The following is a 133,128-nucleotide window of genomic DNA, read 5'->3' on the forward strand; positions in this document are numbered from 1 at the left end:
GATTACCTCACCAAAATGGCTCATTTCATGCCACTCTCAAAACTACCAAACTCGAAAGAGACGGCAGAAATTTTGACACAGTATGTTTTCAAACTGCATGGAATCTCATCCAGAATTGTGTCCAATAGAGGAACACAATTCATCTCCAGATTCTGCCTAAAACTCCAAATTGACCATCGATTATCATCAGTCTACCACCCTCAAACTAATGGGCAAACCAAAAGGGTAAACCGCTGTCTAGAACAATATATTCATTGCTATTGCACTTATCTGCAAAACAATTGGTATGAGTTACTCCCCCTCGCGGTGTTTCCATATAACAACCACATCAGTTCTACCACAGGTTTTTCACCTTTTATGCAAACTACGGGTTTCATCCCTCCTTCATCCCTCAGCAGATACCTACCAACAATCCTGCAGCTGAAGAATTTATCAGCACCTTGAAAAACCTCATCCCTCATCTGCGTGCCAACATCATTAAAGCCCAAAACAGACAAAAGGCTTACTACGATCTCCACAGAAGAGCTCCACCTTCATACAAACTTGGTGATTTAGTATGGCTTTCCACCAAACACCTTAACCTAAAGACGCCATCACACAAATTTAGTGCTTTTTGTAGCTTTCCCATCATCTCAGTTTATCAACCAGGCTGCAGTGAAGCTAAAATTACCATTGACCCTACGGATTCATCTGACCTTCCATATCTCCCTGATAAAATTATACCATCCCAACACTTTCTCTGGCAGAATTCCAGTCCCTTTACCGCTGATCGAAGTTGACGGGCAGGAAGAATACGAGATTGATCAGATCCTAGACTCCTGAATACATAGAAACTGTTTACAATATTTGATTCATTGGAAAAACTACGGTCCACAGGAGGTTCATGCCCCATGGCTTGTACGCCTTTTTCATACTCATAATCCTGACAGACCTACTCCCTTGGCCCCCAGGAGGGGGTCCCTCAGCAGGGGGGGGGGGGGTCCTGTAATGTCTGATTCATCCACTGGGGGCTCAGTCATCTCCACTATCCCCTCAGCCCATTGATGAGGTCTCAGCCACATCACCTGATACCTCCTCTTGTTCCTATTTAATGACTCATCGTTCGTGCTAGGAACCTGTTACCAGGCCTAGTGCACCAGCCACACGTTGCTGCTTTCTTCTGCAAGTTTGGGCTGGACAGAGCCCTACTTCATCCTCTTCGTTTGGGCTGGATAGAGCCCCACTTCCTCCTCTTCGTTTGGGCTGGATAGAGCCCCACTTCCTCCTCTTCGTTTGGGCCGGACAGAGCCCCACTTCATCCCCTTTGTCATCCCCTTTGTTTGGGCCGGACAGAGCCCCACTTCATCCTCTTCGTTTGGGCTGGATAGAGCCCCACTTCCTCCTCTTCATTTGGGCTGGACGGAGCTCCACTTCCTCCTCTTCATTTGGGCTGGACAGAGCCCCACTTCATGCTCTTCATTTGGGCTGGACAGAGCCCCTACTTACTACTCTTCGTTTTGGGCCAATGAGCGCTTCACCACCATCTCTCCAGACCTACGGAGTGTCCTCATCAGCATAACGCAACTCACTGTAAGTATACCTGAACTGCATAAACTTTGTACTTCTGAACTGCTAATGCCTTGCTGACCCTCCTGATACCTAAGTTATGGCTATATATAAACTCTCTAAATAAACCCCAACTAATCCTTCAACATACCTTTGTTGCTTTATCTGTAATTTGCCATAAGGTGGAACCACGTAACTACATAGTATGTATATAAGTCCGAAGCTGTGATCCTCTACAAATACGCTACTAGCACACTGCCTGAAGCATTACAGGGAGATATTATGAGCATGGGCGACTGCAGAACTTTTTTCAGGGGTGAAATTATTTTAGGGTCACCCATGCGCCACCCCTTTTCGACAATGTCATTATCACATTATCATGGTCAGAGACTGCAGACGTAGTATAGTCCCTAGGATAAGTAATGGATAATGGCCAACAGGCCCTCTTACCAGACCCAGCGAAACTACAGCAGTGATCCTTCCAGCTGGATGATCACTCACTCTGGATTCCCCAGGGGCAACTATGGTCAGTGGTATGTCTGTACCCTGGCAGTGGCTCAGTCTTTCTCTCTCTGGTGGCGCTGGGCAGCGTGGCTCTCTCTCTGGTGGTGCTAGGCAGCGTGGCTCTCTCTCTCTGGTGGCGCTGGGCAGCGTGGCTCTCTCTCTGGTGGTGCTAGGCAGCGTGGCTCTCTCTCTCTGGTGGCACTGGGCAGTGTGGCTCTCTTTGGCTCCCACCCAGCACACTTTTCGTTCTTTGTCCTGTAGCCCTCTCTCCCTCAGCTTTTTTCCAGGCTGCAGTCTGTAAATCTCTCTCTTGTTCGAGCTGTAGCCTCCTCGTGGGGAAAATCTTTGGGAATGCATGTCCCCTGATGCTGTCCTCTCCTAGTCTCCTTTGATTGGCCCTCAGTAAGGGCCACTGGAGAAGGAACGGAGTGGGCAGGAAGCTGGGTGGGGAACCTGGTGAGTGCTGCCGTCTTTTCTCCTGACAGGAGAAAGGGGAGCGAGCGGGGGAGACCTCTGACAAACCACAGCTCGCCTTTCTCCTGTCACAGCCCTGCAGAGATCTCTGCTGGACTGAGCAGGGAAAAGAGCCCGCAATCACACTACATTGATGGGGGGCTTGACAGTACCTTGATGGTGTCACCCCACTGGTGGATGGCACACAGGTGCGGGCTGTCCGCACCCCCATAGCAACGCCACTGTGCTCAATTTAACAGTGCTGATCCAATCCCTGATTCCAAGGGGATTTGGTTTTTTTGATACTTTAAAGTTTGATAACGTATTATTTAAATAGACCTAATTTGATCAAGCACTGCACTAATTGGATAAGTAAAGGTGCTTTGGGGTGGGAAGGCGCAGGGCCCCCCTGCCCCAAAGCACTAACCCCCCCATGTTGAGGGCATGTGGCCTGGTATGGTCTAGGAGGGGGGGCTCGCTCGCCCCCCTTTTCTGAGCTTCCAGGCTGCGTGCTCGGATAAGATTTAGGTATGGATCTTGCGGGGGGGGCATGCCATTTTTTGGGCATGGGGGGTTCCCCTTAAGATCCATTCCAGACCGAAGTGTCTGGTAGTCTGGTATCGTCTTGGGGGAACCTCACGCAAATTTTGTTTTTATATTTTGGCAGGGTTCCCTTTTAAAATTCTCAGCACACAAGTCGCACCAAAAGTCAGATCATCTTGATCTGACTTCTGGTGCGACTTCCATTCAAATCAATGGGCTCCCATAGGAGAGGCAGAGAAACCCCAGACGAGTCTTAACACTGTGTATACAAGCCTCATTAAATCGCTGTTTCCACCTTTTACCGGTGCCTGACATTTTTACAGCTCTAGCGCTGGAGCCTCAGAACGTGCTGGTCCTGTTTGGTTTTTTTGGAGCTTAAAAATGCCTATGCCACTTACCATTCCTAAAGGCCTTGGTGGGGATGGGGCCATAGGCTAACATGTAGAGGCATTTTTAAGCTGTGAAAAATGCTTCTAAAAGCGGCCGTTAAAAACGTCCATGGGCATGAGGCCTTAATTGGGTCAGCAAAATTCAACAGCTGTTACTTTTACTGCAATCATATCTGCAGCAGCTTTCCAACACACTTACTGTGAACTCAGGGTACCCCCCACGACTCACACAGGAATACTTTAGGGGGTTGATTCTGAATGTTCTCTTCTCCACCAAGTACCCACCCACTGCCAGAGGAAGACGAAGAGAACCTGTGATGTCAAGTAACCAGACAATGGGGTCAATTCACTAAGGGCTAGTTTACACTTGCTTCAAAAAAGGCTTCAGACAGGCTTTGTTAAAGCTCTCTGAACACTAGTCAAAGCTCCTGTCGCCCCAAAGCTCCTGTTACTTCCGGGTATCGCAGGCTCCGGCGCTGTGATTGGCCGGAGCCACGATGATGTCACTTCCGCGCATGTGCGTGGGAGCCGCCGGTAACAGCACACTCACTGAAGTAAATGGCACGTACGTGCCATTATTTCGGTGCACATGTGCCGATGATGTCAGCACATGCAGATACAGTGGGTATGTCCTAAACCATGCAGGTTTAGGAGATATACGGGGTAGCTACAGGTAAGCATTATTATATGCTTACCTGTAGCAAACAGTGGATTGTAAAGGTTTACAACCACTTTAATACCTGGCCTTTCTACAATGGGTAAACAATTATTTTATCAAAGTGAATAAAAAATACACATGCAACCTGTTGCTATTTGGCTAAACTTCAGCTTTATGTCAATTGACTCTTTAGAAGTCAACTCCAGTCATACATAATATAATTAATGCAGCTTGCAGTCCCATATACACTCACCAAACACTTTTTTAGGTACACCTGTTTAATTGCTTGGTAACACAAATTGCTAATCAGCCAATCACATGGCAGCTATTTACGCATCTAGATATGGTGAGGATGCCTTGCTGAAGTTCAAACCGAGCATCAGGATGGGGAAGAAAGGGGATTTAAAGCGGGAGTCCGCCGGGAGTTCCGCCGTTTTTTGTTTTTTTTTAAAAGCCAGCAGCTACAAATACTGCAGCTGCTGACTTTTAAAATAAGGACACTTACCCGCCCAGCGCCCCCGCGATGTCGGCACCCGAAGCCGATCTCTCGATCGTCTCTCGGGTGCTGCCGCCGCCATCTTGGGTATGGGAATTAGGAAGTGGAGCCTTTCGGCTTCATTTCCAGGTTCCCTACTGCGCATGCGCGAGTCGCGCTGCGCAATAAGGGTGGACCCGCTGCCTCTGGGATCTGTGTGTTTCCCAGCAGGCAGCGGGAGACTTTCGGAAAGGGGCGTAGATTCTGCGCCCCTTTCCGCAGATAGCTATGCCGGAAGTTGGTGCAGATACCTGTACTGTGCAGGTACCTGCACCCCCCTCCCCCCTGAAAGGTGCCAATTGTGGCGCCGGAGGGGGGGAGGGTTCCAATGAGCAGAAGGTCCACTTTAGGGTGGACCTCCGCTTTAAGTTACTTTGAACGTGGCTTGTTGTTGGTGCCAGACGGGCTGGTCTGAGTATTTCAAAACCTGCTGATCTACTGGGATTTCCAAGCACAACCATCTCTAGGGTTTACAGGGGATGGTCTGAAAAAAAAAATATCCAGTGAGCAGCAGTTGTGTGGATGAAAATGCCTTATTGATATCAGAGCAGAATGGGCAGACTGGTTTGAGATGATAGGCAACAGTAACACAAATACTCGTTACAACCAAGGTATGCAGAATAACATCTCTGAACACACAACACATCGAAACATGAAGCAGATGGGCTACAGCAGCAGAAAACCACACTGGGTGCCACTCCTGTCAGCTAAGAACAGGAATCTGAGGCTACAATTCGCACAGGATCACCAAAATTGGACAATAGAAGATTGGAAAAACGTTGCCTGATCTGAAGAGTCTAGATTTCAGCTGCGACATTCAGATGGTAGGGTCAGAATTTAGTGTAAACAACATGAAAACATGGATCCATCCCGCCTTATATTAAAGATTCAAACTGGTGCTGGTGTAATGATGTGGGGGATATTTTCTTGGCACACTTTGGGCCTCTTAGTACCGATTGAGCATTGTTTAAATGCCAATCCTGACCCGAGTATTCTTGTTGACCAAGTCCATCCCTTTATGACTACAGTGTAGTGTTGTGAACAAGCACAAACTGCTTGTGTGAAATGTGTCAACAAATACTCCTGTGATATCCATCTGGCATGGTGACAATAAAGAATATCCATAAAGTATTTAATATTGTTGTCGTGTGCGGCCATCCTCCTTTTGCTTACAATGACTGCAGTGTATCCATCTTCTGATGGCTACTTCCAGCAGGATAATGCACCATGTCACAAAGCCCAAATCATCTGACCACTGGTTTCTTGAACATGACAATGAGGTCACTGTTCTCCAATGGTCTCCACAGTTACCAGATCTCAAACCAATAGAGCACCTTTGGGATGTGGTGGAACGGGAGATTCAAATCATGGATGTGCAGCCAACAAATCTGCAGCAACTCCTTGATGCTGCTGTCTTCCGTTTTCTAAACTCTTTGGAAAGTTCAGATTGTGTCTTTCTTCCTCTTTCAGCAACACAAAGGGGTGGGGGGGGGGGGAGTCTGTACACACTGTGTGAGAGCTGATTGGAGGAAAGGGACCCCCCCGCCCCCCTCCAAAAAGGCAGAGGAAAGAAGGGGCATGCAGAGCTGTAGTCTGAAGACAAGCTCCCTGCTAATCCCCGTCTAAACTCCCTCCCTGACAAAAAATTTCAGCTACTGTTATCTTATGTGTCGGAGAACTTGTCAGAAGTGACTCATGCTGATAACAGAGGAACGAAGCACAAGAGAGAAACGACACTTAGAGCTTTGGGGAGAGATAAGTAAACACTACAGATAGATTTTCTTACGTCAAATTTCATGAATGGGGTTTACAACCAAGAAAAAAGGGGGTCCAACCCGGTGCTAGCAAAGTGTACCTAAATAAAGTGGTTGGTGAGTTTATAACTCAAAGGAGACATACCTTTTGGGTTTAGAACTGTATTTATTAATAAAACTGGAGCACTCAGAATCTGGCGCGCAGCTGTGCATGGTAGCCAATCAGCTTCTAACATCAACTTGTTCAATTAAGCTTTGACAATAAAACCTGGAAGCTGGTTGATTTCTATGCACAGCTGCACCAGATTTTGTACTCTCCAGTTTTAGTAAATCTGCCCCAAACAGTGACTGCAAATTTAAGTCTGCATGCACAATGGACCGAAAAAAAGTTTTTTCTGGGCGCCAGATTGCTGGCAGAAAACGCTGGTTGAAAAAAGCGCTTTTAACAGCGTTTTATACTAGCGTTTATGTGGGTTTTTTTAATAAAAATACAGAGGACACTCCAAAAATCCCGCAATGCATTCCCAAACTCCCACAATGCATTGAAAAAATAGAACGTTGAACGCTAATTAATACACGTTAATGCACGTTTATGCACTTTTAATGCGGGTTTATCTGCGTTTTTTGGGTTAGAAAAATGGCACTTTGAACGCGATTTTATGGCATTCAGAGAACAGCCCATAAACTACATTGCTGATAAAAGCTATAAAACGTTGATGTGTACATGATGGACACATAGGATAACATAGAGCAGGCATATGCAATTAGCGGGCCTCCAGCTGTTGCAAAACTACAAGTCCCATCATGCCTCTGGATGTCATTGTTGTTCCTGTCAGGGTCTTGCTATGCCTCATGGGACTTGTAGTTCTGCAACAGCTGGAGGTCCGCTAATTGCATATCACTGACATATAGTGACGTTTATGGGATGTTAAAAAAAAACACCCAAGCTCCAAAAAAACGGCCGTTTATGAGCTCCAGTGTGCATGGAGCCTAACCAATCACAGAAAAGTTGCTGGTTCTTTTTCTGACAGCCAGGACAATAGAGGAAGTATGTGGGCTCTGTAACTGTAAACATGTTGCGTCTTGCAATAGTTAATAATTTTAGACGCTGAAAGTAAGAATGAAGTCAGCCAATGGCTGAAAATCTGTGTAGCTATACACTTTTCATTGGTTACACAACCAGTGCACACTGTGCCAAGAAAAGGAAATCGTTTTGTAATCAGACATTTATTAACAGCAGAAAAGAGGTTCTGTAGAGCATTCAGACATTCTGCTTCCATACAAGATGGACATCACATGGGTGAGCACCCTGCTCCTGGCTCTGATCATCTCCGGTATCCTCTACTCGTCATGGAATGCCATGTATCGGAGACGTAACATGCCCCCAGGACCAACACCGCTGCCCATTGTGGGCAATGTCCTACAGATAAGGAGAGGGAAACTTGTCCAATCCCTAATGGAGGTCAGTTTTAATAGAAATATAATCTAGAGATCTGCATTCATTGTTTAGAGGACGGGAGACATTATGAGTACTGTCTGTAGTATTAGAATTGTTCTCAGAGGGTTGGGTAAGAAAGTGTTAAATAATTATTCCATTTTCTGTATAGAAGAATCAGCTGTACAGATCTTCCAAAGAATTAAAAGAATCTCTGCAAGCAGAGTGGAGCTTATCCAATGGTTGTGTGCTTGGTATTGATTAGGTGGTAACTCTTATGCCCTGTACACACGGTCGGACATTCCGACAACAAATGTTAGATGAGAGCTTGTTGTCGGAAAGTCCAACCGTGTGTGGGCTCCATCGGACATTTTTTTTGTTGAAATTTCCAACAAACAAAATTTGAGAGCTGGTTCTCAAATTTTTCGACAACAAAATCCGTTGTCGATAATTCCGATTATGTGTGCACAATTACGACGCATAAAATTCCACGCGTGCTCGGAATCCAGCAGAGGAGCCACATTGGCTATTGAACTTAATTTTTTCTCGGCTCATCGTACGTGTTGTACGTCACCGCGTTATTGACGTTTGGCATTTCTGACAACATTTGTGCGACCGTGTGTATGCAACACAAGTTTGAGCCAACATCTGTTGAAAAAAATCCAGGATTTTGTTGTCGGAATGTCCGATCATCTGTATACGTACAGATGATTGAATTTTTCGACAACAAAACCGTGGATTTTTTTTACTGAAGGATGGTGGCTCAAACTTATCACGAATGGAGATGCAGCATGTCAGACTCTGTCAGAGGCTTCTTATCACGAATGGAGATGTAACATGTCAGACTGACACCCCGCACTCGCGATCGCCGCTATGCGCACCTCCGTGGACATGCCGGCATGTTATCCTGCTGGACGTCATTTGATGCCCAGTCAGGATAACAGAACCACTTCCCGCCCGTCAATCTGTTATAGGCCGGGCGGGAAGTGGTTAATGGCTGTGCGTTGAGTTATTTTGAGGAGACAGTAAATTTACACTGTTATACAAGCTGTACACTCACTACTTTATATTGTAGCAAAGAGTCATTTCTTCAGTGTTGTCACATGAAAAGATATAATAAAATATTTACAAAAATGTGAGGGGTGTACTCCCTTTTGTGAGATACTGTAAATATATATATGGAGGACCCCTTCAGAGACACCAGCATATCTTTCAGTGTCTTATCTGAGAGGGGCTGCCCCACAGCTGGGTAGTCATCAATGCACTCAATGAATTCACGTGTTGAATCTTCAGATGTATCCCCCTGTCCCCTCTCACCTGCATATTGATGTGCTGGAGACTTCCTGGGATTTGATTTTATTGGGCTGTTACCCGGAGAGTCTCTGTGAGAGGTGCAGCTACTTCTGCTGGGGTGAGATCTGCGCAGGGTGATCTGAAGGGAAGGAGAACGTGGATGGTCCTGGTCGGCACCATCTTCAGCCACGTGGAACAGAGAATCTTCAGATCGGCAGTACACCCACACAGAAAGTAAAGTATAAAGTCTATATTGAAGCATAAATATTAAAAGCACTGGATGGGTACAGGCAGGGGAAATATAGTTAGGTTAACGTGTTTCACACTATAGAAGTACTTTGTCAAAACCACCATCTTGGGCAGCATCACCTTTGCATCTTCTTCTGGTCTTCCTTCGGTGTTCTGCTTCTTCCACCATCTTGTTCTTCCTCCACGTCTTCCTCCGGTCTTCTCGTCCAGCATCTTCCTCCGGCTTCTTCTTATCTACTTCATCCTCCGGATGATCCTCCTCAATGAGAGTCTCCCACTGTGTGACGCTTCTGTTCAGATGACAGCTCTTGCATAACTTCCCTATGGCTTTCCCCATGGTGTCAGAGGGGGGCGGGGTCACCCGTTTTTATCAATGAATTTTTATGTGTATTGTCGGACCGACAATTCATTATAGCCATGAGTAGTTTTAAATTACTTTTTTTCCTTTAGAAATGTCATTTTGCTGTCAGACTGTTCTAAACATGGGAAACATGCACCACTTTACAGGCATACTATAGACACCCCCCAGGTACAAAATTTAAAGGAATATTACACTTTTATTGTTTCACTTTAAGCATTATTAAAATCACTGCTCCTGAAAAAACTGCAGCTTTAAAAACTTTTTTTGCATTGATACATGTCCCCTTGGGCAGGACCCGGGTCCCCAAATACTTTTTATGACAATAATTTGCATATTAACCTTTAAAATTAGCACTTTTGATTTCTCCCATAGACTTTTAAAGGGTGTTCCGCGGCTTTCGAATTTGCCGCGAACACCCCAAATTGCTGTTCGGCGAACAGGCGAACAGCCCATCTTCGAGTCCAACTCATTTTTGACCCGAACATAAAGCCCATCCCTAGCTGTAAGCAACAAACACATACGGGAAAGAAAAAAACACTTAACTTTAAGAGAGCAAATTTTACAAGGATGAGCTCTGCTCTCCATGACTTAGACTGGGAGGGAATATTGGCATCAATGGATACAGAACAGAAATGGTAGTTCTTCAAAAAAGACTGTATGTGAACTCTGCAAATATATTCACATGGGCAATAAGTTTATAAAGCTAAAAATCATTCCTATGTGGCTCGTGGCCAAAGTTAAAATGGCTATAGATAATAAGAAAATAACGTTTAAAAAATATAAAAATGAAGGAACACTATAATTGTTTAAATGCTACAAAAAATATAACAGAATATGTAAAAAGGAAATCAAGGACACAAAAATGGAGCTTTGTCTTGGACCATTTTATTTAATTTCCACCATAGATTTTCAATTGGATTGAGGTCCGGACTATTTGCAGGCCATGCCATTGACATGTATTTCTTGAAGGAAAGTTTTCACAGCTTTTGTCCTACGGCAAGATGTATTATCATCCTGAAAAATGATGTCATGCTTTCAATTGATGGAATAAGGAAAGTGTCCAAAATCTCAATATAAACTTGTGCATTTATTGAAGATTTAATGACTGTCATCTCCCCCGTACCTTTACCTGACATGAAACCCCATATCATTAATGATTTTGGAAATTTACATGTTTTCTTCAGGCAGTCGTCTTCATACATTTCATTATAACGGCACCAAACAAAGGTTCTAGCATCATCACCTTGATCAATGAAGATTCGTAATTCATCACTGAATATCACTTCCATCTAGTCATCCACGGTCCATGATCGCTTTTCTTTATCCCACTGTAACCTTGTTTTTTTCTGTTTAGGTGTTAATGATGGTTTTAGTTTGGCTTTTCTGTACCTAAATCCCATTTCCTTTCGGCGGTGTCTTACAGTTTGGTCACAGACATTGATGCCAGTTCTGACCATTTGTTCCTCATTTGTTTTGTTGGCCATATTGCTTTAAGTTTTCTATCTTGACAATTTGATGTCCTACTTGGTCTACCAGTATGCTTCCCTTTAACAACCTTTAATTTGATTTGTACTTGGTCCAAATTTTAGACACAGCTGCCTGGGAACAACCAACATCTTTTGCAACATTCTGTGATGATTTACCTTCTTGAAGAAGTTTTAGGCCTCATGCACACTGGGCATTTTAAATAACTTCATAAAAATGCCAGTAGCCTTGCAGTGAATATTTCAAAGTTTTTTAACATTTTTGAAAATAGTGTTTGTTTTTTTTTTCCTTTTCTCTCTTCTCCCTTTCCCCTTTGCCTAACCCTCCACCATTTCCAGATGTTTTGCTGTCTTTTTGAACTCCAACCACCCTCCCCATATACTTTAGAAAACTTCCGCCAGATCCTCACTTCTGTATATGGTTTCTTCTATTGATCTTAACCACTCTATCCTTCCTATCCAGTCTTTAATTAATGGTGGGTTAGGGGTTCTCCAGACTTTTGGTATTAAGCTCTTGGCTGCGTTTAACAGGTGAGGTACCAACGTTTTTTTTATAATGCGCTAGAGTTTTGTCCATATCATGAAACAGGCACACCCATGGTTCCTTCCTTACTTGTTCTCCTGTTATCTGGTGTATGTTGTCTATAATCTTTTCCCAATATGGTTGGATCTTTGGGCAATCCCACCATATGTGTGCAAAGGTTCCCGGGGTATAACAACCCCTCCAACACGATACTGAGATCTCTGCTCTGATTTTCTGTGCTCTTTGTGGGACAATATAATGAAAAAATTTATTGTTAATGGATTTGTGTTTCTTGCTAATTTCCGATACTCCCATGGAACCCATATCCTTTTACCTAAATCTACTTTGCTTTGTGCTTTCTTAATATCAACCCACCCTGTATTACCGTTATCATATACCCAACCCGTTATTCGTGATATAATGATTGCCTGATAATATCTTTTAAAGTTCGGTGCAGCCAATCCCCCTTCTTGTTTCCAATTTTCTAGTGTTACATATAAAAATTCTAGGGTTTTTACGCCCCCAGATGAATTTAATTACCGTATATACTCGAGTATAAGCCGAGATTTTCAGCCTCTTTTTTGAGGCTGAAAGTGCCCCCCTCGGCTTATACTCGAGTCATCGCTGTCTGCCCGCTCGATCAGCGTGTCGAGCAGACAGACAGCGGCCATTCTAGGATTCAAAAGCCGCGCCTCCGGCTCCGCCTTCGCCTGTGATAGGCGGAACACTGAATTTCCCAGCAGCCTGTGTTCCGCCTATCACGGACATCGTATCATCCTCGTACTACGGACGAGGATGATACGATGTCCGTGATAGGCGGAACACAGGCTGCTGGGAAATTCAGTGTTCCGCCTATCACAGGCGAAGGCGGAGGCGCGGCTTTTGAATTTTACAATGGCCGCCGAGGCGCCGACGAAGAGGGCACGGGACGGAGGCAAGGCAAGGCACGGCACGGCACGGGACGGGACGGAGGCAAGGCAAGGCACGACACGGGACGGAGGCAAGGCACGGCACGGGACGGAGGCAAGGAGGCAAGGCACGGGACGGAGGCTCGGGACAAAGGCTCGGGACACAGGTAGGCTGGACACACACACACACACACACACACACACACACACACACACACACACACACACACGGATGGAGACACACACACACACACAGGGATGGATGGATGGATGGAGACACACACACACAGGGATGGATGGATGGAGACACACACACACACAGGGATGGATGGATGGATGGATGGAGACACACACACACAGGGATGGATGGATGGATGGACACACACACACACAGGGATGGATGGACGGACACACAGGGATGGACGGACACACAGGGATGGACGGACACACAGGGATGGACGGACACACACACAGGGATGGACAGGCATGTCTCACCCTCGGCTTATACACGAGTCAATAAGTTTGCCAGTTTTTTTGGGGGTAAATTGGGGGCCTCGGCTTATATTCGGGTCGGCCTATACTCGAGTATATACGGTATCAAAGTTCTCAACTTCGGAAAAACTCTTGTGGGACTTTTATTGGGATCATTTGGAATACATATGTTAACTTTGTAAGTATGAACATTTTTAGCGCGCTTATCCTCCCTATCAGCGAGAGTGGTTTATATCTCATATATCTTAGAAAGTCTTTAGCCTTATTCAAAATCGGGACATAGTTAGCAGCATACGCAGATGAGAGCGATGCTGTTAACTTCACTCCCAGGTACCCAAGCTCTCCCTCATACCAAGAGAAGGGGAATGACGCTTGGAGTGCCTGTTGTTCTTTTTTAGTTACTTTTATGTTCAGGATTTCTGTTTTTGATACGTTGATCTTATAATTTGTCAGCTTTCCATATCTGCTCATTTCCTTCATTATATTAGGTATTGTTATCCTGGGATCTGAAACATAAAATAATATATCATCTGCGTATGCGGCCACCTTATACTCTTCTTTACCTATTTTCACCCCTCTTATATCTCCGTTTTTCCTAATTGCGGCCAGTAAGGGTTCAAGTGCCAATACGAAAAGCATTGGGGACAGGGGGCAGCCCTGTCTCGTACCATTGTGCAGCTCCAAGGCCGGGGATAAGCTTCCGTTAATTTTTTTTTTTTTGCTGTTGGATGATGATAAAATGCCATTATCCACCTCATCGTTCTTTCTTTTATTCCCAGATGTCTCAAGGTTCCCATCATGAAGCCCCAGTTGACTCCATAGTGTTTTTTAGCGTTTATTAGGGTTTCATTTTTTCAATGGATCAAAAACGGTAAAAAAAACACTGGTGAGCCAAGTTTTTAAGCGTTTATCAACGTTTATCAGAGTTTTCTGACGTTAGAGCATTTTTACAGCTGAAAAAGTCCTCTCAGAACCCACTTGTTTTGGGGTTTTTTTAAAGCCAAAAAACACCCCAGCCAAAAACAGTTGATAACAGCCTATGTGTGCATGCACACATAGGATAACATGATGAGGAGTTTATTGAATGTAGAAAAAAAGGTCTGAAGCCAAAAACAGCAGCTATAAAAACATCCAAAGACGTCCAGTGTCCAGGAGGCCTTTGTTTCAACTGACATTTCTAGTGTTGGAGCCATGATTCATGTCAATCAGGTTGGTGCAGTAATATTTTTTTAACTGCAGACTAATTAGCAAAGTTTTGTTTTACAAACTGCACAGTACAGTGCCTTGCAAAAGTTTTTACCCCCTTGGCTTTTTACCTATTTTGTTACATTACAGCCTTTAGTTCAATGTTTTTTTAATCTGAATTATAGCAGATGGATCAGAACACAATAGTCTAAGTTGGTCAAGTAAAATTAGAAAAATATATACATAAAACAATTTTTCTGAAATAAAAAACTGATAATTGGCATGTGCGTATGTATTCTCCCCTTTGTTATGAAACCCATAAAAAGCTCTGGTGAAACCAATAACCTTCAGAAGTCACATAATTAGTGACAAGATGTCCACCTGTGTGCAATGTAAGTGTCACATGATCTGTCATAACATATACACACCTTTTTGAAAGGCCCCAGAGGCTGTAACACCTAGGCACCAGTAACCAAACACTGCCATGAAGACCAAGGAACTCTCCAAACAAGTAAGGGACAATGTTGTTGAGAATTACTAGGGTTAGGTTATAAAAAATATCCAAATCTTTGATGATCCCTAGGAGCACCATCAATTCTATCATAACCAAATGGAAAGAACATGGCACAACAGCAAACCTGCCAAGAGATGGTCGCACACCAAAACTCAGAGACCCGGCAAGGAGGGTATTAATCAGAGTGGCAGCACAGAAACCTAAGGTAACCCTGAAAGAGCTACAGAGTTCCACAGAAGAGACTGGAGTATCTGTACATAGGACGACAATAAGCCATATGCTCCATAGCATTGGGCTTTATGGGAGGGTGGCCAGAAGAAAGCCATTACTTTCAGCAAAAACACAAAACGGCATGTTTTGAGCTTGTGAAAAGGCATGTGGGAGACTCACAAAATATATGAAGGAAGGAGCTCTGGTCTGATGAGACTAAAATGTAACTTTTTGTCCATCAAAGAAAACGCTATGTCTGGCGCAAACCCAACACATCACATCACCCAAAGAACACCATCCCCACAGTGAAACATGGTGGTGGCAGCATCATGCTGTGGGGATATTTTTCAGCAGTCGGGACTGGGAAACTGGTCAGAGTTGAGGGAAAGATGGATGGTGCTAAATACAGGGATATTCTTGAGCAAAACCTGTACCCCTCTGTGTGTGATTTGAGGCTAGGACAGAGTTTCACCTTCCAGCAGGACAATGACCCCAAACACACTGCTAATACAACACTTAAGCGGTTTAAGGGGAAACATGTAAATGTGTTGGAAAGGCCTAGTCAAAGCCAGACCTCAATCCAATAGGAAATCTGTAGTAAGACTTAACGATTGCTGTTCACAACACAAGCCATCCAACTTGAAGGAACTGGAGCAGTTTTGCAAGGAGGAATGGGCAAAAATCCTAGTTGTAAGATGTGGCAAGCTCATAGAGACTCATAGAGACGTATCCAAAGAGACTTGGAGCTGTGATAGCTGTGATAGCTGCAAAAGGTGGCTCTACAAAGTATTAACTTTAGGGGGGTGAATAATTATGTACATTGACTTTTTCTGTTATTTTGTCCTATTTGCTGTTTGCAGCACAATAAAAAAAAAATCGTCATAGTTGTGGGCATGTTCTGTAAATTAAATGATGCAAATCTTCAAACAATCCATGTTAATTCCAGGTTGTGAAGCAACAAAACACGAAAAATTCTAAGGGGGGGGGTAAATACTTGTGAAAGGCACTGTACATGGTTTCCATAATATTTTCCTCAGAATTGAGTGATTCAATATTTTTTTTTCCCCTCTGCTTGATCTGCAAAAACAGTTGCAATTAACTACAGTTTTATTTCTTTTTTTTCTTTTTTTAAGTGTTTCTTCAAGCCAGGAGATTGGAATGGTATATGAAAATTATTTTGAAAAATGTCTGCTTTTTCTTCTACACAATTAAACAATTGAATGAATATTTTTTAAGAGTGATGATTCCATACTTTTGTAGCTGTTATTATTTTTGTTTTGTTTTATTTCATTGTATACACTATCCTTAAATTTGTTTATGCCATCATTCTAGGTATTGCTGGGGGACTCTTGTGCGCTGACTTGGCATGTGCCCTTTTGTTTTCTCCAGTGGTTTGAAGCTGGGCATATTCCTTGTGATGGCATCCCTTGGTTTGGGATGTGCTTGTGATACCACACATATTGGGGCAAGAAGCAATGTATAAATGTTGTACATTCTTTGTTGTATTCCTATGTGATACTTCTAATTGTCCATTCTATTGAATTATAGATTCTGATATTATGTACTCCCGAGGAAGCGGCTTGAAGTGGCCATGAAAGGTGTTGAGGCAGAATTATTGATTAACCCCCCCCCCATTCTCCCCTTTTTCTTGAAACTTGAAGCAAAAGGTTATTGGTTGGTCCTCTCAAAGGTTTGGGCCAGGAGATTGGCTACCTACCTGGATGCAAAGAGGTTCCCACCCCCCAAAGGCCCTATTTCCTCTGAGTGACACAGCTTTAGTATCTAGACTTGCCTTGCCAGCATTCAAAAGGTCTATTCTTACCCTCAAAGTGTATCTAAACCCTAACAACAAACTTCTCTTATTTTGTGTTTTTTGTACTGCTGAGTACCATGGAAAACATTTTATTTCTTCTGTTTGACAAGTTCAAAAAATATCTGATCTTGCCAGAATGTTATGAGCTGTGCTCTCTGTCTGTGCTGACTGTTGTTGGTTAAATAGAACCAAAACATTCTATATTATGTTATTATAATAGGAGAAGGGTGGGGTTATGTAGTCCAATTTTATTTCTGTTGTCCTGGCACAGAAGGGTATTTAAGCCCTTGTACACACAGTAGGAAATTCCGATGGAAAATGTCCGATCAGACCGTGTTGTCGGATAATCTGACTGTGTTTGGGCTCCATCTGACTTTTTCCATCGGAATGTCTGACCAACAAAGTTTGAGAGCTGGATATAAAATTTTCCGACAGCATGGTCCAATCGGATTTTGTCCGATCGTTTGTAGAGAATTCCGATCGGACAAAGTGCCACGCATGCTCAGATCAAATTACGAGACCAAAGCTACATAGTCCAGTCGCAATGAACAAACGTCATCACGTTCTGAATGATCGGATTTTCCGACAACTTTGTCCTACCGTGTGTATGCAACACCAGTTTCGGACAAAATCCTTCAGAAAAAATCAGACGGATTTTGTTGTCGGAATGTCTGACCGTGTGTACAAGGGCTAAGAGTTGTCATTCTAGGATTGTAAGTGTGTTACTGACAGAAACACCTAATGAATATAAAACAAATACAGCTACCTTGTCTAAAGACCAGTAAGCTGCAATACATTACATTTTTGTTTTTAGGCTTAGATATGCTTTAATTCAATCTCTGTCTTGAACTGTTAGATGGGCCTTTCAGTTATGTTACTTTGGATGTTCACAGTTCATGTTTGACTAGCACTGGTTTGTTATTGCCAACTATAATTTGTACTTTTGTTTGCCATCGTTGTTGGACAAATAATGTTTGATATAAATAAAACTATGGCCTTACCCTTCCAACCACAATTGTTCAGTTTTTTATTGGGTTGTGATGGGCAAGGTATATTGGTTGGTACTGATGATCCTTCCAGTCTAACTGTTTTTAAATTGTAGTCAGTAAAAACTTTTTCTTTTTTTTTTTTCTTGAGTAATATATGCCAAACTCCTAATATTCTATTTCAGTTTGCAGAGAAATATGGACCGGTATATACTGTTTATTTTGGCCATAATCCTATTATTGTCCTAAGCGGTTATGAAACTGTAAAAGAGGCATTAGTGGACCGCGGAGAGGAATTTAGTGGGCGTGGAAAGTCTCCAGCTTTTGATGATTTTTTTGAAGGGCATGGTAAGTTTATTTTAACATATACAGTAGGTGTAGGCATGACTTTGATGATAATTAAAGTGGAACTGGTTGTAGCTTTTTCGATTATTTTTTTTTTTTCTAACACATTTCTGACTGGGGATGAGCAATATTGATTGAGTTTCTGCAGAGTTTCACCTATACAAGAAATGCATTGGAGCCAATGGGGGAAAGTAACATAATGCTGGTTTACAGTTGGTTTACAAAGAGTTGGAACCTTTAGACCCCTTTCACTTTGCCAGCGTTTTTCAGGCGCTACAGCGCTAAATATAGCACCTGTAAAAAGCGGCTCCATTCACTCCAGTGTGAAAACACGAGGGCTTTCACACTGGAGCGGTGAGCTGGCAGGGCGTCAGAAAAAGTCCTGCCAGCAGCTCCATTGGAGCGGTGAAGGAGCGGTGAACTCACCTCTCCTCTACCGCTGCTCCACATTGAAATTAATGGGGCAGCGCTGTGATACCACCGGCAAAGTGCCGGTCCAGCGACATTTTGCGGGCGGATTTAACCCCTTTTCGGACACTAGCGATGGGGTTAAAACTCCCTGCTAGTGTCCGAATAGCTCCGCTAAAACGATGGTAAAGCGGCACTAAAAATAGCGCCGCTTTTCCGCCGATGCCCGGGGTGGCTCGGTGTGAAAGCTATCTTAATGGAGTTTCCTGGAGTGCTGGTGACATATCGCTTGTTCTAAGTTATTCCAGTTTCCAGCCGGTGGTCACTGCAGCATCCACCAATTTCTTTTCAGCCACTTTCAAGATCGGGTGCATTGGGAATGTCGCTGTCATCGTTTTTTCAGTCACAGCACTCTTTAAAAGTATGCAAAATCCGAAGGCACCCCAGCCTATAATGTACAAGATTAAAATGTATCAATGGAAAACCTGAGCCTGGAACAATGCATTATTACTAAAAGTAATAGAAACAACAATGTTTTTAAAATTAAACTTTCTTTTTGCTAATTGGATTACCAATTTCCCCTTAATGTCTAAATAACAAAATGCCTTAATTGATTTGTGTGTACTCATTTAAAAGTTATTTTTTCACCACTGATAAATATTACATTGAATTGGACAAAACAAACAAACAAACAAAAAAACCTTAATTAACATTTGTGTTCCCTAATGTTTGGGTGTATTTTTTTATCTGAGGTCTCCTAGATAATAGGAAAAAAATCTAGGGAAAGTATCACTGTTTGCACCATCCACATGCTTGCGTTACTTTCAAATTTTCAGGTTGCTATTTTTTCAGTTTATTGCCCATTTGCTTTTAGTCCATGGATAGAGAGAGGTTTTCTTTATTAGATTATGAAAAAGAACACCTTTTGAGGACACTGATGACTAATGCTGAGAACTGTAGTCAAATACATATACAGCAGGCAAAATAAGTATTGAACACATTTGGGGCGTCTTGAAGCTGTCAGTACCAACAAAGGTCCCCTGCTTTCCTCTCTACTCATTGGCTCATTGACTTTGATTGACAGCAGTGGGAGCCAATGGCGCTCCGCTGCTGTCTCAGCCAATGAGGAGGGAGAGTTCCGAGCAGCCGAGTCTCTCCTACAGCATCGCTGGATAGAGATGGGCTCAGGCAAGTATAAGCCCCTGTACACACGGTCGGACATTCTGCCAACCAAATCCGTCTGATTTTGTCCAACGGATTGTGTCCAAAACTGTTGCATACACACGGTCGGACCAAGTTGTCGAAAAATCCGATCATTCAGAACGTGATGGCGTTATTTAGTTACGATGGGACTACTTTCAGGCTAGTAGCCAATAGCTTTGGTCTAGGAATTTGATCTGAGCATGCGTGGCACTTGGTCCGATCTGAATTCTCTACACATGATCGGAGTATGTCCGATCGGACCAGTTGGTCGGAAAATATTTCCAACATGTTGGAAAATTGGGTCCGACGGATATTCAGACGGAATCAGTCTGATGCATACCACACACAGTCGGATTATCCGACAACACGGTCCGATAGGACACATTCCGACGGATTCTCCGACCGTGTATACAAGGGCTTAGGGGGGCTGCTGTACACAAAAGTTTTTTTTTTTTTTTTATCTTAATGTATAGAATGTATCAAGATAAACCTTTTGCCTTTAGAAGCACTTTAAATAAATTTTAATTACCATTTTCAATACTTTTTTCCCTTTGCCATTCCATTTTTTTACACATAACTTAATTTCTGAACGTATTTGTTTTGGTTTCTTTGTAGTCATGGATTGCATGGGTTGTTACTGACGTGGTGAAAATTTCATAATAATAGCACCTTTAGAAATACAGGTGCATCTATATAATTAGAATATCATCAAAAAGTTTATTATTTCAGTAATTTAATTCAAAAGGTGAAACCCATATATTTTATATACTGTAGATTCATTACTCAGAGTGATACATTTCAAGCATTTCTTTCTTTTAAATTTGATTATGGCTTAGGGCTAGTAAAAACTGAAAATTCAGTATCTCAAAAATTTTGCTTCCCTCTGCTGACCAACTTTTAGGAGATGCTGATTTCATTTTCCAGTAGGACTTGGCACCTGCTCACGCTGCCAAAAGTACAAATACCCGTTTTAATGATCATGTGCTTGATTGGCCAACAAACTCGCCTAATCTAAACCCCATAGAGATTATGTGGGGTATTGTCAAAAGGAAGATGAATGACATTGGACCCAACAATGCAGAAGAGCTGAAGGCTGATATCAAAGCAACCTGGGCTTTCATAACACTCTTTAACAGTGCCACAGGCTGATCGCCTCAATGCCATGCCACATTGATGCAGTAATTAATGCAAAAGGATCCCCGACTAAGTATTGAGTGCATACTATACTGTACTTGAACATACCCTTTCAGCTAACGTTTCTGTATTAAAAATTCTTTTTTTATTGGTCTTATGTAATATTCAAATTTTCTGGGATACTGAATTTTGGGTTATCACTAGCTGTAAGCCATAATCATCAAAATGAAAGAAGGAAATGCTTGCAATATATATCACTCTGTGTGTAACGCACCTATATATGAGTTTCACGTTTTGAATTGAATAACTGAAATAAATTAGCTTTTTGATGATATTCAAAATGTATAAGATGCACCTGTATATTTACCTAGAAAAATGGTGACGTGTTCAATACTTATTATACCCACTGTACATAATTAAATGCATTTTTTAAAATACTAGTAATGTAAATACCTGGGTTTGACTTGGTACCAAGCTTTTGCAGTTCTTGTACAGCAAGGATGGGGTGTGTAAGAAAGAATCAGTACAATATGAAACCTGAAATACATTTTCCTGTGCCTCATTCTATAACTAAAAGTGCTGCCTGTCCCTGCTGGAGAGATTTTAATCAATTCCTGTCCTAGTGACCCAACTTGAGGGGGAATCTTTCCAGTGGGGACACAAAATTAACAGATAACTTTCAACTATTCCTTATTCTTCCTACGACTAAAAAAAAAAGTTTTGACCCATGATGCCTCATTCACAAGATGAACTGAACGGAACTGTAATCTCTTTAGAGGATAAAACCGTTAATATCTACAGTATGTGTTTTAATGGATGCAATTATGGATGGTAAAGGTCATTTCGATTTTCTTATGATAACTGCAGTTTCCACTCCTTTGCTGTACATGTCTGATTATTGTTTTGTAGGACTTGTCTTCAGCAATGGGGAACGATGGAAAGATTTGCGCAGGTTTTCTCTCACCACGCTCAGAAATTTTGGGATGGGGAAGAAATCTATTGAGGAGAGAATACAGGAAGAAGCTGGGTTCCTGGTGGCAGAGATCAAATCTCTGAAAGGTATGTTATCTGCCTGTGGATCCTGCATGGACTAATTGTTCAGAGCACCCCGTGAGGAGACGCTGATGAATTTGGTCCTATTTCCCACTTAGAGCACACACAGCCTCCCTCTCCTCTTTTTCTGCAATCTGCAATAAATGTGTTATAGGATTGAAACTATAAACCAACAGTGACCCTCAGGCCTGGGCCAGGGTCCAACATGAGGTGCCTGAGCCTGCAGACTGAGGGGCTAAGGTGGACAGGGGAGCGGATCTGTCCGATAACGGAGTAAACAAAACCAAACTAAGCACAGGATACAGAATTTAACAAAACAAAAATAACGGGGGGAGAGAGAGATAAAGCAATGGGCTAGAGGCCCAGAAATAGAAGAAAGGGGTAGGGATGAAGAGAGGGGTAGAAAGATGGGCGAAGAAGAGGAAGAGCAAGGAAGTTCCCCCAGGCTGGGGATAGGGCTAAGGTCATGTTAGTTTGGAAGGCCTAGGCCAGTGATGGCGAACCTTGGCACCCCAGATGTTTTCAAACTACATTTCCCATGATGCTCAACTACACAGCATAGTGCATGAGCATCATGGGAAATGTAGTTCCAAAACATCTGGGGTGCCAAGGTTCGCCATCACTGGCCTAGGCTGTTTGAGTGTAAAGTTGGAAATGCATAGGATCACCACAGGGCCCATACTGTGAGAAATCTGGCATGGGGGATACTGGACATTTTTTCATGGATCATAAGAGTCGTCTGAAAATGATAGGTCCTTGTTATTGTGCCCTTAGCTGCAATAAACAGATAGGTAACTAGCTTCTGCTGTTAAGAGAAAAGGCCTGGGATTGAGAAATGGAGCAATGCAAGTTTAGGGTCCTTATGGAAGGGTACATGGAAGAGGGTAGACAGGACCCCGTAGACCCTTTACCAAAATCCCACGAGACGGGGCAGGACATCCAAATGTGCATTTTATCTCCTTGCTTACCGCACCTCCGGAAGCATCTATCATTATAGGATGGGTTTGACTTGGCAATGCGGGCTGGAACTCATTACCAGCAAAGGAGGATAGGCAGCCTCCAATGTGGCTGTGTTAAAAGAGCATTTCGCTATGCTGGACCAGGCTTTACTCCAGTCTGTGAGGTCAATGTGGGACAGGTCTCGTTCCCATTTGAGCACATAGGAGAGGAAAGTTAAGGTGCTGCTGGCATGGAGTGAGGAGTAAAATAGCAGGAATGATGCTCGTGGCACCTGGACAGTGCAGACAGGTATCTTCAAAGGCATTCTTTTGGTACGGGAAGGTGTTGTGGCACCTGAGGGAAGTTATCCAGTGCCGCAGCTGGCAAGTGACATTCCCCATCAGGGCTCCCGCTGCTTCTGCATTATATTGAGTTGAACTATTTCATTTATTGATACAATGTAATAATAGAAATATGGTGCCTTGATTATTGAAGCACTAACACCAGTCATTGCCCTGACAAATTGCCAGCAAAAATCGCTTACCCCCCACATGACCAAACCCTCCCCTCTGTGATGTACTCAAAGAAAATGATTTTACAGATAACTAAAAATCCATCTAATTTTCATACAGTCCAGGACACATAGCATCTCTAAATTCATAATGATAGGGATAGCAATGAAATAAAGGAAGGGCACACTGGAACCTAATACCAACCCCAAATCCCAAAAAGGTAAGAATCTCTCACAGCCACCTGCAAAGAAAGCAGATCGAAAGAAACACCACTTGATAACACTTAGTAAAAGTATGAACCAAAGCCCAGGTAGCAGCTTTACAAAGATCCTTTTCTACTTGTGGCTCCATAGGGGGTGCACTACAGGGCTACAAGGGCCTTCAGGGACTCCACTCCACTGCAGGGGACCACTGACCTGGACCTGTATAGCACCCTATTAGTTCACAAGGCAATATATTATTGCACAAGGTCCTGTTATTCTCAGAAATCAGCAGCAGGATTGGCCAGATCTGCATAGCTAATTAGGAGGGTCATGGCTGATTAGCAGGAACATTAGATCAGAGTATCCATGCCTGAAAGCAAGGCTTGTGTACATTGTCAGACTGCCGTTCTGTCTCTGTGGGGAGCAATCACAAGTGGTTGGCAGACATCACATCTGCCAGGCCCACGGATTGGCTCCCCCAGTGGCCAATCAGCATTCAATCACTGCTCTGTCAACAAACGCATGCCCCCCAGTGGCTGTTGACAGAGTCACGTACAGGTACGTGATTTTGCGCAATAGAGCCGCCTTGCCTCAGTGTATGTATGGCAGTCGGTCGGGAAGTGGTTAAACTAATATCATTCGATATTTTTATTGTTTCCTAGCATATCAGGTGTGAGCCACCTGATTTATTTTAGGAACTATACATATGCACTCTAAAGAGGTTACTCTTGGAGATTTTACCTTTTGTTAAATGCATGGCAAATGCTTAATGAATGCATAGTGAACGCCTCTCATATGCCCATGTACAATAGCCCATTATCAGGATTCAGGATTATTATTATTAGTGTTTGTGGTTCAGCAATGGCTGATATGCTGCCCCAGTTTGGGAATGAGTGTATCTACAGTACCTATTCCTCCAAGCCAGAGCAGGATTGTTATTAGGCTTTTGCCTATAGGCACCACTGTGGAATTAGTTCCTGAGACATCTCTAGGATTGCATGTCATCCATAACACCAATATGCAGTAATGATGTCATAACGATAGTGTGAAGTATGGAGGGTTGCAAACCTGTACATTGATTATGTTTTCAAAATTTTCTTGCAGAAAAATCTATTGACCCATCAAGCCTCCTATCCCAGGCTGTTTCTAATGTCATCTGCTCTGTAGTTTTTGGAAACCGTTTTGAATATGAGGATCATAATTTTCAGCAACTCTTGAGCTTGTTTGGTGAAACATTCAAAGACATAAGCTGCCTTTGTGGACAGGTAGGTTGTGCTGGTGCTACATGGCTTACTAAAAGAACCTTAAAGAAAAACTTCACTTCCTTCCTTTACAATTTTTTTTAACTCTTACCTTGAATGCTGGGTTGTCCAAAAAAAAAAAAAAAACATACTCACCAATTGAATCCGTCTTTGTCTGATGTAAGCCATCGTTTGCCTCAGCACTCTGGGTCCATCGTCACCATGTTCTCATGTGATGTCACCAGGTTGCTAGCTGTTTCTACTGGATCATTTGAGATATTTATCGTGAGAGTTGCTGGCATGTGGACAATGCAGAGTAGATTGCCCCAAAGCCTCTTGGGTTGGGTGATTTCAGTATCCCACAGTGACCTCATTCTCACCTAGTTGAGAAAGTAGGAAGAGCAGGACCCAGTCCCACAGAAAAAACACTTAACCACTTAAGCCCCAGACCATTTGGCTGGCCAAAGACCAGAGCACTTTTTGAGATTCACCACTGTGTCGATTTAACTGATAATTGCGCGGTCCTGCGACATGGTTCCCAAACAAAATTGACGTCCTTTTTTCCCCACAAATAGAGCTTTCTTTTGGTGGTATTTGATCACCTCTGTGGTTTTTATTGTTTGCGGTATAAACAAAAAAAGAGAGACAATTTTGAAAAAAACACATTATTTTTTACTTTTTGCTATAATAAATATCCCCAAAAAATATTAAAAAAAAGTTTTTTTCTCCTCAGTTTAAGCCGATACGTATTCTTCTACATATTTTTGGTAAAAAAAATTAGCAATAAGCGTTTATTAAGTTATAGCGTCTACAAAATAGATGATAGTTTTTATGGCATTTTTATTAAAAAATTGTTTTACTAGTAATGGCAGCAATCAGGGATTTGTATCGTGCCTGTGACATTATGGCAGATGGATCGGACACATTTGGCACGAATTTGGGACCATTTACATTTATACAGCAATCAGTGCGATTAAAAATGCAAATTACTGTGTAAAGTATCCAAATTAGATTTTATAAATGTTATATTGTTCATTATCATTCATGTATAGTGATGGACGAACTTCCGACGGGACGTTTCGCGAACGCGGCCGATAGTTCGCGAAACGGAAAGTTTGCGGCGGGCCCCATTGACTTCAATGGGAGGTGAACTTCGCAAACCTTTAGGTCAAATTTGCAGCCACAAAATAATTATTAGCTGGGCAAACATAGTCCCACCACATGGCCAATGACATAACACATGTATGAGGTGAATTTGGGATCGATAACTATATGGGGAATTGTTCTGACAATTCAGGACTGTGGAGCGCATGAAGGCAATGGAGGAGACGGAAGGTCAGGGACCAGAGTAGGCAAAGAAGAGGGTGCAGGAGATGATCACCAGCAGCGTGACATACAGCAATGACACCTGCACCGTGATAGAGTCATCTGACAACAGCACCGTGATAGAGAGCACTGACATCAGCAGCGTGACATAAAGCACTGACATCAGCACCGTGATATACAGCACTGACAGCAGCACCGTGATAGAGAGCACTGACATCAGAAGCATGACATTAAGCACTGACATCAGCACCGTGATATACAGCACTGACAGCAGCACCGTGATAGAGACAACTGACATCAGAAGCGTGACATTAAGCACTGACATCAGCACCGTGATATACAGCACTGACAGCAGCACCGTGATAGAGAGCACTGACATCAGAAGCGTGACATTAAGCACTGACATCAGCACCGTGATATACAGCACTGACAGCAGCAGCGTGACATTAAGCACTCACACCAGCACCGTGATATACAGCACTGAGAGCAGCACCGTAAGCAGCCCCAGGAGGAAGTCAGCACAGCACAGGGATGGTGTGATCCCCTCATAATAAGCAGGCCCAGGAGAAAATCAGCACAGCACAGGGATGGTGTGATCCCCTCATAATAAGAACCCCCAGGAGGAAGTCAGCACAGCACAGGGATGGTGTGATCCCCTCATAATAAGAACCCCCAGGAGGAAGTCAGCACAGGGATGGTGTGATCCCCTCATAATATGAACCCCCAGGAGTAAGTCAGCACAGGACAGGGATGGTGTGATCCCCTCATAATAAGAACCCCCAGGAGTAAGTCAGCACAGGGATGGTGTAATCCCCTCATAATAAGAACCCCCAGGAGAAACTCAGCACAGCACAGGGATGGTGTGAGCCCCTCATAATAAGAACCCCCAGGAGTAAGTCAGCACAGCACAGGGATGGTGTGATCCCCTCATAATAAGCAGGCCCAAGAGAAACTCAGCACAGCACAGGGATGGTGTGATCCCCTCATAATAAGAACCCCCAGGAGTAAGTCAGCACAGCACAGGGATGGTGTGATCCCCTCATAATAAGCAGGCCCAGGAGAAACTCAGCACAGCACAGGGATGGTGTGATCCCCTCATAATAAGAACCCCCAGGAGTAAATCAGCACAGGACAGGGATGGTGTGATCCCCTCATAATAAGAACCCCCAGGAGTAAGTCAGCACAGCACAGGGATGGTGTGATCCCCTCATAATAAGCAGGCCCAGGAGAAACTCAGCACAGCACAGGGATGGTGTGATCCCCTCATAATAAGAACCCCCAGGAGTAAATCAGCATAGGACAGGGATGGTGTGATCCCCTCATAATAAGAACCCCCAGGAGTAAGTCAGCACAGCACAGGGATGGTGTGATCCCCTCATAAGCAGCCCCAGTAGAAATATGACACTGCTCAACCTCTTCAAAGAGGAGGGTAGGGGCATATAGTACGGTGTGCTTTTTTGGGACAAGGAAGTGAGCAAAATGAAGAAAGAAGGTCTGTGTGCTTGATTAAAAAAATTGTTTATAGACATATACATGGTCTACTGGTCACATGTGTTGAATTCCTCCGAGATCCATGCCTCATTCATTTTTAGAAATGTGAGGTAGTTAACACTGTCGTGAGCTAGGCAAATACGCTTATCGGTCACGATCCCCCCTGCTGCGCTGAACGTCCTTTCAGACAGGACACTGGATGAGGGGCAAGCCAACAGTTCGATTGCAAATTGGGCAAGCTCTGGCCAGAGGTCAAGCCTGCCCACCCAGTAGTCCAGGGGTTCATCACTCCTCAGAGCGTCCACATCGGCCGTAAACCCAATGTAGTCGGACACCTGATGGTCTAGGCGTTCCCTGATGCTGGATCCGGGTGACACCTGTCGATGGGTCAGCTGAAAGAATGACCTCATATCCGAAGTCACCAACACATCTTCAAACCGGCCTCTTCTTGCAGGCGCTGTTGGATTGGTACCCGCAAATCCTTCTCTGGGAGTGGGAATTGCTCCTCTGCCAGCGCACGCAAAAGCAGAATGCAGCATTTCTCGAAGCAAGGCCTGAAAGTGCTGCATTCTGACAGCCCTCTGCGACGGCGGTAACATTTCCGCCATTTTGTGTTTGTACCGGGGGTCTAAGTACGTTGCCAGCCAGTACTGGTCCTTGACCCTTATGCTTTTTATACGGGGGTCCCTATTAAAACACTGGAGCATGAAGGCCCCCATTTGCACTAAACTGGAAGCGGTGTGGTGGCCTGGCTCCTGCTCATCATCCAGGATAATGTCGTCCTCTTCATTCTCCTCTCCCCATCCACGCACAACAGGGATCCCAGAAAGGTTTAAAGCATGCTCTTCTTGCTCCTCCTCATCCTCCTCTGACTCCTCTTCAGACTCCTGTTGTTGACTTGTCTCAGATAGAGTAGCCCCCCTGGGAATTCATCCAGCATTGCGACTTCCTCATCTTCCCGCTCCTGCTCCTCCACAGCCTGATCAATGACACAACGCAATGCACGCTTCATAAAGAAGGCATAAGGTACCATGTCACTGATGGCGCCATGGCTGCGACTGACCAGTTTGGTGATCTCCTCAAATGGCCGCAGAAGTCTGCATGCGTCGCGCATGAGCAGCCACTGGCACGGTGAAAAAAAACCCAGCTCCCCAGAACCGTTTCTGCCGCAGAGTTCATACAGGTAGACGTTAACTGCACGTTTCTGCTGGAGCAGCCTATCAAGCATATAGAAGGTTGAGTTCCATCACGTCGGGCAATCGCAAATAAGACGTCTGACCGGCAGATTGTGTCGCCGCTGAATGTCAGCAAGGCGAGCCATGGCCATGTAAGATCTTCTGAAATGGGCCGAGATTTTCCTTGCCTGCCGCAAGATGTCCTGGACCCCAGGGTATTTGACAAGGAATCGCTGCACGACCAAGTTTAAGACGTGTGCCATGCATGGCACGTGCGTGATTTTGCCCTGTTTCAATGCGCTAAGCAGATTGGCACCGTTGTCACACACCACTTTACCAACTGTCAAATTGAGCGGTGTTTGCCACTGATCTGCCTGTGAACGCAAAGCTGAAAGGAGTGCCGGGCCAGTGTGGCTCTTGGCTTCCAGGCACAACAGACGCAGCACGGCATGGCAACGTCTCACCTGGCATGTGGAATAGGTTCTGGGGAGCTTGGGCGGTGCAGCGGAAGAGACGCTAGCAGCAGAAAAGGAGGAGGCAGCTGAGGAGGAGAGGGAGGAGGATGGAGTAGGAGGAGGAGGAGAAGAAGAGTCAGGCCTGCATGCAATCCGTGGTGGTAAAACCAAATCTACACGGGTTACATGCTTGACGGCCGTCAGAAGGTTCACCCAGTGGGCAGTAAAAGTGATATACCTTCCCTGCCCGTGTTTGCTAGACCACATGTCTGTGGTCAGATGTATCTTGGCACCGACACTGTGTGCCAGAGATACATTCACTTGCCGCTGAACATGGCCATATAGCTCTGGGATGCCCTTCTCAGAGAAATACTTCCTTCCTGGGACCTTCCATTGTGGTGTTCCAATGGCCACAAATTTGCGAAAGGCCTCCGAGTCCACCAGTTTATATGGCGGTAGTTGGCGGGCTATGAGTTCTGACAAGCCAGCCGTCAATCGTTGGGCAAGAGGGTTATCCGGCGTCATCATTTTTTTTACGCTCGAACATTAGGCCCACGGAAGCCTGCCTTTTTGCAGAAAAATGTGAGCTTGGCGTGATGGAAGGTGGAGTGGAGGACAATTGTGAGGAGAGAGGAGAAGGAGAAGTAGAAGACGAGGCTGGACGGTGAGAGCCTGCAGTGTGGCTTTGTGTGTTCCGTTGCTCCCACTCGGCTCGGTGATGGCTGCCCATGTGCCTTCTTAAGGCGGTCATCCCTAGGTGAGTGTTGGGCTTACCGCGACTAATGCGTTGACTGCAAAGATTGCAGATGGCAATGCTATTGTCAGCAGCGGACACGTTAAAAAAAGCCCACACTGCGGAGCCATGTGTCGGTGTCCTGGGAGCGCCAGATGTGACCGTACATGGTCGATGACTCGCACATTTGCAGTCTGCTTTGTCCCTCCTGTGCAATGTAAGTTATTCCTGCTTCTCCTCCCTATCTGCTGGTCCATATCTCCCTCTGAACTCCCCTCCTCTTCCTCTCTTGTGGGCACCCACGTGACATCACTAGACACGTCATCATGAACGTCACCTTCCCCACCGCTATAAGTAGAGATCTCGGAGTAGGCAGCAACACCGGGGACCAACCTCCTCCTTGGGCTGATCTGGGTACTGTCGTCAGACTGCTGAGTAGCGGTTGTTGCTACCTCCTCTTCCTGATCCAATACCAAGAGTGGCTGCGCATCAGAAATGTCCTCTTGATATGGATCGGAAAATAATTCCTGTGACTCAAGCGGAAGGTATGTGGTGGTGGTGGTGTTGTTGGTGGTAGTGTCTTTGGGGGTGCACATAGCAAAGAGTGAAGAAGAGGGTGCAGATCGAGAGGATGAGGAGGGTGCAGAAGAGTAAGGCTGAGTGAGCCACTCAACCAAGTCTGGTGCGTCCTTTAAAGTAATTGAACGCACCTTCTGCAACTTCCCACTTTGGCTCAAGGCTGGTGCTCCTGCCCTACCCCTACCACCCCTGCGGAAGGGCCTGCCTCTTCCTCTGCCTGTCATTTTTTAAATCACCCTGTGACAAAACTCTTAGTCCCTATACCGATGAAGGACTGCTGCAGTATAGGGCAGCGGTCAGCAGTGGTGAACCTCAACCCTATGTATTGTGGACCGATACCGGTCCTTACAGAACAGCAGACTGTACCTCACTCAACGCTATGTACTGTAGCACCCTTCACCAAGTTACCAGTCCTTATAAGGACCTTTGTGGACCAAGTAGGTTGTGTGTGACTGATTAGCAGACTGTACGTTAGTCCCTATACTGCTGAAGGACTGCTGCAGTATAGGGCAGCGGTCAGCAGTGGTGCACCTCAACCCTATCTATTGTGGACCGATAGCGGTCCTTAAGCCCCGTACACACGAGAGGACTTATGTCCGACAGACTTCCGAAGGAGTTCCGTCGGAGTTCTGCCGGAGTTCCGACGGAGTTCTGACGGACTTTTCGGCGGAGCGGACTTGGCCACACACAATCACACTAAACTCCGACGGATTCGAACGTGATGACGTACGACTGGATTCGGATACGGAAGTTCATAGCCAGTAGCCAATAGCTGTCCTAGCGTCGGTTTTAGTCCGTCGGAATAGCATACACACGAGCGGATTTTTCAAAGGGGACCGGGTCCGGCGGAGTTCCGTCGGGAAAATTTGAAGCATGTTCCATATTCTAAAGTCCTTCGGACTTTGGCGAGTCAAAAGTCCGTTGCAGCCCACACACGATCGAATAGTCTGACGGACTCAGTCCGTCGGACTTTGGATGTTGAAAAGTCCGCTCGTGTGTACGCGGCATAACAGAACAGCAGACTGTACCGCACTCAACCCTATGTACTGTAGCACCCTTAACCAAGTTACCAGTCCTTATAAGGACCTTTGTGGACCAAGTAGGTTGTGTGTGACTGATTAGCAGACTGTACGTCAGTCCCTATACTGCTGAAGGACTGCTGCAGTATAGGGCAGCGGTCAGCAGTGGTGCACCTCAACCCTATCTATTGTGGACCGATAGCGGTCCTTACAGAACAGCAGACTGTACCGCACTCAACCCTATGTACTGTAGCACCCTACACAGACCAAGTTACCAGTCCTGATAAAGAGCTTTGTGGAACAAGTGAGTTGTGAATGATTAGCAGACTGCAGCAGAAGGGCAGCAGTCAAGTATAATATTCTTTCTATATTTGGAAGAAAGAATATTATACGTGTACAAGCCTATTACCATACCACTGATACCAGTCCTGAAAAGAACCTTTGTGGAACTAATAGTAACAGCAACTGTTTAAACTGACCCTCACTGCCTGACACACTGCTTCCTTCCTGTCCCTATACAAACTGGCAAAAAAGAGGAGACTGGAACAATTACTGGTTACTCGAATAGCTCTTTTATGGACCTGATAGTAACAGCTAATGATGATGATGATGATGACTAATCTGGCTGTCCCTAAAATAGCAGCAGACACAGCGCTCTGTTCCTTTCTCTAAACTGACAAAAGACACTCAGGCTGCTGCAACAATCAGTAGCAAAGCAAACCTATATACACCTAACACCTATACCAGTCCTGAAAAGAACTTTTGTGTACCAAATAGCTAGCGTTTTATCTGTCCCTGCTCCAAACAGCAACCTTTCCCTATAGTGACAGAAGAAAGAATGTAAAATGGCCACCGGATTGGGTGTATTTATAAGTTAGGGGGAATGTCCAAGTGTCCATGTGCTGTCATGTCTCAATTGGCTGTCCTGTACCCCATGATGGATGTGTCATAAGGTCAAAGTTCCTTTACACAGTAAAAACACGGAAGTCCGCCGGGCGAACAACGCCAAAAGTCCGCCGAACTGGCAGACCACGAACAGCCAAAATTCGCCGCGAAACGACCGCCGGGCGAACTGTTCGGCCATCACTATTCATGTATACACAAAAAATTGACATGTTGCAGTGTGTTGATGGTGACTGCATTCATTTTCTTTTTTGTTTTAATTTGGTGATCTGGCCAGTAACACACGTTCTGTCTTATGCGCATATACACGACCGGACTTTTCAACGGACTAGGTCCGGCCGTCTTCCTGACGGACTTCAGCAGAGGTCCGATGGACTTTCTGAACGAACGGACTTGGCCACACACGAACGGACTAAATCTGTTCGAAGTCTGTTCATTTTGAACATGATGACATAAGACGGGACTAAACAATAGCCAGTAGCCAATAGCTGCCCTTGAGTCGTATTTGGTCCATCGGGCTAGCACACAGATGAACGGTTTTCCCGATTTTTAATCTGTCGGACTTGAGTCTGTTGGATAGATTTGAAACATGTTCTATTTCTAGGTCTGTCTGATTTTTTTTTTTATATAAAAAACGTTCGGACCAGCCCACACACGATCGGATTGTTCGAGGGACTGATCACGTCGGACCTAGTCTGCCGGAAAGTCCGGTCGTGTGTGCGTGGCATTAGAGTGACTCTGGATAGAGGTGTAGTGTTCTCCCCATGAGAGACGCTTAAAGATATTTGACCCCAATAGTTGCCCTGACTTTGCAAGTCTCCCAACACCTCTGACAACCTGGGTTCAGACATTTCATCAATAGTAGATTTAATACACACCAAAACGAGGACACAGTAAAACGCATGAGCTTTTACTTAAAAGAGAAGTATGGGTTTGGGGGCTATTGCAGAATGGAGCGATCGAACATCACCGATGACTCTCTCCCCAAGCAGAGAGCTGTCAATCAGCATCTCTCCACTCTGCTTCTCCACGCTCATTGGAGCGCTGAGCTGTGGAGGGGTGGGGAGCGCCTGTCTCAGCGGGTCACTGAGAGGCTGAGACGGCCATCAGTCCAAGCAACTGGCAGATCCAGACTCGGGATGACGCGGTGCCTGGACTGATCCTGGTGACGTCAGCAGAGAGCGGACTTCCGTCCGCGCTCTGCTGCAAATGGATCACAGGAGTGCAAACCGAATTGCACTCCTGTGACCCATAGGAGAAGCCCAGCTAAACAAGCTCAGGTTGGACGTCTCTTTTTAAGGTTTGATAGTAACAGTATCAACAGAAAGTGGTTAGGCGAATATGAGGTTATCCTTAAATCCTTGACACAAATGTATAAGAAAATTTGTGCATATAGTGTTTAGTAGAATAAAGAGCATCAAGCAGTAACTTGATCAAGGTCTATGGCTGTAGATCAGAAAGGGGAAGGAGAATGACCAGTTTTATGTCATACTACTCCCTTTTGCCTCCTGATGCCACAATCCAGTAAACACAGACACTCAACACCGTCTGATAAGCTGTGCACAAAATATATGACTTTGTCTCTAATGCCGCGTACACACGACCAGCTTTTCCATCAGAATAAACTGACGATCTTTCCTAAGGAGTTCCAACGGAGTTCCACTGAAACGGACTTGCCTACACATGATCACACCAAAGTCCGATCGTTTAGAATGCGGTGAATTACAACACGTATGACGGGACTAGAAAAAGGAAGTTCAATAGCCAATAGCTTCCCTTGCACCGTATTTGGTCCATCGGAATAGCATACAGACAAAGATTTTCCCGATAGGAATTGATTCCTTCGGAAGGATTACAAACATGATCTAATTCTAGGTCCATCAGAATTTTTGAAAAAAATTACAAAATGAGTCCTCTAGATGCATGTATCTTCGTCTAGCTCAAATAAAGGGGTCCAATGTAACCTTTGGAGAATGACATCCAAACAGTACAATTGTGGATGCTGATGTCTCCTTACAGGGCTTTGAAGGAGAAGGACAAAGTATGTCTGCATGTAGTGTCTTTAACTGCAGAGAGGGTGGGCTTCCACCCACTCATCAGTCTGGGGTAATAACAGGCTGAAGATTGTGCAGATACAGTGCTCAAGGAACGGTGCTTGCCCGCATGCTCCTCGGCGCTGTAGCTCAGCTGGATCTGTGATGCAAGTGATGAAAGCAACCTCTCGACTGTCACCAGACTGACCGGACACTGCTGATGATGGATGCGTCCACACTCACCCACCGGAGGCTCTCCCTTGCTGCCTAGGCTGCAGCACCGGATCGCTCTCCCAGACCGTCCAGGTCACTGCTTCCAGATGAAGGCTGTGGTCCCCAACACAGGCTATATATCACTTCTCCCAGCATTTTGTCTTCTCCTTCCAGCTGACTGGAACTTGAAGGCCATAATGATCAGTCTCCAATGGGAGTCTCGGTTTTCCAAACCCCTCGATCATCCACCCATCTGTGCGTCCTCACTCACTCTGCATTCAGGATGTGACAAAACCGAGTACTCGGGGAAACAGTCTCCCTGTGGCAATTGTCGCAAAGTTTCCTCTGACACCACAGGCAGCAAAGTGTCCCCTGACACCATAGCCAGCTCATGGCTACATCAGAGCAATGGGGACACCTTTGAATGGAAGCATTGTCAATCTGTCTTTAAGGTAGTGTTATGCCCCGTACACACGGTCGGACATTCCGACCACAAAATCCGTCTGATTTTTTTCCACCGGATTTTGTCCGAAACTTGTGTTGCATACACACGATTGCACAAAGTTGTTGGAAAATCCGATCTTTCCGAACTAGGTGATGTTCGTTGCGTACGACGGGACTATGTAGAGGCCAGTAGCCAATCGTTTTCGTCCCCAAATTTATTCTGAGCATGCATGGCACTTCTGTGCGTCGGAATTCTATACACACGATCGGAAAAAGTCCGATCGGATTTTGTTGTCGGAAAATTTTAGATCCAGCTCTCAAATTTTTCCAACGGAAAAAGCCCGCTAGAGCCCACACCTGATCGGACTTTCCGACAACATAATCCGATTGGACTTTTCCCTTCGGAATTTCCGACCCTGTGTACAAGGCATTCGATTCATGAGTGGATTTCAATGGATTTGAATAAAAAAATAAATCCAAACTCCAGCCTACACTTTGTAAGCAGTTACACTAATAGTTTTATTTTTCTTTTAGAATAAAGGTTTTACATAAATGAATACATATTATTGTTAGCACCCCTGTCAGTGTTAAATGGTTTGTCTCAACCCTCTAACTGACACCTTTGCTTGGCAGATTGGTCTGTTAAGCGTTTGAGGACTGCCCTGGGTACATTTACTGCGACAGGATGGCCGCTCTGTGCCAATCAGTGGGTTTGGCGGACTCGATGTCCACTGTGACCCACCGATCATTCGGGACACAAGCAGAATGGAAGTCCAAACCAATCAATATACACTTTTTTTTTTACCAAAAATATGTAGCAGAATGCATATTGGCCTAAATGTATGAAGAAATTTGATTTTTAAATTTTTTTTATTCGATATGGTATATAGCAGATAGTAAAAAATATAGTTGTTTTTTTTTAAAGCCATTAGTCTTTTTTTTGTTTATAGTGCAAGAAATAAAAAATGCAGAGGTGATCAAATACCACCAAAAGAAATCTCTATTTGTGAGAAAAAAAGGACCAAAAAATTTATTTTGGTACAGCATCGCACAACCACGCAATTGTCAGTTACAGTAACACAGTGCCATATTGCAAAAAAATGGCCTGGTTATGAAGGAGGGTAAACCTTCCGGAGCTGAAATTGTTAAAGTTATGCCGTGTACACACGATTGTCTGATGGGAAATGTTGGATGTGAGCTTGTTGGCAGTAAGTCCGACCGTTTGTATGTTCCATCGGAGCTTGTTGTCGGACTTTCCGATCGTGTATACACAACTCCTTTGCACAAAAGTCCACGCATTCTCGGAATCAAGTCTTGTAAAACTAGCGTTCGTAATGGAGATATCACGTACTGTACGTCACTATATTCATAATTGTTGGCCAACATTTGTGTGACCGTGTGTATGCAAGACAAGTTGGAGCCAACACCCTTCGAACAAAAATCCACGGTTTTGTTGTTGGAAAGTCCGATCACGTGAACTGGGCATAAGGCTTATTTTTTCATATAAATGTGTGAAAGTAGTGGCAAAAGTCTAAAAAGGAAAAATCAATGCAGTCATACCATCTAAGAATTGGTAAACTGCAATATAATACATTTTTGCGTTTGGGTTTAATAGCGCTTTAATTTTGATGAAAATTTTTAAAAATGCAGCTGAATTACACAATAACCTGAGCTTTGTATTTTGTCTAATTTGGAAGCTTGTAAATATTTCCTTTTGTACATGGTCCAGTTGCAGGAAATGCTCCCAGAAATCATGTACTACGTTCCAGGACCTCATCAGAGAATAAACAGAAATCTGGAAAAACTAACAAAGTTCGTCTCAGAGAGAGTGAAGATAAACCAGGAGACCTTGGATCCCAACTGCCCTCGGGATTACATTGACTGTTTTCTTGTGAAGCAACAGCAAGTATGTGAATTTACTACATAATATGCATCCAGGCACGTCCAGTCAGGCAAGCAATGATATGATAATTGCAGGAACCTAAAAATGAAATCAAAATCCTTAACCTGACTGCCACAAAGTAAAATCTCCCCATGCCCTCATACCACCAATGTGAGCAAGATAAATCTTCAACTTTCTTGGGAAACCAACACTTCCATGAGTCAATCAAGTCCTCTGCTTCGCTCATTAGTTCCAGTGCTGGGACAAGATTTTCTAGAGCCCAGGGCAAACTGTGCCCCCCCCCAAGATGTAAGAGCATTATGTGTCAGCAACCCCCCCCCCCCCAAAAAAAAATTGGGCACTAATCTGCATGCTCATCCTCAACACATAAATTCCCATTGCTCCCAGCACAAATGCCCCCCAAAAAGCACCCCTTCTAGCACAAATCTTCTACCCTTCAAATTTCCTTTCTGAGTACACATCCTCTGCCACCCCCACCCCCCCCCCCCCCCAGACACACACACACTTCAAATCCCCTCTCGTAGTAAAAATCCCCCCCAAAAACAATTTCCTCTCCTACCACATCTCCCATTCCTCCTCTACCATATCACCTCTTCTAGCATAGACCCCCCAAATCCCCCCTTCTAGTACAAACCCCCCATCTCCCCCATTTCGTTGGTGAAATCCTTCCCACCCCATAATTTCCCCTGCTAACACAAATCCCCCCCCAAAAAAAGTCCCCTCCTTGCATAATCCCCTCCCACCTCTACATGTGACCTCTTCTAGCACAAACCCCCCAAATCCCCCTCCTAACACAACACCCCCCCAACACAAATCCCCCTAAATCATCACTTCTAGAATACAATCCCAAATTACCCCTTCTAGAACAATTCTTACCTCCTGTAGCCCCCATTTTCTCCCTCCCAATGCAAATTCCCTCCCCCCAATATACTTGTGGTGCCCCTCCCACCTCACATGATACCACAGTGCCCAGGGCAGCCGCCCTTCCTGCCCACCCCTAGTCCCGACCCTTCGACTACCAACCCTTACATCCCTAAAGGACACCTTAACAATGTAGGGGATGGTGGAAGTAAACCTTGAGCAAAGTGAAGGACCCAGGAGTAGTGATGGACGAACTTCCGACGGGACGTTTCGCGAACGCGAAACGCGAACGGACACAAACGTTCGCGAAAACGACCGTTCGCCGCGGGCTCCATTGACTTCAATGGGAGGCGAATTTCGCAAACCTTTAGGTCGAATTTGCGGCCACGGGGTAATTATTAGGGGGTAGCACGTAGTCCCACCACCTGGACAATAGCATAATACATGTATGAGGTGAATTTGGGATCGATAACTACAAGCATTTTTTTTTTATTTGGGAAATTGTTCTGACAATTCAGGACTATGGAGCTAATGAAGGCAATGGAGGAGAGGGAAGGTCAGGGACCAGGGTAGGCAAACAAGAGGGTGCAGGAGATACAGAGCACTGACAGCAGCACCGTAATACAGAGCACTGACATCAGCACCGTGACATACAGCGCTGACAGCAGCTCCGTGACATACAGCGCTGACAGCAGCTCCGTGACATACAGCGCTGACAGCAGCTCCGTGACATACAGCGCTGACAGCAGCTCCGTGACATACAGCGCTGACAGCAGCTCCGTGACATACAGCGCTGACAGCAGCACCGTGACATACAGCGCTGACAGCAGCTCCGTGACATACAGCGCTGACAGCAGCTCCGTGACATACAGCGCTGACAGCAGCTCCGTGACATACAGCACTGACAGCAGCTCCGTGACATACAGCGCTGACAGCAGCTCCGTGACATACAGCGCTGACAGCAGCACCGTGACATACAGCGCTGACAGCAGCTCCGTGACATACAGCGCTGACAGCAGCTCCGTGACATACAGCGCTGACAGCAGCTCCGTGACATACAGCGCTGACAGCAGCTCCGTGACATACAGCGCTGACAGCAGCTCCGTGACATACAGCGCTGACAGCAGCACCGTGACATACAGCGCTGACAGCAGCTCCGTGACATACAGCGCTGACAGCAGCTCCGTGACATACAGCGCTGACAGCAGCTCCGTGACATACAGCACTGACAGCAGCTCCGTGACATACAGCGCTGACAGCAGCTCCGTGACATACAGCGCTGACAGCAGCACCGTGACATACAGCGCTGACAGCAGCTCCGTGACATACAGCGCTGACAGCAGCTCCGTGACATACAGCGCTGACAGCAGCTCCGTGACATACAGCGCTGACAGCAGCTCCGTGACATACAGCGCTGACAGCAGCTCCGTGACATACAGCGCTGACAGCAGCTCCGTGACATACAGCGCTGACAGCAGCTCCGTGACATACAGCGCTGACAGCAGCTCCGTGACATACAGCGCTGACAGCAGCTCCGTGACATACAGCGCTGACAGCAGCTCCGTGACATACAGCGCTGACAGCAGCTCCGTGACATACAGCGCTGACAGCAGCTCCGTGACATACAGCGCTGACAGCAGCACCGTAAGCAGCCCCAGGAGGAAGTCAGCACAGCACAGGGATGGTGTGATCCCCTCATAATAAGAACCCCCAGGAGGAAGTCAGCACAGCACAGGGATGGTGGGAGCCCCTCATAATAAGAACACCCAGGAGGAAGTCAGCACAGCACAGGGATGGTGGGAACCCCTCATAATAAGCAGCCCCAGTAGAAATATGACACCGCTCAACCTCTTCAAAGAGGAGGGTAGGGGCATATAGTACGGTGTGCTTTTTTGGGTCAGGGAAGTGAGCCAAATGAATTAAGAAGGTCTGTGTGCTTGATTCCAAAAATTGTTTATAGACATATACATGGTCTACTGATCACATGTGTTGAATTCCTCCGAGATCCATGCCTCATTCATTTTTAGAAATGTGAGGTAGTTAACACTGTGGTGAGCTAGGCGAGTACGCTTATCGGTCACAATCCCCCCTGCTGCGCTGAACGTCCTTTCGGACAGGACACTGGATGAGGGGCAAGCCAACAGTTCGATTGCAAATTGGGCAAGCTCTGGCCAGAGGTCAAGCCTGCCCACCCAGTAGTCTAGGGGTTCATCACTCCTCAGAGCGTCCACATCGGCCGTTAACCCAATGTAGTCGGACACCTGACGGTCTAGGCGTTCCCTGATGCTGGATCCGGATGACACCTGTCGATGGGTCGGCTGAAAGAATGACCTCATATCCGAAGTCACCAACACATCTTCAAACCGGCCTCTTCTTGCAGGCGCTGTTGGATTGGTACCCGCAAATCCTTCTCTGGGAGTGGGAATTGCTCCTCTGCCAGCGCACGCAAAAGCAGAATGCAGCATTTCTCGAAGCAAGGCCTGGAAGTGCTGCATTCTGACAGCCCTCTGCGACGGCGGTAACATTTCCGCCATTTTGTGTTTGTACCGGGGGTCTAAGTACGTTGCCACCCAGTACTGGTCCTTGACCCTCATGCTTTTTATACGGGGGTCCCTATTAAAACACTGGAGCATGAAGGCCCCCATTTGCACTAAAGTGGAAGCGGTGTGGTGGCCTGGCTCCTGCTCATCATCCAGGATAATGTCGTCCTCTTCATTCTCCTCTCCCCATCCTCGCACAACAGGGATCCCAGAAAGGTTTAAAGCATGCTCTTCTTGCTCCTGCTCATCCGCCCCGGCACCATCCTCCTCTGACTCCTCATCAGACTCCTGTTGTTGACTTGTCTCAGATAGAGTAGCCCCCCCTGGGAATTCATCCAGCATTGCGACTTCCTCATCTTCCCGCTCCTGCTCCTCCACAGCCTGATCAATGACACGACGCAATGCACGCTCCAGAAAGAAGGCATAAGGTACCATGTCACTGATGGCGCCATGGCTGCGACTGACCAGTTTGGTGATCTCCTCAAATGGCCGCAGAAGTCTGCATGTGTCGCGCATGAGCAGCCACTGGCGCGGTGAAAAAAAACCCAGCTCCCCAGAACCGTTTCTTTCGCAGAGTTCATACAGGTAGACGTTAACTGCACGTTTCTGCTGGAGCAGCCTATCAAGCATATAGAAGGTTGAGTTCCATCGCGTCGGGCAATCGCAAATAAGACGTCTGACCGGCAGATGGTGTCGCCGCTGAATGTCAGCAAGGCGAGCCATGGCCGTGTAAGATCTTCTGAAATGGGCCGAGATTTTCCTTGCCTGCCGCAAGATGTCCTGGACCCCAGGGTATTTGACAAGGAATCGCTGCACGACCAAGTTTAAGACGTGTGCCATGCACGGCACGTGCGTGATTTTGCCCTGTTTCAATGCGCTAAGCAGATTGGCACCGTTGTCACACACCACTTTACCAACTGTCAAATTGAGCGGTGTTAGCCACTCATCTGCCTGTGAACGCAAAGCTGAAAGGAGTGCCGGGCCAGTGTGGCTCTTTGCTTCCAGGCACAACAGACGCAGCACGGCATGGCAACGTCTCACCTGGCATGTGGAATAGGTTCTGGGGAGCTTGGGCGGTGCAGTGGAAGAGACGCTAGCAGCGGAAAAGGAGGAGGCAGCTGAGGAGGAGAGGGAGGAGGATGGAGTAGGAGGAGGAGAAGAAGAGTCAGGCCTGCATGCAATCCGTGGCGGTAAAACCAAATCTACACGGGTGCCACGGGTTACATGCTTGACGGCCGTCAGAAGGTTCACCCAGTGGGCAGTAAAACTGATATACCTTCCCTGCCCGTGTTTGCTAGACCACGTGTCTGTGGTCAGATGTATCTTGGCACCGACACTGTGTGCCAGAGATACATTCACTTGCCGCTGAACATGGCCATATAGCTCTGGGATGCCCTTCTCTGAGAAATACTTCCTTCCTGGGACCTTCCATTGTGGTGTTCCAATGGCCACAAATTTGCGAAAGGCCTCCGAGTCCACCAGTTTATATGGCAGTAGTTGGCGGGCTATGAGTTCTGACAAGCCAGCCGCCAACCGTTGGGCAAGAGGGTTATCCGGCGTCATCATTTTTTTACGCTCAAACATTAGGCCCACGGAAGCCTGCCTTTTTGCAGAAAAATGTGAGCTTGGCGTGATGGAAGGTGGAGTGGAGGACAATTGTGAGGAGAGAGGAGAAGGAGAAGTAGAAGACGAGGCTGGACGGTGAGAGCCTGCAGTGTGGCTTTGTGTGTTCCGTTGCTCCCACTGGGCTCGGTGATGGCTGCTCATGTGCCTTCTTAAGGCGGTCGTCCCTAGGTGAGTATTGGGCTTACCGCGACTAACGCGTTGACTGCAAAGATTGCAGATGGCAACGCTATTGTCAGCAGCGGACACGTTAAAAAAAGCCCACACTGCGGAGCCATGTGCCGGTGTCCTGGGAGCGCCAGATGTGACCGTACATGGTCGATGACTCGCTCCTGATACATTTGCAGTCTGCTTTGTCCCTGCTGTGCAATGTAAGTCATTGCTGCTTCTCCTCCCTATCTGCTGGTCCATATCTCCCTCTGAACTCCCCTCCTCTTCCTCTCTTGTGGGCACCCACGTGACATCACTAGACACGTCATCATCAACGTCACCTTCCCCACCGCTATAAGTAGAGTAGGCAGCAACACCGGGGACCAACCTCCTCCTTGGGCTGATCTGGGTACTGGCGTCAGACTGCTGAGTAGCGCTTGTTGCTACCTCCTCTTCCTGATCCAATACCAAGAGTGGCTGCGCATCAGAAATGTCCTCTTGATATGGATCGGAAAATAATTCCAGTGACTCAAGCGGAAGGTATGTGGTGGTGGTGGTGGTGGTCGTGTTGTTGGTGGTAGTGTCTTTGGGGGTGCACATAGCAGAGAGTGAAGAAGAGGGTGCAGATCGAGAGGATGAGGAGGGTGCAGAAGAGTAAGGCTGAGCGAGCCACTCAACCAAGTCTGGTGCATCCTTTAAAGTAATTGAACGCACCTTCTGCAACTTCCCACTTTGGCTCAAGCCTGTTGCTCCTGCCCTACCCCTACCACCCCTGCGGAAGGGCCTGCCTCTTCCTCTGCATGTCATTTTTTAAATGACCCTGTGACAAAACTCTTAGTCCCTATACCGCTGAAGGACTGCTGCAGTATAGGTGAGCGGTCAGCAGTGGTGCACGTCAACCCTATCTATTGTGGACCTATAGCGGTCCTTACAGAACAGCAGACTGTACCGCACTCAAGCCTATGTACCGTAGCACCCTATACCAAGTTACCAGTCCTTATAAGAACTTTTGTGGACCAAGCAGGTTGTGTATTAGTGTTTAGCAGACTGTACGTCAGTCCCTATACCGCTGAAGGACTGCTGCAGTATAGGGCAGCGGTCAGCAGTGGTGCACGTCAACCCTATCTATTGTGGACCTATAGCGGTCCTTACAGAACAGCAGACTGTACCGCACTCAAGCCTATGTACCGTAGCACCCTATACCAAGTTACCAGTCCTTATAAGAACTTTTGTGGACCAAGCAGGTTGTGTATTAGTGTTTAGCAGACTGTACGTCAGTCCCTATACCGCTGAAGGACTGCTGCAGTATAGGGCAGCGGTCAGCAGTGGTGCACGTCAACCCTATCTATTGTGGACCGATAGCGGTCCTTACAGAACAGCAGACTGTACCGCACTCAAGCCTATGTACCGTAGCACCCTATACCAAGTTACCAGTCCTTATAAGAACTTTTGTGGAACAAGCAGGTTGTGTGTTAGTGATTAGCAGACTGTACGTCAGTCCCTATACCAATGAAGGACTGCTGCAGTATAGGGCAGCGGTCAGCAGTAGTGCACGGCAACCCTATGTATTGTGGACCGATAGCGGTCCTTACAGAACAGCAGACTGTAACGCACTCAGGCCTATGTACCGTAGCACCCTATACCAAGTTACCAGTCCTTATAAGAACTTTTGTGGAACAAGCAGGTTGTGTGTTAGTGATTAGCAGACTGTACGTCAGTCCCTATACCAATGAAGGACTGCTGCAGTATAGGGCAGCGGTCAGCAGTAGTGCACGGCAACCCTATGTATTGTGGACCGATAGCGGTCCTTACAGAACAGCAGACTGTAACGCACTCAGGCCTATGTACCGTAGCACCCTATACCAAGTTACCAGTCCTTATAAGAACTTTTGTGGACCAAGCAGGTTGTGTGTTAGTGATTAGCAGACTGTACGTCAGTCCCTATACCAATGAAGGACTGCTGCAGTATAGGGCAGCGGTCAGCAGTAGTGCACGGCAACCCTATGTATTGTGGACCGATAGCGGTCCTTACAGAACAGCAGACTGTAACGCACTCAGGCCTATGTACCGTAGCACCCTATACCAAGTTACCAGTCCTTATAAGAACTTTTGTGGACCAAGCAGGTTGTGTGTTAGTGATTAGCAGACTGTACGTCAGTCCCTATACCGCTGAAGGACTGCTGCAGTATAGGGCAGCGGTCAGCAGTGGTGCACGGCAACCCTATGTATTGTGGACCGATAGCGGTCCTTACAGAACAGCAGACTGTAACGCACTCAGGCCTATGTACCGTAGCACCCTATACCAAGTTACCAGTCCTTATAAGAACTTTTGTGGACCAAGCAGGTTGTGTGTTAGTGATTAGCAGACTGTACGTCAGTCCCTATACCGCTGAAGGACTGCTGCAGTATAGGGCAGCGGTCAGCAGTGGTGCACGTCAACCCTATCTATTGTGGACCGATAGCGGTCCTTACAGAACAGCAGACTGTACCGCACTCAAGCCTATGTACCGTAGCACCCTATACCAAGTTACCAGTCCTTATAAGAACTTTTGTGGACCAAGCAGGTTGTGTATTAGTGTTTAGCAGACTGTACGTCAGTCCCTATACCGCTGAAGGACTGCTGCAGTATAGGGCAGCGGTCAGCAGTGGTGCACGTCAACCCTATCTATTGTGGACCGATAGCGGTCCTTACAGAACAGCAGACTGTACCGCACTCAAGCCTATGTACCGTAGCACCCTATACCAAGTTACCAGTCCTTATAAAAACTTTTGTGGACCAAGCAGGTTGTGTGTTAGTGTTTAGCAGACTGTACGTCAGTCCCTATACCGCTGAAGGACTGCTGCAGTATAGGGCAGCGGTCAGCAGTAGTGCACGGCAACCCTATGTATTGTGGACCGATAGCGGTCCTTACAGAACAGCAGACTGTAACGCACTCAGGCCTATGTACCGTAGCACCCTATACCAAGTTACCAGTCCTTATAAGAACTTTTGTGGACCAAGCAGGTTGTGTGTTAGTGATTAGCAGACTGTACGTCAGTCCCTATACCAATGAAGGACTGCTGCAGTATAGGGCAGCGGTCAGCAGTAGTGCACGGCAACCCTATGTATTGTGGACCGATAGCGGTCCTTACAGAACAGCAGACTGTACCGCACCCAAGCCTATGTACCGTAGCACCCTAGACAGACCAAGTTACCAGTCCTGATAAAGAGCTTTGTGGAACAAGTGAGTTGTGAATGATTAGCAGACTGCAGCAGAAGGGCAGCAGTCAAGTATAATATTCTTTCTATATTTGGAAGAAAGAATATTATACGTGTACAAGCCTATTACCGTACCACTGATACCAGTCCTGAAAAGAACCTTTGTGGAACTAATAGTAACAGCAAGTCTTTAAAATTATCCTCACTGCCTGACACACTGCTTCCTGCCTGTCCCTATACAAATTGGCAAAAAAGAGTAGGCTGGAACGATTAGCTGGAACAGCTCTTTTGTGGACCTGATAGTAACAGCTAATGATGATGATGATGATGATGATGAAGAAAGACTAATCTGGCTGAGCTGTCCCTAAAATAGCAGCATACAGCGCTCTGTCCCTTTATCTAAACTGACAAAAGAAACTCAGGCTGCTGACCTAACACCTATACCAGTCCTGAAAAGAACTTTTGTGTACCAAATAGCTAGCGTTTTCTCTGTCCCTACTCCACACAGGATCCTTTCCCTACAGTGACAGAAGAAAGAATGTAAAATGGCCACCGGATCGGGTGTATTTATAGGTTAGGGGGAATGTCCAAGTGTCCATGAGCTGTCATGTCTCAATTGGTTGTCCTGTAACACATGATAAACGTGTCACGAAAGGTTAAAGTTCTTGTATACATTAAACACGTAAGTCCGCCGGGGCGAACGACGGAAAAAGGCGTTCGAACCCGCGGACGGCGAAAGTCGGAAATTCGCCGCGAAACGACCGCCGGGCGAACCGTTCGGCCATCACTACCCAGGAGATTGCCAACACTGGAACAAGTCATTTCTGAAGTGACTTCAGCCAGTGATTCCTCTTCATTATAGCTGTGTTTGATGGAGTAGGAGTTAAAAATATTTAATTTCTTCTTTGCAGAAGCATATTTTGTTAGAAGTTCTACTTTATTTTTTACACATATTTTTCCTTTTCTACACCAAGCAAGAGAATGCTTTTGGCGAATGCCCCCCAAAGGAGAATATTTCCTTTACATCGCCAACTCTGTTTATTATGTACATAGAGAAATTTTAAAGTGTTTCTAAACCCAGTAATATGAAAATAGTTCATTCCCCTCCCATAGTGCCCACAGCTTATAAATCTTCTTTTTACATTAAAATATTGCCACTATATACCTTTTTGAGTGATCTGTGTAACACAGGTACATGATAAACTGCAGTTTCTTCAGTGCTGAGAGTTCAGGAAGGAGGAGCTTTTCACTGCAGCCATGTGAGATACCAATATCATGTGACCTGGCCAGCTCTGAGAACAAGAAACTGTTCTCTCCAGAATAAAAAACACAACTGAGCATGTGCAGGTCGGCTACTCTGTCTGTGTGTTAGCTGGCCATCCCCAGATAGACAGTGCAGGGAGGGGAGGATCTATGTATACAGACTGATTTTACTGTTGTGGGTTTAGTAACACTTTAAGTTCTTATTTATTATTATTAGTAGTACTATCATAATATTTCATGTTTTTTAGGAAAAAGGCAATGCACACTTTGACTCAAGAAACATGAATGTGGCAATACTCAACTTGTTCTTTGGTGGAACGGAGACAGTCAGCAGCACCCTGCGAAATGGATTCCTTATATTTATTACATATCCTGAAATACAAGGTAAATGCTGGGCAGAATTCAGTCATTACGGCTGGGCTCACAGTGAAGCATGGAGCGGCTCACAGCAGAGGTCCAGTGCGTCCCTATTCACCGTTTTAGGTCCTAATTCAGCCAGAAGACACACAGGACTCACAATTCACACCGGAGATGTGTGAACCAGCTCCATAGAGAGCCGGTCTCCTGATATGCAAATTGGATTTGTTCATAAACGACCTGGAGGATGGGGTAAACAGTTCAATCTCTGTATTTGTGGACGATACTAAGCTAAGCAGGGAAATAACTTCTCCGCAGAATGTAGAAACCTTGCAAAACAATCTGAACAAATAAATGGAGTGGGCAAATACATAGCAAATGAGGTTCAATGTAGGAAAATGTAAAATAATGCATTTGGGTGGCAAAAAAATGAATGCAATCTATACACTGGGGGGAGAACCTCTGGGGGAATCTAGGATGGAAAAGAACCTGAGGGTCCTGGTAGTTGATAGGCTCAGCAATGGCATGCAATGCCAAGCTGCTGCTAACAAAGCAAACTGAATATTGGCATTAAAAAGGGGATCAACTCCAGAGATAAAACAATAATTCTCCCGCTCTACAAGACTCTGGTCCGGCCGCACCTGGCATATGCTGTCCAGTTCTGGGCACCAGTCCTCAGGAAGGATGTACTGGAAATGGAGCAAGTACAAAGAAGGGCGACAAAGCACAAAGCTAATAAAGGGTCTGGAGGACATTAGTTATGAGGAAAGGTTGCGAGCACTGAACTTATTCTCTCTGGAGAAGAGACGCTTGAGAGGGAATATGATTTCAATTTATAAATACCGTACTAGTGACCCCACAATAGGGATAAAACTTTTTCGCAGAAGGGAGTTTAACAAGACACGTGGCCACTCATTAAAATTAGAAGAAAGGAGGTTTAACGGTAAACTACGTTGAAGGTTCTTTACTGTAAGTGCGACAAGGATGTGGAATTCCCTTCAACAGGCGGTGGTCTCAGCGGGGAGTATCGATAGTTACAAGAAACTATTAGATATGCACCTGAATGGCCGCAACATACAGGGATATACAATGTAATACTGACATATAATCGCACACATAGGTTGGACTTGATGGACGTGTATTTTTTTTAACCTCACCTACTATGTTATACTATGTTATATTTGGGAAAACCCACATCCAATTCGCAATAGTGTGAACCCAGTCTTAAAGAGAAAGGAGTTACCTTTTGCCTGTCAAAAAATAATCATACAGTACATTTGTTCCCAACCATCTAGAATATGTGGAGCAAGAGAGGGGATGTCTAATTTTTTGTTTTGTGTTACTGTACACTTAAAATGGAACTTCACTCTTCAAATCAACATTGATTATTTTCAATCCTCACGCTGCTACCATTAGTAAATAATTCGGAAAGTGTATCATATTTACTTGTTTTTAAACTATTTTTTTTTTACACTTTTTCAGTTACTATAAGTCTTCAGGATGGGAGGAGAGGAAGAAGGATTTTCTCAGCTAGGCACACTCTCTTGCATGCTTGAGCTAAGGGATGGGTTCCAGGAAGTAGATGCTACATGAATCATTTGCCCTTACTCAAGATGGCTACAGCCAGAAATGCTAGGGGTTTGCTGATTTATCAACAAAATAAAGCATGGAGACGAAAACCATCCAATGGCTGGTGTCTAAACTGATCACATGTGCAACATCATGGCAGTTGTATATTAACCACTTCAATACAGGGCACTTTCGCCCCCTTCCTTCCCAGCCCAATTTTCAGCTTTCATCGCTCTAGCGCTTTCAGTGACAATTGCGCGGTCATGCTACACTGTACCCAAATGAAATTTTTATCATTTTGTTCGCACAAATATAGCTTTATTTTGGTGGTATTTATTCACGACTTCGTTTTTTATTTTTTGTGATATAAGCGCAAAAAAAGCGGAAATTTGAAAAAAAAACAATATTTTCTTTTTTCTATTTTAAAAGAAATCCAATAAAAACTAATTTTGTCATGAATTTAAGCCAAAATGTATTCTGCTACATGTTTTTGGTAAAAAAAATTCAGTTAAGTGTATAATAATTGGTTTGTGTGATCACGGACATATGTACGCAAATGATCATGTACATATGTGTGCAGGTGATCACGTACATATGTGTGCAGATAATCATTGGGACATGTGATTTTAGTGGGACATATATGGGGGACATGTTTTTATTATTAGGGACATGTGTTTTTATTATTTGGGGACATGTATGTTTTGGGGACATGTGTGTTTTGGGGACATATGTGGGGACTGTGTTTATACTGTGTGGTGTGTTGTGTGTTTACACTAGACTGGTGATCAGTGAGTAAAAAGCTGTAAAAAACAGCTCATACTCACTAATCATCAGCCGGCTGCAGCAATCTGCTCTCCTCTCCTCAGTGATAACTTCTGTGTGAGGAGAGGAGGAGCCGATTGCCCAGCAACCGGCTGTTTGTTTACATCACATGACGGCCGTGATTGGACACGGCCGTCATGTGATCAGGAGGGCCAATCACAGAGCCCTCCTGCTGATCTGAGATGTGTGCCGTGTCCGGGTGACACGAGCACATCGGGATCGCGCTGCTGCGCGGGCACGCGCGCGCGCGATCCCGCTCCTTCTGAAGGACGTTCCTGAACGTCCTATCAGAAGTAGACGGCTCCCACCCGGCCGTATATGTGCATTGGCCGGGTGGGAAGTGGTTAAACCAAGGCAAAGATGGCAGCTTCCTTGGCTGAAAACGATAAGGGGGTTTACTTATACTTTAACAATAAATAAAATAGTGTTTTTGGTTTGTGGTGCTCAGATGCAGTAAAGATCTGCCTTAAGGGTCTATTCATAAAAAATTTGCATGCAAATCATTTATCATCTGCACAGCTAGATCATCGGACACTTGCAAATATCCCCCATAATGTGTCTATTATGTTTATTTGTCAGCTCCATCTAGTGACCATAATAGCCTTTTTTCCTGCTTGAGGTATTTCAGAAAAATAGTGCATTATAGCCACTAGATGGAACATAGGATCATTGGAAATAAACGTATTAGACATATTATTCATGATGCTATGCAGAAGCTGAGATATTTGCACAGCAGTTTTATTTTTATAAATAGATCTCTTTTATTGCTGAAACATTGTTTTTTGCTTTATATCTATATTTATTTTTTTCCCAGACAAAGTACGTGAGGAAATAGATCGTGTTATTGGACAAAATCGCATCCCGAACATTGAAGACCGGAGCAAAATGCCGTATACGGATGCTGTAATCCACGAGATCCAGAGATTCACTGATATTTTTCCAGCTAATGTTGCACACTTAGTGACGAAAGAGATCAACTTTAAGGGATATACCATTCCTAAGGTAGGGGGGATTTTTGCTCACTGTGAAAATATTTTTTAGAAATTGATTCTATTTGATGTAGTCAATTCCATTTTTTTCTTTCATGCCAACATAAATGCATTTCAAATCACTAACATTGTTTGTAAAAAAAAATAGAACAGTTATTGGTCTAAATATGAAATCATTTAGGGGATGTTTTTTATTGTATCTATCGGGTATTGTTTTACTTTGTCCTAAAATACACTGCACACAAGCCACTTAGTTGTCGAAATATTTTATATTCTGAAATGTATTAAGCCATCTCCTTCAAGGTAACTCTATCTTTTTTTTGTATATCTTAGGGTACAGATGTCTATCCATTACTATGTACTGTTCATCAAGACCCCAAGATGTTTACTACTCCCACTAAGTTCAATCCCAATCATTTCCTGGACAGTAATGGCTGCTTTAAGAAGAATGAAGCCTATATGCCATTCTCTGCAGGTACATGTACGTTTACTTTCTTAGGTTAAAGTGCAACTATACTCAGAATGAGAGTGGTCCTGTTTTTGGTATCCTCCTGGGTGACTCTTTGTTTTTGAAGTACCTGATTGATGTAATGACTGCTTTAAGGAGAACAAAGTATTTAAAGGATTAGTTCACCATGTTACTGTAGCACCGGCCCCTGCACACCTCCCTCATTGTGACAGCAGGCCAGGGATCTTCTCCCGTTGCTTGCTGTCACAATTTTTTTTAAAATGCATCTCCACCTGGCCACAGCATTCATTCAGAGTTTTGGACTTATCCTTTATTGCCATTCTCTGCAGGTGCATTTACGTTTCATCCAGAACTAGAATTAGGCCGAATACCCCCCAGTTAGGTCTGTGCCAGTACTCTAGACCATGGACCCGAATCACAAACACTATTAAAGTCTATGGAACCCGAACTTGAAAAAACAAATGTTCCCACATTGAAGGCTTACATGCAAATTATTAGCCAAATAAATGCATTAGCTCCCTGGGGAACATGTATAAATGCAAACTTTTTTAAAAAAAAAGATTGTTTTTAAAACGGCAGCGTTTTTAATGTGGTAGTAAACTCTGTTACACCACTTGTACCTACAGATAATCCTATAATAAGGCTTACCTGTAGGTACTGTGAATATCTCCTAAACTTGCACAGTTTAGGAGATATTCGGGGTGCATGCAGTCGATGACATCACCGGTGCATGCGCTCTGAAGGTCTAGCTTACAGTGCCGTATCTTCAGAGCCTGTGATGTCATTGCAACTCCGGCCACTCATATAGCCAGAGGCCACAAACCCAGAAAGAAGACACAAGGGAAGATATCAGCCGTCCCAGCGGTGACATTGCAGCACTGGAGGGCTTAGTTCTAACAGAAGTGTATTGCCTTGCAGAAAAAAAAATATATATTTTTTTTTACCACCTGCGGTTTACTACCACTTTAATGATGCTTAAAGGTAAACAATAACAATTAAAAAATCCTTAAATATAGTGCCTGGGGGGTCCCCTTAGTCTGCCTGTAAAGTGGGACATATGTGCCATGTATAGAACCTGCTGCAGCAAAACTGACATACAGTATATAAAGGAAAAAAAACATTTAATTTGATTTTCCCTGCAAGCTTTCTTTATTCTGTAAACAACGGCTTGGTACAGTCTGTATGATGGGACCCCAATTTAGTGCATTCGGAACAAGATTAGAGAAAAATTCTGGTGTTTATTTGGCAGACTTTGGATGGAAATAACAAATTTTTGCACCACAGTGAGCAAAAATGTGAAGAAGCCAAATTATAGTGCACTCAAGCCCAAGTTCATGGGGGAACATGACTGCCAATTTTTTTGTTTATCAGTGTTCCCCCCTCTCTGTAGGCTCATGTTACTCCCTTCCTCTACCTCTGAACCAACATCAGAATCAAGTAATAGCTGTGCATCGTCAGGAAGCAAGTGGCTGACACTGTGTTCAAATAGTTCAGATGACTCCTCCATGCATGATGGTGGGGTTATAACAGGACTAGCTGTGGACAAGGAGGCAGAATAAGCCACTCTGGCAGCTGTGATGAACTGCGCACTAGTGTCAGCTTGGGTGATAGAGGATGAGGATGGTTTAGTAAGCCAGTCCACCGCCTCCTCTGCATGCTGTGGCTGGATAGCACAGACAACATCACTAAACGGAGAAAAACGTGCCCTGCCTGAGGAAGGACCATGTCCACCTTTGCCTGTGGACACAGACACTGCTTGCCCCCTCATAGTGGCACAGGATCATCTGCCTCTTCTTGTTGGCCTCCCAGACATTATTACCCAAATTTTATAGATACTGGGAAATGTATAATTGGATGCACTTTATTCAATGAAAAGTGGTGTTTGGTGCACTTTAAATTGAGGACTGGCACTGACAGAAATGTAAAAACTACAAAAATAAAATAAAAAATAAAGGTTCCTGTGGGAATGAATGTTCTATAGTGTGGGGTGGGACTATGAGCACTGAGCCATGATTGGGCAAAGTCATCATGATTTTGTTCAATCATGGTTTTGACTCTGCTCTGTGCCCTGATTGGGCAAAGCCTTGAACCTGACCAGCGCTCAGGTACATTGCCTCATACACGTAGGGCCCTAAAATGCACCGGGGAGAACGCAGTTCATTGTGGGGCACTTGCTGGGCAAACATCCTGCCGAGCGCCCCGCAAATTTGAGTGTTCGCCGAATAGGCGAACAAGCGATGTTTGGAACAAACTTTTGCTTGGCTCGAACTGTTCGCCCAACTCTAACCAGAAGTCAAAACTCTATACTGTACTCAAAGTGCAAACTATACTCAAAATAAGAAAATTAAGATGGGTCCTGCTTTTTGGTATGTTTCTTGATGACCCTTTGTGAAGTACATGATTGAACCTTTGTTTGTGAAGTACCTGATTGACACAAAGGGGTGAATTTACTAAAACTGGAGAGTGCAAAATCTGGTTTGACAAAAAAAAAACCCTGGAAGCAGATTGGTTTCTATGCAAAGCTGCCCCAGATTTTACAATCTCCAAATTTAGTAAATCAACCCCAATGAGGGCTTAAGAAGAATAGAGCTTTTTTGCCATTCTCTGAAGGGACATACTGTATACATTTAACCAGACACCACATTCATAGGTTAAAATAAAATTATACTTCAAAATGGGAGGGTTCCTGCTTTTTGTTATCCTCCTTGATGACCCTTTGTTTGTGAAGTATCTGGTCAATACAATGGCTGCTTTAAAAAGAATAATGCCATTCTCTGTAGGTACATTTACATATTAACCAGACACTACATTCTTAGATTAAGGTGCAACTATACTCAAAATGAGAGGGGTCCTGTTTTTTTTGGTATCTTTCATGATGACCCTTTGTTTGTAATGTACATGAATGAAGCCTTTATGCCATTCTCTGTAGGTACATTTACATTTTAGCCAGACACCGCATTCTTAGGTTAAAGTGCAACTGTACGCAAAATGAGAGGGGTCCAGTTTTTTTGGTATCCTTCTTGATGACCCTTTGTGGAGTACCCAATTGATGTTTCAAAGGATCTTTTGTAAATGCCCAGTAACATCACCTATATTTCTTCCTTTCTAATTGCTGCACTTAATGCACTAGGGCGCGCCTGATGACTATTGTTAATAGTAGCAAACACCACATTTTTGGGTTAAAATACTCAAAAATGGGTTTGGGTTTTATTAAAAAATGGTAAAAATGTTTTTCAGAAGAGAAGTTGATTTGAAATGCCCTATAAACTGCTTTACTTGCCCTAATACAGACCCTCGTTCAGAAGCCCACTTTTCACAATATTATATTCAGAAGATTGGATGAAATTACTCAATCACTCTGGTCCTCAAACTTCACCTCTCAACCCACTAACAAGGAAGGATTCAGTGCTTGCTTCAGAAGAACAGGCTCTTGGCAAAATTGCTGACAGATGATCTACTGTAGATAGGAAATATTTTTCGAGAGAAATATGAAGGCTGCTTTTGCTAAACCACTTTTTAAAATGAAATGCGAACTGCCCGACTGTCTCAGGTCTCAACACTTTCTAGGTCATTTAGACAAAACAATTGTGACTAGAGTTTAAAAATGTCTTCTCTCTCTTGCCAATAACAAGTAGTCTCTTTCTTTTCTTTTGTGACTGTATTCAAATTCTTTGTAAAAATGTATTCAATATAATGCAATATGTAACTTTTTTGTTTTATTTTTAGGAAAGAGAATTTGTGTTGGAGAAGCTCTGGCCCGTATGGAGCTGTTTCTTTACATAACGACAATCCTACAGAACTTCAAACTGACGTCTAAGACTAAATTCACTGATGAAGACATCAAACCCACAATGACAGGATCCACCAATGTCCCCAGATTTTATGAGATGTCTTTCATCGCTCGGGCTCTGTAGAATGTCACCTACTTCAACGAACAAACCCCCCTTTTCTACAAGCCGCTCCTTACCTCCCATGAAGACGAACCCTAGAGCTGATGTGAGAACGCCTTCTTACCTTGCATCCCGGTGCTTGTTTTAAAGGAGAAACAGCACACTGGTCAACACCAGTTCTGTTTCCCACCAGGTACACCGGCAGTGTGACAGTTATGTATAAGTGTGGGGCTTAGTGTGAAAGGGGAGTCAAGTATTGGATTGCTGGGCAAGAAATTTCACAACAATACCTTGTTGCATCATTATTGGTCAGACAGAAAGTTGCATATTTTTCCAGTTGTATTCATCAAGTCCACTGGAAATAAAATATAAAAGCTCAACATGGTTGACTATACAGTTGTGTATGTGATTTTCTCAATAAAAATAAATTCTTCTATAATGATTATAATTTTGCTGAATTTAACAAACTGAACCACCTTGCTAACCTCCTTGCTACCTACGTACATCTGTTCAAATCTTAAAGCAGGCAGATCAGGAGCCTGATGTCCTGCAGACTTATGCAGTTAGAAAGGACGAGACACATTTTAAGCTGTCACTGTGTCAAAATATTGAAATTCCACTGCTATTAGACAGCAAATGGTGCTGTTAGAATTAAAGGTTTACATTTTAAATGCAGCAACTTAAAATTGCCATTTTCATTTTTATCTACATTACGTCAGCCCTACAGGGCGGCAGCTGTGCGCAGGATAATTTGTGTGTCCGTGTGTGTGTGTGTATATATATATATATATATATATATATATATATATATATATATATATATATATATATATATACGTGATTCCACACTTCCAGTAGGGGGCACGCATGTTCCGGGTACTCTGTTCTCTGTCACTTGATGATCCTCAGGCAGAGACACATAACTGCAATTTGCCTATGCAAAAAAGGCAGGTCTCCATTCTGACAAGAGGGAAGGGGTGGAGTTTGTGTCCCTGCAAAGCAAAAACACTGGCTAGGAACACAGATTTCCCCTGATGTTAACCCTTTACATTGTACCCTTACTCATTCACACAAAAAATATTGTCAAAAATAAAGAGACAGGACGCAGTTTTTGACAATTAATTTATTATAATGCCGCGTACACACGATCAAACAATCCGGTGGAAAAGTCCGGCAAACTCAAGTCCGCCAAACAATCCCCCCGTGTGTAGCCTCCGGCATACTTTTTTGACCCGAAAGTACGGCGGACTTAGAATGCCGTGTTGCACACCAATCTGCCCGCCGTACTCGCATTTCGGCGGACAATCCGGCCGTGTGTGTGCCAGTCCGCCGTACTTTTGAAATGAGCGGACTTTTCCCGCCCGGAGAAAAGTCCGCTCATTTCGAGCGGGTCTCCAGGTAGGCGGGGCCCGCGAGGAAGATGTCGCTGGCCCCGCCGCCTGGTATGGACTTAAAGGGGAACCCCAACGCCGAAAAAATCGGCGTGGGGGTCCCCCAAAGTCCACAACAGACCCTTGTCTGAGCACGCTACCCGGCCGGCCAGGAAAGGGGGGCGAGCGAGCGCCCCCCCTACTGAGCCGTACCAGGCCGCGTGCCCTCAACAATGGGGGGGTGCCTTGGGGAAGGGGGGCCGCGCGGCCCCCCCACCCCAAAGCACCTTGTCCCCATGTTGATGAGGACAAGGGCCTCTTCCCGACAACCCTGGCCGTTGGTTGTCGGGGTCTGCAGGCGGGGGGCTTATCGGAATCCGGGAGCCCCCTTTAATAAGGGGGCCCCGGATACCGGCCCCCCACCCTATGTGAATGAGTATGGGGTACAATGTACCCCTACCCATTCACCTGTAAAATCACAATCTGCCCGTGATGAAGGCTAACAATCGAATGCCTGCTCCACCATGGGACAGTTCTTAAATAGGTAAGGGGTGGGGCTACCTGGTGACATAATTTTTTTATAGATAGAGGAATTGTCAAAAACTGCCTTTTTTTATTTTTGATGCTTTTTTGGTGAATGAGTAGAGGTACAATGTAACTCATTCACATGGGAGGGGGGATATGTGGGCCTCCTTGTTACAGGGGACTTCCAGATTTCAATAAGATCCCTGCCCGCAGACCCCCACAACCACCACCCAGGGTTGTGGGGAAGAGGTCCTTGTCCACATCAATAACGTGCCCCAAAGCACCCCTCATGTTGAGGGCATGTGGCCTAGAATGGTTACATAGGTTGAAAAGAGACACAAGTCCATCAAGTCCAACTTATGTGTGTGATCATATGTCAGTATTACATTGTAAATCCCTGTATGTTGTGGTCATTCAGGTGCTTAGGTAATAGTTTTTTTAAACTATCGATGTTCCCCGCTGAGACCACCGCCTGAAGGGAATTCCACATCCTTGCTGATCTTACAGTAAAGAATTCATATTTTTGCCACCCAAATGCATTATTTTACATTCTACATCCTGCGGAGAAGTTATTGTCCTGCTTAGCTTAGTATCGTCTGCAAATATAGAGCTTGAACTGTTTACCCCATCCTCCAGGTCATTTATGAACAAATTAAATAGGATTACTCCCAGCACAGAACCCTGGGGGACCCCAGTTTCCAACCCTGACCATTTTGAGTACTCCCCATTTATCATTACCCTCTGAACACACCCTTGGTTTTCAATCCATGTACTCATCCTATGGTCCATTGCCAATGTTACTTCGTACAGTAAACGTTTATGGGGAACTGTGTCAAATGCTTTTGCAAAATCCAGATACACCTTGTCTACAGGCCTTCCTTTATCTAGATGGTAGCTCACCTGCTCATAGAAGGTTAATAGATTGGTTTGGCAAGAACAATTCTTCATGAATCCATGCTGATTCCTGATAATGATACTGTTGTCATTACTAAAATCTTGTGTATAGTCCCTTATCATCCCTTCCTAGAGCTTGCATACTATTGATGTTAGGCTAACTGGTTTGTAATTCCCAGGGATGTATTTTGGCCCCTTTTTAAATATTGGTGCTACATTGGCTTTTCTACAATCAGCTAGTACCATTCCAGTCAGTAGACTGTCAGTAAAAATTAGAAACAATTGTCTTGCAATTACTTGACTGAATTCCCTAAGGGCTCTCAGGTGCAAGCCCTCTGGCTCTGGTGACTTATTAACATTATGTTTTCCAAGTCTGTTTCTAATTCTGTGCTCTGTTAGCCATGAGGGCGCTTCCTGTGATGTGTCATGAGGATAAACACTGCACCCCCCGATTCTTTTGTGAAGACTGAGGAGAAGAATAAATTCAATACCTTATTAACTATATTTAAGCCCCACTTAATTTTCTCGGCTCGTCGTAGTGTTGTACGTCACTGCATTCTTGACGATCAAAAATTCCCGAGAACTTTTGTGTGACTGTGTATGCAAGCCAAGCTTGAGCGGAATTCGGTCAAAAAAAATCCACGTTTTTTTCCCAAAGGAAAATCTGCTTGTGTGTACAGGGCATAACAGTTATAACTCGATGCATGACAGCACTATCTTGTGGTCAATTTACATATGGCGCCCTGGTTTGTGTGTTTCTTATATAGATCTAGGAGTCCCAGCAACATACTGCATTTAAGAGAAAGGAAAGTAAGCTATTTGCTACTTATACTGGAAGTAATGGGTATTTTACTGCACACCAGAAGAGTTTAGGGGGCAAAGTAAAGAGCTGAGTATGTTCTGATGGGAAGAGGGAAGCTGTTGCCTGCATGAGCAAAGCACAAGGTGACTTTAAAGTGACCTTTCCTTTGCCCATGCAAAGTATGTTCTTCATGTAATTTACCTTGAGAAACATGAGGCCACACGGATGATGATTATTAATTAGGGTATGAAATTTGAAAGAAAATGATAAAAATGGGAGTAACTTATTACTGCGTGCATGCTTTGGCACTTTAATGTACATGAGATAATTTGTAAGGATGGATGTTTGGCCAAATCTATTAGGCTGAATTCACACTGTCCTGTGTGCACTGCAGGGAGAGCTGTAGCTTACACATCTAAGTTGATTTTCCTTTCCCTTTCACAGTAAACTGCAGCTTCATAGATGTGAACTAGCCACATAGAAAATAATAGATTTTCTACCTAAAATGTTTTTTGATTTTTTCAGAAAAGTTTTAATAGGACCTATTATACTGTTTAATACAGAATTCTAGAATTCAATAAGTAATAAGAGAGTAATAAGTTGGATGCATAAAGCCTAATGTGCAACTCAGAGCCCTCGGAGAAAGAGAGGAACATTGGGGAGCTGGGTCCCAACATTGGGGTGCTCCCAAGAAGAGGAGAGAGGTATTATGGGAAGATGGCTCGTCAGTGATGTACGATGTGCAGCTTTCGCAAGTGACTACTACAGACTGTCCACTCAGGACCGGTGCTACCACTAGGCAAACTAGGCGGTCGCCTAGTGGCCCCTGTGAGGGAGGGGGTGGGGAAGCATCTGGCAAAAGTGACAAGCTGGTCGGAGAAGGAAGCGAGTGGTGCACCATGCAGAAATTAGTTCCTGTGCCCCGGAAAACCTATCCACCTGCTCCTCTCCTCCCCCTCCCTCCGTCGATGGCCTCTCCTCTGCTCTCTGTGTGTCATTGTGTGCAAGTGACGGCTCAGGAGTGCAACTGTCCTAGGTGGAGAGGATCCATTCCCCACACTGCTCTATCCAATCCACCTCCAGCATGTCTGCAGCCCTGAGCAGCTTCAAACAAATCCCTTCTCCCGCTCCTCCTGCATGCTCCATCTGTGAAGGGGGGGTGGGTGTGAAGAAGCAGCCAACAGCCACACTGAAAAACTGCTGAATGAGACAGTGAGCCCCAGGGGACCATTCCAAGTGAGTGAGCATATTCACTGACCAGACCCTGCTCCCCTCTCTCTTTCCCTGACCCCCCTCTTTTCTTTCCCTGACCTCCCTCTCACTCGCTCTCTCCCTGGACCGCCCTCTTTCTTTGAACCTCCCTCTCTCCCTGACCCCCTCTCTCGCTCTCTTCCTGGCCCCCCTCTATCTTGGACCCCCCACTCACTCCTTGACCCCCAACCCTCTCTCTCCCTCCTTCTCTCTTTCTCCCCAACCCCCCTTTCTCTCTCTCTGCTCCTGACCCCCCCTCTCTCCCCGACCCCCCTACTCTCTCTCTCTGAGGCCCCTTTCTCTCTCTGACCTCCTCCTCTCTCTCCCTGATATCCTCCCCTCTCTCTCTGACCCCCCTGTCTCTCCCTGACCCACCATTCTCTCCCTGAAACCCCCTCCTCTCTTTTTTTCTCTCTCTCCCTTACCCCCTCTCTCTCTGACCCCCCCCCCCCCTCCCCTTCTCTTCCTGACAACCTCCCCTCTCTCTCTGACCTGCAAAAGAAACAGAAAAGGCGCCACCAGATTAGAGCCAGTTGTATTTAATGAATGTAAAACTGCATACATCCACTCACATGTAATGAAGAAGATTTCCAGCACAAAGTCCTCTATGTGTAGCGTCAGACCAGCGTTTTCTTAGCCCGTAGATGTGTCCTACATGGGAATAAGTAGTCCCGTCCACCAGGATTTCCTTATCTGACTATGGGGGCAGAAACCAAGGCTTGGCTCTGGTCAGCAGTAAAACACAGGCATCGAGCGTGGTGACATCACTAGCAGTAGCAGCGACAACGTTTCGGAGCTTGGGCTCTGTTTTTTATCTACACAGAGCGCAAGCTCCGAAAACGTTGGGCTCAGCCTGGCCTAAATAACTTGCCCTTTGCAGGCAGGAACCATGGGCCCCTGTGGTGTAGAAGAAAGTAGATAGTCTTTTGTGCTAGCTGTCCTATAGATGGACTACTGCTCCCAGTCAGTCCTCTTCAGACCCTGCCAGCCCTCCTGGCTGACCGTTTCCCCTCAGTCCTCTCTGGCATGCCTCTCCAGTCCTGCTCTCTGCACATGTCACTCACAAGCCCTCCTGGCTCGACTGGTGGTTCCCTCCTGAAGACTTGCCCAGCTGCACAAGCTACTGCTGTCCTCTCTTGTGCCTCCTGTTCAGAGCCTCCACCATTTCCTGAAGGGCTTCGTCCTGCACCCGAGCCCCAGGCCCAAGGTCACCTCACCCCCAGACTGGGGAGCTCCGTCAAAGGCCCCGACAGCCTAGTACTCCATTCTCAGTTCTTCCACCCAATAACTCCTTCCCAGCTGAGCTGACTCCTAGTTGAGGATTGGTCAAGGCTCCCTGAGACACCCCAGACAGCTCCACCTTTCTTCCCCTCCTCTTCTTCTAGAGGATTCTAGAAGAAAGAGGGTGGTGGTAGTGAAGTGATGCAGTCTGTCATTTATCAGCTGCTACTTTGAGCCACTCCCAGCCCACACAAACCAAAAACAAACAGATCTAACTTCTAGCCAGGCCTGCTTAAATTTGCCTGCCCTACCAAAAAAAATCATAACCTCTAGCACATATCTATGTAGAGGGTGATACACTTGTTACATTAGTTGGAATAATGTAAAACATGTTCTAAATGTTCATGATTGTTTTTTATATGCCTGTTGTGTCTCTTCTTTCTCCGTGTTTTTAATTGATTTGATTTGTTTGTAATTAGAATATACCCACCCCCCTCTTTCAAGGGCTTTTTTTGCTATAAATATCAGTTTTTAAATAAAATATATGTGCTTTGATGAAGGCTCCATAGCTGAAATATGTCACCATATAGCCTGTACCTGTGTACCCATGTAACAAATAAAGTACTTTATTCAAGAGTATCCAAGTTACCAGCCTTCATGATTCAAGAATTTTACCTATGGGACCTGAACGCCCTGGCTAGAGCACCGGATAACAGTTCATGGACTTCCATATTAGCAATAGAGCTGGGGCAACAATTTGTTTTTTAACTTATACCAAGCCACATGCCCTCAACATTGGAGGGGGGCTGTTGATAAGGACAGGGCCCTCCTCCCCACAACCCTGGCAAGGTGATTGCGTGGGTCTTTGGAAAGGGGCTTATAGGAGTCTGAAAGGCCCTTTGAAAATAAGGGGTCCCCCAGATACTGCCCCCCATGTGAATGACACTGCCGCCCCTACTAATTAACCCCCCTCCCCCAGATACTGCTCCCCCACACTTATTAACACAAAAAAATTTAACCTAGAAATAAATACACCCAAACATTTAACAAGTCCTTTGAAAAAAAATGAAAAATTCCCTCATTGTAAATGCATCGTTAATCTTGACGTCCATCATGCACCATTGTCAAAATCGGTGCGCGCAATCAGTCCAGATAGTACTGCTCTGTATCGGTTCTGTCTCCCGTTATTTTTGTTGGTGCAATATAAATTCCATAAAATAATAATGTAATAGAAATGGGGTATTTACAAAAACTTTCACAACTTAAAGACCCATCATGTTCTTGGACAATCACCATCTACCTTGACACATACCATGGCGATTGGATTGAGGAGACTGAATTACCTGTTCGGCTATAAATGCTGGGGTATATTCTTGACACTCATTAATAACCCAAGAAGCCACTTGAATCAGAGTCAAAATGTCTTCAACATTATAAAACAGTACTTGCTGAATGTAGTTTTCTACTAGCCATACCACGGCTTGGAATACATGAAAACTTTCACAGGCATACGGGTTTGTTCTAGCAAGTAGAAAAAAAAAGTAGACAAACAACATAAAATCATACAACCTTCATCAAAGTGTTGAAAATAGCTAACTATTTCTGGAGTCTCGTTGACATCTAAAAGATTGTACATGGCTCTGGGGTCATACGGAGAGGTCTCTGACCTCTGCAAGGTAGTGAGTGTCCAAACTCAGCACTAATCAGGAGAACTCAGCATGAATTTGCAATTATATAAACTGCCATTACCTTTTGATTCTTATGCCCCGTACACACGAGCGGATTTTCCACTCAAGCTTGGCTTGCATATCCACTGTCACACAAAAGTTCTCTGAACTTTCGACCGTCAAGAACGCAGTGACGTACAACACTACGACAAGCCAAGAAAAGGAAGTTCAATGCGTGCATGAGCATGCGTCAAATTGTTTGTGAGCACCCATAGGAATTTTGCGCATCGGAATTTCTACAGACTGTTGAAATTTCCGATCGGAACTTTTTCCGACCGAAAAAAAAAGAACCTGCTCTCAATCTTTTGATGGCTGGAATTCTGCCAGCAAAGTCCGATGGAGCATACACACGGTCGGAATTTCTGACCAAAAGCTCACATCCGACTTTTGCTGGCAGAATTTATGATCGTGTGTACGGGGCTTCACAAAAGAAATAAGTCAAAGAAGATATACAGTATTATAGGGCTTAGAACTGTATTCAATAACACAAAAGGTGAGGGCATAATAATTGCATAGCACAAACTACAGAAGAGTTTTAGTTGAGGCTCATGTTTGCTCTGTACCAGTAGACTTTGCATGTTGCTCGTTGCAACAAATAAATTAAAGTTTTAGAGCTAAAAGTAATAATGGTGCCATCCCTGCCTCCTGGCAGAGCCCACCAAGATTTCAGAGTGGCTCCGTCGAGTTAATAAGGTGGCAGAAATGGAACAGCTTATCAGTATTGCTCTTGAGACACCCTCTAAATACACAAAAACTTCGGCCTGTTGGCACCATTTTAGCACCATTTTACTGAATCTGCACATTATACTCAATTACCTATGTCCTCAGCTTGATGGCCAGTCCTGACTTGCTGTGCAATAAATCAGGGTCACGGATACTCACGATCCTAGGGAAAGGCACCAGGACTGGGTTGATCGCCTGGCTTCTTCCTCCTCCCTCTGTCTTTAAGTCTGAGTTTCGCACTAGCTGCGGCCGTGGCCCGCAGCAGTGGGTCCAGTGGGCTCCCTGTTCTCGATTTAAGGTGCAAATCAGGACCTAAAACTGAGCCAATGACACACAGGACACTTTTCCAGTGCAGACCGCGGTCGCCCCCCCAAGGTGTGTGAACCGACTGCTTTGAGAGACAGTCACACTCTCCTCTCATGCATAAGTGTGAACCCTACTTTTTCCCCTCTGCCCTCTCATGTCCCCTTCCCCACTCCTCCTTTCATAACCTTCCACCTTGGCTATTTTTATCTATGATAGCCCTGTTAATAAATAAATACTAATATAAGTTTTTCCGAGAGACTAGTAAGGATGATTTATAAATAATTCCATTATCTTTAATATGTTAAGTATGGTTCATGATAGCCTGTCTTAGCTGGTAATAATTTCAAATTTTTTGCATGAAATATACCAAAATGTTTGTCTTTGTTTTCTAAAAAAAAAAAAAAAATTTACCTCTCTCTACTATGAAGTTTCTATTATTTCTCTTATATGTTCTCACTCACATGTTTTGGTCTGGCACCATTCATCATCCCCTATTTTCCTACACTTCAGACCCCCGATTTGATGACAGCCAATTGGATAACAGGCTGAGGCTATATTCACGTCACTAAATTTCTCTGACTTCCGTTTGTCTATATTGATCTATATTGCATTTACATGTATCCAACCTAATTACTATACTACATTGGACGCACGGCATTCAATTCCTGTAATACCATCCATACTTGTCTTGTATACTGTAGCACCCTCTAGTGCTAGAAGTGTAGATAAGAAATGCAAAATACCTCAAGAATGGGATTTTTAAGGCAATTAAAGAAAATGGAGATTGTATTTTCTTAAAAAGATTGAAAATGTATTGATACAATTTTAAACATGATAAAGCATTTCCCAAAGAAGAAACCCAAGCAAAAATCTAGAAAAAAAACAAAACACAATTTACATGTATCATAATACAGATGGTATTACAAATGGCATCACCCCACTACCTGTACATATGAAATACCATCCATGAGATGGATGAATGATGTTAAGCAGTGGGAATATCCAATGTGTTTCGATAATATGTATGAAAATATAAACTTCTTCAGGGACTGATGCCACTTCTGAAAGTACAGACTAAAATAAGAATACAAATTGAAATCCTCATAAATAAATATGGGACATAAGAAACATTTTAAATATTTGCAAAATACAAAAACTTACATATCAATATATTATTGGAAAGGGCATTCCTTCAACACTGATGATCATCCTTCAAGTCTGCAGAGAATATGTCTTTCATAACATATGGGGTTCATTGAATACATCCCAGCAAGGCACCAAAGAAACATGGAACAGGGAGGAGACCCAACATTTTCCAATTGGAAAAACTGGCAAAGAAATAAAAAGGGTGTTGTGGTGATTTGTATGTCTGACATACAAATTACCACAACTCCCTTTTTCTTTGGGAATTGTTTTAGGATCCCACTGCATATATCTGAATGGGCCTCCATAGAAAACCATGTTATTTCAATTGTCAGGAGATTCCATGTATTCTGGAACGGATCAGTGTGAACCAGGACTTAAGGAAATTGTTTAATAAACAATTATTTATTACATAAAAGTAGTTCTTATACAATATTTGGACATTCTACTCCCCTACAAGCAGGGCCGGTCCAAGGATTTTTTCTGCATTTGGAGCCATCCGCCTGCCCAGTGGGGATCAGTGGACAGACCAGGGGGATTGGAGCCAGAGTCTTCCCCATGCGAAAGGGGACAAATAGTACATCTCATTATACATCACATCTAGTAGATGGACTATTGAGGTGCAGAAAGGGACAGGTTCTGTGTATACTATGCAATCCATCGAGCCATAGAACACCTCCTAGAGCAGGGACAGCCCAGAGCCCGCACGTGTAAAGGGATGCTAGGGATAGGGTTGCCACCTGTCTGGGTATTTGAATCCTATGTCCAGCTGAGACCCAGACATATCAGTGGCAACCCCTCAGCACCAATCCTCCTCTCCCCTACTGTTGGCTTTTAGTGCTTTTAACGATATGGGAAGGGGGGGGGCACCTTAACTCACTGCAAGTGAGAGTAAACTCCCATGTATGATGTTCACTTATAGGTACGCCTCTAATTAGGTACAGTAAATATCTCCAAAGCATGCACTTTTTAGGAGATATTTACTTTAGATGCAGCCAGTGACATCACTGGCGCATGGGCTCTGAACGAATGGCACACCCATGTGATAAGTAGCGACTCCCGCGCATGCATACTAGCACATTATGACTTAAACTGCCCAGGGACCAATTGTTTTTTTAATGCCGTTTACTACTGCTTTAATAGCATCCCCGCCTCCACTTTGGATCCTCCAGCCTCCCCCTTGTGCAGAGCTTGGCATCCAATTAGCTGTCCTGGTACAGTGAAGGAAGGGAGAGTGGTTTCAGCATTGTGGAGAACAGAGCAAGCAGTGGAAGCAGCAGTGTCAGTTTCGTCCATAGCTCCATCACAGCCATCTAAACTTTGCAGGATTTCTTCTTCTTTCTCTACTTCTGTGAGTCACCCCCTCCCTCTCCACACTGTGACCGAGGATGCTATGTGTGTATGGCTCTCTAGATGTGTTCCCCCACCATTTACCTTCTCCAGAGGAAAGAGGGGGGCAGTTGCATGTAGTCTTCCTGGCCAGTGGTCTCTTTCTACTAGAGGGGGTGGGCAAGGTCCCTCTTATAACCCCTCTGCAGTCCTCCCAGCTAGGGGTCTTTTTTTAACTGAAGGGAGGAGAAGGGGATTTCCTGTATTTCTGGATGGGGATTTCCTCTTATCATCCCCCTGCAGTCCTCCTTCCTTGGGGCCTTCTATAACTGGAGGGGACAGGGAGGCAAATGCCTGTATATCTGGATGGGGTCCCCCTTATCACCCCCCCTGCAGTCCTCCCAGCTGGGGGTCTTCTTTAACTGGAGGGAGGTTCCTATGTTCCTGGATGGGGATCCTCTCTTATCACCGCCCTCCCCCCCCCACAGTCATCCCACATGGGGTCTTCTTTTCTTGGAGAGGGGAGGTAAGAGAGTTCCTGTAATCCTGGATGGGGGCCCCCTCTTATCACCCCTTACAGTCTTCCTACCTGGGGGTCTTCCTTATCTAGAGTGGGGAGGGAGGAAAATTCCTGTATTCCTGGATGAGAGTTCCTATTGATCACCCCCCTGCAGTCCTCCTAGCTGCGGGTCTTCCGTCTCTAGAGGAGTTCCTGTATTTCTGGGTTAGGATTCCTTTGTGATCACCCTTGCAATCATATTATCCAGAGATCTCCTTTAACTGGATGGGGGGGGGGGGTTCCTGTATTCCCATATGGGGGCCCCATGTCATCACCACTCTGTTGTCCTCCTGGTCGGGAGTCGCCTTTAACTGGAGGGAGGGGAGTTCCTGTATCGCCAAATGGGGGACTCATATGTCCTCACCGCCCTGCGATCCACCTGGTCAGGGGTCTCCTTTAACTGGAAGAGGGTTCCTGAATTTTTTTATGTGTATTTCCCTGTATTTGTTTGTATTCCTGGATGGGTGGGAGGGGCTCCCTTCTAATCACACCATGTACTCCTGTTAAGGGGCCTCCTTCTCCTGGAGAGGGGTCAGTAAACCTGGAAGTGTGTGTGTCTGCCCCTTTCACACCAACCTCTGTTAGCATTACTGTAGTCCACCTCTTCTGTCATCACCTCTTTATGCACAGACATGTTCATGGGGGGGGGGGGGGGGGGGGGGACTATTATGATCCTTGTGTCCTTCCACACACAGATCCTATAGGGATAAAATGTGATTACTATGGGTTGTATATGATCCATGTCTCCTTTTACACATAGTTCCTACAGAAATGCACAATGGGATTGCTTTTGGCTTATACAATAAGGACAAGGGGCAGGAGGGACATGTGACCTGGATGCAATGTTGTTATGTAGAGGGGGAGCTTTGCCATAACCTTTGGCACTATTTTAAAGCATGCTAAAACTTTCATATGTAGCACTAACCCCCGAAGGAGCTACTGGTTTTGTTGGACTTATTGTTGGGCTTATGCCCCGTACACACGAGCGGACTTTTCAACATCCAAAGTCCGAAGGACTGAGTCCGTCAGACTATCCGATCGTGTGTGGGCTGCAACGGACTTTTGATTCGCCAAAGTCTGACGGACTTTAGAAATGAAGCATGCTTCAAATTTTCCCGACGGAACTCCGCCGGACCCGGTCCCCTTCGAAAACTCCGCTCGTGTGTATGCTACTCCGACGGACTAAAACCGACGCTAGGGCAGCTATTGGCTACTGGCTATGAACTTCCTTATTTGAGTCCAGTCGTACGTCATCACGTTCGAATCCGTCGGAGTTTAGTGTGATTGTGTGTGGCCAAGTCCGTTCGGCCGAAAAGTCTGTCAGAACTCCGTCGGAATTCCAGCAGAACTCCGACGGAACTCCTTTGGAAGTCTGTCGGACTTAAGTCCGCTCGTGTGTACGGGGCATTAGAGTTACCTTCTTGACCTCGCCTCCGTCTAGGGGTTCAAGTGGTAGATGGCCCAAAGAATTGCAAAAAAGAGGGTTAGAAAGAAAGTTCAGGTACTTTTGGAACTGCAAAAAATAGGAAGTCTCTCACTATAGAAATCCAGAGAATTACCGTTTCACAACTGGATTCTGACAACCACCGGATAGACCTCCTCTCACTAGGACTAGCAGCTGGTAGGGTGTTAAGTAAAGCAAAGTCTCTGCCACAGACTTGGATGTAGAACACTTGAAAAGCAAAAGTCTCTGCCACAGACCTGAATATAGAACACTTGAGAAATATAATTCTCTGCCACAGACTTGAATGTAACTGAGGGACGTAGAGAAATTTAGAGAACTATGATATGGTGCAAGTATCTCTCAGCGATACCGTATGAAAATAGATCCACAAAGTGTCCTTCAACTGAGCCTCCAGGCTCCTTCTGAGAAACCAGCCTTAAGCGTGGCCTTCTATCGAAGAGTCCTCCCATGAATACTTCTCCAGTTGCTGGGCCTCTCCCCAGATGAGACAGCACCGGGCCACCTTTGAATCATTTTGGCCTCATATCCATTCAGGCCTGTCCCTGCAGTTGCTTCATCTCGGGCTATACAGCCCCGAGACTCGGAATTGCATGGATCCGCACCCCAGGCCAGGAGGGCCATGGGGGCTGGTCAGAAGTAGAACTGGTCAGAAGTCGAACGCGAACCACGAACGCGGCCAGAAGTTCGCGAACTGCAAAGTTCACGGCGGGCCCCATTGACTTCAATGGCAAGCAAACTTTAAAAACCTACAGGTCATATTTCCAGCCACAAAATACTTACTAGCTGTGCACACATAGTCCCACCACATGGCCACTGACATAACACTAGTATGAAGTGAATCTGGGATCGACAACTACAAGCATTCTTTTTTTATCTGTGAAATTTTGACAATTCAGGACTCAGGAGCGCATGAAGGCAATGGAGGAGAGGAAAGGTCAGGGTAGGCTATGAAGAGGGTTCAGGAGATGATCACCAGCACCGTGATATAGAGCACTGACACCAGCACTGTGATAGAGTGCACTGACACCAGCACCGTGATAGAGAGCACTGACACCAGCACCGTGATATAGAGCACTGACACCAGCACCGTGATAGAGTGCACTGACACCAGAACTGTGATATAGAGCACTGACACCAGCACCGTGATAGAGTGGACTGAAACCAGCACCGTGATAGAGAGCACTGACACCATCACTGTGATAGAGTGCACCGACACCAGCACCGTGATATAGAGCACTGACACCAGCACCGTAATATAGAGCACTGACACCAGCACCGTGATAGAGTGCACTGACACCAGCACCGTGATATAGAGCACTGACACCAGCAGTCAGTCTACTGAGTGGCGGTTGTTGCTACCTCCTCTTCCTGATCCAATGCCAAGAGTGGCTGCGCATCGGAAATGTCTCGATATGGATCGGAAAATAATTCCTGTGACTCAAGCGGAAGGTATATGGTGGTGGCGGTGGTGTTGGTGGTAGTGTCTTTGGGGGTGCACATAGCAAAGAGTGAAGAAGAGGGTGCAGATCGAGAGGATGAGAAGGGTGCAGAAGAGTAAGGCTGAGTAAGCCACTCAACCAAGTCTGGTGCGTCCTTTGACGTAATCGCACGCACCTTCTGCAATTTGACACTTTGGCTCAAGTCTGTTGCTTCTGCCCTACCCCTACCACCCCTGCGGAAGGCCCTGCCTCTTCCTCTGCCTGTCATTTTTCAAATGACCCTGTGACAAAAGTCTCTAGAGAAGTGCGGTATGTATGTGGAAGAAGGTATATAACACCCCGCTTCAATCTGTTGTTTTTGGGGGCCACTGGTCTATCACACCGGTTATAATACTTTTTTTATTGCGTTTGTCACTCTTTGTAGTATCGCTGCAGAATCGCTCAGCAGTCACAATGCTGCACAGTGGAAATGCACTATACTATGCTTTCTATATGTGCAAGTATTTCATACGTGTATTACACACCTATATACTGCACACCAAATAGTACACCTATACCAGTCCTGAAAGGACCTTTCTGGACCTAGTAGCTAGTGATTTGCAGACTGTCCCTCAGTCACTACACTGATAAAGGACTGCTGCAGAATAGGGCAGTAATCTGCAGCACAGCCCTGCACCAGCACCCTATATATTGTACACCTATACCAGTCCTTAAAAGGACCTTTGTGGACCTACTAGTAATAGCTAGTGATTAAACTGACTGTCCCTGCTGCACACAGCGTCCTGTCCCTCCCTACACTGACAAAAGACAGGCTGCTGCAATCACCAGCACAGCCGTGCACTTAACCCTATATACTGTACTACACCTATACCAGTCCATAACCACTTCGCATCCAGGGCAATTCTGACATTTCTCTCCTACATGTAAAATTCATAATTTTTTTGCTAGAAAATTACATAGAACCCTCAAACATTATATATGTTTTTTTAGCAAAGACCCTAGAGAATACAATGGCGGTCATTTTTATCTCGCACGGTATTTACGCAGCAATTTTTTGAACATGTTTTTTTCAGAAAAAAAACAGTTTCATGCTTTAAACAAAAAAAAACAGTAAATTAGCCCAATTTTTTTGCATAATGAGAAAGAGGAAGATACGCCGAGTAAATAGATACCCAACATGTCACGCTTCAAAATTGCACGCGCTCGTCGAATGGTGCCAAACTTTGGTATTTAAAAATCCCCATAGGCGACGCTTAAATTTTTTTTACTGGTTACATGTTTTGGGTTACAGAGGAGGACTAGGGCTAGAATTATTGCTTTCGCTCTAACGTTCGCGGCGATACCTCACATGTGTGGTTTGAACACCGTTTTCATATGTGGGCGGGACTTACGTATGCATTCGCTTCTGCGCACGAGCTCACGGGACACGGGCGCTTTAAAAAAAAAAATTATTGTTAATTTTATTTTTATTTTTTTAGTTTGACACTTTAAAAAAAAAATTGCTTACTTTTATTCCTATTACAAGGAATGTAACCATCCCTTGTAATAGGAATATGGCACGATCGGACCTATTTACAGTGAGATATGGGGTCAATAAGACCCCACATCTCACCTCTAGGCTGGGAAGCCTAAAAATAAAATAAAAAAAAAACGATCCTGGCTTCCCAGCCAAAAAGGCGCCGTTAATTTGAATGCAGAGGCCGGGCGTGACGTCATAACATCGCGCCTGGCCTCCGAACGATCATAGAGACTCCGGGGACGATCTGGTCCGCTGGAAATCTCTATGGTATCATCCGGGGGCCGTCGGATACTGTGACCGACTCACCAATGGAAGCGGTGAGTCGGTACAAGCACCAGAGGGCGGTGGGAGGGGTGTCCCCTCCCGCCGCCCGTAAGAACGATCATGGGTCAAAGTTCTTTGTCACACTATAAACACATATGTCCGCCGGGTGAACAGCGGCAATAGTCTGCCGATCGGGCGAATCGCGAACACGCAAAATTTGACGCAAACCGAACACCGGGCGAACAGTTCGGCCATCCCTAGTCAGGAGGACCAGCGCCGAACGGACAGAAAATCTCTTCTGGACCGGAACCCAGAAGATGTCAGTACCTTAAATACCCTCTCCCAGAATGCACAGCAATATGTTAGTACAGCGATCTTCCCTGCTGTTCTATTGTGCTCTGATAGGGGGATCCTCCCCCCGCTCTTATAGGCCCCCCACCACCCTGCCAGAACACTCCAGTTAGCGCTCTCAGCCATTGGCTGAAAGCGCAGATCGGGGGCAGACCTTTTTTGGTTATGACTCTTCGACAGAAGAGAAGAAGCTTCTATTGGACCAGCTGCCATACACTTGGGCCGAACGTCGGCCGAATTCTTTTGAACCAGCTGATGCTGCCCGACATGCGGCCCATGTGTTCTAGGCTTTGTTGGCAATGACCTACAAATAAGAAGGGGAACTAGTCAAATCTCTAATGGGAGTCAGTTTTAATGGGAAAAAAAAACCTAGGGGTGTGAATCATTTTAGGTAACAGACAGAGGGGAGGATTTTTCAGAGATCTGCCTGTAATATAACAACATCATGATCTTTCGATCAGGCTTGGTTAAGAAAAGAGGTGTTTCCATTTTCTGTGGAATCTATTTCAGAGGTCTTCTAATGCCCCGTACACACGAGCGGACTTTTCAACATCCAAAGTCCGTCAGACCGAGTCCGTCAGACTATCCGATCGTGTGTGGGCTGCAACGGACTTTAGCTTCGCAAAAGTCTGACGGACTTTAGAAATGAAGCATGCTTCAAATTTTCCCGACGGAACTCCGCCGGACCCGGTCCCCTTCGAAAAATCCGCTCGTGTGTATGCTACTCCGACGGACTAAAACCGACGCTAGGGCAGCTATTGGCTACTGGCTATGAACTTCCTTATTCGAGTCGGGTCGTACGTCATCACGTTCGAATCCGTCGGAGTTTAGTGTGATCGTGTGTGGCCAAGTCCGTTTGGCCGAAAAGTCTGTCAGAACTCCGTCGGAACTCCGGCGGAACTCCTTTGGAAGTCTGTCGGACATAAGTCCTCTCGTGTGTACGGGGCATAACATGTTGCAAAAATCTCTGCAAGATGAGAGGAGCTCTTCCAATACTCCTGCGTGATTGTTATTAATTAGGTATTAAACACGAATGAGCTCAAGGCTTAGGTGTTCACCTAAAAGCAGAGTTTTTTGCTTGTTCACCACTAGTTCTTCTGCTGCCACTATATATGACAGCTTTCTTTTTGTGAATGGTTATTTAGGAAGAGGCAATTACCACTTCATTCATAGTAACTAGTGACATCGCGCAGCCCCAATTATTTACTGGACGGGAAACTCTGGCCATGTAACAAAAGGGTGAGGATAGCTCTGACATCACTAACCAAATACTGCCACATGGCCATGTTTGGGCAATGACCAAATAGGGACATGGCCATATCGATCAATGACATCACCTGGGAGCTTCAACTTTTTTTTCTATATTTAACAGAGGGGATGGAAAGATGTCAGCATTAGTGAGTGACAGGAGCAAATTGTGTCTGTGGTCAGGGGGATTCTTCTGTTTCAGCTGATCAGTCGGTTCCGTTTATTTAACTTACTTGGATCTGCATAGCTGGACAACATGATCGATGATGGATGTACATCGCACAATGTTTTTGAGATGTTTTTTATTTTTATTGAAGGTATTGTCAAAATGGGTGGTGTCATTGTTTACTGTTTCCATTTTCTTTTGTGAATGAGTGGGGGGTACATTCACATGAGGCCGAGGTGTCCGGGGGGCCTTGCTCTCTATGGCATTAAGGACCCTCCGCCTTCCAGAGGAACATGATATGGACCTGTGACATCAAGTAACTGGACAAATATTGCTGTAAATGCTGCTGTCGTGTATTAAAATATGTACCGTGTGTGTGTGTGTGTGTGTGTGTGTGTGTGTGTGTGTGTGTGTGTGTGTGTGTGTGTGTGTGTGTGTGTGTGTGTGTGTGTTTGTGCAAGGTTTGAGGGGACTCGAAGGTGAAGCTGGGCTGTAAGAACTAATTATACTTATTTGTTAATTGTCAAATTTGTAGCAATGAAATTAAGCTATTAATACCACCAAGTTCAATTCAGGTGATGGGTTTGTTTTTATTGTATTTTCTTTTAGTGTTCCCATTTACAGATTGAACTTTGGAAAAGATAAGAAACTATTTGTTCAGCAGTTACTGATTGCCAGCACTGTATATAAAAGAATGAACTAAAGTAATTGTTTTACTTCTGCAGTGTGAAAAATGGAGGTCTCATGGTTGTCAACAATGCTTCTGGCTTTGACCATCTTCTCTATGTTCATGTATTCTTCATGGAAGGCAATGTATAGAAGAGGTAACCTACCCCCTGGGCCTACACCTCTTCCTGTCATTGGGAGTGTTCTACAGATTAAGCGAGGAAAGCTGGCCAGATCTTTAATGGAGGTCAGTGCTTATGTCTTTTGAACTTTCTGAACCACCACTGGATACATGTGCGTAAACCCAGGGGCTTGCAAATATATTCCCACATGCATGCTTAATATGTGTGAGCACATGGGTCCCTGAAAGTGTGAATTTGGACACATCTGCACTTTTAATGCCCTCTGTTTACCTGCTATGACCACACCACTCCAGATAGCAATGGCCACAATGCAGGTGCTTGGAGATATAAACAAGGGCATTCAGCTTGTGATTACCATCATTTGACAGCAGTCATATCACAGTATGTATCCCTATGACATGTAAAATGTGGCTATGATAGACACTAGACAGTAATCTCAAGCTTGGTAGATTTTCTGCCTTCTAGCTGGAACCCATAAAATACATATTTTTTTAGGCTTGGCACACTGGGCAATGGTCATTGAGTGCGATGCTACATATAGCTGGATTCACACCTATGCAGTTTTAGGCTTAATTCACACTAACGTGTTTTTTGATGCATTTTGCATAAATGCAGGGAAATTTTTTAACATGGGTTCCTATGGAACATGTTCACATCAATGCATTTTTGTGCCTCTGCATTTTTGGAAAGGGTCAGAGACTTTTTTTCATGCAAAATTCAGCGTTTTGCATGTAATAGAAGTCAATGGGCCTGCATCAAAAACGCAAGTACCGCTTTTTTACCACGTTTTTACCGTGTTTTTGCCGCGATTTGCGTTTTGCGTTTTTTTTTCCAATTTTTTTCACTGTATATATCTGGTTGCTAAGCAACCACAGTGTAAACAAATAAAAAAATAAAAAATAAAACGCAAAACGTGGCAAAATCGCAGTAAAAACGCCTGTCAAAAAACACTACAAGCACCGCAAAAAGCACTGCAAAAACGCTCAAAAGCAACATGCATAGATGTGAATCGAGCCTTATGGAGGATTGATAATGAACTCATTCAGGTTGACTTAATAGCTGGCTTATCTACAACAGTCAAAAACTTATCCAAGAGATTAAAAAAAAAACAGATATACAACCTGTTGGTATTTGGCTAAATTGAAACTTCAGCTTGTGAACTGACAATTAGGCCTGGTTCACACCTATACAGGTTGCAGTTTGCATATTCCAGATGCATTTTGCATTTTTTTTCGAAACACGTTTTTGATCCATTGAAGTCTATGGAACAAAAAACAGAAAAAAAGTCCCTGGCCATTTTCATAAAATGCACAGATGTGAACTACATCCATAAGAAACCATATTAAATGGACTGTAGTGTGTTTCTGTAAAACTGAAAACACACTACAAAATGCAAAAGTGTCAAACAGGCCTTAAGAGGTCAACTCTAGGCAAATATTAAATATACAGTTGAATGCAGCTCTGTAACTAATAATAAATCATTAAATGTGTTTTTTAAATGCTGAATTTGAATTGGCATCAAACAATGAAAGGTACATCTCACGCCTTATTCTTGCGCCAAAAGATTTATTTAAAGAGGGATTCCACCAAAAAAAATATATTAAAAGCCAGCAGCTATAAATACTACAGCTGCTGACTTTTAATAAATGGACACTCACCTGTCCCGGGTTCCAGCGATGCCGGCAGCCGAGGCCGATCGTTCGCTCATCCCTAGGCTGCTGCCGCCACCATTCTAGGTGAGGGAATCAGGAAGTGAAGCGAATCGGCTTCACTTCTCGGTTCCCTACTGCGCAGCGCAATAGGAATTCTCCGTGCTGTCTCTGAGACCCGTGTGTGTCCCAGCAGACAGCGCGGCAGGACAGGAAATGGCGTAGACTCCCATGGGAGTCTATGCCCGGAAGTGGGTGTAAATACCTGTCTTTGACAGGTATCTCCACCCCCCTCCCCCCTGAAAGGTGCCAATTGTGACACCGCAGGGGGGGAGGGGTCCGATCAGCGGAGGTTCCACTTTAGGGTGGAACCCCCGCTTTAAATAGTAATGCCTTTTTCATTATAGAGTCACTGTGCCATTGTAAATCCTTTCTTCTGATGGAGATCCCTTTCCTGGAGGCTATAGCCCTGCGTTTTTGAACCAAGGTTTCTTCACAGATGCCTTGACAAAATGCCTGAAAATTGCCCAAGAACTGTATACAAGTCTGCCTTACACAAAGTCACAGCTTTTCATTGTGCTTTTCATTGTGCTCTATTACGACCTTCTAGCCGCTGGTGTCCTAATGAATGAATGAATTAAATACTTGTATAGCGCACAATGCAAACTGAATCGCCTCTAGGCGCTGTAATAATCAATTATGTTATCGGTTGATAAGGAGGGGGCATCAGGCACCTACACAGCATCCTTAAACTCAATATAGTGAAGCGCAAATCCTTATCTAAAACAAACCATATGCAAATCAAGCTATAACAGTATGTGTCTTCAATATTCTCTCTATGGTCTAATCACACCACTGTGTCTTAAACAGGTGACAGTGTAAAATCTTCACAACTGTGCCCTGTTGCTCAGTGCAATGCCTGCTCACCTCCACAATCAGACCCCCCTACAGAGTCTCATTCGCCTCTGCACCACTCCTCCTTTGAACTTCTCACCACCTCTCCTCCTCCTCTTGGTTGCATTTCATGTGTTCACATTGTCCCCTATGCTCTTTCCACATATCATGGGATAAAAAAGGGGAGAACCACAGTGCTCTCAATTTAAACTATTTATTCTCTTTAAATACAAGGGTAATACAAACTTACAAAAATAGCATAAAAACATCATTTGAATGCTCTCAGCTCACTGATGATGCTTGGATATCTATTGTGTGACATTACGGGCTCGGCTCCTCCCACCCATGCGCGTTATTCCCTCCTATTGGGCTTCTTCAGTAGGCCTCCAGAGTGCATTCTAATGCCCTAATTGGATGAAGCCTTGCACCTGACCAGTGCTCAGGTGCAAGGCTTTGCCAATTAGCACTGTCAGAGCCCTGATTGGAGAAAGTGATTATTACTTTCTCCAATCATGGTTCAGGCCTCATAGTCCCACCCCACACTATAATGTTTTTTCTTTTGTCTTTTTTTTCCTGCCTGCCCCATTTTTTTTAATTGTGAGCCGCAGTTTTTCTGACTGTGAGGCTGATGCCCCCCCCCCCTTTTTTTTTTTTAATAGTTTACATTTCTGTCAGCATCAGGCCCTCAATTTAAAGTGCACCAAACACCCTTTTCATTGAATAAAGTGCATCCACTTACACATTTGCCAGTATCTATAACATTTTGGTAATAAGCCCCTCCATCATGTCTGGGAGGCCTAAAAGAAGACAGACGTTCCCATGCCACTATGAGGGGGCCAGCAGTGTCTGTGTCCACAGGCAAAGGAACTGGTCCATCATCAGACATGGCACCTTTTGTTTCTGTTTAGTGATGTTGCCTGTGCTATCCAGCCACAGCGTGTAGAGGTGAGGACTGGCTTTATAAACCATCCATTCTCATCCTCTTCATCCTTTATGACCCAAGCTGGCAGTAGTGCGCAGTCCACCACAGCTGCCAGAGCAGCTTATTCTGCCTCCTTGTCCATAGCTTCTCCTGTCATAGCCCCAGCATCATGCATGGAGGAGTCAGCTGAATTATTTGAACAACAGACTTGGGGGGCACACCTTAAAAATGCATTTACATTCAAGATGGTGCTGCTATAAGACCACAAACAGAACAAAATTGATTACAGCGCACACATACAAAAATGTCATTTAAATCCTGCAAGGCTATTTAAAAACACCTGAACGTATTAAAAAAATATGGGGATTTGGTCACACTATATGGTCATATAGTGCTAAGCCCACTTACTGCGTCAAAGTACCCCATTATCAGTGGGTCCTACACTATTAATAGAATGAAAGATCCTGCATCTCAACCATGGGAGACAAACTCCTCTTTATGGGAGAACTGAAAGGACTCCTCCTATAACACAGGTGGAGAGGTAATGAAGGGGGGATGGGGTGCTCCGGCCCAAGGGATCTGGTCAGGATCCCTACTATGGATGCTGTATGGATGCAGACCAGGTCCCTTGGGCCAGATCCGTCATAGCTGTACGTCAGCTCTTTAAGATGCCTCCAGTGGCGCATGCATGCCCGAACTGTGTCCCCCGAGCCGATTCGACTGCCCGGCAAGCACGATGACCTCCAGGCCCCCGTGATTACTCGTTACAGAATAAGAACAGGGATGTGTGTGTGTAAACACTCAAATCCCGGTTCTCTCAAGGGAGATGAGACAGATCGTGTGTTCATACTGAGTATGAACACCAATCTCTCTCTTCTCCTAGTCAGTCCCACCCCCCCCCTACAGTTAGAACACACCAAGGAAACACAGTTAACCCCTTGATCGCCCCCTAGTGCTAACCCCTTCCCTGCCAGTGTCATTTATACAGTAATCAGTGCATTTTTATACCACTGATCTCTGTATAAATGTCACTGGTCCAAAAAAGGTGTCAAAAGTGTCCGATTTGTCTGCTGCAATATTGCAGTCCCAATAAAAATCACTGATCATGGCCATTACTAGTAAAAAAATAACAATAATAAAAATGGCATAAATCTATCCCCTATTTTGTAGACGCTATAAATTTTGTGCAAACCAATCAATATAAACGCTTATTGCGATTTTTTTTTTTTTTTACCAAAAATATGTAGAATACATATGGGCCTAAACTGAGGAAAAATTGTATTACATTTTTTAAAATCTGGGATATTTATTTTAGCAAAAAATAAAAACAGCAGAGGTGATCAAATACCACCAAAAGAAAACTTTATTTGTGGGGAAAAAGGATGTCAATTTTGTTTGGCTACAGCGCTGCATGACCGCGCAATTGTCAGTTAAAGAGACGCAGTACCATATCGCAAAAAATGGCATGGTCATTGAGCAGCCAAATCTTCCGGGGCTGAAGTGGTTAATAATAGGACACTTACCTGTCCTGGAGTCCAGCATTTTTGGCACTGCCGCCGCCACCATTGCCAGTAAGGGAACCCAGTAGTGAAGCATTACTGCTTCATGCCAAATCCCTACTGCGTATGCACGAGGCACCGCTGCACTCTACTACTGGCCCAGCGGAGGGGGAAGGAGGAGGGAGCCGAGCTACTCACATCCGCCGAGCAGCAGTTCGGTTTCCTGGAAGTGGGGACAGGATATATGTCAAAGATGTCAAATGTGGCACTGGAGGGGGGGGGAGACAAATGAGCAGAAGTTCCACTTTTGAGTGAAACTCCGCTTTAAGCATCATTAAAATGACTGCTCCTTTAAAAACAATAAAAAAATAAATAAATAAAAACTGGCCAATAACTTGCATATAAGTCTTCAAAATGAAGACCTTTGATTTTTCCTGTTCAGGTCTCATAGACTTTTGCAATGCTCAAGATTTCTGGCACAAATCGAACCAAGGGGCATTTGGCCCATCTCTATTCATCACGCTCATTAATACTTTTTCATGTTCATGTTGGACAAAATACCTTTGTATTTTGTCCAACTTCACCTCCACCCACTGTCTCACACACTGTCCAGAAGATTGCCAATAATTAAAAAACAATGTTGATGCAATTCATGAAGACACCTCCACTGTACAGATATAATATATCCTAATGCCGCGTACACACGACCGGACTTTTTGACGGACTTGGTCCGGCGGACTTGAATCCATCGAACAATTTGATCTTCCCAAAAGTCCAGCGGACCTAGAAATAAAGCTTCAAATCTTTCCGACGGACTTGAGTCCGGTCTAAAGATCCGGTCGTCTGTGTGCTAGTCTGATGGACTAAAACCGACGATAGGTCAGCTATTGGCTACTAGCTATGAACTTCCTTATTCTACGTCATCACGTTCAAATCTGTTGGACTTTTGGAGTGATCATATGTGGCCAAGTCCATTCGTTTGAAAGTCCAGCAGACCTCAGCTGCAAAGTCCATCGGATTGTCCGCTAGACCAAGTCGGTTGAAAAGTCCAGGGTCGTGTGTACGCGGCATTAGAGCATAGAGGCCAAGAGAGTGAAGTTGAGCACAGATGCCCACCTAACCATTTGTCTTCTGGACCCTGTTCCCTTGCAACTACTAGAGTCACCCTTTTTCTCTATCCTATGCACTCTCACTCACATCTTTAAACTCTCCCTCTCTACTGAAACCTTACCCTCTCCTCTAAAGCATGTTATACTTAAAAGGGCCCTCATTAGAAATAAATAGCCTGAACAACTCAAGACCATTCTCCTTGCTCCCATTTACCTCTAAACTATTATAATGCCTAATTTTAAACTGAATGAGCTCATACCTCACTGACAATAAACTTCTTTACCCTTACAGTCTGGCTTTTACTTGCAGCACTCCACAGAACCTGCCCTACTAAAACTCACAAATTATATGCTAACTGAGAAGTCTACCAGCCACTACTCCATAGGCATACTAATAGACCAGTGATTCTCAACCAGGGTTCAGTAGAACCCTAGGGTTCCTCCAGAGGCTGCTAGGGGTTCCTTCAGCATTGGGCAATTTCTGCCTCTCAGGTAAGTTCCCACTCACACCATTGATCTTTTTAGCTATCTGTAAGGAGGCAATTCTTCCCAATGACCACAAGTGTAAGGACCATTCTTCCCACTGGCCATCACACTATTGTATCATGAGTTGTAGATTTCTAATTCTTAGAAAGGGTTCCTGAGACCAGAGAACTATTTCAAGGGTTCCTCTGTGTTAAAAAGGTTGAGAAAGGCTGTACTGGACCCTTCTGACGCGTTTGATACTGTTGGCCACTCGTTCCTTCTCAATCAACTTCACTCTCTTGGCCTCCAGGACTCTTTTTTTATTCTCTTCCTACCTATCACAGCACCCATTCAGTGTTAACTACAGCTCTGTCTCCTTCTTTGCATTTCCTCCTTTCTCTCTATTGTAGTCTATACCCTCACATGGTGAGATAATATTTGATTATATTTGTATTGTTTTGTTATTTTAGTCTCACTGACTGGAGACCTTTGTCATTTTCTTCAGCTTGGCCAAAAGTATGGTTCAGTCTATACTCTTTATTTTGGATCTAAACCAGTGATCATGTTGTGTGGATATGAGGCAGTCAAAGAAGCTCTTGTTGACCATGCAGATGAATTTGCTAACCGGGGAAATCTTGGAACAGTTGATGATGTTGTGTCTGGGGTTGGTAAGTTTATATCTCAATAAATAAAGTGTAATTATCTTGCACTAGTATTAAAGCTGAATGTGTCAGCTTACTATGGGTTAAGTGCAATGATATGTATGTCACCTTTTGTACTAATCTCTTTACATTTACAATTAACATTTTTATTGAAAACCAGGAGTTCAGATATAACTGGATTGATTCTGGACCTTTGGGTCTCAGCTATTGCAGTTGCAGAGTCATCTGTAGACACTATGCCCACCCCTCCTCTCCCTTGCCCAGTCACAGAGCGCTTTGTATTATGTGAACCCATTCATGAAATGCAATGCCTTCTGATAATAGACAGCAGAGGACAGGAGCAGGCAGGGCAGCTGCTGTGTGTGAGAAAGAAGCATCTCTTCTGTTAGATAGCTGTACTCCCAGTGCTCAGTATAACTGTCAGCTGTAAAGTAAACAGATAAGTCTAGAGGTGGCATGCACCTCATTGGACTTAACCCATAGTAAGCCATCAGATTTTAGAAAGTAACTGAATTCCTGAAATTTAGCTTTAAATTGGAACTAAAACACAAACATGCTAGAAATAAGACTTTGTAAATCTCTTTTGCCAAAATACTTCTCCTTTATCTTACTAATTGCTAGTATACACACACATTTACTTTTTCAGGCAGATATTTCAAATGTGTCTGGTGTATAATGATTGAGTAGAAAGATCCAACAGTTGGTAATTTTGCTGTGTGAAGTAGCAATCCAAATTTGCAATTATTCAGCTGCAAGGATTTGTAGAGAGGGATGATGGAGGTGGAAAGACTAGTGGATAGGATTGTAGAGGGGAAAGTGTGGGTGGGATTACAAAGGCTGGGCCGTGGGGTAAGATGGTGGAAGGTAGATATGTGCAATTCATTTTGGTCTGAATGTTAATTCAGACAAATTTTTGGTTATTTGGAGATTGGTACTAAGAAATTTAGTTAAAATTCATTGAAATTAGTTTTGTTTATTCCTTTTCTAACAAATTCCAAATTTTCGGAACGATTCTAAATCAGATTGGTCAAAAAATTATCAACCGTTTCAAATTCTGTTTGAAGAATAGCTGGTTGTTAATCAGAGGGTCGGGAAGCTGGCCGTCGCATCCTTAACAACCGTGACTCATCAGCTGTCAGTGGGCTTCCCCTCTAAAAGCTGAAATATAAAAAAAAATTCCAACAATAGAAAAATCTGAAAAAAAACAGAGTGGGGTCTCCCCCAATCCATACCAGGCCCTCCAGGTTTCGTGTGGATTCTAAGGGGAACCCCACAACAAAAGCCCCCCAAAAAAAGGTGTGGGGTCCCCCCAAAATCCATACCAGGCCCTTATCTGAGCACGCAATCCAGCAGGTCAGGCGCTTACTCACCCCCCCCCCTCCCCGAACCATACCAGGCCACATGCCCTCAACATAGCTGGGTGCCTTGGGGCAAGGAAGGCTCTGCCCCCACCCCAAAATACCTCTTCCCCACAAGCCTTGATGGTGGTTGTGGGGGTCGTGGGGGTCTGCGGGAGGGGTCTTTTTGAAATCTGGAAGCCCCCTTTGCCAAGGGAGTCCCCAGATTCTGCCCCCCCCCTCCATGTGAATGAGTATGTTGTACATAGTACCCTACCCATTCACCAAACAAAAGTGTAAATAAAGACAGTACGCACGTTTTTGCCAATTTCTTTATTAAAAAACAATGTCCCCCGATGTAGATCCATCCTCAATCATGCTGCATACCACCACCGCCGGACCCAAAAAAAGAGAAATAAATCCTTTGGCCTGGTCAGAAGCTCCTTGCTGCGTTTCTGCTCCTCCGTCTGACATTCCTTAAATAGATAAGAGGTGGAGTCACCCGTTGACATCAGCAGACAACCCTGAGCCCTTGCGACATCACTGACCCAGCATGCCCGGAGTTGTGCGGTTGTGGGAAAGAGGCCCTTGTCCTCATCAAGATGGCCCCTCCTGCCCCAAAGCATCCCCCACCATGTTGAGGGCATGTGGCCTGGCATGTGGCCTGGTATGGTTCAGGAAGGCAGGCGCTCGCTTGTCCCCTCACCACCCTTCCTGACCTGCCAGGTTGCATGCTCAGATAAGGGTCTGGTATGGAATTTGGGAGGCCCTTTGAATCTGGTATGGATTGGCCTGGGGGGGGGGGGGCACGTTGCTTTTTTTCTGACTTTTCTGTTGCAGGCATTATTTTGTTTATATTTCAGCTCTCAGTGGGAAAGCCAGCTGACAGCTGATGAGTCATCAGTTTTTAAGGACACGCCTGTGTTGGATTGTGAAGGACTTAGGGGGGAGATTTTGGAGGGGGTGGGGTTTCATGCAACTTTGACTTAATAAACCTATCGAGTATAATGAGTAAAATACAGTAAAATAATCTACTTAATGTTTATTACTCTGGCATCTATTCATAAGGGTGGTGACAGACTAAAATGTACAATAAAATAATCTCATCCAAATTGTTAGAAATTCGGTATATAGCCCTACAGAACAGACAGTGCACAGTTCGCAGATGCTTTACTGACTAACTGCAGCTGCATCTATGGTATGCACTGTCTTTTCTCTAATAAAGTTTCCTGGAACTTTATTCGAGAAAAGACAGCGCATACCATAGATGCAGCTACAAATTTATAAACACTGTGTCATGGTTATGCAATAGAGTTTGTCTGCTTACCTGTCTCCATGTGTTCATCTCTAGAGACCAGCCGACACTCACCTGACTGCTTTTGTAATCCATCCTCTGGCATGACTCCACCCTAGCTCCTATCAGAGAACTCTATATTAACCTGTGCACTGCAGGCCAACCCTGCTGATCAACCTTTGTGTGTTTGTCTTCCTGTTACCTACGTGTGCTCTTCTGTTGTTCTGTTACTGACTTTGGCGTGTCCTTGACTATCCCTGTTTGCCTGTGATCCTGACCTTTTGGCGTGTCCCTGACTATCCCTGTCTGCTTGTGGCCCCAACCTTGGCTTTATCCCTCACTATCCCTATTCTCCTGTTGCCTACTGTGGGTGTGAGCTGGGGGACCCTGGGAGTCGCGACCTGGAGCCAGTTGCAGCCCAGTCCATCCTCACCACTAGAGGCTCTGGTGAACATCTGCTGGCTCTTAGACTCCGCGCCCCAGGGAATCTTACGATCTAACCCCGGTGGGATCCATCTTGGTGTTTCAGCGTTGCTGCCTTCCTTATCACCTTGACTCCCATCCGTAGCAGTCAGCCGTAGGGTCCACAACCTTGCGGTGCACTCCTGATCCCTACGGTGTGCATCTGTCACCTGCCATCTAATGGTTGAAGAATATATCTCCGCTAAATTCTGATGTATAGTAGTTGTTGCACAAAATACAAACCTGTTAGGACACTGCCAATGAACTAAATGAAAACAAGGTAAGCAATGCAAGAAGACCCCTGGCCCACCCTTCGAAATCCCACACAGTAGATCAAGAAAAGACCTGGACCGATCACAATACTATAAAGTTAATGGGGCTTTTAAGTGATTTTTTATTAAATAAAACCTTTATATTGGTTAAAGGAAAGTGCAGTGGAATACATTTTAATATTTCATATTTAGACTAAAGATCAACTTTAATATCCTTAATATACTGTATCTTTAATATAGTCATCGTTTCTTAGGAGTGGGCTTTAGCAATGGAGAAACTTGGAAGAGTCTTCGGCGATTCACTCTCATGAGTCTTAGAAATTTTGGAATGGGAAAAAGAAGTATTGAAGAAAGAATCCAGGAAGAAGCTCGATGTCTAGTAGCAGAACTAAAATATTACAAAGGTATACAGCTGCCCATGGTATTTGTCTTTTTATCCTAATTTTAAAGATTGAAACCAAAAAATGTTGGACAAACCTCCAAACCACATAATTATATTGTCTGGAGCCCACAGTAGATCAACTTTCACTCACCAACCTATTGTAAAAAAAGTACTTAAAGTGGACTGCCACAGATAAATAATAACCTTATAGTGGAGTCCATCTGTGGAGTTACAGGAGGATGAACAGTATGTGTGACACACTTTATATTACAGGATAAATCCACTTTAAGATATATAAGCATTTGGAGTGTCAAGTGCTCATAGGACACTCATAGGACACTCTCTACAATCTTGAGCATTTAGTCTACCACTCCGACCTACGAAAACTATCTTTAAGCCCATGGTAATCAACCTTTGGATATTATGGCATAGCCGATTCATTACATGTGCATACGTTTCTACATAATGGCATTACTGTTTGTGGTCCCATACATTTTGGTTCCTAGTGTGTGTCTACATGATAACATTAATAGAATGTCTATTTTGGGATAAATCCAACAGGGCAATTTTGGATCACTTTTAAATATGCCATATGTGGATCAACAGTGTTTCTAACCTTGGATTAATCCTTTCTGGAAGATACTTGCTGTATTTATTTGAGATGGACTGTCTGCATCTTGCTAAAAAAATTATTTCTTTCAACCTAGCCTTACATTGAATGGGATGCCATCTACTAGGCTAGGTAAAATGTATGTATATGCAGGCTATTGCCTTTCACCTATCATGCTGTGTAACTTATCACAATATTCAGGTATTATCTCCTATTTCAGATAGGGGGGTGGGGGGCGTTATAGAGGACTTTATATGAGGCACTGTCAGCAACTCAATGAAGACTATATAAGATGACCTTAACATAATAAATTATAATAATGAGTTATAACATTTCACAGTAGATAATGTATAAAAGTAATTTAATGATTCATATTTATTTATAATAATATAGTATGACACTTCACAGTAGATACATAAATAAAAGTAATTAAGTAATTAAGTGCAATTCGTTTTGTTTCTGAATTCGTTTTTTTAACAAATTCCTTGATTCGGAAACATCTGAAAAAAAACATTTTTCAGAATATTCGAAAATTCGTAAATTTTAAATTCTAAAATTTGGAAATTCGTCAATTCGAAAATCCAAAATAACTATTAAATGATAGGTATTGGAATTTCCTTTTAAATTTGACTGTTAGTGAATGTAATGAATATGAATTTATCCGAAGTTTCCGAAATAATGAATGCTGTATCCAAACGGATGTCATGTAATGAATTAATAATAATAAATAACAATAATAATAAACTTTTTGATTACTATTATTAATTAATTTCATTCCATTTGTTTAGATGTGGCATTTGTTATTTTGGATAATTCGTAACTTCGGATAAATTCGTATTCGTATGTTCATTAACAGCCAAATTGGAAAGGAAATTCCAATACCTATAATTTAATAGTTAGTTATTATTAGTTATTCTTTAGATTTTTCATTTTTTTTTCATTCTTTTGAATTTTCAGATTTTCTTTATTTTTGGATTTTAGAATTTACAAAATTATGAATTTTGGAAATTATGAATTTTGGAATTTAGGAAAATAAAGAATGACCGAAAAATTAAAAAAATAAATGAAACGAAAACTAACAAATCTTTCGGCAGTGCACATGTCTAATACAAGATGATATAGCAGCAAGTTCCAGTTATCAAAGTCGACATACAGTGGTGTGAAAAAGTGTTTTCCCCCTTCCTCATTTCCTGTTCCTTTGCATGTTTGTCACACTTACCGTGTTTCCCCGATAGTAAGACACCCCCGATTGTAAGACGTATCGGGAGTTTCAGAGGGGTCGGCTAATATAAGCCGTACCCCGAAAGTAAGACATATGTCTTACTTTCGGGGAAACACGGGGGTATTGCCGCCTCCAGTGACGTACGGTACTAAGAGTGGGGCGGGGGGTGCGGGCCGCACCCTGGGGGGGGTGCCAGGCCAGCGCCCTCCCCCTCCGACTGAAGAGACAGCGCCGTTTTGATCAGTCTCGGCCGAGCAGAGTGAAGCCGCCTCCCCCTCCTCTTGTATGGCTACACAGTGCTGTGTATGGAGGAGGAGGTGGGGGAGGCGGCTTCAGTGAAGCCGCCTCCCCCCTCCTTCTCCTTCATGGACAGCACTGTGTAGCCATACAAGAGGAGGGGGAGGCGGCTTCACTCTGCTCGGCTGTGAGTGACAGCCGCTGCCCGAGACTGATCAGAACGGCGCGACGCAACCACAGAGAAGGGGATTATTGTGCCAGGTCCCGGATCACTGCCGACAGGTGTCACTGGCTCTGTGTCCTCCCGGGAAAAGGTCAGTGCTGGTCATACAGAGAGAGACCAAGGAGGGGGAGGGGGAGGGGGGGTGTGAAGAGATTCTCTGCAGCTCTTATTATGTAACCGCAAGATGCAGCTGAGGAGGACTACAAGTCCCAACATACCGGGCTGTGTGGGCTTACAGTTCTCCTCTGCTGAGCATAGCAGCTTTGTATGCTTGGACTTGTAGTCCTCCATAGTGCAGCCTTGCATGCTGGGACTTGTAGTCCTCTGTAATGCAGTGCAGCCTTGCTTGCTGGGACTTGTAGTCCTCTTCTGTAGCGCAGTGCAGCTCTGCATGCTGGGACTTGTAGTCCTCTTCTGTAGTGCAGTGCAGCCTTACATGCTGGGAGGTGTGGTCCTCCTCAGTAGTGAATACAATACTGTTCAGGTTGTTAATAAATGTTAATTTTATGGTTAAAACAAAAAATTCGACAATTTTTTTCCAATATAAGACATACCCCGAAAGTAAGACATAGTGGGGCTTTTGGGGATAAAAAGAAAGTAAGACACTGTCTTACTTTCGGGGAAACACGGTAAGTGTTTCCGAACATCAAACCAATTTAAACAATAGTCAAGGACAACACAAGTAAACACAAAATGTGATTTGTAAATGAAGGTGTTTATTATTAAAAGGTGAAAAAAAATCCAAACCATCATGGCCCTGTGTGAAAAAGTGATTGCCCCCCTTGTTAAAACATACTATAACTGTGGTTGTCCACACCTGAGTTCAATTTCTCCAGCCACACCCAGGCCTGATTATTGCCACACCTGTTCACAATCAAGGCATCACTTAAATAGGAGCTGCTTGACACAGTAAGGTCCACCAGAAGATCCTTAAAAGCTACACATCATGCAGAGACCCAAAGAAATTCAGGAACAATTGAGAAAGAAAGTAATTGAGATCTATCAGTCTGGAAAGGGTTATAAAGCCATTTCCAAAGCTTTGGGAATCCAGCGAACCACAGTGAGAGCCATTATCCACAAATGGCGAAGACATGGAACAGTGGTGAACCTTCCCAGGAGTGGCCGGCCGCCCAAAATTACCCCAAGAGCGCAGCGACGACTCCTCCAAGAGGTCACAAAAGACCCCACAACAACGTCCAAGGAACTGCAGGCCTCACTTGCCTCAGTTAAGGTCAGCGTTCATGCCTCCACCATCAGGAAAAGACTGGGCAAAAATGGCCTGCATGGCAGAGTTCCAAGGAGAAAACCACTGCTGAGCAAAAAGAACATCAAAGCTTGTCTCAATTTCTCCACAACACATCTTGATGATCCCCAAGACTTTTGGGACAACATTCTGTGGACCGATGAGACAAAAGTGGAACTCTTTGGAAGGTGTGTGTCCAAGTATATCTGGCGTAGAAGGAACACTGCATTTCATAAAAAGAACATTATACCAACAGTAAAATATGGGGGTGGTAGTGTGATGGTCTGGGGCTGTTTTGCTGCTTCAGGACCTGGAAGACTTGCCGTGATAAAAGGAACTATGAATTCTGCTGTCTACCAAGAGATCCTGAAGGAGAATGTCCGACCATCTGTTCGTATACTCAAGCTGAAACGAACTTGGGTTCTGCAGCAGGACAATGATCCTAAACACACCAGCAAGTCCACCACCGAATGGCTGAAGAAAAACAAAATGAAGACTTTGGAGTGGCCTAGCCAAAGTCCTGACCTGAATCCTATTGAGATGTTGTGGTATGACCTTAAAAAGGCTGTTCATGCTCGAAAACCCTCTAATGTAACTGAATTAGGACAATTCTGCAAAGATGAGTGGGCCAAAATTCCTCCAGGACGCTGTAAAAGCCTCATTGCACGTTATCGCAAACGCTTGGTTGCAGTTGTTGCTGCTAAGGTTGGCCCAACCAGTTATTAGGTTTAGGGGGCAATCACTTTTTCACACAGGGCCATGATGGTTTGGATTTTTTTTCACCTTTAATAATAAACACCTTCATTTACAAATTGCATTTTGTGTTTACTTGTGTTGTCCTTGACTATTGTTTAAATTGGTTTGATGTTCCGAAACACTTAAGTGTGACAAACATGCAAAGGAACAGGAAATGAGGAAGGGGGCAAACACTTTTTCACACCACTGTATTTAATAACCAAAAACACAAAAATAACAAATGCATGTATGTGGTTTGCATACAATAGTATAATATAAAAACATGGTTGCATCCTAAATTTCTCTATGTGTTTCGTGATAAAACCACTTCCTCAGGAGTCTGCGAAAAATGTAATACAACAAACACCAATATAATCTGGTTACACCTTAAAAAAAGAAAAAAGGTGTGAGAGAGGGTGTAAAATAAAGTCAAAAATAATAAAATAAAGTAATATCTAGTCCTAATGACTCACATGGGGCTAGAATATGAACCCATGAGGTACTGCGAACCGGAGGGCGCCGCCATAATGATAGTCTGCATCGGGAACTGAGGTAGTATGACCAAGCGCTGGGCAAACGTCCACAACCACATTCTCGATTGGGGGTCTGTATGTGATGTTGAGGAGTAGCAGGTAGTGATAGCTCCAAATGGATCTGTGAAATTGATAAGCAATGAATACCATAAAAATAGGTAGTGAAATTAACATATATACACCAGTGTCCCTTTGAGAGGTGAGATAGGGTAAAAAAGATGAAATGACAGTAAAAAAAGTGCACATGAACGTGAACAATGTGAATGGGACTAATTTACAAAATGCTGAATGGGTAATCATACATGTTACCCAAGAACAAAAAATAGCGAGAACGACATGTGAAACCAAGACAAAATAAATATAGGTGCCTCATATAAATTCCCACTTCATTTATCTCACTATATTATCTTCTATCTTCTTTCTGTTGTGCTGGGTAAATTATTACTGCCTTCTTATTCAATTCATTGCCCTTCATCTATTGCGATAACTTAAGAATGAAGACTCTAGAGTGAACCCCTGGGCAAATGCCAAACCAATCACATGTAAACATAAAAGAAAGTTTATCTGTAAAAATTTCATGCTCACATATCCATATCTGCAGGCAAATCCATAGACCCGACTGAGATTTTGGCTAAGTGCGTTTCCAACGTCATTTGCTCCATAGTCTTTGGAGACCGATTTGAATATGATGACAAAGACTACAGTATTCTCTTAGGTATACTTAATGCAATGTCAAGGGATATGAGCGGCACCTTTGGGCAGGTAGGTGGAATTAAAATCTTAGTTTTACATAGTACAAGCATTGTATTGGTAAATAACTATGAAAACATACCTTGCTCTGAACCATTTATTTGTCTTGTAACAAGGTGTTTATGAATAAGAGTAACAACTAAAGATGACCTGAACACCACCCAGTTCGGTTCACACCAGAACTTGTGAACAGGCAAAAAATTTTGACGAACACACAAACCCCGTTTTTCTTGTTAGTGTCCCATAGACTTTAATGGTCTTCCGCGGCTTTTTGAATTTGCCACGAACACCACATAATGTTCGCTGTTCAGCGAACAGGCGAACACCCAATGATCGTGTCAAATTACGTTCGACTCAAACATCTGGCACATCCCTAGTGACAAAACAGGAACCTAGTTGCAATAACATAACTGTATTTTATTAAAGGGGAAAGGGGCAATGTTTGACCACTTAATTTTTTGCGATACGGCACTGCGTCGTTTTAACTGACAATTGCGTGGTCATGCAATGCTGTACCCAAACAAAATTTACGTCCTTTTTTTACCCACAAATAGAGCTTTCTTTTGGTGGTATTTGATCACCTCTGGGGTTTTTATTTTTTACCCTATAAATAAAAAAAGACCAACAATTAAAAAAAAATAAAAAAAATTTTTTTACTTTCTGCTATAATACATATTCCAAAAAATATATTAAAAAAATAATTTATTCATCAGTTTAGGTCGATATATATTCTTCAATATATATTTTTGGTTAAAAAAAATCACAATAGGTATGTATTGATTGGTTTGTGCAAAAGTTATCTAGTCTACAAACTACGGGATAGATTTAGGGATTTTTTTTTTATATATATATATAATTTTTATTGGTAATGGCAGCGATCTGCAATTTTTAGCGGCACTGAGACATTGTGGCGGACAAATCTGACCCCAAATTACACTTTTGGGGAACAGTGACATTATTACATTGATCAATGCTATAAAAATGCACTGATCAATGTAAAAATGAATACTGGCATGGAAGGGATTAACACTCGGGGCGATCAAGGGATTAAGTGTGTTCCCTAGCTGTGTTCTAACTGTAGGGGGGATGGGCTTAATAGAACATGACAGAGATCACTGTTCCCTATGACTGGGAACATTAGATCTCTGTCATGTGATCTGACAGAATGGGGAATTGCCTTTCCACATTCGAACAGAAATAAACTGTTAAGTAATTTTCTCCAGCATACCAGTTAATGTTTAGAGTGTCTGTAAGCCATAATTCAACCGAATGGGCCCTGCCTCCAATCTGGTATAAGCCTCTAATGAAGACCTTCCATCAATTACTAGATCCATCACCATCTTCTTGGAAGAATGCAGTCATCCAATGTGTTGGGTCAGATATCTCTCTGATGGTTAAAACTCTTGTCAGATTTTGTATTTCTTTGCCATATATAGTATGTCCCATTGGATAGATATCACTTCACTTCTTCTCCTGTATGTACAGTATCTAACAAAAGTGAGTACACCCCTCATATTTTTGAAAATATTTTATTATATCTTTTCATGTGACAACCCTAAAGGAATGACACTTTGCTACAATGAAAAGTAGTGAGTGTACAGCTTGTATAAGACAGCTTTCACACCAAGCTGCCCATAGCGTCAGCGGTAAAACGTTGCTATTTTTAGCTGAGTTTTACCGTCGGATTTGCAGCACTAGCAGGGGGTAAAAGCTCCCCGCTAGCGGCCGAGAAAGGGTTAAAACCGCCCGCAATACACCGCAATAGCCCGCGGTAATGCAGCGCTGCCCCATTGATTTCAATGGGGAGCAGTTGTGGAGGAGCGGTAAACACACCGCTTCTTCACCGCTCCAAAGAAGCTGCTGGCAGGACTTTTCCTGCCAGCACACCGCTCCAGTGTGAAAGCCCTCGGGCTTTCACACTGGAGTAAATGGGGCAGCAGTTTAAGGGCGGATTGCAGGCGCTATTTCTAACGCTAGAGCGCCTGCAAAACGCCCTTGGTGTGAAAGGAGTCTAATAGTGTACATTTGCTGTCCCCTCAAAATAACTCACCACACAGCCACTAATGTCTAAACAGCTAGCAACAAAAGTGAGTACACCCCAAGGGAAAATTTCCAAATTGGGTCCAAAGTGTCAATATTTTGTGTGGCCACCATTTTTTTCCAGCACTGCCTTAGCCCTCTTGGGCATGGAGTTCACCAGAGTTTCGCAGGTTGCCACTGGAATCCTCTTCCACTCCTCCCTGATGACATCACAGAGCTGGTGGATGTTAAAGCCCTTGTGCTCCTCCACCTTCCGTTTGAGGACGCCCCACAGATGCTCAATAGGGTTTAGGTCTGGAGACATGCTTGGCCAGCCCATCATCTTTACCCTCAGCTTCTTTAGCAAGGCAGTGGTTGTCTTTGAGGTGTGTTTGGGGTCTTTTGTCATGTTGGAATATTGCCCTGCGGCCCAATCTCCAAAGGAAAGGGATTATGCTCTGCTTCAGTATGTCACAGTACATGTTGTCATTCATGGTTCCCTCAATGAACCATATCTCCCCAGTGTCAGCAGCCCCAGACCATGACACTCCTACCACCATGCTTGACTGTAGGCAAGACACACTTGTCTTTGTACTCCTCACCTGGTTGCCGCCACACACGCTTGACACCATCTGAACCAAATGCGCTTATCTTGGTCTCATCAGACGACAGTATATGGTTCCAGTAATCCATGTCCTTAGTCTGCATGTCTTAAGCAAACTGTTTGGGGGCTTTCTTGTGCATCATCTTTAGAAGAGGCTTCCTTCTGGGATTACAGCCATGCAGACCAATTTGATGCAGTGTGCGGCGAATGGTCTAAGCACTGACAGGCTGACCCCTTCACCCCTTCAACCTCTGCAGAAATGCTGGCAGCACTCATACATCTATTTCTCAAAGACAACGACTGGATATGACGCTGAGCACGATCATTCAACTTATTTGGTCGACCATGGCAAGGCCTGTTCTGAGTGGAACCTGATCTCTTAAACCACTGTATGATCCTGTCCACCATGCTGCAGCTCAGTTTCAGGATCTTGGCAATCTTCTTATAGCCTAGGCCATCTTTATGTAGAGCAACAATTCTTTTTTTCAGACCCTCAGAGTTCTTTGCCATGAGGTGCCATGTTGAACTTCCAGTGACCAGTTAAGCCGCGTACACACGGGCGGACTGTATGGCCTACTTAGTCCGTCATACAATCCGATGGACAGTCCGTCATACTTTCGAATGAACGGACTTGACCACACACGGATGCACAAACAGTCCGTCGAAAGCTTGCGCGATGACGTGTACAGCACGTACGACGGGACTAGAAATAGGAAGTCCAATACACAGCAATGCACCCTTCTGCCGTGTAAATCCTTTCTGAGCATGCGCCATTCTTAGTCCGTCGAACTAGCCTACTGACGAGCGGATTGTCCGCTGAAACCAAAATATGACGGACAGAATTTCGAAAAATACGAAATACTTAGTACGCCAGACTGCACGCTGAAAAAGTCCGCTGAAGCCCACACACGAGCGGACTGTCCGCTGAAATGTGTTTCGACGGACTAAGTAGGCCATACAGTCCGCCCGTGTGTACGCGGCCTAAGAGAGAGTGAGAGTGATAACACCAAATTTAACACACCTGCTCCCCATTCACACCTGAGACCTTGTAACACTAACGTGTCACATGACACCAGGGAGGGAAAATGACTAATTGTGCCCAATTTGGACATTTTCACTTAGGGTATACTCACTTTTGTTGCAGCGGTTTAAACATTAATGGCTGTGTGTTGAGTTATTTTGAGGGGACAGCAAATTTAAACTGTTATACAAGCTGTACACTCATTACTTTACTCCTGAAGAGCATTTGAAGATTTGAAACATGTTTTTTAAAAGTTAAAACTTTGCCCAAACTACAGTTTGGTTTGGGTCTATTTGCCTAAATTTGACTTCTGTGTCAGTCTGACTGGGCTGTGAGATGTTCAGCCTGACCGCGGGGGGCACTGTCTCTGGTGGCAGGCGTCTGGTCATGGTCTGGTCAGGCGCTTAAGTTACTCTTTCTTGGAGTCAGGTCAGTGGGAGTGGCCCTCTCGCTGTGCCCTCTGGGAGAGGGTATTTAAGATACGGACGTCACATGGTTCGGGGTTTCTGGTCCAGTATGAAGTGCTGATTACATGGTCCTGGTCCTCCTGACCAGCCCCTAGGAAGGCTATGGCCTGGGGTGCGGTTCCACCTGACTTTAACGCCTCGGGGCTGGCTAGATCAAGGAATGGAAACTAGAGGAGGATTCTGAGGTGGATGGTGCCGTCTCTGGTCTGGGAGAGACCCATTGAACTTCGAGCATTCCAGGGGAGGACTCTTTAGAAGAACACCATGTGTGAGTTTGGTTTTCTTAACAAGAGCCTGGAAGGGCTGAAGTAACCGAGAGAATCCAGTCTTGTGGATATCGCCAAGTAGGCTGAAAGATCCAGGTATCCTACAAGTGTTCTACAGCTTAGTTTACTACGTGTTCTGCAACAATGTCGATAAAGACTTTGTTCCTTGTTGGCTGCTAGGCCTTGTGAGAGAGGGACTGTCCAACCTGAGTGTTCATCCAGCTGCGAATGTCTATTCTCTGGATACAGTCAAAGTAAGCAAGTTCCTTAACGTTTATAGACTTTGACATTGAGAGTACCTGAATTCCTTTTCAATCCTCTGATCCCAAGTTAAAAGACTGTTCAATGGTTGAAGTTTGCAAATAAAATCCATTCAACTGGATCTATTGTCAGTTTCAAGTTACTGGGTCACCTACCACGAGACATCCCCTAGACGTGCAACAAAGAGAAGCGGAAGATAATGGTTAGCCCAAAAATAACCAGCAGCTCCTTCGGGGGTTAGTGCTACATAGCAAAATGTAATTTCTTCAGTATTGTCACATGAAAAGATATAATAAAATATTTATAAAAATGTGAGAGGTGTACTCAGTTTTGTGGGATACTGTATATATGTCTTTGTGTATCCAAACATTTGTATCCACCTCGCTGCAATTCTAGGGACCGGCTTTCTGGGCACCATGTCTGATACTCTTGAGAGCTTTTTTCATATTACTTTCTTGCAAATTTTTATAGAGGCAGCTGACCAGGTATTTTCTCAACCCTCCTCCATTACTTGGATTTAGGGCAAGCATGCAGAATGTGATAACGCATGTGCATAGCCAAGTTGTACACACACACTAGGGACAATTTAGACAGAAGCCAATTAACCTACCAGCATGCCTTTAGAATTTTAATAGAAAGCGTAAATATCTGAAGGAAACCCATACAAACACAGGGAGAACACGTAAACTCCATACAGATAGTGTCCTAGTCAAGATTCCAACCAAAGATCCCAGTACTACAAGGCATAAGTGCTAAACACTAAGCTAATTTGCCGCCATCCTCTCCAGTTTATGCACTTTAACCTAATAAACTACAATAGAAGAGCTGAATATGGACCTTTCTTGCAGGAACAGGCTCATTTTATGCTGGTCACAAAACCCAATCTCACTGTGGTCACTGGTCACCCTATCTCCACAATGGATCAGTGTGAGTCATTTAGTAGTGTCTGCAGGAAATATCTTTTATTCCTGCCCCATGACATGTTCCAGTGGAAATGTTGAACTCGCAAAGTAATGATGATCGGACATAAAATATGTATTTATGCACATTGCTTTTGTAGGTTATACCTTTGTGTGCCTCCTTAGCTGCAGGTTCTTCTCCCTGGCATAATGAAGTATATTCCAGGACCCCATAAACGGATACACGAACACATGACTCATATGCTGGACTTTGTCACACAAAGAGTGGAAAAGAACAATAAAACACTGGATCAAAACTCACCTAGAGATTTTATAGACTGCTTCCTCATCAAACACCAACAGGTATCAGCAATAAAACCACAGAACAGTAATTAGCAGGAACAACAAGAAAAATATGTGCTTTTGTAGTTAGCAGTTGTCCTTGTTTTGAGAAAGTGTGAGTAGTGGGTACTTTAAAGACAATAACCCATTGGGGTTTATTTACTAAAACTAGAGAGTGCAAACTCTGGTGCAAGCTGTGCTTGGTAGCCAATCATCTTCTAACTTCAGTGTACTCAACTAAGCTTTGACAAAAAAAAAAACCTGGAAAGTGATAGAGCTGCACCAGATTTTAAAATCTCCAGTTTTAGTAAATCAACCCCATTATATGTAATCCTCATGCCGCATACACACGATCAGACTTTTCGACTGGACTTGGTCCGGCGGACAATCCGACGGACTTTGCAGCTGAGGTCCGCCGGACTTTCAAACGAACGGACTTGGCCACACACGATCACTCCAAAAGTCCGATGGATTAGAACGTGATGACGTAGAATAAGGAAGTTCATAGCCAGTAGCCAATAGCTGCCCTAGTGTTGGTTTTAGTCCGTCGGACTAGCACACAGACGACCGGATTTTTTCGGCTGGACTCGAGTCCGTCGGAAAGATTTGAAGCAAGTTTTATTTCTGCCAGACTTTTGGGAAGAAAAATCCACTGGAGCCCACACACGATCGAATTGTCCGACTGATTCCAGTCCGTCGAAAAGTCTGATCGTGTGTACGCGGCATTAGGATGCCTTTACTTCACTATGCACAGGAATTCAACATGTGGACCTAATTGATTAGCAAAGGAAACTTATCTTGCTAAATCTGACACCTTCAGAGTGTATTCAAAAGGAAATTTTTTTTTATATGTTTTGGATAGAGCAATGAGGGCTTAGACCCCCCCCTGTTACCCTCCCTATTTGTTCCGGCGACCATTGTCACTCTAGGACTGAAAATCCAAAATTTTTAGTTGTCACCAGAATGGGGGGGGGGGGGGGGCTTTGCAATAGGGACACTTGTTCTCAATTTATCTCACTTTAAAAAGATTTATTTTCACTTCCTGATGTGTCTATAGGACAATAAGTGAACGGAAATCCCTTGAATGGCACACTGAGAGAAAAAGAAACCAAAAGTTGTTACTCTATCCAAAATTTACAAAAAAAAGTATGGACTTTAATATTTAATTCAAGATGTTCAAAAAGGTTAGATACATCTGTGAGTATATACGTCATTTATACATAAAGTATTAGGCCCCTTTCACACTAGCAGATCTGCTAAAAACAAATGGATGAGGATCCATTCCCCATCCATCTGGCGGATCGGATGGCAGTCAGCTGTAAAAGGACAGGCAGTCTGTTTACATCTGACCGCCCATAGAGGAGAGGGGGCTGTGTCTGTGTCCGCTCTGCATAAGTGGAGCGAACACGGACCAGCCATCCTCCTGCACAGATCAGCAGACAGATTCCCCACTGAGCAGGCAGACTCCAATGGAGTTCGCCCTGTGTGGATGGGGCCTTAAATGTCTCATATCTATCTTGTTTTTTTTTTTGTTTGTTTCTAAGGAGAAAAACAACCCCAGTTTCAGCATGGTAAACATGTTACAGACGATATTTAACCTGTTTGTTGCTGGGTCAGAAACGGTCAGTAACACGCTACGTCATGGATTCCTGGTGCTTCTGAAGTATCCTGACATACAAGGTAAATGGCATCCTTGAAGGCTCTTTTGTTTTGAGATTTGTGTAGCTTATTGTGGAAATGAATGTAGCACCCTCTACCTTAGGTAGGTAGGTGCTAGTGTAGGTTTTTGTGTAATCTGCCAGCGCAGGTAAATTTAGGCAAGCCTATTCTGTGAGCTGGGCCTGTTTGTTTTGATCTGGGGTCAGGGGAGTGGTTTTAGTGTAGCAGCAGGTAACTGACATGTGTTTCAGCTCTTGGGCGCCTCCTCTGTTTCCAGGGAAAAGGTTCTGGAAAATGAGCAGGTCAGAGTGCTGGAGTGACATGGGGTGCATGTGGAAGCCCTGACCAATCCCCAACTAAGATTGGCAGGAGGCAGGCCTCCTACATATACCCATGGTCAGCCTGCTGTGGGAGTCGTTTTCGGGTGGACGAACTGAATGATGGAGTGTTAGACTGCCATGGTCAGAGGGAACCCCCTTTCTGGGGGAGGGGTTACCTCAGGCTGGGAGCTCGGGAGCTGGAAGGGAGCCTCTTATTACATGGTAATTAAGAGGTGTCCTGGAACAGGAGCAGGAAAGAGGACAGGTAGGATGCATGTCCAAAGTTAGTCATTTCAGGGGGGATACATGCTAGGGCCGGTGAATGAAAATCACAGTGGAAATCTCTGGAAGAGACATGCCAGTAGTTGGATGTGGAGCCAGAGGGAGAGACTGTGGGGTCGTTACATCAAGTCGCTGCAGCCAGGAGGGCTAGCAGGATTTGCATTGGACATGCTGGGGTGAGTAGTCCATCAAGTATCAATTAGCACATTTATTCTACTCTACTAAAATGGTTGCTACCTCAGAGGGGACTGCAGACCCCTGGCTATAATGAACTTTCAGGAAAACACTAGGACTTATTCAGAGTGAGGCCTAGCCATGTGCCAATGTGACAGAAATCTAGATTTGGACAGTGAAGTGAAGCAAGTGATCTCAAGTATTGTGTTCGAGGATATGTGCAGAGGAAGAGACTGTCCGATCTAGACGCAACTACTTTTATTCTACTAAGAAGTATTCATTATCTGGGCATCCCATGTCCCTTTTCCCCATCCAAGTCAATCCCCTAATAAAAACAACAAAAACAAGCAAGAGACTATTCATTGTCTGGGAAAGTGTGCCAAAATAGATGTCTGATCAGCAGGGTGAAATGTGTGGCTGTTGCAACACACAGCGAACCCATGGGGCCATCGCTACATGAAATTATTACAAAGTTATATGAAGACATGGTGTGAGCACTCTTGGCAAATAATCCGCCAATCACCCTGCTGCCAGAACACCATATATCATTTAAGACAATGAGCAGTCATTTGCGTAGTTTTGTTGCGTTTATTGCGGGATACAACTTGGGTGGGGTAAAGGAAGATACGAGATGACCATAGCCCTTAAGGACTTGTCATCACATTGTCATCACATTGATAAGACATTGATTAGCAGCTTTAGCCTTGAAAATGATGCACTTCTAACATTCAGGCCGCGTACACACGGGCAGACTGTTCGTCCAACTTTGTCCGCTGAACAGTGTTTCAGCGGACAGTCCGCTCGTGTGTGGGCTTCAGCGGACAGTTTCAGCGGACAGTCTGACGAACAAAGTTTTTCGGAATTTCCGTAAGACTGTCCGCTGAAACTTGGTTTGAGCGGACAGTCCGCTCGTGTGTAGGCTTGTTCGGCAAACTAAGTCTCGCGCATGCTCAGAAAGAATTTACACGGCGAAGGTTGCATTGCAGTGTATCGGACGCCGAATTTCTCGTCCCGTCGTACGTGCCGTTCACGTCATCGCGCAAGTTTTCAGCGGACTGTTCGTTCGTCGTGTGTGGTCAAGTCCGTTCATGCTAATTTTGAACGGACTGTTTGTCAAACTGTTTGACGAACCTAGTTGGGCGGACAGTCCGCCCGTGTGTACGCGGCCTTAGAGTCGATTTCCCCTGCATATCTCCAATGCAGACTATTGCTCCCCTTCCTCTGCACTCACTCCTGCAGACTTTTACTCCTCTTGTACAAATCTTCTACTGCAAAACTGTTATATGAGGCCACGTACACACGGGCGGACTGTTCGCTCAACTTTGTCCGCTGAACAGTGTTTCAGCGGACAGTCCGCTCGTGTGTGGGGCTTCAGCGGACAGTTTCAGCGGACAGTTTGACGAACAAAGTTTTTCGGAAATTCCGAAAAACTGTCCGCTGAAACTTGGTTTGAGCGGACAGTCCGCCCGTGTGTAGGCCACTTTCGAAATGAGCAAACTGTTCCCGCTCGGAGGAAAGTCTGCTCATTTTGAGCGTGTGTGCAGGTAGGCGGGGCCCGCGAAGGAGACGTCGCGGGCCCCGCCGCCTGGTATGGACTTAAAGGGGAACCCCAACGCCGAAAAAAATCGGCGTGGGGGTCCCCCCAAAGTCCACAACAGACCCTTGTCCGAGCACGCTACCCGGCCGGCCAGGAAAGGGGGCGAGCGAGCGCGCCCCCCCTCCCGAGCCGTACCAGGCCGCGTGCCCTCAACATGGGGGGTGCCTTGGGGAAGGGGGGGCCGCGGCCCCCCCACCCCAAAGCACCTTGTCCCCATGTTGATGAGGACAAGGGCCTCTTCCCTACAACCCTGGCCGTTGGTTGTCGGGGTCTGCGGGCGGGGGGCTTATCGGAATCCGGGAGCCCCCTTTAATAAGGGGGCCCCCGGATACCGGCCCCCCACCCTATGTGAATGAGTATGGGGTACAATGTACCCCTACCCATTCACCTGTAAAATAAAAGTACCCAAAAAAAAAAACACAACACACGAGATAAAATATTTTATTGCACAGCTCCGGGGGTCTTCCGTCTTCGGGGGTCTTCTCGCCGGACTCCTCCGCTATCTTCTATCTTCAACCCACATGGGTTGGTCACATGGGTTGATGTCACATGGGGACTATGACATCGTAAGGGGGCGGGGTCACCATGTGACCAACCCATGTGACATATACCATGTGACACCGCCCCATTGTCACTATATAAGTGGCCGCACAGCGCGGCTCTGGCATTCCGGCCGGAGAGAGCGACGTGTCAACATCTCCTGGAGAAGAACAAGAACAAGAACAAGAAGAAGAACGGAAGGCGACCGGAAGGCGACAGCGGCGACAGAAGACCGGGCCACCGCCTCTAAAAGAGCTATAAGAAGGCGCGGTGGCCCGGCAGAAGAACGGAAGGCGGCGGCGACAGAAGACCGGGCCACCGCCTGCAAAAGAGCTATAAGAAGGCGCGGTGGCCAGGCAGAAGAACCGAAGAGGGGGACAAGACCCCCGAAGTCGGGAGAAGAGGCCGGCGGCGGGGAGGAAGAAAGCAGGACTCCTCCGCTAGCAAAAGAGCTACAAGAAGATAGCGGAGGAGTCCGGCGAGAAGACCCCCGAAGACGGAAGACCCCCGGAGCTGTGCAATAAAATATTTTATCTCGTGTGTTGTGTTTTTTTTTGGGTACTTTTATTTTACAGGTGAATGGGTAGGGGTACATTGTACCCCATACTCATTCACATAGGGTGGGGGGCCGGTATCCGGGGGCCCCCTTATTAAAGGGGGCTCCCGGATTCCGATAAGCCCCCCGCCCGCAGACCCCGACAACCAACGGCCAGGGTTGTCGGGAAGAGGCCCTTGTCCTCATCAACATGGGGAAAGGTGCTTTGGGGTGGGGCCCCCCCTTCCCCAAGGCACCCCCCATGTTGAGGGCACGCGGCCTGGTACGGCTCGGGAGGGGGGCGCGCTCGCTCGCCCCCCTTTCCTGGCCGGCCGGGTAGCGTGCTCGGACAAGGGTCTGTTGTGGACTTTGGGGGGACCCCACGCCGATTTTTTTCGGCGTTGGGGTTCCCCTTTAAGTCCATACCAGGCGGCGGGGCCCGCGACGTCTCCTTCGCGGGCCCCGCCTACCTGCACACGCGCTCGAAATGAGCGGACTGTTGCCTCGTGTGTGGGCGAGTCCGTTCATTTCAAAAGTTGCGCGGACTTAGTACGATGAACAAAGTTTGCCGTATTTGTCCGCTCAAAAAGTGCCGTGTGTGGGCGTGTTCGTTCATTCAAAAGTTTGAGCGGACTGTTTGACGAACTTAGTTTCGGCAGACAGTCCCCGCGTGTGTACGCGGCCTTACTGTTGCTTCACTTCCAGTATTACAAAAAGGGACCACTCTGAATAACCCAATTTTGCTGTCTGTACTTGAATGGTGTTGCTTCAGCAAATAAATAAGCCAGAGGCATGCAACTACCTCTCCCCAGTGGCTCAGTGAGGTTGATAGCTACACAGTCTTTTGGAAGGCATTCCTGAAGTGCTTTACCAGGCCAGAGATACTCGGTACCTCTCCCCTACGGCCTAGCACATGGCAATAAGTGGACTACTGTTCCCAGCCAGTCCATAACTGCAAACGCTGCGCTCCCTTGCCGCAGCATTCTGCACTACTCTTAACACTTCTCCTGTTGCTTCTTGTACACTGACCTTCTCAAAAGGTGGCCCCACGTGGGGCCACCTTGTGGTAGACTCCTGAAATGCCATTCTTTCTTCCTGTACCATCAGAACTCCTCCCCTGGCAGCATGTGACCTCAGCTTATATGGGAGGCCTGCCCCCTGCCAATACCCAAGGGTAATTGGTCAGAGCTCCTCACATGAGCTGCCTGCCACTCAAACCTCAGGTCCAACCTCTCTTCCAGAACAATCATCCTGAAAGCAGGGGAGGCGCTTCTGAGTCAGAGTACCGGTGGTCACACCCGCCACTACACTAAACACTTCCATTCTCAAATCAAAACACACAGGCCTACTTTACAACACAGACCTGTCTAAATTTGCCTACACTGGATCTCTCAAACCCAGAGAAATCCTATTCCAGCACCTATCTTCTGGTAGAGGGTGCTACAGATAAATATGTGAGAGCGCTGCCCAAACAAATTCCTAAATATATTAAATATAGACATATAAATAAATATCTAAAATGAACACATTTCATAACTTGAAGAATGTAGTGCTAGTGCAAACAATAAATCTGTGAAAAAATTGAGATAATTGAATTAAGGACATTTAAAATTGTGCTTTTCTAGTGATTCTTCTTATAAAATGTGCAAAACTAAAAGTCTCTATTCAATAAAGTTCTTCACAGATAAACACACAGCGGGGTTGATTTACTAAAGGGAAATACGCTGTAGAAGCTCTGAAATTAGGGGAAGCTTTGCTGATTTTATTATTCAATCATGTGCAAGCAAAAATGCTGTTTTTTATTTTCCTTGCATGTTCCCTTCAGATCTACAGCGACTGTACTTGTAGTGCAGAGTGGATTTGCCTTTCGTGAATAACCCCCCCCCCCCCCGTGTTTCGCCACTTCACAGTCTGTGCTCCATTCACCAGGTGAAGTGCAAACTCACCTTCATCTTAGATCCACAAAGGGTCAATATTGCATTGAAAGAGGTCATTCTCATGAATCAGATAAAGGTATTCAGGTCCCTTTAAGCCCTTGTACACAAGGTCAGACACTCCGACAACCAAATCCGTCGGATTTTGTCCAACGGATTTTGTCCAAAACTGGTGTTGCATACACACAGTCGGACAAAATTGTCGGAAAATCCGATCGTTCCGAACGTGATGACGTTAGTTCATTACAATGGGACTATGTTCAGGCTAGTAGCCAATAGCGCCGAATGCCTCCTCTGACAGTTCTTATATAGGTAAGGGCGGGGCCACCTGGTGACGTCACTTGGTGACACCTTCACCCCTTGTGACATCATAGGCTTGTGAATGCTTGAGGTATGTTACCCCATACTCATTCACATGGGGGAGGGGGCGGGATCTGGGGGCCACCTTCTTAAAGGGGGCTTCCAGATTCTGATAAGCCCCCCACAACCACAGCCCAGGGTTGAGTGGACGAGACACTTGTCCCCATCAACATGGGGAAAATGTGCTTTGGGGGTGGAGGGGCAGATCCCCCCCTGCCCCAAAGCACCCTACCATGTTGAGGGCATGTGGTTGAGGACCATGAGGAGCATGGTTCAAGAGGGGAGGTGCTCGCTCTTCCCCCTTTCCTGACCTTCCAGGTTGTATGCTTGGATAAGTGTCTGGTATGGATTTTTGGGGGAACCATGCCATTTTTGTTAAATTATGGCAAGGGGTTCTCCTTAAAATCCACACCAGACCCAAAGGAGGGTCCATGCTGTTTTTTTCTTTATTTTTTTTCCATAGCTGGGTGTCGGCAATTGCTGCCACGAGTCACTTTAAATGTGATTTGACTCGTTTTTTTTTCCTTAGAAATTTCATTTTTGCTCCAGCATGTTCTATACATGTTACAGATGGCAGATGCTTTACAGGCAGACTAAGGCCGCGTACACACGGGCGGATTGTCTGCCCAACTTAGTCCGCTGAAATGCGTTTCAGCGGACAATCCGCTTGTGTGTGGGCTTCAGCGGACTTTTTCAGCGGACAGTCTGGCGGACTAAGTCTTTCGGAATTTCCGTAATTTTGTCCGTCCAAACTTGGTTTCAGCGGACAGTCCGCTCGTGTGTAGGCAAGTTGGACGGACTAAGTATGGCGCATGCTCAGAAAGGATTTACACGCCGAAGGTTGCATTGCAGTGTATTGGACGTCGAATTTCTAGTCCCGTTGTACGTGCCGTACACGTCATCGCGCAAGCTTTCGGCGGACTGTCTGCTCATCGTGTGTGGTCAAGTCAGTCCATTCAAAAGTAGGACGGATTGTCTGTCGGATTGTCCGACGAACTTAGTTGGCCAGACAATCCGCCCGTGTGTACGCGGCCTAAGGGGACCCTCCAGGCCCTATATTTAAAGGAATTTTTCATTTTTATTGTTGCACTTTAAAGTAGTTCTAAACTCTGTTACACCACTTATACTACAGGTAAGCCTATGATAAGGCTTAGCTGTAGGTATTGTAAAGATCTGTTTAGGAGATATTTACCATATATGCTTGCACCAGCATCATCGGTGCATGCGCACTGAAGAAACGGCTCGATCGTGCCATTTGTAAAGGGCCTGTGCCGATCACAGTGCCGGAGCCCGCAGACCCGGAAATAATTCCAGAAGACATATCGCTGGTCACAGCGGTGTACAGGGCTTAGATCTAAGATAACTATTTCATAATGAGCTGGTATGCCCTTTTTTATGGCCAATTACTTGCATATAAGCCTTCAAAATGGGCACTTTTGACCGTCCGGGTCTACTTTCGGGAGTTCTGCTGCAAACTAAACAGGGGGCTGTCCTGCCCATCTCTATTTCTTTTCTTTTTTTTTACCAGAAAGATTTTTTATTGTTTTTAACAAGGTGATAACAAAGCAAGACAATATCAGCACGACAGTCATGCAGAATAAAATCGTAAGGCACATAAATATCTCATCATGGGTACCCGAGAGGGTACCAAATCATGAACACCAACAGACAATAACATCCATCCCTAACAGCCCCCCCCCCCCCTATGGGGGACGACAGGTTCTCCTGGCCACATCTAATAGGGCACGAGTACTATCTACCCAGGGGGGGGGGCGCACAATTAACATTGCTGAGAGGAGCCTACCGATACAGAAGGGACAGCACCCAGGAGCCAAACCCAACCCCACAGCCTAATGACTGCTATGGGGGGGAGGGGGAGTCCACCTCCGGCACAGGGTAACCAGGAGACAAACCAGGCATCATGTAAGGAGCGGATCCGCACGAGGCCCACCCCGTCTAAGTGGGGTCAGCCGCATGCGTCAATCCAATTTGACCAGATCTTGTCATATTTTTTCGGACAATTTCTACTTTCATATGTAATACGGTACAATGGCAGAACATTATTGATCGTTTTCCGCCACAACGCTGCAGACGGCGGATCCGCCTGCTTCCACCTGAGCAGTATCTCCCTCCTTGCATAAAATAACGCGTACGTCAGGCACAGCTTGACATAGTGGTCTCCCTCTATGTCATCTAAACGACTGAGCAAAAATGTCAGGGGATCCAGTGGTATCGGCATCCCGCATACCTCTCCAAGAGTATCCGCCACCTCACTCCAAAACTGGTGCAACTGCGGGCATGACCAGACCATATGAAAAAACGTCCCCTCCACCGAGTCGCACCTAGTACAGTTGGGGCTGAGACCCGGGTAAATGTTCGCAATCCTCTGAGGTGTATAATAGGCCCTGTGCACAAATTTTAGTTGTATAAAGCGGTCCCTGGCCGCAATCATAGAGGGGATGTAGGTGGTCAGGCACTCTTCCCAGTCCTCCTCTCCCAAAGAGGGAATATCCCCCTGCCATTTAAGCCTGGACCTGCAGCCCATCTCTATTTCTAAGCTGTATGGGAAAAATAAACTATAGAAGCTTGTTGGTTGCTATGGACACTTTTTATTAGTTCCCCCAGTGTCTTATGCAGGGGGCTCCAAATTTTTCAGTATAAGAGCCATATCGAATGTTTTTCAAATATTTTAATATTTTTTAAATAATTTAGGCTAAAAAAAAAAATCCCCATCAAAGTCCCCCCTTAAATCATGGCCCTCATCAGAGACCCCCCCTAACCTCAGGGTCCCCATCAGAGTCCCCCTTTACATCATGGTCCCCGTCAGAATCCCCCCTTACATCAGAACTGGAGACCATAAGCATCCTCTACTGACCCTAATGCACAATCAGTGCATATTGAAGATATGTGACTGACCCTAGCTAGTTGGATAAAATGTTGCAGCTAGCCAGTTGTGGCCTGTAAGCCGTTGTTTGGAAACCCCTGCCTTATGCCCTGTACACACGGTCAGACATTCCGACGACAAAATCCGTCGGATTTTTTCAAACGGATTTTGCCCCATACTTGTCTTGCATACACACGGTCACACAAAGTTGTTAGAAAATCCGATCATTCGGAACGAAGTATCATAAAACACATATGACGGGACTATAAAGAGGCCAGTAGCCAATAGCTTTCGCCTCGTAATTTATTCTGAGCATGCGTGGCACTTTGTGCGTCGGAATTGTCTACACACGATCAGAATTTAAATGATCGCATTTTGTTGTCGAAAAATTTTAGATCCAGATCTCAAACTTTGTGTGTCGGAAAGTCAGATGGTGCCCACACATGATCGGAATTTCCGACAACATAGTCTGATCGCACATTTTCCATCGGAAAGTCAGGGCATTAGTGTATAAAATGTATACAGTACACAAACTAAATGCATCAATTAACATTTCACAGCCAAAATCCAGGAAGAAATACACAAAGTGATTGGTGAAAATCGCTCCCCCAGCATTGATGACCGGACTAAGATGCCATATACTGATGCTGTAATCCACGAGATCCAGAGATTCTGTGATGTGGCTCCAATGGGTCTTCCTCACGCAGTTACACGGGACATAGAGTTCAGAGGATATACTATTCCAAAGGTGGGTTATAGATTTTTTATTTTTTTGCTAGATATGTAAATCTGAAATCAAGACACAGATGAAAAACACATATTAAAAAGGCTTTAAAGTGGAATATGATAAATGGGAGGTGGATAGGGATTTTAACGGTGCTAACTGTCAAAAAATAAACTATATATAATATATATACATTTTTGTTCAAAACATCATTAAAATAGTATAAATAGCAGCAAAATTATACAGTGGTGGTCTGAATAATCAAGAGATCGATTGAATGAAGATATGTTGTTGCACATTATCCCGACATGTTTCGCAGATATGCTTCCTCAGGGGATCTGCATTTAATCAATCAATAAACTCTCTAAGTTTGAAAGAAAAAATATACGAAAAATTACACAAGATTAATTAACAACAAAATACAAAAAGGCATATTGAGAGAAAAAACACCACTTAGATGGTGATCATTGCTTACCCAGACCAAGCAAACCATTCCAAACCACTGCAGATATTATACAACCATTTCGTAGCCCCACAGGTCTATAATCACCAAAAAACCGTAGAGGGCATAAGATCCAGCTAAAAAATTATATAAATATTGTTTGTCACAGAGATAAAAATATCATTTTGCATATATTTCAACAATGGGGATAAACATCCTCCAATATTAAATGGGATATTATTAATAATTTACTCACTTAAAACCAAGTTTGTAGAGCCCAATGTTGAGATGTTGCAAGAGAAAAAGACTAGGAACAAAATCATAAAGTAGAAATGACAAATATAAAGGGTTAACCTAATTATAAATAAAAATAAAAATTTTAAAAAAGGGGCAGAGGGACAGGCCGCACAATTTAAAGCAAGATAGCTAGATTGTAAAAGTTGCAAATGTGTATTACAAGGTTGAGCGGCAATGTCGTTTATATATAAATATAGAGTTGCTTACTAGCAGCAAAGAAAGACTAAATTAGGCAATTCCACTTACCAAGAAACTCTGGCTCATGGGATTTAAGTCATGTCCTCTGGCATATACAGCGAGGACTGACTGTATATGGCTGGCTTTTGTAATCCCTGCCATCGAGCTGGCGTCTGACGTCACTGACTCGATGTGGACAGAAAAGCGCTAATGCGCATGCTCCAAGGGCTCAAGGAAGCCCTGAGCCTACAATACCCATAAGGCAATGGGGGAGGAAGGGGCGGGAGGAGATGACGCGTCACCGCCGCTCATAAACAAGCGGCGATGCAGCACCACCAGCGCAAAGATCAATAATAATCCCTCCCTCAACCACCAAGCATAGAGGGGGAAGGGAGACCCAAGTGGTGGAACACAGCCAATTGAAAGCCGTGGGGGGAATGCTTTAAAGTGGAACTGTGGCCATTAACCACTTGACCACTGGGCACTTAAACACCCTTAATAACCAGACCAATTTTCAGCTTTCGGTGCTCTCGCATTTTGAATGACAATTACTCAGTCATGCAACACAAATAGAGCTTTCTTTTGGTGGTATTTAATAACCGCTGGGTTTTTTATTTTTTGTGCTATAAAAGAAAAAATACCGAAAATTCTGTAAAAAAATGAATTTTTCTTTGTTTCTGTTAGAAAATTTAGCAGATTAGTAATTTTTTCTTCATAAATTTTGGCCAAAATTTATACCACTACATATCTTTGGTAAAAATAAGTACAAATTGGTGGATATTATTTGGTCTTTGTGAAAGTTATAGAGTCCACAAGCTATGGCGCCAATATCTGAAAATTGATCACACCTGAAGTACTGACGGCCTATTTCAATTCTTGAGACCCTAACATGCCAGAAAAGTATAAATACCCCCCAAATTACCCCTTTTTGGAAAGAAGACATTCCAAGGTATTTAGTAAGAGGCATGATGAGTTTTTTGAAGTTGTCATTTTTTCCCACAATTCTTTGCAAAATCAAGATTTTTTTTTTTTTTTCACAAAATTGTCATATTATCAGGTTATTTCTCACACACAGCATATGCATACCACAAATTACACCCCAAAACCCATTCTGCTATTACTCCCGAGTATGGCGATACCACATGTGTGAGACTTTTACACAGTGTGGCCACATACAGAGGCCCAACATGCATGGAGCGCCATCAGGTGTTCTGGAGCACCCAGGACAATTCTGACATTTCTCTCCTACATGTAAAAATCATCATTTATTTGCTAGAAAATTACATAGAACTCCAAAACATTATATATGTTTTTTTAGCAAACACACTGGAGAATACAATGGTGGTCTTTGCAACTTTTTATCTCGCACGGTATTTGCGCAGTAATTTTTCGAATGCTTTTTTTTGGAAAAAAAACAGTTTTGTGCTTAAAAAAAAAAACACAGTAAAGTTAGCCCAATTTTTGCATAATGTGAAAGATGAAGTTACGCTGAGTAAAGAGATACCTAATATGTAACTCTTCAAAATTGCACACGCTCGTGGAATGGCGCCAAACGTCGCTACTTAAAAATCCCCATAGGCGACGATTTAATTTTTTTTTACTGGTTATATGTTTTGAGTTACACAGGAGGTCTAGGGCTAGAATTATTGCTCTCGCTCTAACGTTCGCAGCGATACCTCACATGTGTGGTTTGAACACCGTTTTCATATGTGGGCGGGACTTACGTATGCGTTCACTTCTGCATGCGAGCACATGGGGACAGGGGCGCTTTAAAAAAAACATTTTTTTTTATTGTTCATTTTACTTTATTTATTTTAGTTTGACATTTTTTTCCCCAAAAATAATTTTTTTGATCACTTTTATTCCTATTACAAGGAATGTAAACATCCCTTGTAATAGGAATATGGGATGACAGGTCCTCTTTACAGTGAGATGTGGGGTCAATAAGACCCCACATCTCACCTCTAAGCTGGGAAGCCTGAAAAAAAAAAAAGATTCTGGCTTTGATCGTATTAGCGATTCGGTAGAAGCACCGGAGGGCGGTGGGAGGGGGGGGGGATGTCTATGGCTGGGTATTGCAGGGTATCACCGACTATGGCTGGGTATCTCAGAGTATGGCGTTGCAGAGTATTGCGTTGCAGAGCATTGCAGGGTATTGGCGGGTGTTGCAGAGCATTGCAGAGTGTTGCAGGGTATTGGCGGGTGTTGCAGAGCATTGCAGAGTGTTGCAGGGTATTGGCGGGTGTTGCAGAGCATTGCAGAGTGTTGCAGGGTATTGCAGAGTGTTGCAGGGTATTGCAGAGCGTTGCAGAGCATTGCAGAGCGTTGCAGAGTGTTGCAGAGTGTTGCGGAGTGTTGCGGAGTATTGCGGAGTGTTGCAGGGTATTGCAGGGTATTGCAGAGTGTTGCAGAGTGTTGCAGGGTATTGCAGAGTGTTTCAGAGTGTTTCAGGGTATTGCAGAGTGTTGCAGAGTATTGCAGAGTGTTGCAGAGTGTTGCAGGGTATTGCGGAGTGTTGCAAGGTGTTGCGGAGTGTTGCAGGGTATTGTGGAGTGTTGCAGGGTATTGCAGAGTGTTGCAGGGCATTGCAGAGTGTTGCAGGGCATTGCGGAGTGTTGCAGGGTATTGTGGAGTGTTGCAGGGTATTGCGGAGTGTTGCAGGGCATTGCGGAGTGTTGCAGGGCATTGCGGAGTGTTGCAGGGCATTGCAGAGTGTTGCAGAGTGTTGCAGGGTATTGCAGAGTGTTGCAGGGTATTGCAGAGTATTGCAGGGTATTGCAGAGTGTTGCAGGGTATTGCAGAGTGTTGGCAGGGAATTGAGGGGTTAATTTTCAGTGAGCAGGGATGTGGGCACTGCAGATGCAGCCCACATCGCTGCTGACACCGATCTCTTCCCCCTCCGCTGTACCGATCGGTACAGAGAGGGGGAGGGAGGAACCGGCGTCATAATATGACGCCGGCTTGTTTACAAGTGATCACTCCGTCATTTGACGGAGCAATCACGTGGTAAACGGCCGCGATGAGCGGCCGTTTACCGTGATTCGTGATGCGCCGGGTCCACTGGACCCAGCGGTCACGGATGCTCTCGTGTGCGCGCCCCATATGTTGCATATGTTGCAAATAGCAGCGGTGCGATCTGATGCACTCGTCTCAAAAAAGGCCCACACCAAAGAACTTTTAGAATAACGCGCAGAAGCAGTGCTCTGCACAGGCGGAGCTCTGCGGTGTGATTCAGTCGGTGTGCTGCCCCTAAGCTGGCCCCCGGAGGGCATCCTGCCTCGTTGGACATGTGCCTCCTCCTCCTCCTCCTCCTCTCTCCTTCCAGGCACCCACGTGGAGTCAGTGCCCTCATCATCCCCTCCCTCTTCATCGCTGTAGCAAACCTGGCAGTATGCTGCAGCTTGTGGAACATGACTGCCAGATTGCTGTCCTTCTTGAGCATCCCCTCTCTCTGCGCTCACGCTACTGCCTTCCTCTAGCTGAGTGTCATCATCAGAGCCCACAAAACACTGGGCATCCTCCTGGAGCATGTACCCAACACTGTGCTCAAAGAGTTCAGGAGACTCCTCAGGAGGACGTGGTGGGTCTAGGGAAGGAGTCACTGATGATGACATTGAGAGGAGGGAAGACGATGCGTTGGCAGCTGCTTTGCTAGTACCCTGAGACTGGGTGAGAGAGGATGAGGAGGATGAAGAGGGCTTGGTCATCCACTCTACCAAGTCGTTGGCATGTTGCGGTTCAACATGTCCAGCTGCTGAAAAGAAGGACAAGCGTGTCCCATGGCCACGTGCTGATGACAATGCACCGCGTCCACGACCAGCACTGTTGTCTCTAGACACAGAGCCTGCTTGCCCTCTTTTATCGGCTCGCGCCTGTCTGCCTCTCCTTGCTGGCCTTCCAGACATGGTAATGGCCTGAAGGGAGTTGGGTAAAAAAGCAGTTGGGTAGTGTATATTGTGCTAGAGGCACACAACACCCACTAACTCCTGTAGATGTCTTTATTATAGAACACCAGAGATAAAGGGGTTTATACAGATGTATACTGTGCTGTGCTGGAGGCACACACAACTTCCAATAACTCCTGCAGATGGCAAGTGGGCTCAAATAGAGAAGAGCTATGTAGGTGGATATAGCGGTATGTACTGGGTACAGAGCACGCAGACAGCACGCACTATCTCCTAACACTACTGACTGCAAGCTCTATTATAAAAGATAGATCACTAGCTATATAGGTGAGGTGAATATAGCGGTGTATACTGCGGTCAGGGCACGCAGACAACAACCACTACACAACAGCAAGATCGAAAATAGTCCGAAAACGATCGGTGTGTACTGTGTTGAAGGTACACAGAACACCCACTAACTCCTGCAGATACCTTTATTATAGAACATCAGAGATAAAGGGGTATATACAGATGTATACTGTGCTGTGCTGGAGGCACACACAACTTCCAATAACTCCTGCAGATGGCAAGTGGGCTCAAATAGAGAACAGCTATGTAGGTGGATATAGCGGTATGTACTGGGTACAGAGCATGCAGACAGCACGCACTATCTCCTAACACTACTGACTGCAAGCTCTATTATAAAAGATAGATCACTATATAGGTGAGGTGAATATAGCGGTGTATACTGCGGTCAGGGCAAGCAGACAATAACCACTACACAACAGCAAGATCGAAAATCGGCCGAAAACGATCGGTGTGTACTGTGTTGAAGGTACACAGAACACCCACTGCTTCAGACGCCAACACACTACACAAGGCCGCCGCGCTGGCGGCCTTATATAGTGTGGGGCGTGCACTACACAGCCTGAGCTATGATTGGCCACAGGCATCCTGCCTGTGGCCAATCATGGCTCTCCTCGCTGCTGGCGCTGCGATTGGCCAAGCATGCGGGGTCACAGTGCATGCTTGGCCAATCATGAGCCAGCAATGCACTGCGCCATCGCAGTGAATTGTGGGCCGTGAGCGCCACACGAATTTGGCGCGAACGGACCAAAATGTTCAGACTTCGCCGAACGGACGAACAGCCAATGTTTGAGTCGAAGGTATGTTCGACTCGAACACGAAGCTCATCCCTAGTCTTTACCTTTGGTTAACTTAGTATTGTTGTCTGATCTTTTGCATTGGTTCTGAACATGCGTGTTTGTAAAGTCCGATGGTTTTCTGTGCACATGAACCGAAAAAGTTTGTCCGATGGATCATACACGTGGTCGGCTGTTGCCTTAAACAGCTAATTTGCATGTTTGTTTTCAAAAAGTCTGATCGTGTGTATGGACCTTTAGAGCAATGTGAACAGCAAGCTTTTGTAGAGCTCTCAGAAATCTTTGTTGAAGCTTTTAAAGTACCATTTAACCCCTTGCCAATCAGTCGCCATCATTGTACAGCGGCAGGTTGGCTCATTCCCACGAATCGCCGCCATTGGACATTGACCCTATATTGTGGGCACGCGCTCACTGACCAGTGGGGGAGCCAATCAGCGGGAGGAGGACTCGATGTCCGCCGGCCACCTGCGATCATTCCCCCGCAGTGTGTAAACAAGACAATCTCCGTTCTGACAGGGGAGATCACAGAGATCCTGTCTTTCTGCTCTGCAGGAAGATGGGATCTGTGTGTTTTCCCAGGCAACCCATCCCCCATACAGTTAGAAAACACCTGCAGGGAACACATTTAACCCCTTGATCGCCCCTGATGTTAACCCCTTCCCTGCCAGTGTCATTAGAACAGTGCATATTTTTAGCATTGATTACTGTAATAATGTCACTGGTTCCAAAAAAAAAGTGTCAAAAATGTCAGTTAGGTGTCTGATCTGTCCACCGCAATGTCGCAGTCCTGCTAAAAATCATACATTTTTTATTACTAGTAAAAAAAAAAATAACAATAATAAAAATTCCATAAATCTATTCCCTATTTTGTAGACGCAATAACTTTTGCACAAGCCAATCACTATACACTTATTGCGATTATTTTTTTACCAAAAATATGTAGAAGAATATAAATCGTCATAAACTAAGGAAGAAATTTTTGTTTTTAGATTTTTTGGGGGAGATTTATTATTGTGAAAAATAAATAATATTGCTTTAAAAAAAAAAAAAAAAAAAAAAGGCAGACAATTTTTTTTGCTATAAAACATACCCAATAAAATAATGCAAAAAATTGAATTTCTTCATCAATTTAGGCCAATATGTATTCTGCTACATATTTTTGGTATATAAAAAAAATTTAAAAAGCGTATATTGATATTAGTTATCATGTCTACAAACTATGGGATATTTTTATGGCATTTTTATTTACTACTTTTTTTTTTTACTAGTAATAGCAGCGATCAGTGATTTTTAGCAGGACTGCAACATTGCGGCGGACAAATCGGACACCTACCTGACACTTTTCACACTAAAAACATGCAGTTACTGTACTAATGACACTTGCAGGGAAGGGGTTAACATCAGGGGTCAACAAAGGCTTAACTGTGTGCCTAGGGGGTGCTTTCTAACTGTGTGGGGGTTGCTCTGACTGGGTGAAGACAGAACAACAATCTGTCTTGTTTATCCAGTTCCCGACCGGCGCGCGCCGATATACGTCGGCAGAATGGCACGGGCAGGCAAATGGACGTACCTGTACGTCCCTTTAAATTTGCCGCCCTGCCATCGCAAGCGCGCCACCGGTGGCGCGCTCGCATACTGATCGGGACCATCGTGAGTCCGGTCGTGGGTCCCGCGGACTCGATTGCCGCGGGCATACCCGCGATTGTCTCACGGGGCGGCTGAATGGAGAAATGCCGTTGTAAACAGCATTTTCCCAGTCTGCCTAGCAACTAGTGACGCTGATCTCTGCTTCATGGGATTGGAGCAGAAATCAGTGTTCACTAAATGAAAGCCCAGCCCCCCACAGTTAGTAACACACCCCTAGGAACACTTACCCCCTACACTGTCACCCACCGGTTAACCCCTTCACTGCCAGTGTCATTTACACAGGAATCACTGCATTTATATAGCAGTGATTGCTGTATAAATGACAATGGTCCCAAAAATGTGTCAAAAATGTCCGATGTGTCCGGCATAATGTCGCAGTCACAATAAAAATCGCTGATCGCCGCCATTACTAGTTAAAAAAAATTATTAATAAAAATGCCATAAAACTATCCCCTATTTTGTAAACGCTATAACTTGCGCAAACCAATCAATAATCACTTATTGCGATTTTTTTTTACCAAAAATATGTAGAGGAATACGTATCGGCCTAAACTGAGGGAATTTTTTATATATATATATATTTTTGGGGGATATTTATTATAACAAAAAGTTAAAAATAATGCGTTTTTTTCAAAATTGTCGCTCTATTTTTGTTTATAGCGCAAAAAAGAAAAACTGCAGGGGTGATCAAATACCACCAAAAGAAAGCTCTATTTGTGGGAAAAAAAGGACATCAATTTTGTTTGGGAGCCACGTCGCCTGACCGCGTAATTGTCAGATAAAGCGACGCAGTACTGAATCACAAAAAGTGGTCTGGTCTTTGACCAGCAAAATGGTCCGGGGCTGAAGTGGTTATATAAGTAAATCACCATTCTGCCTCTCTTGGGAACAACCGTGGGTGGCCTCTGTCCGCCGGACCCACTGATTGGCTCCCCCTCTGTTCAATCAGGGCACAATTGTGCCTCGTGCGTGCACACCCCCCAGTGTCTATTGCACAAAATAACTTACAGGTACATAATTTCACGCAATAGAGCCGACCTGCCACAGTACAAGTGCGGTAGGGGGTCGGCAAGTGATCAATACGTCTTGGTCGGCATCTTTCCGCTGCCACATTTTGATTTTTGACAAGCGCGTAACTGTATTTTCCTCCTTGCGGTAAGTCATTAAAGCTTTTCAAACGAAAGCTAAAAACTTTACCAAAGCACCAGCAGATAGATTTTAGTCCAAACTCCCTGGGAAATACATGTAAATACATTAATTTGGAAATCTACTATCTGCTGGACCTAATGAAAAAGCTCAGCCATCCAGACCTAGATCACTTACTTTTAGCGCAAATACTTGGGTGCTTCGCACCTTAGCACCAATTGGTATAGTAGCTTCAGGCCTAACTCTTCAAGCAGCCAATAAGCTACACATATGCTTTTAATGGTTTATGTAGTGTTGAGGATTAAATACAGTAAAGAGTTCAGTGTTGGGGATAATATTAGAGTTTGTGCAGGAAATATATTTCAAGGTTGCCTGTGCTTGAGCAATAAACACAATAAGGGCATGGCCTGGCGGTGGTCCAGGCTTAGACTGCCATTCACTATCACACTAAATATACTATTCCTACTTCAGTCCATCATGAACACTGCTGCCAGGCTCATCCACCTCAGAAACCGCTCATCATCTGCTCTACCCCTCTGCCAATCCTTCCATCGGTTGCCACTCAGCCAACAAATTAAATTCAAGATACTAACTATAACTTACAAAGCCATCCACAACCTGGCCCCCAGCTACATCACTAACCTAGTCTCAAAATACCAACCTAATCGTTCTCTTCTCTCCTCCAATGACCTCCTGCTCTCAAACCCCCTTGTCAACTCATCCTATGCTTGCCTTCAGGACTTCTCCAGAACCTCTCCCATCCTCTGGAATGCTCTACCCCAATCTGTCTGATTTTCTCCACTTTCAGATGATCCCTGAAAACTCATCTCATCAGAGAAGCCTATCTGGCCCCCACCTAACAACTGTACATTTATCTTCTCAATCAGCTCATCGCCCACAGTTATTACCTCTTGTATCTCTTGGCCTTCCCTCTTAGATTGTAAGCTCTAAGGAGCAGGGCCCTCTGATTCCTACTGTATTAAAGTGTATTGTATTTGCACTGTCTACCCTCAAGTTGTAAAGCGCTACATAAACTGTATATAAATCCTGTATAATAATAATAATAATCACACAGCAGACTTGATGTGTGGCTCTCAGGACACCAATCACTCTCTACCATTCTTTGGAGCATAGACAAGCTCCCTTCCCGGACAGCACTCACAGCGGTGGGCACAGGGCTTCATTCCCATACAACCTGGCGACTCACACTCATATCTTGGTTCGTAGTTTGGACAAACAGTAATGAACTTGTTCACTTCAAAGAGGATCATTGCTTCAACTGGTGGCTATAGCACCAGTTTGGTATTTATTTATTATTTATTTACTTGATCTAAACAAATTCTTTTTTTTTTTTTTGCTTAGTGCAAAGTATCTGCCTGATATTGTGAGTCGGAGCATGTTGTTCAGCTCTATAGCTGGAAGGTTTTGACATATGTTTGTGCATTATTTGTGTCTTTAGGGTACAGATATCTACCCACTGCTGTGTTCTGTGCTACGGGACCCCAAACATTATGCTACACCCAACAAATTTAATCCTGGACACTTCCTGGATAAAAATGGAAGTTTAAAGAAGAACGAGGCATTTTTACCCCTTTCTGCAGGTACAATTGTTTTACTATATAAAGCTTAACAAAATACTCACTACCAGATCAACCCCCTTTTTGTACAAATTAACCAGTTCCGGATCACTCACCGCCCATATACTGCGGCAGGGAGGCCCAGCTGTGCGAAACAACGTACCTGTACGTCATCCACGTGACCTAGCCTGAAGCACATGTGTGCGCTGGCCGCGACCCGCTCCCGCTGTGATTGGATCAGCGTGGCCGCAATGGCCGCCAGCCTCCTGCGATTGCTCTAGTGAACTGCGGTCTGCTGATGTAAACAAAGCAGACTGTCTTTCTGTCAGACAGGAACAGAGAGATCTGTGCTTCCTGCTAATCAGTCTATAGCCCATACAGTTTGCAAGCACACTGAGGGAACACATTTAATCCTTTGATCACCCTGTGATCGCCACGAGTGGACATTTATGGTCAAATGCTCCACCCATAGGCTATAGAAGAATTCTAATGTAGGTTGACTAGTAATAATAATTAATAAATATAATTATTACTAGTATCATACAACATTAGATATCTACTATAGCTTGTAGGTGGAACATTTGACCGGAAATGTACGATTGCAGCATCATACAGTTTAGCTGCTCCGTCGAATCTTCTTAGAACATTCGACAGACACCATAAGATTTCAATGACAGATTTGACCTTAATTATTTCAGATTTTCGGACGAATGCATTTTTTAACGTAACAAAATAAATAAAAACTAATTTCAGGAGTAACTAAATAAATGTATTTTTCTGACAAAAACAAAACTTCCAAAACAAAATATTTCAGTATGCACATGTCTAATTCCGGGGGCTGTGGTAGGGTGACCCACATAGGCCAGGACTGGAGGGTGAACCAAGCTTCCAAATGGTGAGATCCATGGAGTGTATAAATTGATAGTGGCACATCTAGCCAACACTGGTCTATACAAAATATATTAAAATGTGTAAAATATATGATAATTAAAGATTTCAGTGTTGATATCCATATGATGTGACATGTGGCAAAAAATGAGAGAACAAGAAAAAAGTTAGCCCAGTGTCCAAGGGGAAGGGAAACTGGTGGGGCCATACAAAAAGCAAACAGTCAAAAGTCAAAGTCAGCTCAAAAGTAAGCCCCTGGGATAGATTTTTTTTTTCGGCGCCCTCTGCTCACTAAGCTGCTGGGCTAACTTTTGAGATGACTTGTAATTTTCTTATTTGGCACAGCCCTGTGCAGTGCACTGGCTAGGACAGCACAATTTAAGGAAAGCCTCATGGATAAATACAGAATCACGCCTGGAGCATCCTCCTGTATGTATGCCCTGCATTCTTCAACTGCCTTGTACATATTTCATATATCTAATCAGATTTTCCCTGCTCCATCAGTTCTGCAGGCTATAACCTGGCTGATCAGTGTATTTTAACGGTGGGGAAGTCACCTCGTTGTTGGAATACAATAACTCAGGGGAAAGGATTCCCCCATCCACGTCAAGTGTGTGGTTGGAGGAATCAAGTAAATTTTCTATATTGGACCACAGGTTGAAAAAAATAAATCTGATTAATCTATGAGCTGCCTTACTCTGATCATATATACCTCAATGGAGTAATCAGCAGACAAAAGGCGAAGTTAGCGCTTGGCTTTCTCTTCAGAAAACATAGACTTCTGTTAAAAATCTGGACCCTGAAAAAAAAAAAAAGAAGAATTTTAGACATTGAGAATAAGATAGGGACACTCTTCTTTCGTTCTTCTGTTATGATCACATAGCTTTCTTGAGAGTTTTAACTAGGAAATTACAATTTTTACAAGGAACGGATAGTGCTGGGTTTTCTCTTTCGAAAAACTTTACAATGCACTGCCAAATGCAGATCAACATAGATCAAACGTTAATTAAAAATAAAATAAAAATCTAAGACTTACAAAATTAAAAAAAATATGCAACACTAACTATAGTTTCTCCTATTATTATTCCCAATATTATTTCCATTTTGTTCACACAGGGAAACGGGCTTGTTTGGGAGAAGGTCTGGCTCGAATGGAGCTATTTATTTTCCTCACATCCGTATTGCAGAGTTTTACATTGTCCTCTGAGACGATCTTCACAGAAGAAGACATCAACCCTAAAATGAGTGGCTTTGGCTGCCAGCCCACCACATACCAGCTCTCATTCAACCAGCTCTAAATGGAACTCTGGGAACTACATTTAAATCCTGCACCACTAAGAAACTATCATCATAAACATTGTCATGATGATTGTTATTATTAGAGTACATGCAATGAAAAAACTAATTTCTTCTCAACAATTATTCAGGCTCTGAACAGGCAGACCCACTGTAGTTTACACTGATAGCTGTTTTACTGTATTCCTCATATTTTTTTAACAAGTTTATTATGATTAAATAATTATTTGCATCCATCATACAATATTAGTTGGGTAATTTTAGCTTTTTGGTTGGTGTCTCCAAGGCTTGGGATGTATGAGCATTTCAGCTTGTGTACCCTCATGGGGGTAGATAATTTTATATCTTCTTATCTTCTCCTTGCCCTAGAAAATGAAATAAAAAACTGTTTGGGACTTTAAATGAGGCATGGGTTAGTGCCTCCATCCCGGTATCAGGTAAATTTAAAAGGAGGTTGGGACTTTAATTGAAGCTGCTGCAGTGCGGAGGTAAACGTAAAAGTAGTATTTCATTTAATTCGTAACAATATATGATAAAAAATAAATTCATATATATATATACATACCTGTACATCTATTTAGCACAAGATATGTTCATGATAATATCAAGATATATGTAAAAACGCATCAATCAGGATGCATACATAAACAATAGATGGTACATAGAGCAGTAGTGTGGCCTGCAAGTGCCTAAGGCGTCATACCAGGTACATGTGTCTATAATCACATAGTATAAACAAGATGTACTCAATTAATATGCCCTAGAAAATTGATCCTTGGTATCCCAAATCAGGTTACAAAAAATTTAAAAGCACAAAAAAAAGAGGTTTACAAATATTTTTTAGGAAAAAAAATGGCAACTTTTCTATAGTTTTTCAATTTACTTTTACAATTTATCAAATGCATACTTAAAGGAAAGTCTGAGGGCCTTGAATTTTTTATTTTTTTTGCTGGGTCCCCTGTTCTTCAAGGCAAAATAAAACATTGGCGAGCAACCCACTGTAGAACTTTTGGTTTCCAATGTATCTACACTGGAATTTCTAGTCACAGAAACATTGATCTAAAAAAACAATTGGTATACTCATTGTGTAAATGTTGGTTTATGGGAAATTAGCATTTTCAGAATCCCTAGCTATTGGCAAAATAAGGACACTAACATGCAAAGGGTTTAAGAGAGTGCCAATAGGAGCCCGATTCAGATCCCAAATCCAAATATTTACTTTTAATATACAAGGGTGAACACAATTTTTTTTTAATTTAAGAGGTCCTGTCATACTTTTTTTCTATTACAAGGGATGTTTATATTCCTTGTAATAGGAATAAAAGTGACACAATTGTTTTTTAAAAGAACAGTGTAAAAATAAAAATGAAATTAAATAAAAATAAAAAATTTTAAACGAGCCCCGTCCCGTCAAGCTCGGCGCAGAAGTGAGCGCATAAGTGAGTAGCGCTTGCATATGAAAACGGTGTTCAAACCACACACATGTGAAATATCACCACGATCATTAGAGCGAGAGCAATACTTCTAGCCCTAAACTTCCTCTGTAACTCAAAACATGCAACCTGTTGAATTTTTTTAAACGTCACTTTAAGGAGATTTTTAAAAGTTTGTCGCCATTACACGAGCAGGCACAAATTTGAAGCATGACCTGTTGGGTATCAATTTACTCGGCATAACATCATCTTTCACAATATAAAAAAATGGCCTAACTTTACTGTTGTCTTCTTTTTTAATTCAAAAAAGTGATTTTTTTTCCAAAAAAAGTGCGCTTGTAAGATCGCTGCGCAAATATGGTGTGACAAAATTATTGCAACGACCGCCATTTTATTCTCTAGGGTGTTAGAAAAAATGTAAACAACAAGTTTGAAAAATAGGCCTGGTCCTTAGGTGGTTAAAGTGGAGGGCCACCCTAAAAAAAAGAGCATTAATATGATAAAAAAAATAAAAATAAAAACATTTGAAAATAAATGTTTTTTTACCTGGTCAGAAATCCCTGTTGCTAGGCAGTCTTCCTAATATGCCTTCTTCCTGTTCCTCGTGATCTTTGGTCTTCTGGGTAATGGGGCGCGCTGTGTTCTGGGAACTGTGTGTTCCCTAACACAGCGCGTCCCATTCACAAAGCGCTGCGCGACTTGCGCATGCACAATAGGAAACGGGCAGTGAAGCCGCAAGTCTCCACTGCCTGTTTCCCTTAGTACGAATGGCGGCGCTGGGACCCGAGAGCCGAGGGACATGTCAGTCTCGGCGGCCAACATCGCAGGCGCCCTGGAGAGGTAAGTCTCCTTATTAAAAGTCAGCAGCTACTTTTTTTTTAGCTGCTGACTTTTAAAAAAAAATTTTTACAGCTGAAACATCGTTTTAAAGTGTGAGATGGGGGTAGGGAGAATGGCAGCACAAGACAGATGATTTAGGGACAAAAAGGATAAATCCAACCCTGATAAGCAGCATACTTCTGGATCAACAAGTTTTCATTAATTCTATTCCAGAGCAAAGTGTCTGTGCTTCTTAAAGATTAACATTGAGTGTATTTTTTTAATACTGTATATACTGCAAAAAAACCCAATGCTTTTCTTTTTTTTTTTTAAATGCTGCCTCTTCAACTTTGACTTTTTTTGTCTATTCATTAAGTTACCTACTGGTAAATAAACAGCTTTTTGTCACTTGCAGTGGATTTGTCACATATAACATATCAGTATCAAGGTATTGTAGAGCAGAATAAATCAATGTAGAAAAAAATTGATTATCCCTCGTGGTCCCAAATCTTTGTGTCCTTCTTTTTTAATCATTAACCGTACCTATTTTTAGTTAGTTAAAGTGTTTATATTTCCATTAATATTGCACAGAGTTCACAATGTCAGTGTTCCTTGATAGTCTTATTTTGTTTCAAATGGTAAAGCAATGTTTCTCAACTCCAGTCCTTTAGGTGCCCCAACAGGTCATGTTTTCAGGCTCTCCATTATTTTGCACAGGTGATTTGATCAGTTTCACTGCCTTAGTAATTGCCACAGCCGTTTCATCTGAGGGAAATCCGCCTTGAGGACTGGAGTTGAGAAACACTGTGTTAAAGTGTATGTAAAGCCATTTTTGGATGAAGTTACGGTACGGCTCAGGAGGGGGGGCGCTCGCTCGTCCCCCCCCTTTCCTGGCCGGCCGGGTAGCATGCTCGGACAAGGGTCTGATGTGGACCGGGGGACCCCCACGCCGATTTTTTCGGTGTTGGGTTCCCCTTTAAGTTCATACCAGGTGACGGGGCCAGCGACGCCTCCTTCGCTGGCCCCATCTACCTGGAGACGAGCTAAAAATGAGCGGACTTTCCTCCGCGTGTGTCGGCGAGTCCGTTCATTTCAAAAGTACAGCGGATAGTCCGGCGGACTTAGTACGCCGTATTAGTCCGCTGAAAAAGTGCCGTGTGTGGGCAAGTAGCCCGTTCGGAAAGTCCGGCGGACAGTCCGGCTGGAAGTGTCGGCTACGTGTGTATGCGGCACAAGTTTAATGGGTGGAACAGGCATATCAAAGTGTAGTCAATTTTCACCAGGACAGGTGTCCCTTTGGAAGATTTCCCTTCATCTCATGGTCTTGTGACTACTTAAAAATTTTGAATTTCCAATTTTTATACCAAAAAATAATCACAAGGAGAAATATGGATGGTTACTCACGCATGCAGAATGCTGCTCTCTCAATGATTCATCCTACTGATTCCTACATCCCTGCAGGACATAATAGTAAGATAGGGGTCATGGGAAGAAATACTAAGTTTAGTGGGGGGGAACAGGAATCTGATACGCAAAAGTGTCTGCTTCTGAAGAATCAATGGAACAACGTGTAATGGGAGAGGTAAGTATCCACTGTTTTATACAGGGAGAGCTCTTATATACACTTTTGGTTTGGTGAGAGAGCTGCATTTAATGCATGGCTACAAATGGAAATGTATAATCTAGTGAACACCTGGCAGGTCTAAACATATTCTGGGCATCGGTTTGAGGAATTGGGATAGATGTACCACTGCTCAAACATAGGAAAGGGCATAGAAAAGGTTCTTGGAATTAATAGTGAAAATAATTTAAAGGAAGTTTCTGTTATAATTAAGTATTTTCAGCATCCCACTTGAGTCCATATATCCTTTTCCAACCTGAGACTGAAAGGCTTCCTCCCTATGCTAGTATCACTATTACGATATTTGTATATTGCTATCATATCCAGTCTTAGGAGTTTCTTCTCCAGGGAGAATAAGTTTAATGCTTGTAGTGGTTACTTGTAACTGAGGTCCTCCACTCCCCTTATTAGCTTTGTTTCCTTTCTCTCGACTCTCTCCAGCACATCCTTCCTCAGGACTGGTGATCAGAACTGGACAGCATACTCAATATGTGACCTGACCAGAGTTTTGTAAAGTGGCAGAATTATAGTCTAATCTCCTGAGTAAATACTCTTTTTAATGCATGCTAATTGTCTGCTAGCTTTGCTTGCTGCAGCTTGGCATTACATTCTATTCCTGAGTCTGTGATCTACTAGGACCCCCAGTTCTTTTTCCATTTCCCCCAAAAGTTCTTCCCCTATCGAGTAACTTGCAAGAAAACATTTAGTACCCAAATGCATTACTTAACATTTTTCTCTTTCAATAAGCTTTTATTTAAATATTTTGAGAAATGCAGTGTGTAACTGTGATCAGATATAGGGATAACAATGTATCATCAATGATTTGTAGCAGCTGTACATCAAATAGGGAAATTATGGCGGACGACAAAACATTTAGCGTAACAAAGAGCACATTAATCATGCCACTGCAGAAGAACAATATGGATAACAAGAAATGGAATCTGTGCTCATCTACTAGAGAACTAGGCGCTGGCAAATTAGATGCTTTTAGCTTAGGTTTACTATACAAGGAACAAAGGAATGCAGATATGAAAATCCCTGTTCCTGAGTAAATAGAGGAAAGAGAAAAAACGGGGGGGGGGGGGGGGGGGGTGAGAAAGAACACCAGGATTCACCCAGCCAGAGCCCTGAGGTCTCAGAGATCATAACGATGTGTAACTGGCAATTGGTATAGAAGGGTGAGCATGTTGGATCCACGGAGTCCCTATTTTCTTGTGTGTATCTAAAGGAATACTGTGGAGAGCCTCTCATTAGTAAAAAGAAGTCTAAGCAGTGGCAGACTTCTGTAATGCCACGTACATATAATCCGCCCGTGTGTGGGCTCCGGTGGACTTTTTTTCCCCAAAAGTCTGGCGGACTTAGAAAGAAGTTTTGACTCAAAATTGTTTTGAAATGAATGGACCACACACAGAGAAAAGTCTATTCATTTTGAATGGGGCTCCAGATAGACTGGACTAGCGAAGGAAGTGAATGTCGCCGCCCCCCACCCCAAAGCACTGTGTCCCCATGTTTCAGCTTCACTACAATGTCTACTTGTAGTTCTTCAGCCCCTTGAGCTCCTACTCTCTATCTGGACTCACTGATTAACTGACTCTGGATCATGTGGGCTCTTCAAGGCTTTTGCGGTGGTATCTCCCTCAAGCATCACCCATGCCTCCCTGCTGGGTCCCTAGCTTGGCACTCCAGATACTCCTCGAGCTTCACCCCTGCTAACCAGCTCAGTCCCTGGCTTGACACACAAGGCTGCTCTGCAAGCGTCACCTCCGCTGGTTGAGTCCCTGACTTGATCACTGCCTGAAATTTCCTCATTCTCCACCGTGCCCGTTCGGTGAGAATGTTACTCCTGTACTTGCTTCAGTTACTCACTATGGTCCCTAGTAAGGGTGATTGGTCTCTTAGTGGTGACAGCTTCCCTTCTACCTTCGACCACGACAGGTTCTCTGGGCCAGCAGAACTGTCACTTTTGGTTGGACTGCAGGCTGCAGTCCCAATCCTGCCCTGCCTTCTTACTTCTGGATAGGCCCTCACACAGCCTGGAAGCCAGATGTCCCCTGGATAGGCCCAATCTCCAGCCTAGCAGCTGGGGCAAATGACACACATCCATCCAGATGGCAGTCCAGGTGGCACAGAACATAGATCACCTGACCCCACCCAAATATATAGGTTCTCCCAGCAGGCTAAAGGATTCAAGAAAACCCTTGCCCAATGGCTGAGATATCCCATAAACCCATAACTTGACCTTGAAATGTCCTCACATCTAAAGCCACCAAGTGCCCAGCCACCCAGTGGCAGAAGAGAAAAGTACAACAAGGCCAAACTTAGGAAGAAATCAATGGATCTCGAACAACTATCTACAGTAGCTACATAACCAAAAAACAAAAGTAATATAAACCAATATAAATAAAACAGTTGCCAGACCCTCTGTGCACTCAAACTATTATATATTGTAGAGAGTCAGCCTGGAGAGGGTTAATAAAACAGGGCAAGTACTTCCATTTTAGGCCTACATATTAGGTAGCTGGTCAAAGAGGCTGGGGGAATGGCTGTGTTGCTATCAGAGCTGAAGAGAGCTTAATGCTGGAAGGATGCCTGATGCCTCTGTCTCAAACCTGCTGGGTGAGCTGCCTATGAAGACAAAACCTGTTGATTTTCTGCTGCTTTTTGCTGAATAAAGCCTTTTAAGTTGACTAAACTGTCTCACAGCTGCCTGTTAACCCCTTGGATCCAGACAATATATATATATCGTATATATATATATATATATATATATATATATATATATATATATATATATATATATACACAGTATCTCACAAAAGTGACTATACCCCTCACATGTTTGTAAATATTTTATTATATCTTTTCATGTGACAAGAAATTACACTTTGCTACAATTTACAAAGTAGTGAGTGTACAGCTTGTATAACAATGTAAATTTGCTGTGCCCTCAAAATAACTCAACACACAGCCATTATGCCTATACCGCTGGCAACAAAAGTGAGTACACTCCTAAGTGAAAATTTCCAAATTGGGCCAAATTTGGTGTTATCGCTCTCACTCTCTCATACTGGCCACTGGAAGTTCAACGTGGCACCTCATGGCAAAGAACTCTCTGAGGATCTGAAAAAAAGAATTGTTGCTCTACATAAAGATGGCCTAGGCCAGTGATGGCGAATCTTGGCACCCCAGATGTTTTGGAACTACGTTTCCCATGATGCTCCTGCACTTTGCAGTGTAGTTGGAGCATCATGGGAAATGTAGTTCCAAAACATGTGGGGTGCCAAGGTTCGTCATCACTGGCCTAGGCTATAAAAAGTTTGCCAAGACCCTGAAACTGAGCTGCAGCATGGTGGCCAGAACCATACAGGGGTTTAACAGATCAGGTTCCACTCAAAACAGGCCTCCCCATGGTCGACCAAATAAGTTGAGTGCACATTCTCAGCATCATATACAGAGGTTGTCTTTGGGAAATAGATGTATGAGTGCTGCCAGCATTTCTGCTGAGGTTGAAAGGGTGGGGGGGTCAGCATGTCAATGCTTAGACCATACGCCGCACACTGCATCAAATTGGCCTGCGTGGCTGTCATCCCAGAAGGAAGCCTCTTCTAAAGATGATGCACAAGAAAGCCCACAAACAGTTTACTGAAGACAAGCAGACTAAGGACATGGATTACTGGAGCCATGACCTGTGGTTTGATGAGACCAAGATAAACTTATTTGGTTCAGATGGTGTCAAGCCTGTGTGGCGGCAACCAGGTAAGGGGTACAAAGACAAGTGTGTCTTTCTTACAGTCAAGCATGGTGGTGGGAGTGTCATGGTCTGGGGCTGCATGAGTGCTGCTGGCACTGGGGAGCCACAGTTCCTTGAGGGAACCATGAATGCCAATATGTACTGTGACATACTGAAGCTGAGCATGATCTCCTCCCTTCAGAGACTGGGCCGCAAGGCAGTATTCCAACATGATAACGACCCCAAACACACCTCCAAGACAACCGCTGCCCTTCTAAAGAAGTTGAGGGTAAAGGTGATGGACTTGGCCAAGCATGTCTCCAGACCTAAACCCTATTGAACATCTGTGGGGAATCCTCAAATGGAAGGTGGAGGTGAACAAAGTCTTTAACATCCACTAGCTCCATGATGTCATTATGGAGGCATGGAAGAGGACTACAGTGGAAAACTGTGAAGCTCTGGTGAACTCCATGCTCAAGAGGGTTAAGGCAGTGCTGGAAAATAATGGTAGCCACACAAAATATTGATGACACTTTCACATAGGGGTGTACTTGGTTTCCAGCAGTGTTGTTGAGCCGAACACCCCCCATTTTGGGTCGCACCAGAACTTGCGAACAGGCAAAAAATTTGTAGAACACGTGTGTCCCATACACCGTTAAAGTCTATAAGACACGAACATGAAAAATCAAAAGCGCTCATTTTAACGGCTTATATGCAATTTATTGCCATAAAAAGTGTTTGGGAAACGTTTCCTACCCCAGGGGACATGTATCAATGCAAAAAAAAAGTTTTAGTTAAAAACAACAGTTTTTTCAGGAGCAGTTATTTTAATAATGTTTAAAGTGAAACAATAAAAATTAAATATTCCTTTAAATATCGTGCCGGGGGGGGGGGAGGGGCGTCCTTAGTATGCTTGTAAAGTAACGCATCTTTCCCATGTTTATAACAGTACCATAGCAAAATGACATCTCTAAAGGAAAAAATGTTACATTTATAACTGCTTGCGGCTGTAATGTAATCTTGATGATAACAGCCTATACAGTGACAGTATGAAGATCAAAATATGACCACAACAAATGTATTGCAATGTGAAAATATGTACATTCTCTAGACTAGGGCATTGTACACAGCCGCTTGAGTAACTTCCAATACAAAGTGAAGATGAATTATCTCTTATATAACACACATATATCTTTCCAGTGGAAAGATTTTCATGAGATTGTCAAAAAGGGGCGGGGCATGGGTGGCCTTAAAATGATGAAAAAGTTCTGCAGAAGCCCATGTTGGGTTCTGCAACTTCTTAGCATCTTCGGCTGCCATCTTGGTGTGAAACATTTTATAATAGAGTACTCTCATTGCTCAAGAGTGTTTGGAGTGAGTTGTAGGTCAGGGACAGAGACCCCACTAGCTAGGAAGAATAAATGGCACAGGGAAAGGTTCCTGGCAAGATGAGTCAGCTCAGGGATAATGACTGCCTCAGAGGAAACATCCCAGTATCTGGACAAGCAACATGGGACTCTTTACAGCTGCATTGTAAGGTCATCCCAATACACTAAAAACCGCCACCCCTCCAGTGGAAGCCATCCTCTGGCAATACAGGCCCCATTGTATAAATACTAATTTATATATTGCCTTATATCAGTGCCAACAAAAACTATTTTTTCATTACCACTAACCTGTATAAAAACTAAAACATAAATTACAACATCAAGAACTGTGTGTATGGTCCCTTCATGACTGGGGACCCTGGACCTAGACCCACCCTACACTAGTATCTGTTGCATTTTGATGAGAAAGCAATCAATGTAATCTCTGGGCTAATTTGGGTCCAAGGACTGCTGGTTAATCTTCTCTCTCTCGGCTACAAAATCGTTCAGCTTCTCCAGCAGTATTATGATTTTCTGGTGAGGACCGGGAATGTGGTTTATTACCAATGGAATCATGTCTTGTACCCGGAAATACATATTATAACTGTGTTTTATTAAAGGATAAGAAGACAATTTCAACTTATGCCCTGCTGTTTTCATGTTGTTTTCATGCTGTTTTCTAAATCAGCCATTCTCAAACAGGGTTCCTCAGGAGGTTGCCCGGGGTTCCTTGACCTTCCATTCAAAAGTGCTTTCATAGTTCTGTGGTCAATGCCAATTTTTAACAGCAGGGACTGTTCCTGTGCCCAAAAAAGAGTAGCTGTGAGGGAAAACAGTGTTCTGAGCCATCAGCATGACACAAATGATCCCTTTGACTGTCTGTTAGGGTGGCATTCTGACAACCACCATAGGAAAGGCATTCTTCTCATTGACCACCAATGAATTGGCTTTAGCAGGGGTTCCCTGATACCTGAAAAATATTTCAGAACTCATTTGGGGTAAGAAAGTTGAGAAAAGCTGATCTAAATCCTTCATTAGTAATTATTAAAGGATTAGGAAGGGTTTGAATTGGAAGACAAGGCAAAAATGGCAAGAAAAGTGATGGACAAAGTTCAGTAAACAAAATCGTTATTAATTACCAGATAATAATTGTCATAAGTCTTACCCTGCTAGAGTGCTTGATATCTGATTGGTTGCAATGATATACAGTTCACTCTTTGGACTCTTTTAATCTTTTAATCGCCCTGTTTGTTTAAACAATATTTCTTATGCTTGTGATTGTGATACCTTTTATGGGTTTTAATAAATATCATAAATAGACATCACATTTTTCAACGTGATCCATAGTTCTAATATTTAAATATCAATAATTTACATTCCGTTGGCAATTGCCAGAAACCTTTTTTTTTATTAACACATCCAGTGCTATAGGTTAGAAGAAAAAGATATAAAAAAGTGTACTGTCTTGACTTTAAAGAGAAATATAGGGCTTGATTTACTAAAACTGGAGAGTGCAAAATCTGGTGCAGCTGTGCATGGTAGCCAATCAGCTTCTAAATTCAGCTTGTTCAATTACACTTTGACAAAAAAACTGTAAGCTGATTGGTTTCCATGTAGAGCTGCACCAGATTTTGCACTCTCCAATTTTAATAAATCACCCCCATAGAGGCTGCTGTTCTGCAAATACCAGTTGCCTGGCTTTCATGCTGACCCTCTGGCTTAAATTATTTTCAGTCACATGCCTAGTAAAAGCATGCAACTATGGGGTTTGAACTTCACTTCATGTATTTACATTCTTGTTCCAGCTTAGTGAAAATCTTGAAGTGGAACTAAACTCTCTCAATTGACATTAACTATTGTAATCCTAAATCCTAATCCTGTAATATTAAATTTACTTGTTACTTTTTTTTTTACATTTATTCAGTTGCTTTCTGGTTTCTGGCCTAGACTGAAATTATGTCAAATATCTCAGGAGTCTTCGTGGGCTTTTTTTTTCATCTGGAGGAGGGGAAGGGTTTTTTTTTTGTCCAGCTAAGCATGCCCTCCGGCCTGCATGCCTGATCAAAGGACAGATAGATTCCAGGAAAGTAAATCGAACATGAATTATCTGCCAAAAATCAAGATGGCCATGGCTAGACATGTTATTGGGTTGTTTTTTAAGGCCAGTTTATGGACAAGGAAAAACATGAAGACAAGGATGAATGGGTTAGTTTGCTTTGAATATTAATAATGCATCAAAGATCCAAACTTTCTGACCCCTTGTTGCTGCATGCCTTGCATCAATGTGACTCTGTCAAATATGGCAATCTAATCTCCTCCCACCTACCCCTCTCGGGTATCTTCGGCACCTCCCACTTCCTCCCAGCCTCGAAAACCCTGATGCCTTTTGTTGATGGTGTGAAAGGGGGACCAAATACATCTATGATTTTCTAGCTTTGGATGGTGTCAAATTCTTCTAGTACCTTCAGCAACATTGGCAACTACCAGCCAACAAGACTTTGATACACCTAAATAAGCCACCATGTTTGAAGCCTTCTCAGAAATCCCACAGAGCCCCCTAATCACCTGACAGAATTTGAAAATCGTTGCCACAAGGACCCACAGCTAAAAGGACTGGTCTCTGACCTGCATTCCTCCTTTCTGGACCCAATAAGTTCTCAACTGTTCCCCTGAGTTGAAAAGTTGGAAAAGGACCTCGCTACCAGATCAAAGCACCAGGAACAAGATTTGGCTATCATCTCCAAATGTTCCCGCAACATTTTAGCCCAAAAAAACGCCTACAAAGTGATTTTGGTATATGACTCTGGATCCTGCCTCCCCAATGTAGTTTCAAAGCAGTAGGGAATGCGGTACTTTTTTCCATATCTGGTGGTCATGCCCCAAGGTGATCCAGTTCTGGACACATGTATACACCATGATCAGGTTGTCTAGAATATTTCCATAGCCTGTAACCCTTGGGAAGCCCTGTTGCACAAACCGAATGCAACCCTATCTGCTACAAAAAGCAAGCTGATGGGATTTGGATTCCTAGCAGCCCAGAAAACGCTGGCCAAAGCTTCAAGATAACTGTTTCTTAACTGTGCTGAAGTCCAGCAAAGGCTACTGGGGACCATGGTCCACGAGAAGCTCACTTCCAAACTTGAAGGCTCTAACAAAAAGTTTTTAATGGTCAGGGACCCCTAGATATCCCATAATGCCCACCTGAGCAAAGACAGAGTATTGCTTTTGCTTTTTTGGTTTGATGCTACCTATCACTGTTCTTTAGCATTTTGACTGCTTTCCCACATGGGCCTACTTCCCAAGCAACCCCCCCCCCCCCCCCCCCCCCCACACACACACACGCTTTTTTCATTCCAGACACGCACTACTCCTCTGCCTCAGCCTTCTTCCCCCCTTTTCTTTGACTTCTCCTTCAGCACTTGCTGTTTCTTCCTGCTCTACCCTTTCCCTCTGTGTTTACGTAACAAAATGTTTAGTACTTAATAGAGGTGCACATGAATAGTAACCTGGAGCACTCCTCACCGGAATCATCAATACCCCCACACATCTATGCTCTAGTTATGAGACTTTCGCTGTTATATGACCTGTGGGCCACATTTGCTTTATAACATTTTGCATAGTCCATCTCTGGAATATTTCTTCACCGACCAGTGTTGGTCATCTTACTTTAAAAAAGTAATTAGTTAAGTTACAAATTACTTCTCCCAAATAAGTAATTGCGCTAGTAACTCAATTACTACATTGGAAAAGTAAGTACAGGCATACCCCACTTTTAAGTACACAATGGGGTGTATTTACTAAAGCTAGAAAGTGCAAAATCAGGCTCACTTCTGAATAGAAACCAATGAGCTTCCAGGTTTTATTACCAAAGGCAATTGAACAAGCTGGGGTTAGAAGCTCATTGGCTTCTGTGCACAAGTGAGCCTGATTTTGCACTTTCTAGCTTCAGTAAATAAACCCCATTGTGTACTTAAAAGTGGGGTATGCCTGTAGTTACTCAGCAAAGTAACTGTGACTTTTTTTAAAATATTCTATAATGCAATTACGTTCTATAACATCTTTAATATCAAAGATGTTTATATTAACTGATGGAAGAATAAAAACACTATATACAGTATTTTAGAACATTTGGTATTTATTTGAACTCAAATATTGAGGGGGGGTGGCAGCGGTGGTACTTGAGGGGGTGGCAGTGGTGTACTTGGGGGAGGGGTGGCAGGCAGCGAGGTTCTTCGGGGGGGGGGGGGGGGTGGCAGCGGTGGTG

At 44.3% G+C, this 133,128-nt stretch overlaps 1 protein-coding gene across 1 annotated transcript; it reads left to right on the top strand.

Annotated features, from left to right (window-relative positions):
* Nucleotides 1-7,586: 7,586 nt before the first annotated feature.
* Nucleotides 7,587-120,454, top strand: LOC143987705 (uncharacterized). The gene is made up of 18 exons (XM_077486651.1): nucleotides 7,587-7,843; nucleotides 18,020-18,182; nucleotides 21,834-21,983; nucleotides 24,736-24,896; nucleotides 36,973-37,149; nucleotides 47,031-47,166; nucleotides 50,345-50,532; nucleotides 50,853-50,994; nucleotides 54,715-54,899; nucleotides 73,911-74,093; nucleotides 81,033-81,195; nucleotides 84,809-84,958; nucleotides 90,341-90,501; nucleotides 96,213-96,389; nucleotides 97,913-98,048; nucleotides 107,214-107,401; nucleotides 117,593-117,734; nucleotides 119,715-120,454. The coding sequence occupies exons 1-18, from the start codon at nucleotides 7,667-7,669 to the stop codon at nucleotides 119,894-119,896; spliced, it is 2,961 nt and encodes a 986-aa protein (XP_077342777.1). The 5' UTR covers nucleotides 7,587-7,666; the 3' UTR covers nucleotides 119,897-120,454.
* Nucleotides 120,455-133,128: the final 12,674 nt, after the last annotated feature.

Source organism: Lithobates pipiens, unplaced genomic scaffold (genome assembly GCF_037356315.1).
Source record: "Lithobates pipiens isolate NorthernLeopardFrog02 unplaced genomic scaffold, aLitPip1_a1.2 Scaffold_1, whole genome shotgun sequence".
Classification (NCBI taxonomy): domain Eukaryota; kingdom Metazoa; phylum Chordata; class Amphibia; order Anura; family Ranidae; genus Lithobates; species Lithobates pipiens.

What these genes read in the sequence shown, in the direction of transcription:
- LOC143987705 (XM_077486651.1), top strand. Translation starts at nt 7,667, where the DNA reads ATGGACATCACATGGGTGAGCACCCTGCTCCTGGCTCTGATCATCTCC. An exon ending in TTGTCCAATCCCTAATGGAG is followed by an intron (nt 7,844 to 18,019) that starts GTCAGTTTTAAT and finishes ATTCTATTTCAG; the next exon opens with TTTGCAGAGAAATATGGACC. An exon ending in CTTTCATCGCTCGGGCTCTG is followed by an intron (nt 54,900 to 73,910) that starts TAGAATGTCACC and finishes TCTGCAGTGTGA; the next exon opens with AAAATGGAGGTCTCATGGTT.